The sequence below is a fragment of the Mus musculus genome, chromosome 10 (assembly GCF_000001635.26).
Source record: "Mus musculus strain C57BL/6J chromosome 10, GRCm38.p6 C57BL/6J".
NCBI lineage: Eukaryota > Metazoa > Chordata > Mammalia > Rodentia > Muridae > Mus > Mus musculus.
Window position 1 is genome coordinate 81,668,588 of NC_000076.6, and position 126,618 is coordinate 81,795,205.

Here is a 126,618-nt window from a genome sequence, read left to right on the forward strand (position 1 = left end):
GGTTATGTTGTCCTGGCTGTCCTGGAACTCACTCTGTAGACCAGGCTGGCCTCGAACTCAGAAATCCGCCTGCCTCTGCCTCCCAAGTGCTAGGATTAAAGGCATGCGCCAACACTGCCTGGCTTCCTACAGGTTTTATAATACCAAATGGTAAGCTTTGAAATGGATTTATTTTCAATGTAAGGGTCAGAATACAGGAACTGCTCTCCTCAGCCTCCTTGCTCAATGAGTAAATCATGGGATGACCTGATGGCAACAATTACATGGGTGTGATACTTGCTGTGGTATGTTACCCCTAACTAACAATGAGTTTTTAAGAGTGTTAAACAGACTATGGAATTTCAAATTTTGTTTGTAGTTTACCACAGAAGGACAGGGAATCACTGTCCAGTTGGCAAGATGTGGGGTTCCCTCATATGAACTTAATTTGTTATTACAAAAGCTGTCCAAACTTCTCCCACTCCACAGACAGATACTAAAGTCATGGATGGCTAATCAAATGGTATAGGAGGGATTCAGCTTCCAGATACTTTTTATCCATCAATCTATTAATACTTCATTTTCCTCAGCCCAACAATTGGATCTAGCTGATTTGATTCCTCTATTATTGCTAATTAATAAACCCTTATAGATCATTTCAGATTCTGCACATGTAGGATTATTTGCAGCAATAGACACTGCTTTAATTTTATCTTCACTTCCTGTTATGCTCCCATTACAATGGAACTGTAACATCTGTTTAAAACCTGCCCACATCCTTTGTTTCTTACTCCTACCCTCCCACCAGGTATTAACCCACCCTGGTACATCAAGTCACTTAAGGACTGGGTACATTCTTTCCTACTGAGGCCACACAACCGGATCCATAGGCAGGCAGCCAAGTATGAGAGTCCTCACTCCAGATGTTAGAGGAACATGAACACAAACATGCATATCTGCTACATGGGGGGGGGGGGGCGCGGCTAGTTCAAGCCCATGAATGCTGTTTGGTTGGTGGTTCAGTTTCTGGGAGCTACCAAGTGTCTGAGTTAGTTGACTCTCTTTGTCTTTTTGTCAAGTCCCTATCTCCTCTAGGTTCCCAAGGGGGTATTCTTATTTTTTTTAAAAAGATTTATTTACTTATTATATGTAAGTGCACTGTAGCTGTCTTCAGATGCACCAGAAGAGGGTATCAGATCTCATTACAGATGGTTGTGAGCTACCATGTGGTTGCTGGGATTTGAACTCAGGACCCCTGGAAGAGCAGTCAGTGCTCTTAACCACAAAGCCATTTCTCCAGCCTCCAAGGGGGTATTTTTTTTTTTAAGATTTATTTATTATTATATATCTAAGTACACTGTAGCTGTCTTCAGATACACCAGAAGAGGGCATCATACACTGTAGCTGTCTTCAGATACACCAGAAGAGGGCATCAGATCTCATTACACATGGTTGTGAGCCACCATGTGGTTGCTGGAACTTGAACTCAGGACCTTCGGAAGAGCAGTTGGTGCTCTTAACTGCTGAGCCATCTCTCCAGCCCCACAAGGGGGTATTCTTGTACTTTCTTTTTAACCTTTAAAAATTTGCCCACAGTCATATATGTTCAAGATCTAACAAACATTTCTCTACATAGCATTCTGAATGGCCTTTAGATAGGGCTGTGTAGTTTAAACAGTTTGAGACTTGGAAGCCCCCTTGGCTGAAGAAATTTGGAAGGTGGTATTCATCTGTGGTTTCAGATAGATCTGCTCTGTGAAATGTTTTCAGTAAAGTAAAAGCACTCTAATGCAACTCTGACTTCACTACTTTATCTCACCAAAACCCTTTGCTTACAAATGTCAAGAAAAGTAGGCTGCTTAATGGTGCTTGCAACCAAACCTTGTGGCCTGAGTTGGAAGCCATGGGGTACCAATTCCTGCATACTCTCTGACCTGTGCACATGCACTGTGGATTATAGAGCCACTTCCCACCCTACAGCATGTGTGCATACATACCTTCCCACCCAGAATCTTACACGCTTTCGCGACCGGCCAGGAAAGACGCAACAAACCAGAATCTTCTGCGGCAAAACTTTATTGCCTACATCTTCAGGAGCAAGAGTGCAAAAAACCAAAACCAAAAGCGAAACCCCGTCCCTATTTAGGAGAGTTATCCTTCGCCTAGGACGTATCACTCCCTGATTGGCTGCAGCCCATGGCCGAGTTGTCATCACGGGGAAGGCAGAGCACATGGAGTGGAGAACTACCTTTGGCACATGCACAGATTATTTGTTTACCACTTAGAACACAGCTGTCAGCGCCATCTTGTAACGGCGAATGTGGGGGCGGCTTCCCACAGTTCCCCCTTTTCTATTAATAAGAGCAATAGGCCACCCATATTAATGAGAGTGGAGATAGAGGTCAAATCCCCAGTGTGCAGGTAAAGGAGCCGTACACATAACCTCCTTCCAGGCTCATCACCTAGAGGGGTCCTGGTCTGGTCCCGTGTTGTTTTTCCTGGAGGAAGGACACTTGAACACTCAACCTTCTTGAAAGATGACATGTCTCCCTAGAATAGGCTCATATATGCCGCAGAACCCTTCTACTGCAGTGCTTAGCCGTGCAACTCTCTCGGGCTGCTGAAGCACACTCACTCTATCCCGTGCAATGAGACTAGCCTCGTGGTGTGCAAGGGCTGAGTGGCCAGCGACCTATTGCTTAAGCATAGATAACTATATATCAGGGGAAGCACCATGTTCTAGAGCTGCAAGCGCCTGGGCAATAACCACCTTGTCTCTCCTAGTTTGGGCCTTAAGCTTACAGACCAACCAGAGAAGCAACACTAATCCACAGCAAAGTGTATCTCCAAATAATATCAATCCCACCCATTCTTTAAAGAAGGAAAATGCTGAGGAGATCCAATTGGGTAATCCTTTGGTCAGGGACAGGTCCAAGCGCGTGGAGTTGACCTGAAGTCTCAATTCCCGAAGGATCTGTTCAAATTCAGCCGTCCAATTCTGTAACATATACTGAGAAAGACTTTTTGACAAATTAGCTGCCCTAGTAAATTTCTCATACTGAATGGAAGTAACACACAATCCCGGAAACTTTTGTTCACATCCCAGCTGAGCTATTTGCCATAATACATCTAGTTGTTTCTGGACAAGATCTATGAGTTGATTAACCAGCATGAGACCACCCTGTATCTTGACATTAGCTGAGGCCTGTTTATCTATGACTGTAGTCACTGAGGCTGACAAAGTGTTAATGGTGTCAGTCGTCTGGACCTGTCCAGACAGAGCCAAGGCTGTCTGAATCAAGGCCAAACCCAGTTCCTAGTTAGTGGTAAAAAAGCAGGGGAATACTTGAGCATTATACATTACCGGCATTGGGAGTGGAAATGTCGACATTATCCCCCAACGCTGCTCTCTCTTTATTATTGACGCCCTGGACATCACCAAGACGAGGGACATCAGTATTCCCTTGGTCAGTCTGGATTTTTCGGGTGAGTCTTTCTGGTATCCAAAATGGGTTGTCTTCATTCTGTGGAAAAACACAAATAGCTCCCCTGGATCTTATCAAAATAGGATCCGGGCCATACCATTTATTATCAAGGACATTTTTCCATTTAACCATCTCATTGGGCCTATCTGGCTCTGAACAATGACGTTCAGCCGCAGTATGGCCATGAGCATCAATATTTTAAAAATTGAGTGTAAAGAGTGCCATAGACACAGACACTCTTGGTACTCGGGGTAGAGTCTCGACTCCCCTCTTCTGTTTTATTAGATAGGCTTTGAGGGTGCGATGCGCACGCTCAACAATACCCTGTCCTTGAGGGTTGTATGGAAGTCCAGTCAGGTGGGTCACGTCCATCTGACGGCAGAACTGCTGGAATTTTTGAGATGTATAAGCTGGTCCATTATCAGTCTTAAGGAGTTTGGGTTTCCCCCAAGCACTCCATGCCTCAAGACAATGTTGAATCACATGTGAGGCTTTTTCTCCGGTTAACGGAGAAGCAAACATGATGCCAGAACATGTGTCAATGGACACATGGAGATATTGAAGTTTTCCAAAGGAAGAAACATGTGTAACATCCATTTGCCAGACCTGTAGAGGTCGAATACCGCGTGGGTTAATTCCCACATGAGGAACTGGCAAGAACTCACAGCAGCTTTGACATTGAGTAACAATGTCACGGGCTTCTTTTCTTGTCAAGGAGAAATGACTGCGTAATGTTTCAGCCGTCACATGAAAATTGTTATGAAAATTTCTTGCAGCCTCTACCGGGGATGATAGGGCAGCAGCCACCACTTTAGTGGCCTTATCTGCCAAATCATTTCCCAGAGCCATGGGGCCAGGTAGGCCTGAATGGGCTCTAACATGAGTAATATAAACAGGAAATCTTCTAGATAACAAAACTAATTGTATCTGCTGAAAAATATTGGCAACTCTACTGGAAGGCTTAATCACTCCAGCCACTTCTAAAAGATTTACTGCATTAACCACATAACAGGAATCTGGCACAATATTAAGGGGTTCTAAAAAGGTTTTTAAAACTTCTAAAACCACTAAACATTCTACCACTTGAGGTGAATTTTCATTATATTGTTTGGATACCACTTTACCATTAGCCACATAGGCACCTATGCCAGTTTTTGATCCATCAGTATATACCACAATCCCATTTTTAAGTGGGTTTCTTACTGTTATTTGTGGAAACACAACAGATTGATTTTGGGCAAACTGTAAAATTGGATGTTTTGGATAATGGTTATCTATCTGTCCTGAAAAGGAGGTAACTAAAACTGCCCAATCATTAGATGTGGCTGCCAAGGTTTGAACCTGTGCAGCGGTATAAGGTACAATTAAAAGATATGGACTTCGCCCAAAGTGGGTGATTGCTGCTTTTAGGCCTTTAAGGGCAAGCTGTGCAATTGCATCAGGATACCAATCTATTATTTTAGCTGGGGATACGTTTGGATGGATCCACAACAATGGCCCATTCTGCCACAAAACTGCGGTTGGCAATTGTGCTGTCTTAAAGACACACAAACTGAAAGGCTGCGAATCCTCAATACGTTGTAATTGTGCATTCTGTAAGGCATTCTCCACCTTTTGTAAGGCCTGGTTAGCAGCTAGAGTAAGAGCCCTAGGGGAGGAGATATGAGGATCTCCTTCTAAAATACCAAACAAAGGCCTTAACTCAGCGGAAGGAATCTTTAAAAAAGGTCTGAGCCAATTAATATCTCCCAACAGCTTTTGAAAATCATTTAAGGTATGGAGGTGATCTCTTCTTATCTCTACCTTTTGGGGCACAATCTTATCTGGGGACACCACAGAGCCCAAGAATTGTCCTGTATCAGAAATTTGGACTTTTTCTGTGGCTATCTGTAAACCCCACTGACTTAAAGTTTTAAGTAGAAAAGGATATGCCTTTTGTAGCATGGTAAGGTTTTTATGGCACAGGAGGATGTCATCCATGTAAAGGAGCAAAATTAAAGAGGGGAATTGTTCCCTCACTGGCAAAAGAGCTTCTTGCACATAAAGTTGGCACATTGTAGGACTATTGGACATTCCCTGTGGTAAGACCTTCCATTGATACCTCTTATCAGGTTCCATGTGATTAATAGAGGGGATGGTAAAGGCAAATCTGGGCCTATCCCTTGGACACAAAGGTATAGAAAAGAAACAATCTTTAATATCTATAATAATTAAATTCCAGCCACGTGGTAAGGCGGAAAGTACAGGGAGACCCCTCTGTACCGGGCCAAATAAGTTCATTTGCTCATTAATGGCTCTGAGGTCATGGAGCAGTCTCCACTTTCCTGACTTTTTCTTAATTACAAAAATTGGAGTATTCCAAGGTGAGGTAGATGGTTCAATATGGCCTAGTTTTAATTGTTCCTCTACCAGTTGAATCACAGCTTCCAGTTTTTCAGAGGATAGGGGCCATTGAGGAACCCACACTGGATCCCCTGTTTTCCATGGTATGGGTCGTGCTGCCCCAATGGCCCCTAGGGAAAACCCAGACCCTGTCTGTCTTGGTTTCCATTAGGTGAGATGGGCTCTATCCTTCCCTGTTCTTGATGTCCTAACCCTTTTCCTTCTTTATAACCCATCTTTGCCATGATATTTTTTGCTTTAGCTGAATACCCTCTCGATGGGGCGTTTTCATTGGACAAAATAAGGCCCAAATGCTGCATAATATCCCTTCCCCAGAGGTTAACCGGGAGTGGGAGCACATAAGGTATGAATTTCCCTTGCTGCCCTTCAGAGGATTCCCACGTCAAGGCAATGGAGCTTATAGTGGGACATGATTGATAACCTAGGCCCTGTAATGAATGAGATGACTCTGTGGTGGGCCATGCTTTGGGCCACCAATGTGTAGAAATTATACTTTTATCTGCTCCGGTATCAAGGATGCCTTCAATCTCTTTTCCGTTGATCTTAAGGCGGAGCTTAGGTCTATCATTCAAAGATACAACCAAATAGGCAGAATCATTTCCCGAGGAGCCCATTTTCTTTATCTCAGGTCCTGCAAATTTCTCCCTGGTATTATCAGGGAGGAGCAGCAGCTGAGCTATCCTATCTCCTTTACTAATAGAAAAAACGCCCTTAGGGCTTGAGCACAGGACCTGTATTTCAGGGGAATGTTGACAATCCATAACTGCAGGGTGGACTACTAAGCCCTGCAAGGTGAGTGAACCCCGGCCGAGAATAAGGCCCATGGTTCCCGGGGGCAAGGATGGTATAGGCTCCACTGGCACCGGCTGAATACTCATTTGAGGCATTAGTAGGAAGTCGGAGGCGGCACGCAGGTCCACCCTTGTGGGTCTTCCTGGGTCGCCTCTCTGACTGCTTCCTGGGTCCTGACAAACCGGTTCCCATATCTTTGAGGGCCCTGGGACCGAGGGCCCGATGACCCGTTTTTTGGCACATCAGCTGATTGATTATCAGGTGGGGGAAGGAGTCTGCCCTTTATATCCCTCACAGAGCGACACTGGTCGGCTCTATGATAACCCTTGCCACACTTAGAGCAAAGAGTGAGAGTCCCCCCTGTTTATCTGGAGCTCTGCAATCTTTCTTAAGATGCCCAGGCTTTCCGCAGTTAAAACATGTCCTCTGATCATTTCTGCCCATGGAGCGGTTCTGGGATTGGAGGATGGCGGCCGCTAAGCCTGCATTGGTGAGAGGTCCCCCAAGCTCCCGACAAACCCTGAGCCAGTCTTGTAAGCCTTTGTTCTTTCTTGGGGCTATGGCCGCTCGGCACTCCTGTGTGGCTTGCTCATAAATGAGCTGTTCTACCAGAGGTGCGGCTTGCTCTGAATCTCCAAAAATACGCTCTGCTGCCTCTGTCATTCTGGCCACAAAATCTGAGAAGGACTCCTGAGGTCCCTGGATGTTCTTTGTTAGTTGTCCAGTGGCTTCACCTGCTCGGGAGAGCGCCTTCCAGGCCCTAATAGCCGTGGAGGAAATTTGGGCATAAGCTCCCCAATGGTAGTTTGTTTGATCAGCAGAATAAGCTCCCTGACCCGTTAACAAGTCAAAAGTCCAATCTCTCTGCTCTGGAGTCAAAGCAGCTGCGTTTGCTCAGGCCTGCGCTTGTGCAGCCTCTTGCCATAGAGCTCTCCATTCCATATATTTGCCCATACTAGGGAGAGCGGCTTTTACAATCATTTGCCAGTCGGCAGGAGTTAGTGCCATGCCGGCAAGCCTGTCTAACTGCACCAAGGTAAAATTAGCATTGGTTCCATATTTACGGACTGACTCGGCAAGCTCTTTAATCTGCACATATTCTACCGGAGCGTGGACACACCCACCCTCGGCTCCTTCAAAGACCGGAAATGCCTGTTGTATTTTCCTTTGTTCCTCTCTGGGAATGAATGAGTCTGCGCATTGCCTCTCTGCGCATTGTCTCTCTGCGCAGGGCTGACGCACTACGCAGGGCGGGGGCTCCGCATAGGGCGGAAGTGCACCTTGAAGCCGACTGCCCGGAGGCCAAGCAGCAAACTGGCCTTCGCCAGCCGCTTTTGGCTTTTTCCTTAACTGATTAGCTAGCACTTTATCTGGCTGGTACCCTTTTCCCTCATAATGAGCTGCTTCTTCCTCCCAGTCTGTTTCTTCAGAGGAGAATTCATCATCTGATTCAGAGCTACCAAGAGCTGGCTCCTTGAGCTCATCTAGTGATGAGTATAGGCTCCTTCTCCTAGAGACCTCCGCTAATTGATCTTTTTTCTTTTCTTTTTTCTTTTCCTTCCTTCTAATCTCTCCCCAGGTATTCTTACCTGGCCTTAACTTTTCCTCGGGTTCAAGACCCTTGGAAAGGCCTGTATACTTAGTTTGTGTACCATATTTCCTCTTTGCTCCTACTCTCTCTCCCCGCTTTACTTCTGATAGATTGCCCTGAACTTCATCCAGAATTTTCAGCCCTGCCTTAACCGCTTGATAACATGTGAAAAGGAACAAAAAGGCTCCTAACACTAGAAAAAGTTCAAGGCCAAACATACCTTGTAAAGCTATTTCCCACTTTACTTCTGATAGACTGTCTTGAATTTCGTTAGAAAGTTCAAGGCCAGGCGTACCTTGTAAAGCTATTCCCCACTTTACTTCTGATAGACTGTCTTGAATTTCGTTAGAAAGTTCAAGACCAGACTTACCTTGTAAAGCTATACTTACGGGTACCCTGTTCCCCAGCTGAAGAGTTCTGAATTCACGCAGTTGAATCCTTCTCAACAGTCTGTTTTACGGGAACACTTCATTACCGTGACCCGCAGTTCTGGTTCCGGAATGAAGAATCTTCCTTGCGCCGGTGATGGTTAACTCCCGTCCTGAGTTTTCTTGTCCCGGGTTTTTTCGTCCCGGGTTCTTTCTTCCCGGGTTTCGGCACCAACTCTTACACGCTTTCGCGACCGGCCAGGAAAGACGCAACAAACCAGAATCTTCTGCGGCAAAACTTTATTGCCTACATCTTCAGGAGCAAGAGTGCAAAAAACCAAAACCAAAAGCGAAACCCCGTCCCTATTTAGGAGAGTTATCCTTCGCCTAGGACGTATCACTCCCTGATTGGCTGCAGCCCATGGCCGAGTTGTCGTCACGGGGAAGGCAGAGCACATGGAGTGGAGAACTACCTTTGGCACATGCGCAGATTATTTGTTTACCACTTAGAACACAGCTGTCAGCGCCATCTTGTAACGGCGAATGTGGGGGCGGCTTCCCACACCAGAAGAAATAAATACACAAATGAATAAAAATGCAAAAATATCAAGTTCTTATCTGTGTGTTCAGTAATGACAAAGCTCTCCAGTCAGTACTAATCATCTCCACACACATATATGCCAAAGCATCAGCGTGAAGTGAATTGAGTGCACACTTTTGAAAGTCTAGACTCTTTCCAGTTTATCTATTTGTTCATCTGTTTTTATGCAGGATAGCTCACAGTGGACTAAATTGGCCTGAATTCACAATATACCTCTGACTGTGTTAGAACTTTGGAATCCTCCTGCCTCAGCATTCTAAGTGTTGTGATTGCATGAGTGAGCCAAGGCACTGTTTCCATTTCCTTAAAAGCAACAGGACTAATAGCCTGAGGGAGGACCACTTTTAGGTGTTATAATTTGTGTATTTTCAAAGCAGACACCAAAATGTCAGTGGCAAATTTGTTATGAGCCACTACTTGGCCAAGTGTGGTATAACAACATTGCGTGAGGAACAGGGAGGGCGTGCAGAGAGGCATCAAATCTAATACATGAAAGAATTCAGACGCTGTCCTTTAAGCTCAGTTTGTAGGCTGCTTGTTTGCATTGTTGGTACAGCAAAAGCCAGGTATGGTGGGCTGCTCCTGTCATCCAGCACTCAGGAGGCATGGGGGAGGCTCAGGAATTTGCTGAATCTGTGCCACTCTGAGTTATACCAGACCCTGTCTCAGGACAAAGTAACAAGAAAATCATGTTGGAAGAGAAAGACTGGAAATCTTTCCCCACTTGGACTCCATGCAACAAACCACACATTTAAGAAAAGTGCAGGATAAAGGGACTCAGTGGGCTTTATGTAACTAACCCACAAAGGATCAGACCTTTCGGGGATAGCTCACACGGTGTACTGGACCTGCAGGCACAAAGTCCAACAGCCTCTGGGGGAAGTGAGTGCAACTATAGGAAACACAGAAAGAAGAAACGAGATAGATCGGGAGGGCTGCCAGTAAATACTGAAGCATCAAGTTTAATTGGTACAGCCTTTTATACCCCACAGTGCAGTGAGAAACAACATTACAAGCTAGCAGAAACAATTGCTTACATACATAAGATATTTGTTCCCAAATGGAGGCCTCCCTGTTCCTTCCACCAAGATTAATAGAATATCCAGCCCCTCACCTGGAGCTTCGAGTATATCCACGTTAGCAGACCCTGACCTGCCTCACTACCTGGCCAGCACACTTTCACTGAAGCAGGCAAAATAGCTCCTGTAACAGAGAAAATCATATTTACTGTGCAAAGCATGAGGCTGAGGGTTCAACAGTATATCCCTTGTATGGATCTGGATCTGGCCCACATGTCTTCTCTCCCCTGTCCCCAGAACTTAGAGTCTAATCACCAAGAACGAGGAGCCTGCAAGAAGAGAAAGGCCTTCCAGCCGTAGGCCAGCTTACCTCTTCCCATAAGAAGTAGGGGTAGCTTAGGCTGGAATGGGCCTCTGCCTCACACTCAGGATGGAATAGGCCTAGAGACTTTACCTAAAGTGGGGTTCACTGTTGGGGAGGGGAAGGGATAATTAGGAGACTTGTGAAGAGATCCTGCCTGAGCAAGACAGAGACCAGCTCCTGTACATGATCAGGGGCCTGAAACAGCACAATGCAAGGAGAAGCAGAAGGAGGAGGAGGAGGAGGAGGAGGAGGAGGAGGAGGAGGAGGAGGAGGAAGAGGAGGAGGAGGAGGAAGAGGAGGAGGAGGTGGACAGGAGGAGGAGGAGGAGGAGGAGGAGGTGGAGAGGAGGAGGAGGAGGAGGAAGAGGAGGAGGAGGAGGAAGAGGAGGAGGAGGAGGTGGAGAGGAGGAGGAGGAGGAGGAGGAGGTGGAGAGGAGGAGGAGGAGGAGGAAGAGGAGGAGGAGGAGGAAGAGGAGGAGGAGGGAAGATAGGAGGCTGCAGGCCCTGCAGTCTGGAGCAATTCCCTGGGATATCATACCACCTACCTTCCTATCCTTCCTTCTCCCTCTCTTCCCCACTGTCCCTTTGCTCCTGACATGCAGCCCCCTCACTGGCCTTTCAACAATGCAGGCTCTGTTCAGCCCCAGGGCCTTTGCCCATGGTGTCTGCAGTACAGAATTGCTGTCTCTCCAGCTGTCCCCAAGGCTCCCTTTCTCCAACATCTCCCCTGCCACCATATTTGAAATTGTATGCTTCTTTCATTTCACCAGAGCACTCTACCACTCAAAGGCATGCTCATGAGGGCAGGCTTGCCCATAAGGGCAGGCTCAGGTGAAAGTGCTGAGCTCAGAGTGGATGAATACTGGATGAGGAGTGGCCCACGGTGAGGAATGAGTGAATGCATGCATGAATGAATGAATGGTCTACTACATAGCAGGCAATGTACCAAAGTGCCCTGAGTGAAAGAACAGAATGGGGTCTGACAGTGTGAAAGATCAGAGTGACACACAGTAGGTGCTCACTGTACATGGAGAAAAGCCATGGCTACAAGACAGACACTAGGTGGTACATGGCCGTCCAGTCCCAACCACTTCTACCTGCAGCCCCTGGAGGCAGAGGCCAGCTCAGTGCACAGCCTGGAGAGACAGGTAGGTGAGGAGGGCACAGCCAGTGTTTGGGAGGGTCCAGTGTCCTGAAATCCTCAAGTGCTGACCTAGGCCTCTGTAGGTGCAGGAGCTGCAACAGATGCTGGCAGAGAAGCAGGAGGAGAAGGAAAGCCTGGGCCGGGAGGTGGAGAGCCTGCTGAGCCACCTGTCCCTGCTGAAGGTGGGCGGGACTTGGGAGTGCAGAGCCACAGAAGGAGGGTCCAGAGGGATTAGGGTACTGCCCTATGATAGATATTCTTCACTGATGGTATAAGACAATTGAAGCCAAATGAAAGTTTTAAGGCAGGTTTATTTGAGGTAGCTCTCAGGTGGGTTCACTGATCTCATAGGAGAAGGTCAGGGAATATGTTGTTCAGACAGACAGAGATAAAAGCAAGGGACAGAGAGAGAAATCAAGGACAGAAAGAAGAGAGAAGAGAAAGAGGGAAAGAGAGAGTGAAAGAGGGAGAGAAAGAGGAAGAGAGAGAGAGGGAGAGGAGAGAGAGGGAGAGAGGGAGGGAGGGAGGGAAGGAGGGAGGGCAAGAGCGAGAGAGAGAGAGAGAGAGAGAGAGAGAGAGAGGGAGGGAGAGCGAGAGAGAGAGAGAGAGAGAGAGAGAGAGAGGGCAAGAGAGAGGGAGAGAGGGAGGGAGGGAGAGAGAGAGAGAGAGAGAGAGAGAGAGAGAGAGAGAGAGAGAGAGATTGGAGGCAGAGAGAGACAGAGAGAAAGAGAGATGGGGTAGGGGTGCCAAAAAGTCTGAATTATATAATGAAGAACCTCTGGGGGAGAGGAGACCCAGCCCCTGAGCTGAAAAGTTCAGTGAATGCCAGCTATGCCCTGTAGCAAGTAGGGACTGAGTGATTCTGGAAATAACCTGGAGGCCAGGCCTCCCTTGGCATGTTAAATAGGTACCTTAGGTACTTGTCCTGGGTCTGAAACCCAACATCCCAGCCTTTCATTGATAATAAACGAACAAGAGGCTATGTAACTGTCTAGGACTACTACCGGCTGACATTGGGACATTTGGGAGAGGGTAGGCAAAAAGTTGGAATGTTAATCAAGTCTGGGAAGAGCATACCATGTTACTTGCTGCTTAGGTTGTGGGAACATCTGGGACTATTCACTTGTGGAGCTGTTGTGCATGAAGATCTTTAAAAAAACATCGGGACCTGGCAGGATGCTGGAACAGACACATATATTAGGGGCAGAAGATAAGGAATTCGGGGGAAAAATTGGGGCATTGTCTTAGGGTTTTATTGGTATGGAGAGACACCATGACCAAGGAAACTCTTATAAAAGCCAACATTTAATTGGTTCTGGCTAACAGTTTCAGTCTTTTATCATCAGGGCTGAAAAATGCCATCATGCCAGTTGACTTGGTGCTGGAGAGGCCAAGAGTTCTACATGTTTTGTTTGTTTGTTTGTTTGTTTGTTTGTTTTTTTGAGACAGGGTTTCTCTGTGTAGCCCTGGCTGTCCTGAAACTCACTTTGTAGACCAGGCTGGCCTCAGACTCAGAAATCTACCTGCCTCTGCCTCCCAAGTGCTGGGATCAAAGGCGTGCGCCAACATGCCCGGCTGAGCTCTACGTGTTAATCAAAGGCAACAGAAGTGGACTGTCTTTCCAAGGCATCTAGGAGGAGGCTCTTTTTCCACACTGGGGAAGCTTGAGCATAGAGACCTCAAAGCTGACACACTTTGACACACTTCCTCTAATGAGGTCATACATCCTCCAATAAGGCCACACCTCCTAATAGTGCTACTTCCCATTGGCCAGGCATATTCAAACTATTACAGGTGTTCATTTGAAACTTTTAAGCCCATGGTCGGTGTTGCTGGAGGAGGAGGAGGAGGAGGAGGAGGTCCCAGGCAAGGGGAGTAGATCCCAACCCTCAGGCATAAGCAGAAGGGGAGGGAAATATGCTGCTGATGGACAGGACAGGAGGGAAATATGCTGCTGATGGACAGGACAGGATGGAAATATGCTGCTGATGGACAGGACTTCTCTGGAGACCATTGACCTTTGAGAGGCAGGTTCAAATGGATTCCATGAAGCTTACAAGAATGTTTTCAAGTTTACAAAAAAATTAAAGAGATAAAATTTTGATATGTTAGTATTACTAGTGTTTGTAATCTGTATTGAAATCTACATTGACGAGAAGGCAATAGACTCCCACTTTTGTGTCATAGTAGAAGCTTGGGAAACAATTTAGATTCTTGAGCTTGTTCCTATGATAGTGGATCTATAGTGGATTTTATTTTATTTTTTTAAAGATTTATTTATATTCTATTTATTATTATATCTAAGTACACTGTTGCTGTCTTCAGAAGAGGACATCAGATCTCATTACAGATGGTTGTGAGCCACCATGTGGTTGCTGGGATTTGAACTCAAGACCTTTGGAAAAGCAGTCAGCACTCATCCGCTGAGCCATCTCCCCAGCCCCGGATTTTATTTTTTAACCAGAGTTAGACTAATAATTTATCAGAACTCAATTGATTAATGTTAAAGCTCTAAACTTTGAAGTCCTAATACAACAGTAGCTTAGTAAAGGGAAGAAGTCTGAAGCATTTTTCTTTTTCTTTCTTTTTCTTTTTCTTTTTTTTTTCTTTTTTCTTTTTTCTTTTTGGTTTTTCGAGACAGGGTTCTCTGTGTAGCCCTGGCTGTACTGGAACTCACTTTGTAGACCAGGCTGGCCTCGAACTCAGAAATCAGCCTGCCTCTGCCTCCTGAGTGCTGGGATTAAAGGCATGTGCCACCACATCCGGCAACATTTTTCATTCCTTTTATACACTTTAAATCATTTTCCTATCACCATTTAAATTTGTACTCCCTCTAATCTCATAACTTTCACTTACCAACCTTAAAACACCTTTTTAGACCCTCATAACATACGCTTTCATATCCTCAGGCCTTACATAAACTTTAGATTTTTATATCCAATTATTTACCACCTGCAGGGAGTGGTTCTGATGCTTTGGTCTGTGTTTATTGACGCTGAAGGTCCTCACCCCAATTGGTTTTTTGATCTATCAATAAAGATGCCAGTGGCCAATGGTTGGTTTGTCAGAAAGAAAGAAGCGGAAATTCAAGCTTTCTGTGGGCTAGGGAGAGAAAGAGAATGGGGGGGGTGAGACTGGGAGAGAGAGAGGAGAAGGGGACACAGTAGTGGAGGAGATAAAGCAGAGGAATTAAAGCTAACCAGCCATGTAAGTTTTCAGATAAGTGCCACTTCCCTGCCTGGGCCTAGGGCATCAGGGGAAGATTTAGGCGCGCCCAGTCATTGAGTCAGCCAAGAATTTCAAGATGTGTATGTGTGTTTCAAGGTGTGTGTGTGTGTGTGTGTTTCTATCTGTGGATCAAGATAGCTCCTGGATGGGTTGTGTGCCTTCGACTTGCCAGGAGTTCAAAGCAGTGTAGATAAAACTACATGCTACAATCACCATAAGACACAGGTAATTACTGGGAGCAGTAACCTTGTAAAGTGAGTTTCTTTAGACAGAGGAATAGTAAAATTTACTTCTTTTACTAGTCTAGTCTTCAAACCTATCAGAGACTCGAGAAGAAAAAATTTCACTTGAATAAGCAGGGCATGCAGACCAAACGGCTTCTAACGACTTAGACCAGCTGCTTATTCCCCAGCTTCCTCTTTCATCAGTGGGGCATCAGTATTCACCTGCCAAGCCCTGACAGACTTTTCTATGAAGTAGAAACTTGGGAAAACTGTCTATCTTTGTCTATACAAAGCAAGGCAGTCATTTTTCCAGTGAGGCAATGGGCAGTCTGTAGTCCAGTGGGCAGCTTTAACATGTTTGAAGCAAACTTCAGATGGAGGTTCTTCTGTGCCTGTCCTCTTCAGAGGAGGAGATTAGGGGTTGTATTAGTCAGGGTTCTCTAGAGTCACAGAACTTATGGATAGTCTCTAGATAGTAAAGGAATTTATTGATGACTTACAGTCGGCAGCCCAATTCCTTACAATTGTTCAGTCGCAGCTGTGAATGGAAGTCCAAGGATCTAGCAGTTACTCAGTCTCACACGGCAAGCAGGCGAAGGAGCAAGAGCAAGAGCTAGACTCCCTTCTTCCAATGTCCTTATATTGTCTCCAGCAGAAGGTGTAGCCCAGATTAAAGGTGTGTTCCACCACACCTTTAATCCCAGATGAAAGGCGTAGCCCAGATTAAAGGTGTGTTCCTTAAACTCGGAGATTCAATCTTCTGATCTTCAAACCAAGATCCAGATAAGGATCTCCAAGCCTCCAGATAAGGGTCACTGGTGAGCCTTCCAATTTCGGATTGTAGCTCATTCCAAATATTGTCAAGTTGACAACCAGAAATAGCCACTACAGGGGTGCTCTTGGGAGCTGACATATCTGTCCTGAAAAGCTTTTTATTAAACATTTTAAAGGCCATATTCTTCATGTCTCTGAAGTGTCCGAGGGACCATCTGTTTATCTAAATTGACAAACTTTGCTTTTTTTTTCTAGTTATCCATCCTTAACCTTGAAGACATACTATTGAACTTTTTTCTTTTAAAAGATGCTAGAATACGTTTGACCACGTATCCTGAAAAGATATAAGAATTATGCACAGCAGTGGAGTAGCTCCCCCTTTTCTTTCTCTTAGAAACAAAGATTCCAGTCTATTTTCAAAGTGAGCCCTTTCTGGGAAAGTAACTTTCTCTAGTTGACAAGTAGTTAACAAACTTCCAGCCTTGGGCCCCAGGGCTGTTTTGATAGACTGCAGGAAAAGAAAAAACTTCTTTATTAATCCCCCACTGTTTAACAACGGGGTGGTAATCATCATAAGCCTGAGGTTTCTGGTCTCAGAATAACACAGAGTCAAGAAAGGTAAATGCTATTAATAGTAATCAACTTTTACTTTTGCAAAACCAACTTTTGCCACCCAAAAATCGCTGACACTTAACCAGTCACTGCCCTACCAACTGGTAGTAGGGCAGGCTCCCAGCAGGTGCCGAGTTGAACCATAACCCCATGGCTCCATAGACTTTCATCTTCTGATTCCCATCACTTCTCATCTGATATGTGATGACTCCTGATATGCCACCTACATTACAGCCTCCACCCATTGTGTGTGTGTGTGTGAGAGAGAGAGAGAGAAGAGAGAGAGAGAGAAGAGAGAGAGAGGCACAACCAGTGTGGGACACTGGTTGAGAGCAGGGGTTGGGTAGGGGGACTGAGAACACTTTAATCTTTTGGATCCATAACACAATTATGACAATAAATATGAGTGCAATGCAATATTTAAAGAAACCAGGGAATAGAGTTGTAATTCAGGGGAGGAGACCCCACTTAGAACCCCCAGGGAGGAGGTAGGGGTTGATGAGTGGTGGAACCCAGTGATCACTCTAGAGGTGGTGGGGTCTGGGACAATGGAGTTGATAATCGAGGCAGACTAAAATCTCATGCAATAGGCATCTTTATTCAAAGCCCGGAATGATTTATATTCTGAGGTTTAAGAAAGGTTGCATGAGGACAGCCAGGGCTACACAATAGAACCCCATCTCAAACGACAAAACCAAACAAAAGACTAAGCCAAGCCAAATCACTCCCTCAAAAACCAAAGAATAAGAATAATAAAAATAATATGAATAATATGAAGAAGGAGAAAAGAAAAGAAGGATCATGTTTTTCCTTAGAGGCATAAACATTTCTCCGAATAACAGCAGCAAGCAATAGTGGAGTAATCTCAGGTAATTTCACTCCTATCGAATAACGCTGGGAGGAGCATGAATTCACTGAAGCCGAAAGATTCTTGTCTTGTTTCTTGGAGTGTTCTTATGGGCATTCACAATTCTCCTTAAATGACTGGATTCCTGGACAGCCGTCTGACAAGCTCCGGTGTGATCAGCTTATGCAAGATCTATTGAAGCCAGTCTTTCTTCCTTCCTCCCCCATACACTAGTTTTGTTTTTATATAGGTTTCTCTGTGTAGCCCTGGCTGTCTTGGAGCTTATTCTGTATATCAGGCTGACCTCAAACACATGGAGATCCACCACCTCTGTCCCTGGGTGCTGGGATTAAAGGCATGCGCAACCACCAGCTGCCAATGCCAACCTTTTCTATTTTCTTTTTGGTCATCTTTCCATCCCAGATCATCACCCTGGAACCTCCCGTTTGGGGACTTTAGTTTTGGATGTTTTGGGTCTCAGACCAAGCTGGTTTAAACTTTTGATGCCCTGCTTCCACCTCCCAAAAGGTGGCATGAAAGGCCATTGCCACCAAAGAAGGCTGGGAAAGCGTTAATATTTGGCCAACAGTGTACAGCTGAAAGAGATGTGAGAAATCTTAACTGTGCCTTAATGAAATTGAGGATGCCTGGTGAATATCAATTGGGTGGCTTAAATTTGACCCGAATGGGCACATGTATGTCTCTGCCCTCCTAGGAGTCTGGGGAGAGAGGATAGATTTTTAAAAGTTAGAGCAATACGATAACTTCAGCTGATAGGTAGCGTCTGTGAGGAAATGAAAGCAGACAAGGCGATGAAGCGCTGGGGACAGCCGGGTGAGATGGTTCAGTGGGCAAAACCACTTGGAATGCAAGACTGATGACCGAATGGAGTGCAGCCCCTAGAACCTACGGTGGAAGGAAAAGACCTACACCCACAATTTGACCTCTGATATCCACACGAAAGCTGTGGCTCACATAGAGTAACAGTAATGAGTAAATATTTAAAAAATTTTGCAAACAGTGCCAGGGCCACTTCAGATTGAGCAGAGAAGACCTTTAGAGTATTTGATTCTGTGATTGGGTGGTTCAGCTGTGAGCAGAGGGACCACACAGTGCACATAGAGTAACGATCTCTGTGTACTAGACACCCTATGCCTACCCGAAGAAGTGCCTACTGTGTGCAGGAAAAGTGCAAGGACGACTTTACCCTACGGGTGGGTGCAAGTTTTACGGTCTGTGCCTGGGGTGGAGCCAAGGGTTGAGAACCAATGTGCTGAGTCCCTAAGAGTCCCTCTGTCCCTAAGATGCTCCTGTAACTCAGGCCTCATTAGCCAATCAGAGCCTCGAGGCGCACTTCAGTGGAGGCGGGAATTTCCGGCCCGCCATTCTCAGGTTTGACTGCGAGTCTGAGGGAAGCTCTAGTGTGTCCCGTGCTTTGCGCTGTGACCGGCTACTAGGAGCTGTGAGGAAAGCGGGCGAGCTGGGGATCCGCGCCATGGTGAGCGGGGCCGCCGTTCCCACGCGGGGAGGATCCGCGGGAGCCCGTGTGGGTTGCCCGGGGGTGCGGGAACCGGCGGCGTCCGGTGTGATCGCGTTGGTTCCCGAGGTCTCTGCACCTCCAGGCAGAAGCGGGACCTCTCTCTGACTCGGTTCCCCTGGCTGAACCTGCGCAGAGCATGGGACAAGGGAGTCGGTGCTTGGGAAGTGGTCACGCACGCGTAGCTTTCTTCGTCAGGAAAAGCAGATTTTCTGACAGGCAGAGCTCTAGTTTCTCTGTGTCCTCTAAAGTTCTGCACCGGGCACTTGACATTCGGGTGTAGCATCCATCGCAGTTAACTGTGCGCAGTGTAAAGCCTGTGTCATTAACACATTCGCATGTAGATGCCACGGTGGACCAGTCACGTGTGTTAGTAAGGCCAGACTCACTGTGATTCCCTGCATAAGTTGACAAAATCGACCGAATAGTAATTGTGTTTTTGTCCTAAGTGTTCTCTCATGTTCTGTTTGTCTCAAACAGCACAGTCATTATCGCAGGTGTAGGGTAATTTAGAAGTTAGACGGTGTCACCGTGCTGTTTATTCAGCCTTGTGTGCTCATGTTTTCATTCATGTTGACCTTTTGTCATCGGCTTTCTGTCGCTCATTGCAGAAATCGCTAGACTCTTTTACTGGACGTTTGTTGAATCTATAGCTCAGATTCTGTACTGAAATAATATTGAGACTTCCTGTGTACAATCTTGTCTTGCAATTCTCTTCTTTGATTGAGTTCCTTGATTCTTTTAATTACAGTTATAGATTTGGCTACAGATATTTGTCCCATTTCTGTGTATTTCTGGCCAACGTATCAATTGTGACATATAAATGTTGTGGTGATCTGTCTTCTTTATTTACTAAACTTTTTACATGTGCCTGTGTTTTGCTTTCACATATGTATGTTCATCACTTGGGTGTTTGCGGCCCATAGAAGACAGAAGAGGCCATTAGATGTCCTCCACCACGATCTGGGGATAATTCTGTGCCACCATGTTAGTGCTGGTAAACAAACCCAGGTCATCTGTAAGAGCAATAAGTAGTCTTAACTGCTGAACCATCTCTCCAGTCTTAAATGTGACATATTTTCAAAATTTTACATGTGTGTGCACATTCACAGGCTGAAATCCTGTGAGATTCTTCATTAAGAGAATGAAGTCTTGATTAAATATGTGGTTGGAGGTTGGGAGATGTCTCAGAGGTATGCTGGTTGGATTTGGTCAACCTGACATAGGGTAGAGCAGACTGGCCTGTGGCCAGAAGTATCGTGTATTCTCTTGTTTAAGGATTGATGTAATAGTGCCCTTCCCACGTAGTTTAGTGCCACCCTGGGCCAGGACACAGCTCTGGGAGTCACAGCAACTCATACTTGGTGGGTTTTATCAAAGGAATTCATAGCCTCATAAAATTGTCGTGTATTTTAAATAAGCCGAAATTGCATAGTTCTCATTGTAATGAGAACAGCAGATCCAGTGTCTCTCCCCCTGCTGCCTGTTGCACTGAATTTCTGGAGGTTCATCAGGAGACTGATGACTCGAATTTGAGTTACAGTTTTACTGTGCTGTGTTGAATTTTGGCCAGAGTTTTACATCCCTTGCAGTCTTTAGGTTGGGCATACATTTGAAGATAGCCAGTGTTAGAGTCCAGCTATCCAAAGCAACCCAAGCAGACATGGATAACTTCTTTTTTTTTTTTCTTCCTTTCTTCCTTCCTTCCTTCCTTCCTTCCTTCCTTCCTTCCTTCCTTCCTTCCTTCCTTCCTTCCTTCCTTTCTCTCTCTCTCTCTTTCTTTCTTTCTTAAGGAGAAAAAGATAGGAGGTTATTGCTGATGTCTAAGTGAGCTGTTGGGGTTCAGGCAGAAAGGTTGGTGGACTTCTGCCAATGCCAAAGTGTATCCTTGATCAGAAGATGTCCGTTGCCCTTTTACTGTATCCGGTTCCATGTGACAGCGTAAACCAGTGTAAGAGAGAGTAGGAAAACAGAATGCTATCTCTCATAACGCCGAGGCAAGATTGAATTGGGCCAACTGTGTCCTCTGGGGAGGATTGGTCCCTCTCCTCCTGCTGATCCTGGTGGTCTCCGTGGGAGCCCCGCATGGCAGCACTAGCTGTTGTTCAGTGTCTGCCTCCTTGCCCAATTCAGAGTGTTCAGCCCGTGATCACAACTGGTGGATCCTGGCTTGGGTGCAAAGGAAGTGAACACCAAACAAGTGGACATGAAGAGACTCAGGCGGCCAGTAAGTGTGATGAGAAAGACTCTTGGGAGTCAGGCTTTAGTGAAACATCTCACTTAATTCAGGAACAACAGCTATTTAAACATTTGTGGGGTGACTATGGGCTATAAGGGCGAATATATATTGTTGGCTGGGGACAGGATGCCTGGGAAGAGTCATTTGCATCAGGAGCAATTCCAGGCACCGCTGGACAGAACCATGTGGTGGATAGCCCTGGGGTTGCTTGGATTTTGACGCTAATTCTGCTTTCCTGGGAGGGTCTGCAAAGGACTCCAGTGACTTCTTGTGAACCATCCCCTAATGAATAAAGGAGCCAACTACTGGGTGAGTAGGCAGGCCTTTCAGGTTGGCTAGGGGAAGAGAGGACGCAGGAGAGGGGGTGGGTCCTTTTCGGTGGGGTGTGAGGACAAGATATAATTACTAGTGTCTGCCGGTTTCAATGGTGGATCCTGGATCCATCAGGATTCAACATCATCGGAGGATTTAGATTTTTTTTTTTTTTTTTTTTTTTTTTTTTGGTTTTTCAAGACAGAGTTTCTCTGTGTAGCCGTGGCTGTCCTGGAACTCACTTTGTAGACCAGGCTGGCCTCGAACTCAGGAATCCGCCTGCCTCGGCCTCCCAAGTGCTGGGATTAAAGGCATGCGCCACCACCGCCTGGCTTGGATTTAGATTTAATAAGGCTTACAAGATTAGGATTTTAGTTGTGCCCAGTGGTTGAGTTACCATTGTTTCTGAAGTTAGTTTGTGTTGTGTTTTTCTTTACACTTCACATGGCATTCTCAGGTTCAAGAGAGAAAGGTACAGTGGCAAAGCGTGGCTTTGTCTTGAAAGATCCACAACGTGAGGACTCCCCCACGTTCTGACTCAGGAGAGGCGACACCCCAAAATCACTCACAAGAAACGGTCTTGCTGCAAACTGCAAGAGGATTTTTATTCGAGAGCGCTCTCGGGTCCACGGTCCTACACCACGCAGGGGTAGAGGACCGCGGCGCCCCGAGTAGCTGGATAAGGGGGTATTTAAAGGAAGAAACCACAACTCAAGGAAGTGGGGAGGGCGTTGTTGGAAAAAAAATACCAAAGATACCAGTTAAGAGTCACAAGGAAGGGCAAAGTCACAAGTGTCACAAGGAATACCTGGTAATTGTTAACTCTCAAGACAGTTTCTAAGAGCCCCTAACAATTGCATATTTGCATTGCAGGTTCCTGTAATGGTCAGGGTGACTTTCTTTGAATGAACACTCTTTGAACCCAGGAAGCGGGTGGGTAGAGGAATGTCGCTATCTGTTTTATGATTAGCATACCTTGGAGCATTGAGTCGCAAAGGCCACATTCCCATGCCTGGCCTAAAGGCCTAGAATTTTGTTTTTACGTTTTACTTTTTCATTCCCCACTTCTACTTGTTAGTAGTTCTAATCTTTCAGTCTGGTGTGCACCACAAAGGTCTTGAGGGTTTTGAAGCATGGGGCTGGTGTGGTAGTGACCCGCCAGTGGGAACTTAGGGAGCTGGGTGGAGAGATTTTGGAGTTCTGAGTCAGAGAGTCTCCACGAGATAAGAACTGCCCTGGGAGTCTGCAGGGGCTGAGAGTAGCTGGGCGAAGCACGGGAACTTGATGTTCTTTTTAAAATATTTCCTGCAATATAACTATAGAATGGGAGAGGAAATTTATCCTGGGTACTGAGCTACGTGACCTCTGGTGGGGCAAAGGTGAGGGCATAGAACTACGTGTATTGGGACATGCAGTCCTGGAGCAGTTGGGGAGTGATCCTACTGCTGCCAATTACAGAACAAGATTTTTGGGGCTGAACTTGCTTTGACCCTATTTTTGCTCCTGCCCAGCTCCTCTGGTCCCACAGCTCCCTAGCCCTACACGCTCTTCTGTAAGTACTTGGAGCTGAAATTGGGGTTTAAGTTGTCAGGGTCCACGAAGGCTGAAGTGCTAGTAAAAGGCTGGGCAGTGTGGCATTTCCGAAGCATCTGATCTGAAGTTAGATCAGCTGGAATAGTTTACATCAGCTTTCAGGATGTCCAGAGCTTAGCAGGTTGCAGTCCAAAGGTGCTCCCTGCACGATGTCTGCCAACCATGTGGGAATCTGCTGAGACAAATATAGACTAATGAGAGAAGTTTACATTTCCTCATAACTGGTGAAGGAGTGTAGTGAGAATTTTGGTTTAAAAAAAAAAAAGAAGAAATATTATGGGAAGTGTTTTCATTTAGCCCCAGGTATGGCATATGGGGCTGCTTCAGATTGTCCACAGTAGCTGAGTATGATTTGCCTCTTGCTCCAGCAGAAGTGTGATTTTGCCAGTGACAGAGTTTTTGCAGATAGTTTTGTGTGATGTTTGGAATTCTGGAGACATTTCAAAGGGTATGTATGTAAATGCTGGGTCCCCAAGAGGTGGTAGGTTGTTGGTTGCTGCTGGTTGTAATTTGTTAACTATTCACGGGCAGGGAAGAAACAAGAATAAATTAGTTATCCTGACGGTGAAGATCTTCCATCTAGTGTTAATGGGTTGAAAGTATTGAAGAAAAGGAATGGAGAAGGGTGGAACTAAGAAAAACCTACAACATAGTCAAAGTCTGGCTACAAAGGGGAGCAACCCCAAGAGCTGGGGGAAATCCCGTTTTCAGGAATGGAGAGATACAGAAACTTAGACTGTACTTACCTGGAGTCCATTTGACCAGGGACAGGTGGATCCAGGTTGTAACACCTTTTTGATTGCCTGAAGCTTACATGATTTTTTAGTTTACAAAAGGATATATATTAGCATTATCATTGTATTGAAATCTACATAGTAGACAAAGCAGTTAACTGGTGTCTGTAAGATAATAGGAGTAGACTCATGTCTTTGAGTCTTAACAAAAACTGTAGTTTTAGATTTAAAAGGCATGATTTTTGTTTCTAGAGAGCAAGGTATATTGTTTGGACAGAGATAATTTAGCGTGATGAAAAGCATTTTTAAGTTACATCTAGATGACAAAGAAAACTCAAAATCTCTTAGACCTAAATTTTTCACAACCTACTTTTAATAAGGGTTCAAACTCTAGCCCACCACCCAGCAGAAGTAGAGGAAGAGAGAAGTTATTAGGATATGAGGGAAGTGAACCTGTTCAGCAGTAGTTCTTTGATCTTTTTGGCAGTAATTCAGTCTCATAGCAAACACCAAATACAACTCAGCACCTGCAGACAGCACACACTAACTGACAGCTACAGACCAGTCCTTTTGGCAGGCCAACACCAGGAATGAACCAGCAGCTGTCGTTCAATCCTGAAAGAACTGTTAGGCTCCAGCTGGCCTGAGATGAGGTCGTGGAAGTGGCATATTGCTGAAGGAACCTCATGAGTAGGTCTTGGGTGAGTTTCTCTCAATGGCAGCATAGTGAAGCATACCAAACCAATGCTCGGCGCTCGCCTCCCACTCTCTGTGGCATCGTATTTATATTACTTTGTCAAGCGTCCTTTCACGTTTGCTGTATCAAAACATTCTTTCACTTGTATCTGCTTCAGGAAAATATTCTTTCGTGTGTCTGCTTTAGCAAGGCTCCTTTTACCTGTTGGCTCCATCAAAACATCATTTGATCTAACTAACTTTCCAAAGAAACCAGAAGTTTTCCCTTTATCCTGAGCTTGTGACTGAGTAATAAAGAGTCAGTGCTTCATCAAGTCTTCAACTTCTGAAATCTCAGAGTGATAACAGCACAGAAGGGAAAGAAATCTGAACTTTTTTTTTAAAAGTTTCTATATATTTTAAATCATTTTTTGATCCTTAGAACTTAAGTTTTTATATCCTTAGACCTTGTGTTGGTTTTGAACATGTTTTTAATTTTAATCATTTATCAGAGACATAGTAGTTATTATTAACTGTCATCGTAATTATGTTCTTTTTTTTTTATGGTGAAAAAAAAGTATATATTTAGAATTAGCCATCTGGACTCAGTTTAGATGATCCCAATCTTGTTGGCAACATCTAGGGCATCATAATCAGGAGCCAAGCGAACATACGCCTTCTTCTCTCTGTTGGGCCTTATCAGGGTATAGACTTTGGCCACATCAATGTCATAGAGTTTCTTGACAGCCTGTTTGATCTGATGCTTGTTGGCCTTGACATCCACAATGAACACAAGAGTGTTGTTGTCCTCTATTTTCTTCATGGCTGACTCAGTGGTCAGTGGGAACTTGATGATAGCATAGTGGTCAAGCTTGTTTCTCCTGGGCGCACTCTTCCGAGGATATTTTGGCTGCCTCCAGAGCTGCAGGGTCTTGGGCCGCTGGAAGGTGGGTGACGTTCGGATCTTCTTTTTGTGGCTGTGGATGCATTTCAGCACCGCCTTCTTAGCTTTCAAGGCCTTCGCTTTGGCTTCGGCTTTGGGAGGGGCAGGAGCTTCCTTCTTCGCTTTCGGCGCCATCTTGGCGAAAAAAACGTAAATTATGTTCTTTTAGTAAAAGGTTATAAACCTGTTTATCTTTTAACATGAAGCCTGTTAACAATGTAAACTTGGTTTCCTTTCCTTAACAAGGTACACGGCAGCTTTATTTAACTAAAGAACTAACTAATGGACTAACAAGGTGGCTTGGGGGAAGAAGATGATTGCTGTTGTCTAAGTGACAAAACTATAGATAGCTTAGTATCAATGTGGTCAGAGACTTCAGAAGGACAAATTATAATCTAAATGGGCTATGTGTCAACTGAAATGATCAAGGCTGGTCCATAGTTCATTATGTAGACAGCCATTCTAGGCTCCTGTGGTTTCCATGGTGATGGGGGCAGAGGTATCAGCATCAGAGACATTCCTGTGTAGGAGGAATATGGGAGGGATTGACTTTATCTTGTCTAGGTAAAGTGGGGCAGTCAACACCCTAGCATCCTGCTTATCCACAGTTCAGGCTAGGCCCTAGCAGCAGGCAAGGCATTGGGGCAGTCTGGCCCCGAAGCAGTCTTGCCCAGTGGTTAGTTGCTGGAATCCAGCACTAGAGGGGTTCTGGAACCTGAGGATGGATGTGTGGTGTCAGGGAAAGTGAAAACAGTGACCGCCTGTTTAAGCAAGTGGCCCTGAGCCATCTTTATTTATACAATCCCAATCCTGCTTGCCTGAGTAGTGATATTATTGGTTACTTTAATTTAAAGAGATCATAATATCAGCATTATAAAAGTCCCATCATTGTAAAGGCCCCCAATAGTTTTTCTTCCTCCTCCCACTGGGTCAGTCACACACCCCTAATCTTATTTTGCACTACAAAGCACAATTTCAGAAAGCCAAAAATAAATGTCTAGCCAGGCATGACCTGTGGATATGAGCACAAACCAAGCTGGTAGCAAATGCCATTACACAGTTATGCAAGGTGATAGACAGATTAAACACTCCTGATTATAAGTCCAGTCATCAGATACCACCCCTCTGTCAAAATACTTTTTAAACTGAAGACAAAGATGTGCTCATTTTACTAAGTCACCTTCTTCCCTCATGTGCACCTATCAATTTCTGATACTATCAATCTTTCCGGGAATCATATTTTAATTTTCTATTGATCAGACAGAGCTTCCTTATCTTTTAAGTCTCAGTTGACCAGACAGCTTACCCATTTTAAGTCTCTTGTTCAGACATATCTTCCTCAGAACAGTTATGCAAGCAGGACATACTCTTCTTCACAAGCCTGGGGTTGCCACAGACTTCCTCAGTGTGACTGTAGCAGTATCTCTAGTGACACAATTATATGTCCCAAAATACTCAGGATTAATGGTCACAAGTAGAAGCGTGATAGAGAGAGGAGAGGAGGGTTTTGCCTCTAGAATGAGTATTTAGAAAAACATAGAATCATCCACAGGGCTTTCAGTCTGCATAATCTTGGCTTTGTCCATGACCCACAAAGTGAAACTAAATATTGCTATGAGTATAAACAGCATAGCAAAAGCAAAGAGACCTTGTAGCATATATGACCTAGGTAATAAGCAGTGGGCCATCAAAATTCACCACATGTCCTTGCCAAGTGGGAAGCGTTTTCCATGGGCCTTGCCACAGAAACGGCCCATCAGCGAAGCAATCAAATGCGTACCCTGCAGATGATGCATGGCCATTACCAGTTAATGTTACCACAATCCAGGTGGAGTCCTTTGTTGCTGTGTCAGTTGTCTTTTTGGAGACCTTGAGGGTCATTGCTAGGACCTAAGAGTCTCTGTCATGATAGTTTTAAACTTCTTAAATGCCATACTCAGCAGATCTCAGACAGGTTTAATGGCCAGTATCTACTGAGCATATTAAACATTTTGTCTATCCTTTTTTGAAGTTAGGGATTTTGATACAATTTTGCTAATGTATACTCAATAGTGCTGATCTGTTTGAGTGTCTCTCTGTATCGTCTGTTAATAGTCATCTCTCTTGCAATGCCGTGTGGAATTCAGTGGGCCCAGAAATGAGAGATGTGATCCTCCTTTTCTGTTTCCTTCTAAAAGCACTTGGAGACTTCATTTGAAATTCTGTGATCTGGAATAAATGTGTGGAGCACCCAGAATTATATAAATATATTCTCAGTGGAATGTACATTTACAGTGCAGCCAGTCTCACTATTTTTATTATGTATACGTATGGGCTATTTTAGGATGCGGTGACCTATGAGGATGTGTATGTGAAATTCACTCATGAAGAGTGGGCTTTGCTGGATCCATCCCAGAAGAGTCTCTACAAAGATGTGATGCTGGAGACATGCAGGAACCTCACTGCTATAGGTAAGAATATGAGTTTTCCTTCACTTTCTAAACAAGGGGACAATGTTTCTTGGTTATTGGTGCACTTCTGTGATTTCTCTTGTGACAGAGGAAGAATGTGGTGACTATTGAGACATGATTCTCGGGTTTACCAAAGATACTAACTTAAAACTGCATACTATCCAATAATATATCATAAATTTTCTGGTACTATATTTTAGGTTACAAATTGGAAGATGACAACATTGAAGAACACTGTCACAGTTCCGGAGGACGTGGAAGGTAAATTTCATGTGCAAGCTGATAGAGGTGCATCACTGAGGAAGTTTTAATGTGCCCTGAAGTTGTAAAGAGAAGCAGTAGTGGGAATAAGCACAGCTTTATGTATATTAATGAGGATTAAATTCTCACAAGGCTGTGTACTTCAGTTTCAGGTAGCTAACCTGTGTCTGCAAGGCAAACTTACAATAAACACAGAAATCATACCTTAACACATGATAATAGTTTAGTCATAGGCCTGTGAGATGTGTTGTAGAACTGTCAACCCATTTAGTTTCATCCTATTCAATTTTAACAAAAAGCATGCACATTGATTGGGGACCCGTGAATGTCCGAGAACTTTTATAAACAAATAGTCGCTCCAAAGTTTAGTGAGAAGAACAGTTTATGGGAGGCAAGAAGGCTGATGTCATGGAGAAACCTTAATCCTTATAGCACATATCTGTGGGGAACAAGAACTCAAACTATATGAATATTTGAAAACCTTTTGTTTGTTATTTCTCCTTTAATAGGTATAACATCTATAATTGCAGATACAAGCCTTGCGAACATAGGGGACACAGCAAGAAGCAATGTACCTTTGCACATAAGCGTTTTCTTCAAACATATGAAAGGATCCATACTGAAGAGAAACCCTATGAATGCAATCAGTGCAGTAAAGCCTTTGCAAATTTCCGTAGTCTTCAAAAACATGAAAAAAATCATACTGTAGAAAAACCCTATGAATGTAATCAGTGTGGTAAAGCCTTTCCAAGTCCCAGTGCTCTTCAAATACATGAAAGAACTCACACTGGAGAGAAACCCTATGGGTGCAGTGAGTGTGGGAAAGCCTTTGCAAGTAAAGGTAATCTTCAAACACACAAAAGAACTCACACAGGAGAGAAACCCTATGGGTGCAGTGAGTGTGGAAAAGCCTTTGCGTGTTTCAGTTATCTTCAAATACATGAAAACATTCACACTGGAAAGAAACCTTATAGATGTAACCACTGTGGTAAAACCTTTACACGGCGTAGTAGTCTTCAAATGCATGAAAGAGGTCATACTGGAGAGAAACCTTATGAATGTAATCACTGTGGTAAAGCCTTTGTTTGTAGCAGTAGTCTTCACAGGCATGAAATAATTCATACTGGAAAGAAACCCTATATGTGTAATCAGTGTGGTAAAACCTTTGCCCGTTGTAGAAATCTTCGAAATCATGAAGAATATCATACTCTTGATAAACCACATAAATGTACTCTTTGTGGTAAAGCCTTTGCAAATCACAGGAACCTTTATATACATGAAAAATATCATGCTGGAGAGAAATTGCACAAATGTACTCAATGTGGTAAAGCCTTTACACGGTCCAGTAGTCTTCAAATTCATGAAAGAAGTCACAGTGGAGAGAAACCTTATGAGTGTAATCAATGCAGTAAGACCTTTGTATGTCGCAGTAGTCTTCAAAGGCATAAAAGAACTCACAGTGGAGAGAAACCTTATGAATGTAATCAGTGTGGTAAAGCTTTTGCAAGTCGCAGTTTTCTTCAAATACATGAAAGAATTCATACTGGAGAGAAACCTTATGTGTGCAATCAATGTGGTAAAGCCTATGCAAGTGGTAGTAGTCTTCGAAATCATGAAAAACGTCATGCTATTGAGAAACCTTATAAATGTAATCAGTGTGCTAAAGCCTTTGCATGTCTCAGGCGTCTTCAAATACATGAAAGGAATCATACTGGGAAGAAACTTTATGAGTGTAGTCAATGTGGGAAACCCTTTACAAGTCAAAATAGTCTTCAAATACACAGGAGAACTCATACCGGAGAGAAGCCATATAAATGTAGTCAATGTAGTAAAGCCTTTGCATATTGCAGTAATCTGTATAGACATGAAAGAAATCATTCTGGAGAAAAACTATGAATAATCATTGTGGTAAATCATTCGCATATTCGAGTAGACTTCATAATCACAAAAAATGTCATTCTGAAGAGAACCCCTATGGATACAATTGATTCAGTAAAGCACGTTAGTGTAAACTTCAGATACATTAAAGATATAAATTGGAGAGAAACCTGACAAATGTAATCAATGTGATACTGCCTCTGCGTGTTACTGGTTTCTTTAAGGTTATGAAAGAATTTCTACTGGAAAGAAACTCCATGAATCTAATAAGTGCAGTAAAGACTTACATATCAAACACATTTTCCTACTGAGACATCTCATTGGTGCTTATGTAAGATTAGTGGAGCTGTTTCATCTTTAAAATATTGCCTTCTTTTCAAAATGTATACAAATTGTCATCCAAGGATAGAGGAACACAATAATTTGAATAAAAGAGTAAATAGGTAGTAGACACCTGTAAGTTGTCATCTGACTGGAACATGCACACCAGAGGATAGTTATATACACACAGGTAAAATTTATTAACGATGAAATTAAAGCAAACAAAATGAAAATATTCAGAACATAAATGATTTACCAATTAATACATTGTAATATTTCAAGAAATGTCTCTGTTCATCAAAATAATGATGGTTCCTATTTAGATCCTGTTAAGAGGACTGCTGACTCTTAGCAGAAAGCTGCTATCATCTCTGCAGCCATCTCAGGCTGTTTACTTACAGGTTGGTACTTTTCCACCCTGATGAGAGACTTGTTTTCCTAGCATGATGTTTATACAAGCAGCCCACCACAGCTGAACACACTCTGATAACATCCTGTTTTTCTCAGACACATCCTAAACTTGTGGTTAAGTGTCTCCAGTTGCACTCCCCAGCTTGTGCTTACATATCCATAGTTGCCTTTCAATAGACTTGATCAGGCAGACTGTCTTGTCTCCATTCTTCGTGTCTCTTGCCCCTCCATCCTCACTCTCTCCCTTGCAGACCCCGTTGATTGACCTGTGAGCTGGGTCAAGATCCTCCATTATCCTTTCACTCTCTGATTATAAGATAGGTCATTTTACAAACATCTCAGCTGGATATAGAGGTGCATGCCTAGAATCCCTCACTTGGAGACACAGGTGGATTTCTGAATTCAAGGCCAGCTTGGACCACATAGTGAGGTCCAGGATGGCATAGCTATGTAGAGAGATCCTGTGTCATAAAAATCAAACAAACCCTCAAGACAACAATAAAGCCCCAACCAAACAACCATCTCTCCCTTTATGGATTCTTTTCCTAAAATAATCTGAATGTAGTGAGAAGTTTGTAATTTTGGGTTCTTTAAAAAACAGAAATGTTAAGTGAATAGGTTTTTGTTTTAAATCCAGGTGTGGGAATATGGGACTGCTTCAGATTGTTCATAGAAGCTGTGTATGATTTGCCTCTTGCTCCATCAGAGGTATGATTTTCGCCAGGAGCAGATAATTTATGGAATTGTGTGATGTTTGGAGTTCTGGGGACTTTTCAGAGTTTATATAAATGCTAGGGCTCTAAGAGGCAGTGTGAGTGGCTGGTTGGTGTTGGTTGCAGTTTGTCAGTTTTTAAGTAGTACCGCAGAAAGAAATGAGAAGTAGAAATTACATATCCTGATGGCAAAGATCAGACTTGCCCTAAGGAACCTGATACCCCTAGTCAGCAGGAAGTAGTCTAATAAAAATTGCTTCCTTTCTCCTTTATCATTTCTTTCTCTCCTGTTTAGTTTTAGGGGTGGTATAAGGGAAGAAAAGTGGGATGGAGAAGGGTGGAAGAAATAAGAATCCCCAAAGTAGCAAACACCGGCTATAATTGGTGCTTATAACTGGGACCAATCAGAATGGGAAATTTGATTTCAAATACTTTAGAGGACACAGTAGTGGATGAAGGGATGGATCTTTGTTTCAAGATAACAGCAAAACATTTTGGCAGCTGTCATTGGAAAATTCCATGGTCTGCTCCCACGGGAAATTTCTTCTTTTCTTCTTTCCTACCTTTATTCTGTCTCAAAGAAGATTGGGAGAATGACTGAGCATTTGCAAAAATTGTGGGTAGATATGAGGGACCCAAATAACAACAACAACAAAAAAGGCAGAAATGGGAAGACAAAAAGGTTCTCTGCTCTTTTCTGAAAGGGCTGTAGAATTGGCAGGGATGCTGGGAAAGTTGTGGATGGAAGTTGAAGCATTTGGGAAGCAAGAAACACTGGAAGAGGGAGAACAACAGCAAAACCTCAGTCTGGGTGACTGCAAACAGGCAGGAGTTTCTCATAGGAGGAAAGAGGGTGAGAAGCTGTGCAAGAGGGTGGTCAGGTCAGAGAGAGGCAGAAAAGGCGGAACAGTCTGCTGAAATAGCCCATTTTGAGGGAAAGGGTTAATCTTGAGCTAGCTGTACCACCAGAGGTGGGGGTGTAGGTTACCTAATCACCACCATCTCCCAGTATGCCTGCTAGGATATGCTTTCTAATGGGGTGGAACAAGGTTGTGATATAGGATGGTGACCTCTAGAAATGATAGATCTAGAGTGTTTTAAAGAGGCTGCAATTTCATAGGGGATGTCCTCACCTTATATGAAAGCAATTGTAAAAACTGGCCTACTCAAAAAAGAATTATTCCCCAAGACCGGAAGGAACTGGTGACAGTTGCACTAGAGGCCAGCCCACAATTGCAATGGCTGATGTAGTAGAGGGAAGAAGCTGTAAATACTGAACAGTGAAATACAGCGAGGGGAAGGAGGCTAGTCAAGGACCACTTGCTGACTCTGATATAAAGGAACAGATTCAGTTTGATGATGCTACTACAGAACAATGTTGATTAGCAATGTTAGGAGCTTGGGGCAAATTTGAGGACCTCAGAAAAGGTTCACCTTGTTTACAAAGACTATATAAGGTCTGGCGAAGCCTTCACTGAATTTTTTTTTTTTTTGTACAAAAAATGTCAGCTGTGAACAAAGCCGTATCAGACCCTGATGTAAGACAAGCATTTATAGAAACCTGGCATATGGAAATACAAATACTGAATATTAAAAGCACTTATTAGACCATTAAAGGCAGGGGCAGCACCCATGTACAAGTGGATAAAGGATACAACTGATATTGTTCCAATGTGTACCAGGCTAATAGCATAGGTGAAGGAGTAACTGGAGGTCTTCAATATTAAAAGGCCTGGTGATTGGATTGTGGGATATACTGTCATTTGCAAAGAAAGTGTAACCAAGGTACTAAAGATCTCAGCTCTCAAGATGACTGGTGCATTAATTGCAAGAAATAAGGGGTTTTGTGCAGGAAAAGTGAACAAGGCATCCTGAAGGGTAGTGGCTTCTGGAATTGTGCAGGCAATGTGTCAAGGGTTGCCCTTTACTATTGAAGTGTTGGTCCAGCAGATATCCCAGGCAAATTTTTACAGTCAGGAGATTGCTTGGGGGCTTGACTTGAAACCCCACAACAAAAAGTACAAGCTAATTGACTCTTGTCAGCCAGGAAATAGCAAGCAGGCAGAAAAATCTTAACTAAGTATTGCAAATGTAATGTATGCTTCTGCAGGCAGTGTTACTCTAGACCTGGCCGTAGATAAACACCTTACTCTACTTCTAAAACCTCAATGTTATAAAATATCTACTGGAGTTTATGGTCCTTTGCATGCCTTGATAATAGGGATGATTTTGGAAAGGACTGGGTTAACTTTCCAAAGATTCATTGTGCATTCAGGAATTATAGATGAAGATTTCAAAGGAGAAATTCAAATTATGACCTATGTAAAAAAAAAAAAAAGCAAATGATAGGATTGATAGGATGTGATAGGATTGCTCAGCTGCTGCTGTTTTCCTGCATCAAATGCAAAACACTCCCATAGGGGAAAAAAAAACCCCAAGAGTTTGGAAGTACTGGAAAATGTGTGTTCTGGCAAGCAGTTGTTAATGATAAGAGGCAAGAATTAAAATCGCAGGTAAATGGTATTGAGGTAGAAGGCTTGGTGAATACAGGAGTTGATGTAACTCATTTCACAAACATTTTGGAATTCAGAATGGCCACTTGAAAAGGTTTATACACAGTTTCTAGGAATTAGAAAGTTATCTCAGATAAAAGAGTTTCCTAAGTGACTGGGAAGACAAATAGTCAAGTTAAGTAAGGCCTTATGTGGCTGACATAGTCATAAATTATGGGGACAAGATTTATTACAACAGGGGTGAGATCAGATTAATATTCCCTCAGTGCTAGAGGCCAACCCTGATGAAACTCGGGATGAACTGGTAGATGCCTCTTGGGAAGATACTGATGTTTTGAAAAAGAACTTCAGGCTGTGCCAGTTGTCCAAACACAGGACATCACAGTGATTGAGTTTCCAGTTTTATATGGGAGGGCCACTGTTGTAGTACCAACAGCCCTACCCTTAGATGGTTCACTAATAACCATTCTGCTTATGCTGTTCTGCTTATGTTGTAGGATTATTTCCAGAAATAGAAATTGCCTTAATTTCGTCTTCACTTCCTGATAGGCTACTGTTACAAATGGAACTACAAAATCTGGCTAAAGCCTGCCCAGATCCTTTGTTTATTACCCATTCTCAGACAGTCTGACCTTGGTTTTACTGCAGAAGGGAATAGCAAGCTGATGCATTAATCTGTTTTATTTTTACTTCTCCAGAACAAGAACATCAACACCTATCCACTGATGCTCATAGACTTCATGTGTCACATCCTACTTGGACAAATGGGACAATTGTGCAGGAATATCCTATTTGTGTTCCCTAATGCCTTAGTCAAATAGCAGTAGTTAATCACAGAGGTAAAAATACTAATGAATTGTGGCAGATGGATGTCATTCTCTTTGTTCTTGTGCCACAGACGCTGTATTAGTCAGGGTTTTACTGATGTGAGCAGACACCATGACCAAGGCAAGTCTTATAAAAAACAACATTTAATTGGGGCTGGCTTACAGGTTCAAAGGTTCAGTCCATTATCATCAAGTTGGGAACATGGCAGTATCCAGGCAGGCATGGCACAGGAGGAGCTGAGAGTTGTATGTCTTCATCCAAAGGCTGCTAGTGGAAGACTGACTTCCAGGCAACTAGGGTGAGGATCTTATACCCACACCCACAGTGACACACCCATTCCAACAAGGCCACACCTTCAGATGGTGCCACTCCCTGGTCCAAGGATATACAAAACATCACAGACGCCATCCCTGTACATTTTTGTTGATACTTAAAAAAAAAAAATTCTGGGTAGTTTCTCAGTCCTCAGAGAATGCTTCATAGTATGCTTTCTTCTTATACAAACTTTGGCTATTATGGGCTGCCAACTTCTATCAAAACTGAGAGCGAACCAGCCTATAGTAGTAAAACGTATAAGAAGCTCTTTAAGGAATGGAATATTAATCACATTACAGACATTCCTTATCTTCACAGCCAGAGTTCACACTTTTGAAAGGCTAGACCAGGCTGGCCTCAGACTCACAGAGATCCACCTGCCTTTGCCTCCCAAGTGCTGGCATTAAAGGTATGCATCACCATAGCTGGGCGATGCCAAACTTTTAATTTTTGAATCCTAGGTCATCACCCTGGAATCTCCCCTTTGGGGACCATAATTGTGTTTCTGGTCTCAGACCAGAAACTTTTAATGCCCTGCCTCCACCTCCCAAAAGGTGGCATGAAAGGTCATTGCCACCACAGAAAGTTGGGAAAGTGTTAATATTTGGCCAACAGTGTTCAGTTGAGAGACATTCGAGCAATCTTTAGTGAGTCTTATAGACATTGCTAATGCCTGATGAATATCAATCAGGTTGCTTAAATATGACCTCTTTTCAGCTGTGAGCAGGAGGATCACACAGTGCACACAGAGTAACGATGTGTATGCTAGACACCCTATGCCTACACGAGGTAGTGCCTACTGTGTGCAGAAATAGTGCAGGGACAAGTTTGCACTACGGTGTAAGTTCTACAGTCTCTCTGCAGGTCTGTCCAGTAGGACAGTTCTGTACTTGGGGTGGAGCCGCCCAGGGCTGTGTACCACAATGCTGGGTCTATGCAAGCCACTGTAGCTAAGGGAGCCGCTCCTGTCACTCAAGGCCTTACTAGCCACTCAGGGCTTGGATACGGATGCCAGTTAGAATGGAGGCGGGTACTTCCGGTCCGCCATGCTGCAGGCTCCGCTGTGTTTCTGAGGGAGGCTTTGGTGGTTCCGGGTTCCGTGCTGAGACCAGCTGCTAGGAGCTGTGAGGAGAGAGGGCGAGCTGGGGATCCGCGCCATGGTGAGCGGGGCCGCCGTCCCCACGCGGGGAGGATCCGCGGGAGCCCGTGTGGGGTTGTCCCGGGGTGCGGGAACCGTCTGTTGGACGCGGCGCCCGGTGTGATTCCGTTCGTTCACCTGAGGTTACTGAGGGTCTTTGCCCCTCGCAGGCGGAAACCGGACCTCTCCCTGGCACAGGTCCCCTGGCTGCGCCTGCGCACAGCCTGAGAAATTGCTTGGAAACTCTTCGCGTCATTCTGCAGGGCGCGCGCATGCGCGGCTCTTATTGTCAGGGAAGACAAGTCTGACTGGCAGAGCTCTAGTTTCCTTAGCGTCTTCTACAAGTTTTTACTAGGCACTTGATATTCACGCGTAGGGTACATCTACAGTGAATTCTGCGCAGGTCTAAAGACTGTGTCATTAACACATTCGCATGTGTTAATTCACGTGTGTTAGTAAGGCCAGACCCACTGTGTTTCCCTGCCTAAGTTGTCAAAATCGACCGAATATTAATTGCGATTTTGTTCTTACTGTTTTTTATGTTCTGCTGATCTTTTTATTCTTTCTCAAACTGCACAGTCTTTATCGCAGGTGTAGGGTAACTTAGAAGTCAGACGGTGTCTCTGTGCTGTTTATTCAGTCTTGTGTGCTCACGTTTTCATTCATGATGACGTTTTGTCATCTGTTTTCTGTCGTTCATTGCAGGAATCGTTAGACTCTTTATTTGTTGGATCTATAGCTCAGATTCTGCACTAAAATAATATTGAGACTTCTTGTCTACAATCCTTGAATTTCTCTACTTTGGTTGATTTCATTGATTCTTTTTATAACAGATACAGTTTTGGCTCCAGACATTTGTCACATTTCTAGGTATTCCTGTATTTATTCAAAGGGACATGTAAGTGTTATGAGGGTATGTGTTTTTTATTTACTAAATTTCTTTCATGTGCATGAGTGTTTTTGCTTCAATGTATGTGTTCATCAGTTGGGTGTTGGGTGCCCACAGAAAACTAAAGAGGACATCAGATGCTCTGCAACAGGAGCTATGGATAATTTTGTGCCACCATGTTAATGCTAGTAACAAATGATATTAGCATGATGCATGTTAGAACAATATCAGTTGTCTCCTTTATCCACCTGTACATGGGCGCTGCCCCTGCCTTTAATGATTTAATATCTTTTTAAATATTCAGTGTTTGCATTTCCATATGCCAAGGTTTCTATTACCACTTGTCTTCTTTCAGAGTCTGAGACAGCTTTGTTCATAGCTGATGTTCTTTGAAAAACATGAGTCCCAACCAGTCCAGGTAGGGCTTTTAAAAAAATAAATTTATGAGAAGGTCTCTTATGTTGACTCAGGTTGCCTTCATCCCACTATGTGGCTACACAGGCCTTGCTCCCTTTCAGAGTCAACATCCTCAACTCTTGGATTAAAGGTTTGTAACATCACACGGTTCTAAAAAAATATCTTTGTGACTCATGTCATGGGCTGTCTATAAGGCTTTGTGTGTGGAGTATGGCTTCTCCCTTGAGACCAGAATAGAAGGAAAAGTTCATTGTGTCCATTGCAGGGGGAGGCAGGCTATGTAATAGCTGAATTACAGGTTGTTTAATTCAGTGAACTGCTGGGGTCTTTGTTATAAAGAAGGTGCTGATGTATCAGGTGAGTGACTTTCTGTGTACTTTTCCTAGCATGCATCAATTCAGACCATATGAATGAAGCCAAACCAAATTGGTGGGTCCAATTTTGGGATATTATTTTGGGCTAATGAAATTTTCAATTGAACAACTCTCTCATGTGGGTAAATAAATGCAAATCTGGTTGGCTCATTTCACTCTGGTAGGAGGACTGAGACACAGGGTATTGATTTGGCTGTGTATTGTGTGGCTGCTTACAGCACTCCGCAGTTAACATTTACACAGGCCAGGCCAGATAGTCACCTATTAATGCATTTTCTCTACCAGAAAAGAATTTATTCTGTTTTAAAGTAAAAATATCTGGCTGCTCTTTTATTTATTTCTAATCTCTTTTAAAAGCCAAGCTTCAATATGTGACTTAGTGTGGTGGGTTGAATAGATATGGCTCTCATAGACTCATGTGTTTGAATGCTTGCTTCCTAGGGAGTGGCACTATGAGGAGATGTGGCCTTGTTGGAGTAGGTGTGGTCTTGTTGAAGGAAGTGTGCCACTGTGGAGGTGACTTTTGACTTCTCCTTTATAATCAAATGTGGTCAGTGTGACACAGTCCCCCTCTTCTTCTGCCTGTAGACCAAGACTTAGAACTCTCAGGATCTTCTCCAGCTCCACGTCTGCCTGGATGCTGCTATGCTTCTTGCCATGATGATAATGGACTAAGTCTCTGAAACTGTAAGCTGGCCCCAATGAAATGTTTTCTTTTGTAAGAATTGCTGTCTGTAGTCTTGGTGTCCCTTCACAACAATGGAAACCTTAACTAATACAGTTAGCCTGTATTTTATTGCTATGACAAGACTATGACAATTCTTATAACAGAAAGCATTTAATTGGGGATTGCTTACAGTTTCAGAGATTTATTCTATTGTCATCATGGTCAAGAGCGTGGTGGCATGCCGGCAGGCATGTTAACTGAGAGTTCTACATCTGGAACTGTAGGCAGCAGGAAGAGAGAAAGCCAACGGTCCTGGCTTGGGCCCTTGAAACCTCGGAGTACACCCCAACTGACACTTTCTTCTACAACACCACCCCTCCTATTCTCTGCCAAGGGGTGCCACTCCCTCCTGACTAATTATTGAAACTCAGGTCATGCCCCTAGTCACATACTTCCTCTAAGACCACACTTCCTCCAAGAAGGCCACGTGTCCCGATCCTTCTCAAGCATTGCCACTCCCTGATGACCACTCAGTGAAACATAGGGGCCTATGGGGGTCATTCTCACTCAGACCACTGCAGTATCACTTTCACAATATCATTTTTGTATGTACATTACTGCTCTCGTCTCTATTTGCTTCTGTTCTCCAGTGCTTCTCACTTATTATGAACTTCATTCAATTTTCTGCAAGTGGTTATTCATTCATTTATTTTTTAGAACAATGTGTCATGTAGGTAGGTGTCTTAGTTTTTCTGTTGCTATGATGAAACATCATGACCAAAGAACAGGTTGGAAAAGGTTTATTTGGTGTCTTAGTCAGGGTTTCTATTCCTGCACAAACATCATGACCAAGAAGCAAGTTGGGGAGGCAAGGATTTATTCGGCTTACACTTCCATACTGCTGTTCATCACCAAAGGAAGTCAGGACTGGAACTCAAGCAGGTCAGGAAGCAAGAGCTGATTCAGAGGCCATGGAGCGATGTTCTTACTGGCTTGCCTCACCTGGCTTGCTTACCCTGCTCTCTTATAAAACCAAGACTAGCAGCCCAGAGATGGTCCCACCCACAAGGGGCCTTTCCCCCTTGATCACTAATTGAGAAAATGCCTTACAGTTGGATCTCATGGAGGCATTTCCTCAACTGAAGCTCCTTTCTCTGTGATAACTCCAGCTGTGTCAAGTTGACACAAAACTAGCCAGTACATTTGGCTTATACTTCCTCATCACTGTTCAGTATTGAACGAAATCAGGATGGGAACTCAAACAGGGAAAAACCTGGAGGCAGGAGCTGATGCAGAGGCCATGGAAGGCGCTGCTTACTGGCTTGCTTCCTATGGTTTGCTCAGCCTGCTTTCTTATAGAATCCAGGACCACCAGCCCAGGGATGGCACCACTCCCAGAAGACTGGGTCCTCCCCATTGATTGCTAATTAAAAAAAACAAACAAACAAACAAAAAAAAAACGCCTTGCAGGTCTACCTACCACCCAGTCTTGTTCTAAGCTAAGGTTAGACATGTACCTTTAAGTCAGTCTGTGTTAGTCGGAATAGATAGGTAAAGAGAGACATGTTTTTTAAAGATTTATTTATTATTATTATAATATCTAAGTACACTGTAGCTGTCTTCAGATGCAACAAAGAGGGCGTCAGATCTCATTATGGATAGTTGTGAGCCACCATGTGGTTGCTGGGATTTGAACTCAGGACCTTCGGAAGAGTAGTCGGTGCTCTTAACCACTGAGCCATCTCTCCAGCCTGAGAGACATATATTTTTTAAAAGTTATTTATTTATTTTATCTATACGAATACACTAGCTGTCTTCAGTCACACCAGAAGAGGGCATTGGATCCCAATACAGATGGTTGTGAGCCACCATGTGGTTGCTGGGAATTGAATTCAAGACCCCTGGAAGAGCAGCTAGTGCTCTTAACCACTGAGCCATCTCTCCAGCTCAGAGAGACATATTTTTAAGCAAGTGATTCTTAGTGTTTTAATCCTGGAATCCTTTAACATAATTCTTCTTTTATGTTGTTGTGACCACAACCTTAAAACAAACATATGACAGTCTGGCAACACTAGGGGACCTCTGCAGAAAGGTCTTTTGATTCTCAAAGGGTTTCAACAAATAGGTTGAGAAACTGTTTCAAGTTCCTTATCAGACTGTCTAAAGTCATTATTCTGTTGCCTCATAAGATAGGAATTTTGTGGCCTGGTGTTTAGCTGTGGTATTTATTAGTCTTATTTATCTATCCATCAAGATCATATATTGATAAGGTCATTACAATAAAATATCTGATGAACTTTAAATTGTCTCATAGCCTTATAAATTAAAAAATTTGCTGTTTCTAAAATGTCCAGTTTTTAATTTCTTTTTGTAAAATTCCTAAACTTTCTTTAAAGAAGTTTAAAATTTCTCAATTGTATGTTTTGTAGTATTGAAAAAGTACCTGTGTAAAGGGTGAAGTCAGAGAGCACAGTCATTTTTAGAAGGCAAAACCAAGATTTTTTTTTTTTTTTTTGGTTTTTCAAGACTGGGTTTCTCTGTGTAGCCCTGGCTGTCTTGGAACTCACTTTGTAGACCAGGCTGGCCTTGAACTCAGAAATCCACCTGCCTCTGCCTCCCGGGTGCTGGGATTAAAGGTGTGCGCCACCACGCCTGGCCAAAACCAAGATTTAACAGTGTAAACAACTCAGTGTTTCCAAAATCAGTAACAACTGGCTTACTTTTATGTTACAAAGTTGTAAAGTTTTTTGTTTTTTTTGTTTTGTACATGACTGTATGGAGGTGCAGTTTTAATACACACACACACACACACACACAAACGCCCTTGGGTTTTAAGACAGGACAGAAATTATATAAAGTCTTTTCCTGATTTTAAAGTATCTTTGGACATGTTTTCTTGGTTAGCTCATGCCCGGTGCTGCTGCCCAGAATGGCTCCCACTCTGAGTTAGGAGTTTTAAGTTAACTTTTTGATACAGATGTTACAGGTTTTTAACCATACCCGATAACTTATAAGCCAATAATCTATAACCAAGACATGTAGAACATTGTATATGCATATATTTAAGACCAGTCAGAAACAAACATGTAGTGGCCACATTATACATTTGAAACAGACAGACAAAACTTCCTCCAGTTGTAATTTCAAGAGAAGAGGACCTTGCTACCTGTTGAGTCCAGTTCTCATGGTCACAGTGGTTCTCTTGTGTGACTAGCCACTGAATACCTGCTGTAGAAAGCTGATGTGCAGGTGACTTTTTAAGAGCAGCTTGTACAGATCAGGTGACCTAGGCTTTATTCCCTGGCTCTGTTTCCTCTCTCAGGGTAACCAGGCACTGTTATCCACATGCCTGGAATGAAAGCAAAGAAGCTTATGCAGGTGGGGTGTATTTGCAGGATCCAGCCAGCTTGAATGCAGGGGAGAAAAAGCCTTGGAGAGATTCTCAGTGAAACAGCCCTCCTTTGTTGGGGGTAGCAGGGGCCATATGGACTTTGGGAGGTTGGTGGGTTTTCAGTGAGTGTACATCATTAGCTGTGCTGAGGTGCTGGGCACACTCCATTAGCTTGAAGAGGAATTCCAGGCGCTTGCTGGGCGTGTCCTCAGGGAGAGAGGAAGCTAAATGTGCAATTTGGTCTCCAGGCTATGTAGCTATCTCAGGGTGGCAGAGGGTTGGGGTCATAGAGCCTATGTGCACTAGAACATGCAGACTCGAAGGAGGGAACAGTCCTACCTCCTGGTGGTCTCAGGACAAGATTTTTGAGATTTGGACATGTTTCAGCCTCGTTCTTGCTCCAGATTGGCTTCCTGAAATTGCACAACTTTCTGGCCTTAACAGTGGCTCAACAGATGCAAAGGTGAAAAAAGCAGCCCGATGTGAGTAAAATGCTATGTCCCCTGAGGCCACGGTGAAGTCCTGGCCTGTGCAGCTGCTGAGGCTCATGTCTGGGTCAGAGGGCTTGCAGCAGCAGGTGTCCATGTAGATGTCTATGGCCTGTATTACTACCAAAAGCCATCAGACATCCCTGGTCTGTGCTGGTCCTGCCCCTCCTTGTTGTTGTTTGGAGGGAGAGACTACCCCAGCCCCAGCCCTTGCCACCTATATCAAACAGGAGAGCTGGCCTTGCCACTCAGTGGCTGCAGCACTTGGGAGGGCTTGGCCTATGCCTTGCTTAAGCAGGACAGTAAAGCTGGCCCTGGTGGTATGGGTGTGGGTGAGCTGTTGGTGTGACCAACTTAGCTACCACTCAGGTCAATATCCAGGGCTATGAGTTAAGTCAACCCAACATCTACTTCATCTTTGAACTGCTGGGGCGCATGAAGGGGCTTCACTTGCAGATTTAAAGTTCCAGGATCTCCACAACAGAGGACAACAGGATATCCGAGGGGAATTCGGGGAGGTAGTAGAGGCCAGAGGACTCAAACCAGAGCAATCACTCATTGCAATGAACATTTGCAACTCAGATGTGTGGACAAAAGTTTATACTGTGAGACACACTGTGCTACATACACAATGGCTTCCACAACAAGATTTTTTTCTGGGGTGGAGGGAGTTGAAAGGGCAGAGGGCAGAAACAAAGGGGCAGGCAGATGAGAGGTATTGGGGCACATGATGTGAAATTCACAAAGACTAAAAAGTGGCTGTCATGGTTTGCATATGCTCATCCCAAGGAGTGGCACTATTAGAAGGTGTAGCCTTGTTGGAGGAAGTGTGTCACTGTGGGGGTAGGCTTGGAGATCTTCTTGGTTGCCTGAGGATGCCCAGTCCATTACTGGCTTCCTTCGGGTAAAGATGTAGAACTCTCAGCTCCTCCTGCGCCATGCCTGCCTGGATGCTGCCATGCTTGTGCCTTGATGATAATGGAATGAACTTATGAACCTGTAAGCCAGCCCCAATTAAATGTCTTTATAAGATTTGCCTTGGTTATGGTGTCTGTTCATAGCAGTAAAACCCTAACTAACACAGTGGCTGTGGAGCGTTTTCTTAATTTGTGATTGATGCAGGAGGGCCCAGCCAAATGTAGTTGTGCCATGCATGGGCTATTGGTCCTGTGTTCTGTATGAAGGCAAACTGAGCAAGCCATGGGGAGCAAGCCAGAAAACAGCAAACTTCTATGGCCTCTGCCTCCAGATTCTTGCCTGGCTTGGGTTTCTGTTCTAACTTTTTGATAATGAACTGTATTTTAGTTAGGGTTTTACTGCATCTAGGCAGGCATGGTGCAGGAGCAACTGAGAGTTCTACACCTTCATCTGAAGGCTGCTAGAAGAATACTTCTAGGCAGCTAGGATGAAGGTCTTAAGCCCACACCCGCAGTGACATACCTACTCCAACAAGTCCACACCTCCTAATAGGGCTACTTTCTGGACCAAGCACATTCCACTCCCTGGCCCCCATAGGCTTGTTCAAACATATGAGTCTATGGGGGCCATATCTAGCCACAGCATAATAAAAAGTACATTTAATCCAACTTCCAAAATCCCCATAGCAGTCTCAACAATGTTAAAAGTCCAAAGTTCAAAGTCTCTTCTGAGATCCATCCAGTCACTTAACTGTAATCTCCAAAGCAAGACAGGAAACTGGCTGGGCAAACTCCAGACTCTGCATTTCCATGTCTGATGTCAAAGTGGTCTTCAGATCTCCAACTCCTTTTTCATCTTTGTTGATTGCAACAAACTTCTTTCTTCTGGGCTGCTTCCACTCTTTCTTAGCAGCTTTCCTCAGCAGATATCTCATGGCTCTGGCATCTCAAACATCTTGGGGCCTTCAAGGCAACTTCAATACTATACCTTTTTGTTCTAATGCCTGGGATCCAAACATGATCTTCTGGACTCCTCCAAAGGGTCAGCATCACTTCTTCAGCTCTGCTCTCTGTAGCACTCTAAGCTCAGGTTGATCCACTCCATTGCTGCTGCTGTTCTTGGTGATCATCCCCATGGTAGTGGCATCTCCAATATACTAGGGTCTTCCACTGCAACTAGGTTTTACCAATAGTCTCTCATAGGCTCTCATCATGGTGCCAAGCCTCAACTCCTTTGCATGTTCCCTTCAGTCCTGGGCGATCAACTACAACTGAGGCTGCATCTTCACCAATGGCCTTCCATGAACTCTCACAGTGCCAAGCCTTAGCTGCTCTTCATGACCCCTTCATGCCTTAAAAACAAGTACCACTTGAGTGACTCTTACACATTACCAAGTACGGCTGCAGCATGAGGTACAACCTTGGCTATCTTTGGAACACAGCCTCTTTGTTCTCAGAAAAACTTCCCAGAACATTTCACCTCAGTGATGCCGATCTCTTCTTAATCACCACTAATTTCTTAGCTCCAGCTAACCAGCATCAATTGTCCTAGTAGTCCCTTCTATTCTGGACTCTAAAGCCAGAGCTACATGGCCAAAACTGTGGATTTCTGCTGCTTGTTGGGGCTGGAACATGGCTCTCTTGTTCGATTACATTATCACCAGCTTTCTGTTCTTCAACACCTTCACTGCCTAAGTTTGGTTGTCCTGGAACTTGCTCCGTAGACTAACTTTGAACTCAGAAATCTGCATGTCTGTCTCCTAAACACTGGGATTAAAGGTATGGTCCACCAAGTCTGGATTTAAATTTTTCTTCACTTAGACCCTGCTTTTTCCCAGGATGGCCTTGAATTCAGAGATTTGCTTGGCTCTATCTCCTGGGATTAAAAGCTTGAACTACCATGCCTGGATCTAAATTTAGCTGGGTAGGATCTTGCCCCAAAGCCCCACTCCCTTCATCTGCTGTCTTCTAGAGCCCAGGATTAGGATCCATTTCACTTCCTGGTACCTGTTTAATACTTGAACCATATATTTTTTATTTTTCCTTTCTAAGCTTGCTCCACTTGTTTAAAATTCTCTTCATGGGACTTAACCAGAAAACAAAGTCTATGATGGGATTAAAGGTATGGTCCACCAAGCCTGGATTTAAGTTTTTCTTCACTTCGACTCATTTCTGAGACTTCCTTTGTCAGTGCAATTAATCTGATTCTTTTCACCTTAGCCTCAGGTAGACTCTTCAGACAAGGGCAAAAAGTAGCCACATTCTTCACCAAAATAGCACAAAAATGGCCTCTAGGCCACATATTGAAATTCTCCACTGAAACTTCTTGGGCCAGATCTGCACAATTCAAATCACTCTTAGTAACAAAGTCTTTCATATTCCTACTAGGATTGCTCATTAAGCCCCATTTAAAGCGTAGCACTGCTTTGCAAATCCAAAGTCCCCAAATCTACATTCTTCCAAACAAAAGCATGGTCAGGCCTGTCACAGCAATACCCCACTCCAGCCACCAACTTTTGGCTTAGGGTTTTACTGCTGTGAACAGACACCATGACCAAGGCAAGTCTTATAAAGACAACATTTAATTGCTGCAGGCTTACAGGTTTAGAGGTTCAGCTCATTATCATCAAGGTGGGTACATGGCAGCATCCAATCAGGTGTGGTGCAGGAGTTTTATATCTCCTGCTGAGAGTTCTACATCTTCATCTGAAGGCTGCTAGCAGAATACTGGTTTTCAGGCATCTAGGATTAGGGTCTTTAGCCCACCCCCACAGTGACACATTTCCTCCAACAAGGTCACACTTCCTAATAGTGCCACTTCCCCGGCCAAGCCTATACAAACCATTACAAACTGTAATATGAAAATGTGAGTAAAAAAAACCCCTTTTCCTCACTCCTCCCAAGATGATTGCAATCTGGAATTAGTTACTCACTCATAGTTTAAGGACTGTAAGATCCAGAATACAGAAAAAACATCTTGAATAGTTGATAATGTTATTATTAGATATTAGAATATTAGAATGTTCTTTTTCCATACCTTGTTCATGTCAAAGCAACTAAGAAATGAATATAAAACTACAGGTTCCTAGAATATGCTTGGGTAGACATAAGAATGGATGCCACAGGTGGAAGAGAGGAGTCATTACTGTCTTAGGGGGAAACCGGCATGGAGATTCTCAGGGGTGGTGTGAGGTTAGGCTGTAAGACCCAGCTTCACCTGTATCTGCAGCCTCCAGCTGTCCTAGCTGCTCACTGGCAGCAGCTCACTTAGCTCCCAGCAGGCAGTTTTGGTTCCCCTGGGGTGTGTGTTTGCCCAAGGTTGAATGTCTAAGCTGATGCAAATTCACGTGAGTCTTTGAGGTCTAAGCATTGTAGATCATTAGCAGTTTCCTTTGATAACTGGATAACTATTTGTTGGAGCCACACAGCTAATAGAATTTCTCATTTGGCTGGGGAAGCGATGTATATATCTGAGTATATACATCAGGTAAATCAATGTGTAAAATAAATCAAAGCAAACACACAGTGTGGAAGTCTGACATCTCCTTAGTGGACTGGAGCGACACCAGGAAATTTATGGGTGTTGACCGTTCAGTTTATGCCATGTGGTTTCAATAATCTATAAATTACATGGCATTTATCCTTTTTTATGAAACCATGGTGAAGAAGAGAAGTTGCAGAGAGAAAGAGCCATCTAAACTCTTTGAAACTGAGATGCAGAGCTGCAAGGTTTGGGTTTTGCCTAGAAAGATTTCAGTCTTTCCTTGGTCCAGGTTTTTTTTTTTTTGTTTTATTCCTTTTCTCTTTGTTGGAAAGAGTATGTGTATTCTGTGCCATTGTGCAGATTGTGCAGATATATATATACATATATATAAATAATATGATATCACAGTCAAGATCTTGCCTGGAGCCTTTTCGCCAAGATGGCGCCAAAAGCAAAGAAGGAAGCTCCTGCTCCTCCCAAAGCTGAAGCCAAAGCGAAGGCCTTGAAAGCTAAGAAGGCAGTGCTGAAATGCATCCACAGCCACAAAAGGAAGATCTGAACGTCACCCACCTTCTGGCGGCCCAAGACCCTGCAGCTCCGGAGGCAGCCAAAATATCCTCGGAAGAATGCGCCCAGGAGAAACAAGCTTGACCACTATGCTATCATCAAGTTCCCACTGACCACTGAGTCAGCCATGAAGAAAATAGAGGACAACAACACTCTTGTGTTCATTGTGGATGTCAAGGCCAACAAGCATCAGATCAAACAGGCTGTCAAGAAACTCTATGACATTGATGTGGCCAAAGTCAATACCCTGATAAGGCCCGACGGAGAGAAGAAGGCGTATGTTTGCTTGGCTCCTGATTATGATGCCCTAGATGTGGCCAACAAGATTGGGATCATCTAAACTGAATCCAGATGGCTAATTCTAAATATACACTTTTTTTTCACCATTTAAATAAAAAAAAAGATCTTGCCTGGAGTGTCAGAAAAACCTTTGGACATTGGAATAATGTTGGTACTATTCCATAATATGGCAATCTTTGAAGTAAAACTAAATATGTTTTGTGTAATGGGATGACTGGAATAGGCTCTACACAGGAGCATGCCATGACCTGTGTTGAAATGTGGTAGGCTGAATGACAACTCTCCCAGGTAGGATGGTTTATTTGAACATTTGCCTCATGTTTGTGGCTTTCATCGCAGTGCTTATGGAACCTTAGGAGGAGGAGCCTTTCTGGAGGAGGTTAGTCTCTGGGGAAGGGTGTTGAGTGCTTATTTTCTCACCACACTTCATCCTTTTATGTCTTCTGGTGGTTCAAACTGAGCACCATGCTTTCTACTCATGCACCCACACCTTTCCATCATTACACACTCCATCCCTGAAAAGTGTAAGGTAGAATAGAAGCAGTTGCTCACTAAGCTAATTTTCTGATCTTATATATTTTATTTTTATATTGCTGGCTGATAGAATTAATTTTTTAAGGGGTTGAAAGGTCAAGATTTTATTGTCTTCATAACAAAATTGGCTTAGAACTTGATCAGTTGGCTCTTTCTCGTATTATTTCCTCCCAGTTCAAAATGCTTGCATCTCTTAATAGCCAGCATCTTCTTAGATCTTCAGTTGGGCTCAACACATTCAAGTCTCAGCACAATCTTCTTTGTAGTTTTTTTTTTTTTTAAGATTTATTTATTTATTATATGTAAGTACACTGTAGCTGTCTTCAGACACTCCAGAAGAGGGCGCCAGATCTTGTTACGGATGGTTGTGAACCACCATGTGGTTGCTGGGATTTGAACTCAGGACCTCTGGAAGAGCAGTCAGTGCTCTTAACCCTGAGCCATCTCTCAGCCCCTTCTTTGTAGTTTTAAGCCTTTTTGTGGAAAATAGGCTTAGTCTGCCCACTATAAACACACTGTTTCCTGTTATAATGCTGCTTTCCCTGAGTATACAAAGAATCATTGCTCTTCTTGTACTGTGTCACCTTGTGGGATTGGTGCTTCCCCATATTTCTTGCAGAATGTCTGGTGGGTCTTAGGAACATCCACCATGTTTGCAGAACTGCTATCAGCTCAGAAAGCATAATTAGATTTTGTATGTGTCACTCCGTTCCTCCTGTGCCGAGCTTTGCTCACAGCTTGACTTTGGAACCTTGGCAGAGGGTATTGTTTTTACCAGGATGGCATCCATTCGTGACATTAATACTGAGGCTTCAGGATCATCGCATTGCAGTTCAACATTCTTGCTACCTTTGTGGAGTTTTGATTTTGAAAAAACAAAACAAAAAACATGGGCTGGCGAGATGACTCAGTGGGTAAGAGCACTGACTGCTCTTCCAAAGGTCCGGAGTTCAAATCCCACCAATCATATGGTGGCTCACAACCACCGCTATGAGATCTGACCATCCTTTTCTGGTATGTTTGAAGTCAGCTACAGTGTACTTATGTATAATAATAAATAAATCTTAAAAAAAGTGCATGAATCTTTTGTGCATATGTGTAGTATATATGCATATATATATATGTATTTGTGTATCACATACATATGTTCACATATACATGTATATAGATGTATACTGCTTGTGTGCCTGATGTTTCCTGAAGTGAGAGGAGAACATTGGATTCTCTTGATCTGGAGTTATGAATGGCTGGGAACTTTCAAGCGAGTGTTAGGATTTGATCCAGGTCTTCTGCAAAAGCAACATGTGCTCCTAACTGCTGACCCATCTTTCTTCCTTATGATTTTTGGTGTTGATTTTGGATCAATATTTATTTGCCAATATTTTTGAAAACTCTTGATCTCTTAATCACTTACTAAAAATGTTTTCTTTTGTAGGGATATTAAATTTCCCTTATAACTTAGGCTATTATTGAGCTGAAGTACATTTTAACTCTTTGCAGGAATTTTGATTGAGCCCCTGCGTGCTTTCTTTCTCATTCTTTTTGTTGTCGTTTGTTTTGAGGGTCTCATGAAGTAGCACTGAGTGTCATGGAAATCACTACATAGACTAAGATGGCCTAGAAATTAGAGATTCACTCCTCTTTGCCTCCTGAGGTCTGGGATTAAAGGTTAATTACATCACCACATCCATCTTCTTCATCTTTTTTGAAGTTAGTAATTTTTATACAATTTTGCTAAAGCATACTCTGTGAGCAGTTTGAGTGTCTCTCTGTATTGTCTGTTAGTAGTCACCTTTCCTGCAATGGCCTATGGAATTCAGTGGGTCTGAAAATGAGTGGTGTGATCCCCCTTTTCTACTTACTTGTAAAATGACTTGCTGACTGCATTTGAAATTCTGTGATCAGGAATAAATGCGTAGAGCACCCAGAATTATGTAAATATATTCTCAGTGAATGCATATTTACAATGCAGTCTCACCATGTCTATTATGTACACGTGTGGGCTATTTTAGGATGCGGTGACCTATGAAGATGTGCATGTGAACTTCTCTCATGAAGAGTGGGCTTTGCTGGATTCTTCCCAGAAGAGTCTCTACAGAGATGTGATGCTGGAAACCTACTGGAACCTCACTGCTATCGGTAAGAATATTAGTTTTCTTTCACTTTCTAAACAAGGGAACAAGCGTTTCTTGGTCATTGGTGCACTGTGATTTCTATTGTGACAGAGGAAGAATGTGGTGAATAATCAGACATGGTTCTCAACTTCACCAAAGATTCTGACTTAAAATTTGCATACTATCTAATAATATATCATAAATTTTCTGGTCCTGTATTTTAGGTTACAAATTGGAAGACCCCAATGTTGAAGAATACTATCAAAGTTATAGAAGACATAGAAGGTAAATTTCATGTGCAAGCTGATATAATTGTATCACTGAAGAAAATTTTAATTTACCTTTAAGTTTTAAAGAAAAGCAACAGTGTAAATAAGTACAGCATTATGTATATTGATGATTAAGAAATTCTCATAAGACCATGTACTTGAGTTTCAGGTAGCTGAGCTGTGTTTATAAGGCATTATTTTTAGAAACAAGACAAGGAAACAATATCTTAATACATGACACTATTTAAACAACCTGAGAGAACCACATTGTTGAAATGTCAATTTATTTGTTTCATCTCATGCAAGTATTATAAAAAGCCTGCACATTGGTTATGGGATTAGTGTATGTCTAAGACTTTATAAGCAAATAGTCCATAGTAAAGCTAGTGTTGCTAATATACTTCTAGTGACTTTCCAAAGTTTAGTGAGAACAACAGTTTATGGGAAGCAAGAAGGTTGCAGTCATGGAGAAACCTTAATCCCTATAGCACATATCTACGTGGAATGAAAACTTCACCTGTGTGTATGCAGTGTGAAACCTTTTGTTTGTTATTTCTCTTTTAATAGGTATAACATCTGTCATTGTGGATACAAGCCTTGTGAGCATAAGGGATATGGAAAGAACCAATATATCTTTGCCTGTAACAATTTTCTTCAAATATATGATAGAATCCAAACTGAAGAGAAACCGTATGGATGTAGTCAATGCAGTAAAGCCTTTGCAAATTTCCGTAGTCTTCGAAAACATGAGAAAAATCATACTAGAGAAAAACCCTATGAGTGTAGTCAGTGCAGTAAAGCCTTTGTAAGTCGCAGTTCTCTTCAAATACACGAAAGAACGCATACAAGAGAGAAACTCTATGACTGTAATGAATGTGGAAAAGCCTTTTCAACTCGCAGTCATCTTCAAATACATAAAAGAACTCATACAGGAGAGAAACCCTATGATTGCAGTGAATGTGGAAAAGCATTTGCACGTAGCAGCGCTCTTCTAATACATAAAAGAAGTCATACAGGAGAGAAACCCTATGGTTGCAATGAATGTGGGAAAGCATTTGCATGTCGCAGTCATCTTCAAATACACAAAAGAACTCACACTGGAGAGAAACCTTATGATTGTGATGAATGTGGGAAAGCCTTTGCAACTCGCAGGCATCTTCAAATACATGAAAGAACTCACACTGGAGAGAAACCATATGAATGTAATCAATGCGGTAAAGCCTTTATAGGTCGCAGTCATCTTCAAATACATAAAAGAGTGCATACTGGAGAGAAACCTTATGAGTGTAATCAATGTGGTAAAGCTTTTGCATATAACAGTGATCTTCATCGACATGAAATAATTCATACTGGAGAGAAACCCTATGGATGTAATCAATGTGGTAAAGCCTTTGCAAATCGTAGTAGTCTTCGAAATCATGAGGAACATCATACTCTTGAGAAACCATATGAATGTACTCTATGTGGTAAAGCCTTTGCATATTGCAGTAATCTTTATATACATGAAAGATGTCATACTGGAGAGAAACCGTATGTATGTACTCAGTGTGGTAAAGCCTTTGCACGTCGCAGTCACCTTCATATACATGAAAGATGTCATACTGGAGAGAAACCGTATGTATGTACTCAGTGTGGTAAAGCCTTTGCACGTCGCAGTCACCTTCATGTACATGAAAGAATTCATGCTGGAGAGAAACCTTATGAGTGTAATCAATGTGGAAAAGCTTTTCTACTTCGCAGTAGTCTTCTAATACATGAAAGAACTCATACTGGAGAGAAACCTTATGTATGTAATCAATGTGGTAAAGCCTTTGCACGTCAGAGTCATCTTCAAATACATGAAAGAAGTCACACTGGAGAGAAACCTTATGAGTGTAATCAATGCAGTAAGGCCTTTGTATGTCGCAGTAATCTCCAAATGCATGAAAGAACTCACACTGGAGAGAGACCTTATGAATGTAATCAGTGTGGAAAAGCCTTTTCACGTCGCAGTCTTCTTCAGAAACATGAAAGAAGTCATAGTGGAGAGAAACCTTATGCGTGTAATCAATGTGGTAAAGCCTTTGCAAGTCGTAGTAGTCTTCGAAATCATGAAAAACATCATAATATTGAGAAACCTAATGAATGTAATCAGTGTGCTAAAGCGTTTACGTCTTTTCCACCATCTTCAAATATATGAAAGAAACCACACTGAAAGAACCTCTGAGTGTATTCAATGTGGAAAATCCTTTACAAGTCACAGTTAATCAGTGTGGTAAAGACTGCATATTGGAGTAGTCTTCATTATCACAGAACATGTCATACTAGAGAAACCCTATGAATGGAATTGAAACAGTAAAGCTTTGGCACATCAGTGTAATCTTCAGATGCATCAAAAAACTTATACTGGAGAGAAACCTTAAAATGTAATCAATGGGACAATACCTCTGCATCTTATAGTCGTCTTCAAAGGAATGAAAGAATTCTTACAGGAGAGAAACACCATGAAATCTAATACATGTAGTAAGGGCTTGCACAACAAGCATATTATTCCTCCTGAGTCATCTCACTGGTGCTTATGTAAGATTAGTAGAACCATTTCATCCTTAAAATACTGTCTTCTATTTAGATTGTATACAAAGTGTTACCGAAGTATAGAAGAACACAGAAAAACTTGAATAATAAAACATACTTTCAAATGAAAATGATATTTATACTGCCATCCATTTTTGTGGGTTATCTTATCTTATTCTGAGGAACAAATACTTGTTCTTAGCACTTTCTCAGAACCACAAATTCGTCCAGAGAATGTCCTCAGTGAGTGAAGGTAGCCGCAGTTAGGGCTGATGAGCTCATCTGGGAGACCCAAAGTCCTCACGTGAGTTCATTTTCCTCTCCGTTTCCTGTGTGTACTACTGTTTCTAATGTGTGCCACTGTAGGTGAAGCTAGTGGTCTCCAATATCAAGAGGCCGGGTGATTCTGTTGTGGGAAATTTGGTCATTTGCAAAGGCACTGTGACCAAGCTGCTCAGAAGGTCTCAGATCTCAAAATATCTGGTGCATTAATTGTGAGAAATATTGTACTTGCTTCATAAAACATTTGTTCAGGGTCAAAGCATCTCTAAGGGTAATGGCTTTTGTTAATATAAACCAGAAAAACAGCCTAGGCTTCTAGATGTGTGCAGGCAATGTGTGTGCAGGCAATGTGGCAAGTGTTGCCATTGGACCCCTAAGTGTAGGTCCAGCAGAGATATCCAAGGCAATTTTCTTATCATTGAAAAATGCAAGACCTGGTCTGAGGTCTTGCAGCCAAAAAGTACGAGGTGTGTGTTTCTTGTAAGCCATGAAATAATAATCAGGCAGAAAACCTTCAATTAATATTGCAGATCTAGTGCATGCTACTGCAAAGTAGCATGCAAGTACTGCTGCATGTGCTTCTAGTGCAAGTACTGCTGTAGACTTGGCCATATATAAACATCTTACTCTACTCCCCAAAATTTAATGTTACAAAATATCTACAGGGTTTATGGTCCTTTACCTGCTAGGACAGTAGGAATGACTTAGGAAAGGAGTGGATTGACTTTCCAAAGGTCCATTGTGCATCCAGGAATTATAGATGAAGATTTCAAAGAGGAAATTAAAATTATGGCCTATGTAAAAAATGAGATACATTTTAATGCAGGTGATAGGATTGCTTGGCTGCTACTGTTTCCCTATATCAAAGCCAGACCTGCACTAGTAGAAAGAACAGAAGGGGTTGAAAGTACTGGAAAACATGTATTCTGGCAAACAGTTGTTTATGATGAGAGGTCAAAATTAAAATAGCAGGTAAATGGTATTGAAATAGAAGGTTTGGTGGGTAGAGAGGAGCAGATATAACTATTATTTCACAATGGTCTTGGAATTCATAGTGACCCACTTTAAAAAAGTTTATATACAGTTTCTGGGAATTGGGAAGTTATTAAAAATGAAGTGTGAGATGGCTTAATGTGTGGGACCAGAAGGTTAAATAGGAAAGTTACGACCTTATGTGGCTGATATACCCATACATTTATGGTGAATGGATCTTTTACAACATTTGGGTACTTAGTATAATATTCCTGCATTTTCAGAGAGCACCCCTGATGAAATTAGGGGTGAAATGGTAGATGTTCTTGGGGAAGGCATTGACACACACACACACACACACACACACACACACACACACACACACATATATATATATATATATATCTATCTCAGTCATGAAAACCAACCCCGGGCCGTGTCAGTTGTCCAAACACATCATCACAGGGATGGAGTTTCCAAATTTGTAAACAAAGCCACTGCTGAAATTATATCAATGGCCCTACCCTTAAAGTGGTTGGCTGACAAGGCTGTGTGAGTAGATCAGTGACCCTTAACTAAAGAGTACGTTACAGGCAGTAGAGTAGCTGGTACAAGAGCAGCTGGAGATGTGCTTGCTTTGGCAGTACATATACTAAAGAGCAGCTGCAGGCTCAACAGAGTCTACCAGCCCATGGAGTCCTCTGTGTTTGTTATAAAAGAGAAATCAGGAAAATGGAGGATGTTAACATATTTAAGAGCAGTGAATAGACTAATTCAACCAATGGATTCGTTACAGCCTAGAATTCCTTTACCTTCTTTATTACCTAAGCCATGGCCTATGATACTAATTAATTTAAAAGAGTGCAAGAGCAAGATAGGGAAAGGTTTGCTTTAATAGGGCCTACTTACAATAATAGTGGTCCAGTAAAAAGGTGTCAGTGGAAAGTTCTTCCATGAGGAATATTCCAACTTCATGTCAATATTTTGTGCTACAACTGTTAGAAATAATTTGTAAGCAATTTTCTTAATTCATCATTTATCATTACATGGATTTTTTGGGGGGCTAATTCTGATGCAGATACTTTAGATGAAATATTTAAGGAAGCGTAAAGAATTCTGCCATGCATGGGTTTATGGATTGTTTCTGAAAAATTACAGAGAGGAGATTCTATTGACTATTTCTGTTATGAAATAACAGAAAATTCAACCACAAAAGTTACAAATCAGAAAGATCAGTTGCAAACTCTTATTGATTTTCAAAAATTAATGGTAAATATTATTAGGCTATAGCCTACCATTAGATTAACTACTCAAGAGTTAATCCAATTTGTTTCAAATTGTTAAGTAATTTAAGAAATTTGTTTTAAATTACTTAAATTTGTTTTAAATGTACAATATAGTTGATTTAATTATAGTAATTATACAATTATTTTGATGTATTGGTATATTTGCATATTAAACATACAATTAATTAACTGTATAATTAATAGAATAAATTGGACTTAAAACAGGCTGTCTTAGTCAGGGTTTCTATTCCTGCACAAACATCATGACCAAGAAGCAAGTTGGGGAGGAAAGGGTTTATTGGACTTACACTTCCATACTGCTGTTCATCACCAAAGGAAGTCAGGACTGGAACTCAAGCAGGTCAGGGAGCAGGAGCTGATGCAGAGGCCATGGAGGGATATTTCTTACTGGCTTGCTTCCCCGGCTTGCTCAGCCTCCTCTCTAATAGAACCCAATACTACCAAACTAGAGATAGTCCCACCCACAAGGGGCCTTTCCCCCTTGATCACTAATTGAGAAAAATGCCTCACAGTTGGATCTCATGGAGGCATTTTCTCAACTGAAGCTCCTTTCTCTGTGATAACTCCAGCTGTGTCAAGTTGACACAAAACTAACTAGTACATAGGCCAAGAAGGTTCATAGCCAAAGCAGAGAGCGTTAACTCTGGTAGAATGGAGACTACAGGATGTATGCAGATCACAAACTTGATTGTTTTTGGTTCTTTTGTCTTCAACTCCTACTGGGCTTATCATGCAAAGTCCATAACGAAGGACTCTAGGTGAGGAAGTATGGAACATTGTCTAAAAGAATATTGAAAAGGAAGATGAACTAGGCTAAAAGATCCACATTCAATTCTGGGTCACTTGGCCATTAATTTGGACTGTTTCCAAATACTTAAGAACAATAAGGAGGATATTAATATTGAGTTCTAGACTGACTCAAAGCTGGGTAATCAAACCTGAAAACTGGTTAAAGAGCCAAAAAATAGAAAAGTAAAATAAAAGGAATATTTTCCCTGTTCAAGTAAAATTGAAAGTAAAAACAGTACCACCAATTCCTGTCCAGGTGACAGTCAGTCCCCTCAGCTCTTTTATTGTAGCTTCTTTTAGCTATTCATACTCCATTGCCTGAAAATCCCCCTGAAGATGGGGAAAAGTCATGATCATCGATCTAATCTTAAGTTCCCACCATTTCTTGATGAAGACCAAGAGAGCCTGTGTCCAAGCTAACTTTACAATGGAGGGAAGCTAGGGCACACAGGGAAGAGGAATTTGTTTATAAATTCTTTCCTTGCCTCATGTACATCATATTTCAAGTAAATTTCGGCAAAATCAAAATGTTTAATTCCTAATTACCCACTAAGCAACCTATTTAAAACCCTGGATAGAATTATCTCAAGAAGCAAGGGAAAAGCTACAGCTATTGAATTCAGACCAAAGGAGGCATTTCTGTATTATCTGGATCCTTAATTCCCTTTAAACTTACTTATTTTACCCATTAAAATGTCTCCTACAGGTTATAACACAAGAATAGATTTATTTATACCATAATGGTCAGAAAATATTAACTGCTTTTCTTAGTCTTCATGCTTAATTATCAGAGTGGATGACTTGGTGCCAGCGATTGTGTGGGTGTGGTGCCTGCTGCGGTCGGTGTGTTATCCCTAACTAACAATGAGGTTTTAAGAGTGTTACACAGACTATGAATTTTCAAATTTTGTTTGTAGATTACCACAGAAGGATAGGAATTCATTATCCAGCTGGCAAGATGTGGGATTCCCTCATATGAACTGAATTTGTTATTACAAAAGCTGTCCAAACTTCTCCCATTCCACAGGCAGATACTAAAGTCATGGATGGCTAATCAAATGGTATAGGAGGGATTCAGCTTCCAGATACTTTTTATCCATCAATCTATTAATACTTCATTTTCCTCAGCCCAACAATTGGATCTAGCTGATTTGATTCCTCTATTATTGCTAATTAATAAACCCTTATAAATCATTTCAGATTCTGTTCATGTTGTAGGATTATTTGCAGCAGTAGATACTGCTTTAATTTTATCTTCCTTTTATGTTTCCATTACAGTCGAACTGTAACATCTGTTTAAAATCTGCCCACATCCTTTGTTTCTTACTCATATTCATGCAGAGTGTAACCTCCCTGGTTTTATTGTAGAAAGGAATAATCAAGCTGATACATTAACCTGTCTTATTATTTGCTTCTCTCGAACAGGAACATCAGCACCGACCTACTAATGTTAATAGACTTCATGTGTTACATCCCATTTACAGAAACATGACAATTGTGCAGGAATATTCTACTTGTGCTTCCTTACACTGTCACAGTCATATAGTTGGTGTTAATCCCAGAGGTAAGAATACTGATGAATTATGGCAGCTGGATGTCATTTACTTGGCTCCTGTGCCACGGATGCTATCCCTGTACATTTTCACTAATACATTTTCCCTGTTTCTCAGTCCTCAGAGAATGGTTCTGCCGTATATTCTCATATACAAACCTTGGCTGTTAGGGGCTGCCTACTTCAATCAAAACTGACAATGAACCAGTCTACAGCAGTAAAAAGTTTAAGATGCTCTTTAAGGAATGGAATATTAATCACATTATAGACATTCCTTATCTTCACAGCCAGAGTTCACACTTTTGAAAGGCTGGACTCTTTCACTTTTATCTATTTATTCATTTCTACACAGGGTATCACACTGTAGCCTAAACTGACCTAAATTCACAATATACCTCTGACTGTGCTGGAACTCATAGAATCCTCCCGCCTCAGCATTCTAAGTGTTGTGATTACATGAGTGAGCCAAAGTGCTGTTTCCATTTCCTTAAAAGCAACAGGACTAATAGCCTGAGGGAGGACCACTTTTAGGTGTTATAATTTGTGTATTTCCAAAGCAGACCCCAAAATGTCAGTGGCAAATTTGTTATGAGCCACTACTTGGCCAAGTGTGGTATAATAACATTGTGTGAGGAACAGGGAGGGCATGCAGAGAGGCATCAAGTCTATCTAATACATGAAAGAATTCAGACGCTGTCCTTTAAGCTCAGTTTGTAGGCTGCTTGTTTCCATTTTTGGTACAACAAAAGCCAGGTATGGTGGGCTGCTCCTGTCATCCAGCACTCAGGAGGCATCGGGGGAGGCTCAGGAATTTGCTAAGTCTGTGCCACCCTGGGTTACACCAGACCCTGTCTCAGGACAAAGTAACAAGAAAATCCAGTTGGAAGAGAAAGACTGGAAATCTTTCCCCACTTGGACTCAATGCAACAAACCACACATTTAAGAAAAACACAGAACAGCCGGGCAGTGGTGCTGTACCACTTTAATCCCAGCACTCGGGAGGCAGAGGCAGGAGGATTTCAGAGTTCGAGGCAAGCCTGGTCTACAGAGTGAGTTCCAGGATAGCCAGGGCTACATAGGGTAATCCTATCTCGAAAAACCAAGGCTCTCTCTTCCTCCTTGTTCCAGAGACAGTGGCATCTTCTTGTACAGTGCTATCCTTGTCCTGTAGACAAAATGGTGAAGGTTGGTGTGAACGGATTTGGCCGTATTGGGCGCCTGGTTACCAGGGCCGCTGTCTTCTCTCCACATGGCAAAGTGGAGATTGTTACCATCAACGACCCCTTCATTGACCTCAACTACATGGTCTACATGTTCCAGTCTGACTCCACCCATGGCAAATTCAATGGCACAGTCAAGGCTGAGAATAGGAAGCTTGTCATCAACAGGAAGCCCATCACCATCTTCTAGGAGCGAGACCCTGCTAACATCAAATGGGGTGATGCCGATGCTGAGTGTGTCGTGGAGTCTACTGGCATCATCACTGCCATGGAGAAGGCCAGGGCCCACTTGAAGGGTGGAGCCAAAAGGGTCATCATCTCTGCCCCTTCTGCCGATGCCCCCATGTTTGTGATGGGTGTGAACCACAAGAAATATGACAAGTCACTCAAGATTGTCAGCAATACATCCTGTGCCACCAATTGCTTAGCCCCCTTGGCATTGTGGAAGGGCTCATGACCACGGTTCATGCCATCACTGCCACTCAGAAGACTGTGAATGGCCCCTCTGGAAAGCTGTGGCGTGATGGCCATGGACTGCCCAGAACATCATCCCTGCATCCACTGGTTACTGCCAAGGCTGTGGGCAAGGTCATCCCAGAGCTGAAAGGGAAGCTCACTGGCATGGCCTTCCATATTCCTACCTTCAATGTGTCGTGGATCTGACATGCCGCCTGGAGAAACCTGCCCAGTATGAAGCCATCAAGAAGGTGGTGAAGGCCCACTGAAAGGGCATCCTGGGCTACACTGAGGACCAGATTGTCTCCTGCAACTTCAATAGCAACTCCCACTCTTCCACCTTTGATGCCGGGGCTGGTATTGCTCTCAATGACAACTTTGTCAAGCTCATTTCCTGGGATGGCTACAGCAACGGGGTGGTGGACCTCATGGCCTACATGTCCTCCAAGGAGTAAGAAACCCTGGACCACTCACCTAGCAAGGACACTGAGAGGAAGAGAGAGGCCCTCCATTGCTGAGGAGTCCCTATCCCAACTCGGTCCCGTACACTGAGCATCTCCCTCACAGTTTCCACCCTAGACCCCCATAATAACAGGTGGGGCCTAGGGAACACTCCCTACTCTCTTGAATACCATCAATAAAGTTTGCTGCACCCACAAAAAAAAAAGAAAGAAAAAAAGAAAAGGAAAAAGAAAAAAGAGGAGAAAAAAGAAAAAAGCACAGGATAAAGGGAACTCAGCAGGTTTTATGTAAATAGCCTAAAAAGATTAGGAGCTGGGGGGGGGCATGGCTCACATTGTATCTCATGTGTATCCTGGCCTGGCCCCATGTCCTATTTCTCTTTGTGGAAGAACTCAGTGTCCAACCATGAAGAGCAAGGGGCCCCCAAGAAGAGGAAGCCCCCCACACCCCAGCTTCTGGCAAGCACACCATTACCTACCTATAAGGGATAGGGGTAGCCTAGGGTCGAGTGAGACTCTGCCTCACACTCAGGATGGCATAGTTCTAGAGACCTCACCTAAAGTGGTGTTGCCTTGTGGTTAGGGGACAGGACAATTGGGATGCTTGTGACTTGTGAGAAGATTCTGTGCCTGAGGGAAGAGAAAAGCTGGCTCTTGTAGATTATCAGGGGCCTGAAACAACATGAGGAACAGAGGGCAGGAGAGGTTAGGAGGGTGCAGGGGCTGCAATCCTTCCTGCCCCAGCCTATGGCATTGGTAAGATGCTTTTCCAGACCTGTCAAAAGTGGCGGCTCTCATCAAAATGGCAGCAGTATGGCATCTCAGCCTGGGGCGGGGTTGGTGGTGGGGTGGTGGTGTCACAGGAGTTGTCCATGGGGTTTCATCATTTTTCCAGCTTCAGCAGAAGCTGCCCCTCAAGAGCTGTCCACGGTGGTGACACCTTTCCTGCCTCAGCCTACTGCCTTCATGAAACATCACTGTAAGAGCTGTCCCACAGGAACTGTCCACAGTGGCAGCACCTCCTCTCCAGCCTCCCCCTCCATGCTCCCCAGCAGTTCCACAGAGATGGTGCCTCAACAAAAGCCAGCTATATCCAGGAAGGGTTTCCCACCCTAACCCATGGGCAGTTGCTAGGAAAAGGGACGAAATAATCCCACAAATCCCTGATCATGAAAACCTACCAATGCCCGAGCTTTTCACAAAACCCCACCAACCCCTGAACTCCCCAAGCTCAGGACTTGAATTTCCCCCAATATTCAATCCGGAAATCCCTGCACTGAAAAGCCCTGCCCTTTGTCCAGTTCCCTGGTTCCTACTCCTGGAATCACAGGGCAGTTACCCCTGGAGTCATCACCATCCACATCCTCCACATCCTAGAGCCTCCCATAAATCTCTTTCATGAGATTTTCTGCCTGGTGTTACTCTGTTGTCAGAAGGTGCTGAGAAAACAAAGAAGCAATGAAGAGTACAAGTGAAGAAGGAGCATGGCTGAGGCCCTCCCTTGGGATCTGCAATGCTTCTACTGAGACTTCCTTCAGAGCTGTGTGATTTCTGAGCTCCCATGTCTCAGGATGGCCTTCTACTGAGATACTTTTTCCTTCAGAGCTATATGGTTCCTGGGCTTCCAAGTTCCAGGATAACCCTCCCATCCCAGAAGAAACACAACTATGCCTTCTGAACCTATGTGTTGTAATTCTATAACTCTTTAATCTGTTGAGGTCTGGTCTTGCTGTTTATTGTAATGTCAAGTGTGGGCCTCCAAGACCTAGAGTCTACATATAGCCCCAGTGACCCTGTCCCCAAGTTATTTCTGATTGGTAAATAAAGGTGCCAACAGCCAATAGCCTGGCCAAAGGGACATAGGTGGGGTTAGAATGTCCCTGGGCCTGTGGTCAGAGAACCATGAAGAGAAGAAGGTGCAAGAGGAAGAAAGAGAAGCCACCATGGGTTAGGTGAGCCATACAACAGTGGCCCTGAGGGCTGGCCAATTGGAGTTAAGAACAGCCTAGATAGAACATAGCAAGTAGTAAGTAATGACTCAGTGTTATCAGTAAAAAGTAGACTCTAATAACAGAAGGCAAGTGTCTTCCCAAACCTTGTGCTGTTTAAGGCTTATTGTAAATATAGAGGTGGTGTCTGTTTCCTGGGAATGAAATGGTCAAATGCCGGGTAGAAACCCTGTGTCTGGGTTGTAAAAGGCTTTTTTTTCTTCATTATAAATTGAATGTAATTATAATAATTATGTAAATTATAAGGTATATATTTATAATGTCTAGTATATTATATTTGGCAATTTAGATAAAGTATTTTATTATCTATCTTAATGTGTTTATAATTTTATATCTTAATTATTTTGATTTTAACTTATATTATCACCTGAAAATTCTTTTTAAATCTAGAATTTTTTAATGTTAAATAATTTTTTAATTATGAGATTATATTTAGTTTTTAATCTCATCAAGATTTGAGAAGGAATAAATATCTGATTATGTAAGAAGTGTAACAACATAGTTTTTAAAATTTAAATAATTGGCAGAGACAGTTGACTGTCTGGACAGTCCCCAATATTTTTTTAAATATTTTTTATTACATATTTTCTCAATTACATTTCCAATGCTATCCCAAAAGTCCCCCATACCCTCCCCCCCACTTCCCTACCCACCCATTCCCATTTTTTTGGCCCTGGTGTTCCCCTGTACTGGGGCATATACAGTTTGCGTGTCCAATGGGCCTCTCTTTCCAGTGATGGCCGACTAGGCCATCTTTTGATACATATGCAGCTAGAGTCAAGAGCTCCGGGGTACTGGTTAGTTCATAATGTTGTTCCACCTATAGGGTTGCAGATACCTTTAGCTCCTTGGGTACTTTCTCTAGCTCCTCCATTGGGAGCCCTGTGATCCATCCAATAGCTAACTGTGAGCATCCACTTCTGTGTTTGCTAGGCCCCGGCATAGTCTCACAAGAGACAGCTACACAAGGACATCTGGGTCCTTTCGATAAAATCTTGCTAGTGTATGCAATGGTGTCAGCTGATTATGGGGTAGATCCCTGGATATGGCAGTTTCTAGATGGTCCATCCTTTCGTCTCAGCTCCAAACTTTGTCTCTGTAACTCCTTCCATGGGTGTTTTGTTCCCAATTCTAAGGAGGGGCATAGTGTCCACACTTCAGTCTTCATTCTTCTTGAGTTTCATGTGTTTAGCAAATTGTATCTTATATCTTGGGTATCCTAGGTTTTGGGCTAATATCCACTTATCAGTGAGTACATATTGTGTGAGTTCCTTTGTGAATGTGTTACCTCACTCAGGATGATGCCCTCCAGGTCCATCCATTTGGCTAGGAATTTCATAAATTCATTCTTTTTAATAGCTGAGTAGTACTCCATTGTGTAAATGTACCACATTTTCTGTATCCATTCCTCTGTTGAGGGGCATCTGGGTTCTTTCCAGCTTCTGGCTATTATAAATAAGGATGCTATGAACATAGTGGAGCATGTGTCCTTCTAACCGGTTGGGACATCTTCTGGATATATGCCCAGGAGAGGTATTGAGGGATCCTCCGGTAGTACTATGTCCAATCTTCTGAGGAACCGCCAGACTGATTTCCAGAGTGGTTGTACAAGCCTGCAATCCCACCAACAATGGAGGAGTGTTCGTCTTTCTCCATATCCTCACCAGCATCTGCTGTCACCTGAATTTTTGATCTTAGCCATTCTGACTGGTGTGAGGTGGAATCTCAGGGTTGTTTTGATTTGCATTTCCCTGATGATTAAGGATGTTGAACATTTTTTCAGGTGCTTCTCTGCCATTCGGTATTCCTCAGGTGAGAATTCTTTGTTCAGCTCTGAGCCCCATTTTTTAATGGGGTTATTTGATTTTCTGAAGTCCACCTTCTTGAGTTCTTTATATATGTTGGATATTATTCCCCTATCTGATTTAGGATAGGTAAAGATCCTTTCCCAATCTGTTGGTGGTCTTTTTGTCTTATTGACGGTGTCTTTTGCCTTGCAGAAGCTTTGGAGTTTCATGAGGTCCCATTTGTCAATTCTCGATCTTACAGCACAAGCCATTGCTGTTCTATTCAGGAATTTTCCCCCTGTACCCATATCTTCGAGGCTTTTCCCCATTTTCTCCTCTATAAGTTTCAGTGTCTCTGGTTTTATGTGAAGTTCCTTGATCCACTTAGATTTGACCTTAGTACAAGGAGAGAGGTATGGATCGATTCGAATTCTTCTACATGATAACAACCAGTTGTGCCAGCACCATTTGTTGAAAATGCTGTCTTTCTTCCACTGGATGATTTTAGCTCCCTTGTCAAAGATCAAGTGACCATAGGTGTGTGGGTTCATTTCTGGGTCTTCAATTCTATTCCATTGGTCTACTTGTCTGTCAGTATACCAGTACCATGAAGTTTTTATCACAATTGCTCTGTAGTAAAGCTTTAGGTCAGGCATGGTGATTCCACCAGAGGTTCTTTTATCCTTGAGAAGAGTTTTTGCTATCCTAGGTTTTTTGTTATTCCAGATGAATTTGCAGATTGCTCTTTCTAATTCGTTGAAGAATTGAGTTGGAATTTTGATGGGGATTGCATTGAATCTGTAGATTGCTTTTGGCAAGATAGCCATTTTTACAATGTTGATCCTGCCAATCCATTAGCATGGGAGATCTTTCCATCTTCTGAGATATTCTTTAATTTCTTTCTTCAGAGACTTGAAGTTTTTATCATACAGATCTTTCACTTCCTTAGTTAGAGTCACACCGAGATATTTTATATTATTTGTGACTATTGAGAAGGGTGTTGTTTCCCTAATTTCTTTCTCAGCCTGTTTATTCTTTGTGTAGAGAAAGGCCATTGACTTGTTTGAGTTAATTTTATATCCAGCTACTTCACCGAAGCTGTTTATCAGGTTTAGGAGTTCTCTGGTGGAATTTTTAGGGTCACTTATATATACTATCATATCATCTGCAAAAAGTGATATTTTGACTTCCTCTTTTCCAATTTGTAACCCTTGTTCTCCTTTTGTTGTCGAATTGCTCTGGCTAATACTTCAAGTACTATGTTGAAAAGGTAGGGAGAAAGTGGGCAGCCTTGTCTAGTCCCTGATTTTAGTGGGATTGCTTCCAGTTTCTCTCCATTTACTTTGATGTTGGCTACTGGTTTGCTGTAGATTGCTTTTATCATGTTTAGGTATGGGCCTTGAATTCCTGATCTTTCCAAAACTTTTATCATGAATGGGTGTTGGATCTTGTCAAATGCTTTTTCTGCATCTAACGAGATGATCATGTGGTTTTTGTCTTTGAGTTTGTTTATATAATGGATTACATTGATGGATTTTCGTATATTAAACCATCCCTGCATCCCTGGAATAAAACCTACTTGGTCAGGATGGATGATTGCTTTAATGTGTTCTTGGATTTGGTTAGCGAGAATTTTATTGAGTATTTTTGCATCGATATTCATAAGAGAAATTGGTCTGAAGTTCTCTATCTTCGTTGGATCTTTCTGTGGTTTAGGTATCAGAGTAATAGTGGCTTCATAAAAGGAGTTGGGTAGAGTACCTTCTACTTCTATTTTGTGAAATAGTTTGTGCAGAACTGGAATTAGATCTTCTTTGAAGGTCTGATAGAACTCTGCACTAAACTCGTCTGGTCCTGGCCTCTTTTTGGCTGGGAGACTATTAATAACTGCTTCTATTTCTTTAGGTGATATGGGACTGTTTAGATGGTTAACTTGATCCTGATTTAACTTTGGTACCTGGTTTCTGTCCAGAAATTTGTCCATTTCGTCCAGGTTTTCCAGTTTTGTTGAGTATAGCCTTTTGTAGAAGGATCTGATGGTGTTTTGGATTTCTTCAGGATCTGTTGTTATGTTTCCCTTTTCATTTCTGATTTTGTTAATTAGGATTTTGTCCCTGTGCCCTCTAGTGAGTCTAGCTAAGGGTTTATCTATCTTGTTGATTTTCTCAAAGAACCAACTCCTCGTTTGGTTAATTCTTTGAATAGTTCTTCTTGTTTCCACTTGGTTGATTTCACCCCTGAGTTTGATTATTTCCTGCCTTCTACTCCTCTTGGGTGAATTTTTTCTTTTTTTCTAGATCTTTTAGATGTGTTGTCAAGCTGCTAGTGTGTGTTCTCTCCAGTTTCTTCTTGGAGGCACTCAGAGCTATGAGTTTCCCTCTTAGAAATGCTTTCATTGTGTCCCATAGGTTTGGGTATGTTGTGGCTTCATTTTCATTAAACTCTAAAAAGTCTTTAATTCCTTTCTTTATTCCATCTTTGACCAAGGTATCATTGAGAAGAGTGTTATTCAGTTTCCGCGTGAAACTTGGCTTTCCATTATTTATGTTGTTATTAAAGATCAGCCTTAGTCTATGGTGGTCTGATAGGATGCATGGGACAATTTCAATATTTTTGTATCTGTTGAGGCCTGTTTTATGACCAATTATATGGTCAATTTTGGAGAAGGTCCCGTGAGGTGCTGAGAAGAAGGTATATCCTTTTGTTTTAGGATAAAATGTTGTGTAGATATCTGTTAAGTCCATTTGTTTCATGACTTCTGTTAGTTTCACTGTGTCCCTGTTTAGTTTCTGTTTCCACGATCTGTCTATTGATGAAAGTGGTGTGTTGAAGTCTCCCATAATTATTGTGTGAGGTGCAATGTGTGCTTTGAGCTTTACTAAGGTGTCTTTAATAAATGTGGCTGCCCTTGCATTTGGGGCATAGATATACAGGATTGAGAGTTCCTCTTGGAGGATTTTACCTTTGATGAGTATGAAGTGTCCCTCCTTGTCTTTTTTGATAACTTTGGTTTGGAAGTCGATTTTATTCGATATCAAAATGGCTACTCCACCTTGTTTCTTCAGACCATTTGCTAGAAAAATTGTTTTCCAGCCTTTCACTCTGAGGTAGTGTCTGTCTTTTTCCCTTAGATGGGTTTCCTGTAAGCAGCAGAATGTTGGGTCCTGTTTGTGTAGCCATTCTGTTAGTCTATGTCTTTTTATTGGGGAATTGAGTCCGTTGATATTAAGAGATATTAAGGAAAAGTAATTGTTGCTTCCTTTTATTTTTGTTGTTAGAGTTGGCATTCTTTTCTTGTGGCAGTCTTCTTTTTGGTTCCTTGAGGGATTACTTTCTTGCTTTTTCTAGGGCGTGATTTCTGTCCTTGTATTGTTTTTTTTTTTCTGTTATTATCCTTTGAAGGGCTGGATTCTTGGAAAGATAATGTGTGAATTTGGTTTTGTCATGGAATACTTTGCTTTCTCCATCTATGGTAATTGAGAGTTTGGCCGGGTATAGTAGCCTGGGCTGGCATTTGTGTTCTCTTAGTGTCTGTATAATATCTGTCCAGGCTCTTCTGCCTTTCATAGTCTCTGGTGAAAAGTCTGGTGTAATTCTGATAGGCCTGCCTTTATATGTTACTTGACCTTTCTCCCTTACTGCTTTTAATATTCTATCTTTATTTAGTGCATTTGTTGTTCTGATTATTATGTGTCTGGAGGAATTTCTTTTCTGGTCCAGTCTATTTGGAGTTCTGTAGGCTTCTTGTATGATCATGGGCATCTCTTTCTTTATGTTTGGGAAGTTTTCTTCTATTATTTTGTTGAAGATATTTGCTGGCCCTTTAAATTGAAAATCTTCATTGTCATCAACTCCTATTATCCGTAGGTTTGGTCTTCTCATTGTGTCCTGGATATCCTGGATGTTTTGAGTTAGGATCCTTTTGCATTTTGTATTTTTTTTTGATTGTTGTGCCGATGTTCTCTATGGAATCTTCTGCACCTGAGATTCTCTCTTCCATTTCTTGTATTCTGTTGCTGATGCTCGCATCCATGGTTCCAGATCTCTTTCCTAGGGTTTCTATCTCCAGCGTTGCCTTGCTTTGGGTTTTATTTATTGTGTCTACTTCCCTTTTTAGTTCTAGTATGGTTTTGTTCATTTCCATCACCTATTTGGATGTGTTTTCCTGTTTTTCTTTAAGGACTTCTACCTGTTTGGTTGTGTTTTCCTGTTTTTCTTCAAGGACCTGTAACTCTTTAGCAGTGCTCTCCCGTATTTCTTTAAGTGAGTTATGAAAGTCCTTCTTGATGTCCTCTACCATCATCATGAGAAATGTTTTTAAATCTGGGTCTAGATTTTCGGTTGTGTTGGGGTGCCCAGGACTAGGTGGGGTGGGAGTGCTGCGTTCTGATGATGGTGAGTGGTCTTGATTTCTGTTAGTAGGATTCTTACGTTTGCCTTTTGCCATCTGGTAATCTCTGAAGCTAGCTGTTATAGTTGTCTCTGGTTAGAGCTTTTTCCTCAGGTGACTCTGTTAGCCTCTATAAGCAGACCTGGGAGGCTAGATCTCTCCTTAGTTTCAGTGGTCAGAGTATTCTCTGCAGGCAAGCTCTCTTCTTGCAGGGAAGGTGCCCAGATATCTGGTGTTCGAACCTGCCTCCTGGCAGCAAGTTGTGTTCCACTCACCAGAGGTCTTAGGATCCCGTGGGGAATCCTGTGTGGGCCCTTGCGGGTGTCGGGAGACTCCCCTGGCAAGGCACCCTGGTGCTCGAGTGGACCGGAAGGGACTTGTGCCCCAGGTCAGGCCCTGGTCGTCTGCTTCCCTAGTTAATGCCGTCTCAGGTTCCGCGTGGTTCGATTGGGGCAGACACTGTGTTCCACTCACCAGAGGTCTTAGGATCCCGTGGGGAATCCTGTGTGGGCCCTTGTGGGTGTCGGGAGACTCCGTTGGCAAGGCACCCTGGTGCTCGAGTGGACAGGAAGGCCCCCAATATTTTTATAATATAGGAGTATCTAATTTTAGTCTCTTGGCTCAGAACATTTGACAGACCTTAAGTGAAGTAGGAATTATGAAGAATTAGCTTATCCTATTTTGGCAGAGCTTTGTAGTTGTTTATCTTGTGTTTGTCCTTCTTGGACAGCATTCTGTCCTCAGATGAAATCAGGGCATTTCTCACCCAGTGGCTAGCCTGTCATAATTGAAGTAACTCCATGTGGAGGTATTGATGCTCACCTTCATAAAGATGTCAGTACTATCATAAGCAACCAGGTTCTTTCAATGTGGGCTCCACGGGAATGCTGGGACTGCTTAGCCTAGCACATGACACTTATGGTGCCCTGAAAGTAGGCTCATATAGTAAATAGATAGGAATTTAAATAATATAATACTATAGAAAAGGATATTAATTCAATTATATAAAGAGAAAGAGGATGTAAGTATGTTTATTTACAGAGACATTTATCTCTATAAAAGGGAGAAATAAATAAAAATTACTTTGTTTTTAAGGATAGAAGACAGAAATAAATGGAAATTGCTTTAAATGTTTTTAAGGATATATAGGTAAAGAAATAAACCCAGACTTTTCATCTCAATGCTTAGAAGACAAAGGCATGATTTCTTATGAGTTTGAAGTCAATCTAATCTATAAACAAATCCAGGTTAACTTGGGCTACCCAGAGAAACCCTATCTCAATAAATAATAATAATTGTTTTCAGTTATTTTAATTATCAAAATTAAGGTGATTGTAAGTTTGGTGGTTATAATGGTATTACACATCCTCTATCTGAGAAGACAAAGTAGAGCAGACCTAAATAAAAAACAGGCTGCTAAATTAAATCAATCTATATACTTTTGATGACTTTGGGTTGCTGGATCAAGGACATGCTATTTTGGGAGAGAGGCTCTGTATTTGTGTTAACAGGAAAGAGAACAACAAGTGTTTGGGGAGAGGGGATCCAATATCAGGGAACAGAGACTGAGATAGCCTTTGTTTCACTTGCTAGGGGATCCACATGAAGACCAAGCAGTACATTTGCTACAAATGGTTGGGGAATCTAGCTCCAGTTCCTACATGATCCCTGGATGGTGTTTCAGGCTCTGTGAGCTCCCAAGGTACCAGATTACTTGACTCTGTGGATCTTCTTGTGGTGTCTTTGATCCGTCTGAGTTAATAATAAAAGCAGTAAGGGAAAAAGGTCAAGTAACATATAAAGGTAGACTTATCAGAATTACACCAGACTTCTCACGAGAGACTATGAAAACTAGAAGATCCTGGGCAGATGTCATACAGATCCTAAGAGAACAAAAATGCCAACCTAGGCTTCTATACCCAACAAAACTCTCAATTACCATAGACGGAGAAAATAAGATATTCCATGACAAAACCAAATTTACACAATTTTTACATAAATCCAGCCCTACAAAGGACAAGAGATAGAAAACACCAACACAACAAGGGAAACTACACCCTAGAAAAAAATCAAGAAAGTAATCTTTCAACAAACCCCCAAAAAGATAGCCACACAAACATAATTCCACCTCTAACAACAACAACAAACCAAGATGTAACAATCACTTTTCCTTACTATCTCTTAACATCAATGGACTCAATTCCCCAATAAAAAGACATAGACTGAAAGAATTGATATGTAAACAGGACCCAGCATTTTGCTGCATACAGGAAACACACCTCAGTGACAAAGACAGACACTACTGCAGAGTAAAAGGATGGAAAACAATTTTCCAAGCAAATAGTCCCAAGAAACAACCTGGAGTAGCCATTCCAATATTTAATAAAATCAACTAACCGAAAGTAATCAAAAAAAAAAAAAAAGATAAAGAAGGACACATCATATTGGTCAAAGGAAAAATGTACCAAGATGCACTCTCAATTCTGAACACCTACAAATGAAAGACCAACCACATTCATAAATAATTTAAAAAAATAAAAACAAAACAAAAACCACAAAACTTTACTAAAGCTCAAAGCACATATTGGATACCATACAATAATAGTGGGAGACTTCAACACCCCATTCTCAGCAAGGACAGATCACAGAAACAGGAACTACACAGAGACACAGTGAAACTAACAGAATTTTTCAACAAAATGGTTCTAACAGATATTTATAGAACATTTCATCCTCAAGCAAAAAAATGTACCTTCTTCTCAGCACCTCACGGTGACATCTCCAAAATTGACCAATAATCAGTCATAAAACAGGCCTCAACAGATAGAAGAAGACTGAAATATCCAATGCACCCTATCAAATCGCCATGGACTAAGGCTGATCTTAAATAACAACAAAAACAATGGAAAGCACACATATACATGGATACTGAACAAAGCTCTACCCAATGATAACTTGGTCAAGGAAGAAATAAAGAAATTAAAGGCTTTTTAGAATTTAAGGAAAATGAAGAAACATTATACCAAAACCTATGGGACACAATGACAACATTGCTAAGAGTAAAACTCATAGTTCTAAACGCCTCCAAAAAAGAAACTGGAGAGAGTTTACACTAGCAGCTTGACAGCATACCTGAAAGCTCTAGAACAAAAAGAAGCAAATACACCCAAGTAGAGAAGGCAGGAGATAATTAAACTCAGGGCTGTAATCAATCAAGTAGAAACAAAAAGAACTATACAAAGAATCAACAAAACCAGAAGCTGGTTCTTTGAGAAACCCAGAAAGATAGATAAACCCTTAGCCAGACTAACCAGAGGGCACAGAAACAGTTTCCAAATTAATAAATCAGAAACGAAAAGGGAGACATAACCACAAAATATATCTTAAAATAATTATTGTTTGTTGAATATTAACAGTTGAAAATATTAAAATCATGTTCTACAAACACCATGGAAATACTATTGACACATTTTCTCACTGTGCTTGAAATGAGCATTTTCTTAATACTTAACTTCAAAGAGTTTTCATTATTCTGAAATTTTTAAAATATAATTACTGATAAAATAATTTCTCTACTAGAAACACTGATAATCTTATAGTTAGACAATATACACAGATGTATAATGTGTTTTAAATACTGTCTCACTATATCAGGTGGAATCATATAAGGGCTTTTGAATATATATATATATTTTTTTGTTTGTTTGTTTCTTGTTTGTTTTTTTCAAAACAGGGTTTCTCTGTATAGCCCTGGCTGTCCTGGAACTCACTTTGTAGACCAGGCTGGCCTTGAACTCAGAAATCCGCCTGCCTCTGCCTCTGCCTCTCAAGTGCTGGGATTAAAGGCGTGTGCTACCACTGCCCGGCTGTTGAATGTATTTCTTAATGATTCATTTTTAATATTTTATGTTCTTTTACTATGCTTAATTCCCAAAGAAGATTTTGTATGTTTGGAAACAATTTAATATTCAACATTTGATATAGTTATGGATAGTATTAAATGTTCATTGCCAAACCTACTCCAGTGAAGTCTGCGTGGTGAGTCCAAAAGCTTGGCCAGTCCTGAGGCAAAAAGTTTCATGGAAACTGTCTCCTGGAGAGTCTCTGGTGTCCCATAACCAGATTTGTCCCTGCAATATTGTGGAGGGTCTTGCATGCTTTCTTGCAGTATTTTATTGGATATGAGCTAAAAATCTCAGGGCTAGTTCAACAAAGTAAACTTTGAATAACAGCCATATGCAGGAATTTACAATGGTCTAGGAAGAAGTAGGATTGTGGTTTAAGAAGGAACTAGAGGTTTGCATTATTCATGAAAATGTTAGCAAGAGCAGAACCCCCTGGTGCAAGCTTTCTCAAGGTTCAGAGGAATAGCATAAATTGTGATTAGGGTGTGAAATCCTCACCTGGCTCCTAGTATGGCTGACTTTATAAAGGCTTGCCTTTTATCTCAGTTGTAACCACTGCCTAGTCTTATGTATGCATTTCTGCTTTATGTCATTATGTATAACTTCAATGTACCTTGGCTGATGTGTCACCTAACTTCTTTGTTTTCTTCTGTAATGTAAGTCTGATGCTCGCTTTGAGAAATTACATTCATATACAGCACTCTTTCTGTGTCACTATGTCATTTTTCACCTACTCCTTGCCCACCTGAGTACCAAAACCCTGATTTCCCCGCAGGTTGAGGGACCGATTGAGTCTAGTCTATGGCAGTTCATTATTGATATTTTTAAGGTATGAAGGGATATGAGGGCTGGAGAGATGGCTCAGCAGTTAAGAGTACTGACTGCTCTTCCAAAGGTCCCAAGTTCAAATCCTAGCAACCACATTGTGGCTCACAACCATCTGTATTAAGATCTGGCGCCCTCTTCTGGGTTGTCTGAGGACAGCTACAGTGTACTTAGATATAATAATAAATGCAAGCAAAAGCAAGTGCGGCCAACCAGAACGAGAACAGACCAGAGCTAGTGGGGCCAAAGCAAGGAGAGGTCCTGAATTTCAATTTGCAGCAACCACATGATGGCTCACAACCATATGTACATCTGCAGTGTACTCATATACATAAAAAAAATAGATCTTTTTATAAAAAAGAAAGGGTATGAATATAAAATTAACAAAATTTTTGTTTCTTGATTCTCAAAATATTCAATATTATTGTTTGATGTATAAAATGCATTTATTAAAAATTAAGAAAAAAAAGAACTCTAACAGTTGTCATCTTAATACACATTCTCCTTTCTCAAAAATGATGCATAAGCTTGAAAAAAGGCAAAGCCTTTCCTACCCATCATTCTCACTCACCTCACTCATGGTTGACATTTGGTCCCTGTTTAGTTCTTCTCACTGGCTTAGAGCTGGGGGACCTGGGAGAACTGAGCCAATAGGAGAGCTGGACTGAAGTCTCATGCAATAGTCAACTTTACACAGCCAGAGGCAATTTAAACTCTGAAGATTAAGAAATGTCACCTAAGTTCTCATGAATAAAGCTGTGTACAAGAGAACAAACACACATGACAAACATTTTTTCCTACAGAAGCATTTAAAGCATACTATAAACTTTTAAATGAGCAACTAAAAGCAACAAAGAGTAATCTCACTCCTAGCTCCTACATTTCAGAGCATGAAAACACATTCCAAGAACAAGACTGTGATTTGAAGAATCTAAGGTCATAAGAATCTTCTCATGTTTTTTTAGGTGTGTTTTCACAAGCATTCAGAATTCTCATGTAACTCCACTCCAGGACTGTTAAAAATACACGTAAATTATTTTTATTTTCTAAAAATATAACATGATTTTTACATTTACATATACATATTTAAAATATGGAGTCCTTTTGTGTATGTGTGTGCCTTTACAATCTTTGCATACCAGATGTCCAAGGAAGCCAGAAGAATGTATCTGAACTTCTGTAACAGGAATTAGAGGTACTTCTGACCCATCTGTTGTAACTGCTAGGAAGAGAAGTACTACTATGTCAACATTCCAGACCACAAATATGCAACTATAATGCAGAAAATGAAGAGGCCCCATTATTCCCTTGGTATTCTATCACTTATAGGGTCCCTGATAAATGATCATTGAAGAACTGAATGGATATCTATCCTATTATGAATGGACTCTGCTATTGCTTTTCACTGTCATTTTTAGAAGTTCTATGAGAGTGAAGAAAATTTAGTTGAGTAGAGATGAGTTCAGATTATACTAGGAAAAGATCCAAAAACGGAGATATGGTTGTTTGTTTTAGGGGTATTTTGTTCTTGATGTCTTGGGATTTTTGTTGGTGGTGGTGGTAGTGGTAGGATGGTTGGCTTTTGGATTTGGGGGGCGGGGGGTTAGGTGGAGACAGGGTCTCTATACATAACCATGTCATCCTGGAACTCACTTTCTTACAAGTGCTGTGATTATAGGCAAGTACCTTTCCATCTAACTGAGGTGTTTTTACAATGGCCTATCTTTGAATCAGAGAATGAAAGAATTATGTAAGATTTATGCACAAACCATCATTCTTTGATGAACAAAAAAAGCACCTCCTGGAATACAACAATAGATTAATTACAAGTGGTAAATCATTTATGTTCTCAACATTGTGGCTATTTTGTTTTCTTAATTTCATGTTCAATAATTTTTACCTGGATGCATACACCTGTGCTAGGGTGTGCACCTGTCAGTCGGAAGCCAACTTACACGTGTCTATTCATATTTCCTCAGGGTAAGTTTGACCCACATAGTCAAGTTTTGCAGCAAGAATCTTCAACTGGTGAGTGAACTCACTGGTGCTTAAATTTCAGAACTATTTATGTATGTGTTGCTGTGTGGATATGCATATGTCATAGCACGTGTGTAGTGATCAGAGAAAACCCTGCATGTTTGTCTCCCACGGAATAAACTCAGGTCACCAGGCTTAGCAGCAACCTCCTTTACCCACAGTGATAATTCTCGGCCGTTCATTTGTGTTTCTTAGAAAGTGTTAAGAACAAGTATTTATTCCTCAGAATAAACTAACCCATAGAAATGGATGGCAGTATATAATTATCATTTGTAAGTAGGTTTTTATTTTTCAAATTACTGTGGTGTTCTATTCTTGGGTGACAATTTGTATATAATAAGAAAACAAGACAATTTTTTGAAGGATGAAATAGTTCCGCTAATCTTCTATAAGCACCAGAAGATGGCTCAGTGGGAAATATGTGCTTGGTGTGCAAGGCTTTAGTGCATCTATTAGATTCATAGTGATGATTTCCAGTAGGAATGCTTTCATGATTTTGGAGAAGACTATGACATGCAGAGGCACTATGACATTGACTTTTCTCTGGGATGTGTTTCAACATTATACTGATGATCAAACTTTTATTACATCAATTACATCCATAATCCTATCCAGTACAAAATTTTTTGTGATTACAAAGACTAGTGTGATATGCAAAGGCTTTACCACAGTGAGTACATTCTTATGGTTCCACTCTAGTATGAACTCGGTTGTGTATTTGAAGATAACTTTGACTTGCAAAGGCTTTACCACGCTGATTACATTCATAGGGTTTCTCTCCAGTGTGAATTATTTCATGCCTATGAAGATCTCGGTTATATGTAAAGGCTTTACCACACTGATTACATCCATAGGGTTTTTCTCCAGTATGAAGTCTTTTGTGTATTTGAAGGTAACTGTGACTTACAAAAGCTTTACCACACTGATTACATTCATTTGGGTTCTGTCCAGTATGAGTCCTTTTGTGTACTTGAAGATAACTATGACTTACAAAGGCTTTACCACAAAGATTACATTCATATGGTTTCTCTCCAGTATGAACTCTTTTGTGTATTTGGAGATAACTTCGACTTGCAAAGGCTTTACCACACTGATTACATTCACAAGGTTTCTCTCCAGTGTGACTTCTTTCATGTATTTTAAGACTGCTACTACATACAAAGGCTTTACCACATTGCTTACATCCATAGGGTTTTTCTCCGGTATGAATCCTTTCATGTATTTGAAGATCACGCTTTAATTCAAAGGCTTTACCACATTGCTTACATCCATAGGGTTTTTCTCCAGTATGAATTCTTTCATGTATTTGAAGATTACTGCGACGTGCAAAGACCTTACCACATTGGTTACATCCATAAGGTTTCTCTCCAGTATGATGTTTTTCATGATTCTGAAGACTACCACGACTAGCAAAGGCTTCACCACAATGATTACATTCATAGGGTTTCTCTCCAGTATGAACTCTTTTGTGTATTCGAAGATAACTAGGACTTGTAAAAGCTTTACTACAATGAGTACATTCAAAAAGTTTCTCTCCAGTGTGACTTCTCTCATGTATTTGAAGACTACTGCTATATGCAAAGGCTTTACCACATTGCTTGCATCCATAGGGTTTCTCCCCAGTATGAATTCTTTCATGTATTTGAATATAACTGCGACTTGTAAAGGCTTTACCACACTGATTACACTCATAAGGTTTATTTCCAGTATGACTTCTTTCATGTATTTGAAGACTGCTACTACATACAAAGGCTTTACCACATTGATTACATCCATAGGGTTTCTCTCCAGTATGATGTTTTTCATGATTTTGAAGATTAGCATGACTTGTAAAGGCTTTACCACAATGATTACATTCATATGGTTTCTCTCCAGTGTGAGTTCTTTTGTGTATTTGAAGATAACTTTGAAGTGCAAAGGCTTTACCACATTGATTACATTCATAAGGTTTCTCACCAGTGTGAGTTCTTCCATGCCTGTGAAGAATACTCTGACTTGTAAAGGCTTTACCACATTGTGTACATACAAAGAATTTCTCTCCAGTATGATGTTTTAGATGATTTCTAAGACTAGCATGGCTTGCAAAGGCTTTGCTGCATTGGTTACATTCATAGGGTTTCTCTCCAGTGTGAGTTTTCTCATGTGCTTCTAGAGCTCTGCTGTATGCAAATGCTCTACCACATTCATTACATTCATAGGGTTTTTCTCCAGTATGAATGATTTCATGTATTTGAAGATTATTGTGAGTAGCAAAGGCTTTCCCACATTCATGGCAGCAATAAGGTTTCTCTCCTGTGTGAGTTCTTTGGTGCGTTTGAAGATTACCTTTACTTGCAAAGGCTTTCCCACACTCACTGCACCCGTAGGGTTTCTCTCCAGTGTGAGTTCTTTGGTGAATTTGAAGATGACTGCGAGTTGAAAAGGCTTTCCCACATTCATTGCACCCATAGGGCTTCTCTCCTGTATGAGTTCTTTCATGTACTTGAAGAGAACTTCGACTTGGAAAAGCTTTACCACAGTAATTACATTCATAGAGTTTTCTTCTACTATGACTTCTTTCATGCTGTCGAAGACTATTAGAATTTGCAATGGGTTTACTGCACTGATTACGTTTACAGGATTTCTCGTCAGTATGGACTCTTCCGTAAGTTTGAAGAACACTGTTACTTGTAACAGTACATTGCTTCTTTCCATATCCCTGATACTCACAAGGCTGGGGTCCAGAGTGACAGATATTATTCCTATTAAAGGAGAAATAATAATTAAAAGGTTTGTACATTGCAGTCACATCTGTGAAATTTTTGTTGCCCCATACACGTGTGCTATAGGGATTAAAGTTTCTCCACAACATCAATCTTCTTGTTTCCCATAAACTGTTCCTCTCTCTAAACTCTGGAAAGTCACTGTCAGTATACGAGTAAACCTAGCTTTACTATAGATTATTTGCTTATAAAAGGGATTGGACATTCACTGGATATACTTTTAAGGATATTTGAATGGGATGAAACTAAAAAGATTGACATTTCTACAACATGGCTCTCACAGGGCTATTGACTAAAAGAGTGTGATGTGTTAAGGTATTGTTTGTCTTTTTTTCTTAGAGGAATCCCTTACAAACAGGTCAACTACCTGACTCTAAAGGCCATGGTCTTCTGAGAATTAAGTAATCACCATTGTACTTAAACCTGGGCTTAATCACACTGTTGCTTTCCATTAAAACTTCAGACCACATTATATTTTCTTCAGCAATGCATTTGTAGCAGCTTCCACATGAAAATTACCTTTTATATCTTCTAGAACTTTGACAACTTTCTTCAATATTGTGGTCTTCCCATTTGTAGCCTAAAATATAGTACCAGAAAATGTATGATATATTATTTGATACTGTACAAATTTTAACATCTCTAGTGAATCTGAATATTAAGTCTGATTATTTACTACATCCTTCCTCTTTGACAACAGAAATTACAGAAGTATACCAATAACCAAGAAAGGCTTGTTCTTGGTTTGTTTAGAACGTGAAGGAAAACTCACATTCTTACCTATAGCAGTGAGGTTCCTGCACGTTTCCAGCATCACATCTCTGTAGAGACTCTTCTGAGAAGGATGCAGCAAAGTCCACTCTTCTTTGGTGAAGTTCACATGCACATCCTCATAGGTCACTGCATCCTAAAATAGCCCATACACGTACATTTAAAAAAAAATGGTGAGACTTTACTGTATGGTAAATGAACATTACATTGAGAATATTTTTCCAGAATGCTGAGTGCTTCATACATTTACTCCATATCACAGCCATTCAAATGAAGTCTCCAAGTGTTTTTAGAAGGAAACAGAAAAGGAGGATCACATCTCTCATTTCTGGGCCCACTGAATTCCATAGGGCATTGCAAGAGAAATGACTACTAACAGACGATACAGAGAGACACTCAAACAGATCAACAAATAGACTTCTGGTGCCGTTAGTGACAGCAGAAGGCTGAAGATACAAGTGAAGCTGGGTGTTAATGCCTCATATCATGCCTGTGCCCCAACTGGAAATCTCCCTGCCTGATTTTCCGGAAGACCATTGTGATTCCTCTGTTTCACCTGTGATGTCCATTCCTGTGTCTGACCAACCATACCTAAGAACCTGCACTGTTATTTTCATTTTTGAGTTGTTTTGACATCCATAAGCTATGGAAAAAGAGCATTCTAACATTGTTTCCTTCTCAACTATTTTAGATGTTTTCTGTATTGAGGATCACATACTCTTTAAACTCTGAGCAAATATTTAATCCAACATTGCATATTTGACAAAGTGAGTAAAAAAGGTTTTGTTTCAGTCACAGTTCCCCACAACAGTTCATCATCAAAAACAGTGAGAGCAGAAGCTTAAGCAGAAACATAGAGACACAAGAAGCTGATGCAGAGACCATGGAGGGGTGCTTCTTCCTGGCTTGTTGCCCATGCCTTGCTCAATTTGCTTTCTTATGCAACCCAGGACCATCAGCCTGGGGGGGGCGGGGGGGCACAACCCCCATTGGAATGGACACCCCCCTCAATCAATAACAAAGAAAATACCCCAAGGACACAATTTATTCTTCGTGAATTTCACAGCATGCACCCAAATCCCACTCATCTGCCCACCCCTTCATTTCTGTCATCTGTCCTTACAACTTTTCCCCGTAAGAAAAAAAAATCTCTTTGTGGAAGCTGGAGTGTTGCCAGGAAGCAAATGGGTACACTAGCTCTCTTGCCCTGCAGCTGCGGTTACCTGCTCACTTGCCCCCTCTCTGCTGCTTGCTCCAGCTTAAATGTCTATTTGTTCCATGAGAGCAGTCAAGCCGTGAAGTGCACTCCTCACACCAAGCTGCTTAGACCACACCACTCAGACCAACTGCTGGGACCCTCATGGCAATAGAGGCTGCCTGCGGTGACAGGGAGAAGATTCCTGTCCATCAGACAAAATGTGTCTATTTGTTGTCGATGCCTTGCTTCTACCATTCCATTCTAAGATACACTTGGCACACCTCTGCAGTTCCAGTCTATGGTTTAACACATGACCTTCCTCCACAGGTGGAGCTATAGCTTCTGTGCCATCTTAGCTAATGGCAGTCATATGGCTGACTGTAGCTTCAGAGCCATCTTAGTTAAAGTCATTCTCATGACTATTCTCCATCTTTATTATGGGCAAGTCATACTTCACTACTGGGTTTAGAGGAATAGCCTGACTTAGGGTCTCCAAATACAAGTTAAAATTAAGATATGGTTTCCTTGTGATTTCTATCCTGCCTTGATAAATAATTTTAATATTAATTTTTAGTCTTGTTTTTGCTACTGACATTATAGCTCTTAAGCTATAATATATTCTCTTTATTTAATACATACATTCTAGGACAAACAATTAAACAAGCACAGATTGCCTAACTCAGATATACTTAATAGATACTGGCTCTCAATCTTGTCAGAAATCTGCTAAATATAATGTTAATATAATATAATATTTATTAAATATAATATTTAAGCTTATTATGACAGAGACTCTGAAATTATGACAGTAACCTCCCCCAAGGTCTCCTAGAAGATAAGAACACAGCCATATGACTGCCTAGACTGGGGTATGAGAAACACTGAGAAACACTGCTTCATTAGCTTGCCCGCTGCCAGGGCTCGACATAAACTGTGGACAAACAGAAGAAAGCCAGAGAATTAATGTTGCCTAAGACAAGGTGAGTCATTTCCCCCACAAGAAAAAGCTTCCCATTCTGAGCCTGACGGCCAGACTGACTCTGCCAGAGTTGTTAGGGAGACCAAAGGGACCAAGAAACTGTTTAGTGGTAGACTATAGACCAATCTCTGTCATTTTAATTAATATGTCTTCTAGATTATAATTTATTCTTCCCAGATTTCTGATTACATTGACAGCGAGGGTACTACAGATTGACAGCTAGAAAACAGACCTCTAGCTCCTTACCCCAAGGTAATCCACCACCCAGATGTGTTTCCCAGAGACACATCACATCAAAGTCAGCAGAAAGCAGCTAAAGATGACCATGACCCTATTCCTGCTTCTATATCACCTCTTTCTAGTTCCTCCTTTTTCAATAAAACCAAAACAGAGTAATATTGGCATTCCCTCTACACTCTGCCCAACAGTTACCTGACAATAGGCAGGTAGGCCTGGTTTGCTTAAAAGAGGCTGTTTGGCCCCTCCTACCTCTCTGTGTCTCTCTGCCTCTCTTTTTTCCATCACCCCTATTTTTTTCTCTCTCCTTTTCCTCTCCCCCCCCCCAAATGTGTTCCTGGCAGGCATCTCCTCTACCCCCTCTCTGTCTCTACTCCCTTCTCAATCCCTAAATAAACTCTATTCTACACTATACCTGTCATATGGCCTCAGGGGAAAGGGATGCTTCACCATAGTCCTGCTGAGGCACCCCTCCCACTTCGCCATACCAAGCTCTACAAAACATATCCTGGTCTTTTTATAAAACACAACCACTATTCTGTTAGCTTTCTGAACAAGGCGCAGATAGAACTCAGAGCTCCTCCAGCTTTATGTCTGCCTGGATGCTCCCATGCTCCCACCTTGGTGATAATGGTCTGAACCTCCAAACCTGTAAGCCAGCCCCAATTAAATGTTGTCCTTTGTAAGAGTAGCCTTGGTCACTGTACCTCTTCACAGCAATGGGAACTCTTTAAGATAGAAGTTGATAACAGGGACTGGCATTTTGCTATGATAGCCCAGACCATGCTTTTCTTTGGGAGAATGTGGATTTTGGAAAGCAGTGGAATCCTTTAGCTGGGGCTTAGAGGCCTATCCTAGCGGGGACATGTTAGACTTTGTTGCTGAGAGTGATTTGCATAGTGCAGACCCAGCTCAAGAGGTTTCACTGGAGAAGAACTTCAGTGTGTGGCCTAGAGACTGTTTTTGTGGTATTTTGGTGAAGAATGTGGCTTTTTGCCCTTGTCTGAAGAGACTATCTGAAGCTAAGGTAGAGAGATTTATACTAATTGCATTGATAAAGGACATATAAAAACACCCTGTTATAAATTCTGTTGTGTGGTTATTAGAGTTCACGCTTATGAAAAGCCTTTTAATGAAAAGGAGTAAGATGAGAAAGAAAAGACATAAAATATATGGTTCAGGTAATGAAGGAGCACCAGGAAGTGAAATGAAGCTGAATCCTATGTTTAAGGAGATAAACAGATTATGGGAGTAGTGACCTCAGGGCCACTCAGCTAAGATTAGGCACACACCTTTAATCCCAGGAAAGAAAGGCAAGAAGATTTCTAAGTTCATTGCCAGTCTGGTATAAAGCAAGTTCCAAGGGGAGAAAAGCTTAAGTCCAGGTGAGATAGTAAAGGCCTTTGTCCCCAGCATTCAGGAGACAGAGCCATGCAGATCTCTGAGTTCAGCGTCAATCTACAGAACAAGTTCCAGAACAGCCAAGCTTAGGCAATGAAGGAGTTGGAAAACAGAAAGCTGGTGCTAATGCAATAGAACATGGGGTGGTGGGCATCAGGGGTGGGCAGGGGGGAGGGGGTTCCAGTTCCAACATGCAGCAGAACTCAGCAGCTTTGGCCATGTGGCTCTGGCTTTAGAGTCAAAACTAGAAGGGACTACTGGGACAATTGATGCTGGTGAGCTGGAGCTAAGAAATTAGTAATTAAGAAGAGACCTGTATCACTGAGGTGAAATCGTCTGGGAAGTGTTTTCTGAAAGCACAAAGAAGTTGTGTTCTATTGTGTGAGTTTCTTTGTGAATGTGTTACCTCACTCAGGATGATGCCCTCCAGGTCCATCCATTTGGCTAGGAATTTCATAAATTCATTCTTTTTAATAGCTGAGTAGTACTCCATTGTGTAGATGTACCACATTTTCTGTATCCATTCCTCTGTTGAGGGGCATCTAGGTTCTTTCCAGCTTCTGGCTATTATAAATAAGGCTGCTATGAACATAGTGGAGCATGTGTCCTTCTTACCTGTTGGGGCATCTTCTGGATATATGCCCAGGAGAGGTATTGCTGGATCCTCCGGTAGTACTATGTCCAGTTTTCTGAGGAACCGCCAGACTGATTTCCATATGTATTCACTGATAAGTGGATATTAGCCCCAAACCTAGGATACCCAAGATATAAGATATAATTTGCTAAACACATGAAACTCAAGGAGAATGAAGACTGAAGTGTGGACACTATGCCCCTCCTTAGATTTGGGAACAAAACACCCATGGAAGGAGTTACAGAGACGGAGTTTGGAGCTGAGATGAAAGGATGGACCATGTAGAGACTGCCATAGCCAGGGATCCACCCCATAATCAGCATCCAAACGCTGACACCATTGCATACACTAGCAAGATTTTATTGAAAGGACGCAGATGTAGCTGTCTCTTGTGAGACTATGCCGGGGCCCAGCAAACACAGAAGTGGATGCTCACAGTCAGCTAATGGATGGATCATAGGGCTCCCAATGGAGGAGCTAGAGAAAGTAGCCAAGGAGCTAAAGGGATCTGCAACCCTATAGGTGGAACAACATTATGAGCTAACCAGTACCCCGGAGCTCTTGACTCTAGCTGCATATATATCAAAAGATGGCCTAGTCGGCCATCACTGGAAAGAGAGGCCCATTGGACTTGCAAACTTTATATGCCCCAGTACAGGGGAATACCAGGGCCAAAAAGGGGGAGTGGGTGGGCAGGGGAGTGGGGGTGGGTGGATATGGGGGACTTTTGGTATAGCATTGGAAATGTAAATGAGTTAAATACCTAATAAAAAATGGAAAAAAAAAAAAAAAAAAGAAGTTGTGTTCTATAGGTAGCCAATATTGTACTCATGCTGCAGATGGACTTGGAAATGTGTAACAATCACCCAGGTAGTACTGGTTTTAAAAGTATGAAGGGGTCATGGAGAGCAGCTTAGGCTTGGCAGTATGACAGGCCAGGGAAGGCCATTGGTGAAGTTGTAGCCTCAGTTGCAGTTGATAGTCCAGGATTGAAGGAGTCAGGCAAAGAAGTTGAGGTTTGGCACTATGAAGAGAGCCTATGAAAGGCTACTGAAGCCTAGCTGCAGAGAAGACCTGAGTGTATTGGAGATGCCAGTATCATAGGATGATCACCAAGAACACCAACAGCAGTGGAGTAGAGTCTGTAGTGTGCTACAGAAGGCAGAGCTGGAGAAGTGACCCAAGTCCTTTGGAGGAGCCCAGAAGATGGTGGGTGGATCCCAAATACTGGAACAAGAAGCTGTAATGTTGAAGTTGCCTTGGAGTCCCCAAGATGTTCAAGATACCAGAGCCATGGGATATCTACTGAGGAAAGCTACTAACAGGGAATGGAATCAGACAAAGAAAATTGTGCTGCAGTCAACAAAGATGAATGGAGCTGAAGATCTTAATTTTTTTTTTCCCTTGGTTTTTCGAGACAGGGTTTTTCCGTGTAGCCCTGGCTGTCCTGGAACTCACTCTGTAGACCAGGCTGGCCTCAAACTCAGAAATCAGCCTGCCTCTGCCTCCCAAGTGCTGGGATTAAAGGCGTGCGCCACCACTGCCTGGCGGAGCTGAAGATCTTAAAAGCACTTTGATAATGAACATGGAGATGCAGTTTTGAGTTGGCCCAGTTTGTTTTTTATCTTGTTTGTTCCAGTATTTATTCACTATGACATTTTGGAAGGGGACTGTATATCCTGTGATGTTTAAGGTATGTGATCTGCCTTTTGATTTTATAGAGGATTACAGTTAAGTGACTAAATCTCAGAAAAGACTTTGAAGTTTGCACTTTAACATTGTTGTGACTGCTATAGACTATGGGCATTTTTAAAGTTCGACTAAATGTATTTTACATCATGCTATGTTTAGGTATGGCCTCCATTAACTCATATGTTTAAACAAGCCCATAGGGGCCATGCAGTGGAATGTAGTGGTTTGAATATGCTGGGCCCACAGAATGGTACCTTCTTGTCATAGGTGTGGCCTTGTTGGAGGAAGTGTGTAACTGTGGGAGTAGTTTCCTTGGTTATGGTGTCTCTTACAGCAACAGAAACCCTAACTAAGACACAACCATACTACATATCTGGTCTCAGGGCTTTCTTTAGACAGGAAGGGTTATTCAGTAAGCACATCTATTCCTGGCTCTAAAGCCAAAGCCATGTTGCCAAAGTGGCCAAGTGCTGCTGCTTGCTGAGGCTGGAACATAGCCACCTCGTTCAATTAACATCTTCACCAGTTTTCTGTTTTCCATGACTTCCTTCACTGCTCTGGAATCCAAACTATCCTTGAACTCAAAGAGATGCATGCCAAAAAAAAAAAAAAAAAAAGAGATGCATGCCTCTGTCTCCTGATTGCTTCCATTAAATGTACTTAAACATAATGACTAGACCTAAGCTTTTCTTTACCTGGAACATGCTCTGTAGACCAGGCTAGCCTCGAACTCAGGATATCTGCATGCCTCTGACTACATATAAGGAAGACCTAAGCTTTTCTTCACCTGAAAAGTGCTCTGTAGACCGGGCTGGCCTGGCACTCAGAGATCTCCTTTCCTGTCTCCTGAGTATTGAGATTAAAGCCCTATATCAGGAGACCTAAATCTCATTTTTACTTTCCTAGATCATGATAAGCATCACCACTATACTTCAAGGTCCGTATTAAAGGTTTGTTTTGATCTGGACCAAAAGAATGTGTCATCACATCTCAAAATCCGGATCAAAACTCTGTATCTTTCAGACTCAAGATATGACCAAAACATGTTATCTTCTTGCCTCAATATCTGGATCACTTATGTGCCCTCCATTTATGGATTGTAGTTCATTCCAGATACAGTGAAGTTGAGAAAGGAGAATAGACTTCATATCCCATCATTTGTCAAATTGGCACACATTCATATCTCATTATGTCCAAATGAAAAAATAACTAGGTCATAATAACGTGTAATCTGAAATAACTATGCCTAATACAACCACAAATTCATAAACAGTGAGCTTTGTTGGGAAGGATCTTACCTAAGGTCACCTTTCCCTTAAGTCCATTTAATATCTATTTAATCTATTTATCTGCTTGAACACAGGAGTTAGCTGCATTCCACTTTGTGGTGCCTCTTTAATCCTTGAACAATAATGTTTGTATTTTTCCTCACTCATCTTGCTCCTTTGCAAAATGGTTTCTTAATGAGAGTGAACCACAGAACAGAGTATATACTAGGCTGTTGTGAGATTTCCTTTGCTAATGCAATTGATCTAAATCTCTTCACCTTAGCCTAAGGAAGACTCTTCAGAAAAGGGCATAGAGCAGCCACAATCTTTACCAAGACACACACACACAAAACAATGTCCATGCAACATACTGAAATTCTTCTTTGAAACCTCTTGAGCCAGAACTCAGAGCTCCCTTGGGCAATAAACTTCCAATACTCACTTTAGACATTTCCTTGATTCTGGGTAGTGATGGGGAACACTTTTAATCTCAACACTACTGAGGCACAGGCCTGCAGGTCTCTGTGAGTTCAACACCTCCCGGTTCATAGAGTGAGTTCTAAGAAGCCCAGGACTAGACAAAAATCCTCCCCTCCCCCCACAAGGAAAAAAAAAACAATTGAAATAAACATTTCCTTGACTTTCTTTTCCAATTTTATAATCCATCAATCTCTGTAATAGATCTAAATAAAAAGAGAACATAAAAGAACTCAGACTAGCTGGGCATGGGTGGCCCACGCCTTCAATCCTGGCAGAGGGAGGCGGATTTCTGAGTTCAAGGCCAGCCTGGTCTACAAAGTGAGTTCCAGGACAGCCAGGGCTACACAGAGAGACCCTGTCTCGAAGAGAAGAAAAAAAAAAAAACCTCAGACTAAATCCTCCATGTATAGATGGCTGTTTAATAAGTCAGGCTGCCTGGGTTAGAAAAAATACAGCATAGATGCCCTTCCTGCACCCATTTTTCCTGTCTGCCACATCCACTGGGGTATATCCAGCTGCCCTTGAGTGGTCAGCATCCCAGTGGACCTCCTTTGTCTGACCACAACTCTAACTGCCTATCTCCACACAATCCCATCCCTCAAGTATCCCCAGGGGTACACTCAATTGATGGGAGACTTACAACTCCATCATAGTTCCATTGTCCTGCTCAAGGATACTCACAAGAGGCCTAGCATCATCAAGGTGAGCCTCCCTCCCAATAGGTGCTATAACAGGGACATCCAGATGGCTAAAAGCCTATGAAACAATAAAGTCAACAAAAGCCAGGACAATATAACACCTTTGGAGCACAGCTATCCAGTACAGCAAGACCTGGATACCTGAACACAACCAAAGCACAGGAAAATGACCTCAAATCCAATCTTATAAAGATGACAGAGGCCTTTAAAGGGAAATGAATAACTCCCTTAAAGAAATACAGGAAAATACAATTAAACAGATGAAGGAAATTAAAAAAAAATGTTCAAGATCTGAAAATGGAAGTAGAGGCAATTAAAAACACACACACAAACTGAGAGAATCCTGGAGATGGAAAACCTAGGAAGAAACAAGAACCACAGACGCAAGCATCACCAACAGAACATAAAATATGGAAGAGAGAATCCAAAAAGAGAGAATGGATAAAGAAAGAGTAGTATATCTACACAATAGGATGCTATTAAAAACAAGAACATCATGAAGTGCACAGGCAAATGGATGGAACTAGAAAATATCCTGAGTAAGGTAACTCAGACCCAAAAGAACTTGCCAGGTATATACTCACTGATATTTAGATATCAGTCATAAAGTACAGGAAACCCATAACACACCACACAGACCCAAGAAGATTAAACAAGAAGGAAGACCCAAGCCAGGATGTTTGAATCTCACTTAGAATACAGAATAAAATAGTCATAGGAGCCAGAGGGAGTGAGGGAACTATGTGGGAGAGAGGATGGATAGGGGAATGTGGGTCAGAACCAGGCGAGGAAGAGACAGGAAACAGGGCCAGAGGGTCAGGAGTGAATGGAAATCTGCAGACTGGGTGGGGGAAGCTCCCAGGAGTCAATGCAGGTGACCTTGGTGGTAATGCCTGAGTGGAGACATGGAACTTGAAGAGGCCACCTCCTGTAGTCGGGCAGAACCTCCCAGTGGAGACAGAAGAACACCAACCCACCCACAAAACTTTTGACTCAAAATTTGCCCTGTCTAAAAGAAAGGCAGGGACAAAGATGGAGCAGAGACTGAGGGAATGATCAACAAATAACAGGACCAACTTGACACCCATCCCAGGGGCAAGAACCAACCCCCAACACTATTAGTGATACTCTGTTATGCTGGCAGACAGGAGCCTAATATAACTGTCCTTTGAAAGGGTCCACCCAGCATTTGACTAAATCAGATGCAGAGACCCATAGCCAAGCACTGGAAAGATGTTGAGGATTCATATGGAAGAACTGGGGGAAGAACTGAAGGCCATGAAGTTGATAGCAACTCAAAGGGAAAACCAACAGAGTCAACTAACCTGGACACCTGGGAGCTCTGAGACTGAGGCACCATCCAACCATTCCTAACTCCAGTCAAAGAGAGTTCTCCAATGCTCTCTTTTAACTTCAGTGAACACCAGGCTTTCAGGAGCCTCACATCTATAAAAGACTCCTGTACATATATTAAAATTCGAAATGAAAATAAGAATATACAGAAATATAGGGGAATAGTACACACCTGCAGTCCAGTCGTTTAGGTCAGTATTGTCATGCATGCACACATCATCCTGGTGTAAAAATTATACCCTCTGCCAAAGTTCAAAAGTCAAGATATGGGTAAAGCTCTGCACAGTAAATGCTAGACATGGAGATAAACCTAACTCCTAAGACAAAAACATGAACATAAATATATCAGGCTATGTATATATATATATATATATATATATATATATATATATGTAATATAAATGGCTTCCCTAGGAAAAGCAAATGCCTCTCTGTTTTACCATACATTATTTTGGAACACAATCAGTAATGGCAGTGATGGTGTAGCTATATGAGAACAGGACTGCTCTGTTTCAACCACAGAAAAAAGGCAAGTCCAGTGAGGGTATAAATACTCAAATTCCATCATCAAAAACTAATTTCCTCCAGAAAGGTTCCTCCTCCCGTAAGGCTGTGGACTGTTTCACAAGACAGAAAAACTAGTAAGGTGGACCTGATTAAGGAACCAGCAATTCTCATAATTTAAATGTACTCCAGACCAGGTTCCTATCCTGGAACACAGGTGACCAGGACACTCCACTAAGTGGACCATGACAACTGGTCATGTACCATAGAGCCTAGAGTGCTCCATGCTAATGAGTTATCTCCATAGGACTTGAGGGTTTTATCAATAAGCTTCCTTTATGGGCATCCCTTCTTGCAAAAGATATTTAATCGCTGGTTCACCCTGAGTAAGTTGTATGCATTCCTTTCTACCATGAATAAACAGTTTGGACAAATAAGGACTGCCTCTCCCACCAACAACCACTGTGCCGGGAAGCATTCGACTCACAGAGCCATGCCTAAGTCTCCTGCAAAAGGCCTCTCCTCACTCTTGGCACTTACTCTGAGCTAAGCCAGATTTCTATCACCCCAGGGGGCCCAGGGGGCCATTCTCAACTCTTCCCATTTCCCAGTAGCATTGGGGAAGTTTGAGAACCACAGCTTCCATTCCACCCTGCACCATTTCTCACCTGGAAAAGCATGGGGTGTGATCCCTATCTTGAGCTGAGCTTCACCTCCCCTGAGTGGTGTGCCAGCATCCCACAAGCCCAGGTCCTCAATGGGGAGAAAGTTCCGCCTCCCCAAGCAGAGTCTCAGTGGTGATCTGACCCCCACCCCCAGTGGTGAAGCAAAAAGCAGAATCACATCTGGCTCCACAACATGGACCTACCCAGCTGACACACACCACAGCAAGCGGCTTATGCAGACCTATACTGGAACTCCAGATTAAACAAAGACCAAGAGCAGCCCCTGGCTTTTAGCAATAGCCTAGAAGACCCAGGCCTTCCCACTCTGACGACAAACAGGTTGTCTTCTTCCCACTTTTGTTTTCTGGCGGAGCTATTGCACCAAACCCCATCTCAAACAACAGTCCACTTGGCCATTAACACAGACTCCAATTCCTACCCCTACCCCACCAATACGATGCCACCAATACGATGCCACCAAGCCCCTATGCTGCTTCTCTTTCTACTCTACTTTTAGGGTTTACATAAAGTAGCACACCCCCACCTTACAGCAGTACCAGTAAAGAAAAGCCACACAGGGAAAAAAGGACTGCCCACTAAAGCAAAGGGCCAGCAGCCACAGAATAGCAGAGCAGGCTCCTCCCCCTCTACCTAAGCAAAAAGAGCTTGCCAAACAAAAGCATAATAGATGAGATCTTGCTGCTGAGAACTTGAAACAACACACTTGAAACCCTTAATCCAAAATTCTCACACTTCTGTTTAAATGCTTAATTTTTTCTCCCTAACCAGAACACAGGAAACCATGTTCATGCTTTTTGACCTAAAATTGTTCTAAAATTTCTTAATTTGCTTAAAATTTCTTTTAAGCTTCAAAAATCATATTTAATCTATTCCCACAGGTCAACCAACTGTGTTAATAACTATTATTTCATCCTTAATTAATAAAATAATACTATCTACTTAAGCCAGTTTCTTTTTACAGATAAAACTGTCACTGCCTATCCCAGATACATAATTAATATGGTATTTTCTTTTTCAGCTACGTAAAGCAGATAGATTCCCAACTCTTCCCTCTGCTTTCCTTACTACAACACATGTAACTCCCCATTTAAAGGATGTCTTCCAGGACTAAAATTCCTTCTACAGCCTTGCCTTTTTCTAGGACCACTGATGAGCTCCTAATCACACTGTTTTAGGCTTAACATACACATCACAGCTCCCTGCAAACATTCCCCTGCCAGCATCTGGCGCCCAATATGGTCAATAGACTACTTCATCTTCCTCATTTTTGTGGCTGCTTGTGAACCTCCTTTTCTGGGGGCTCATTTTTTGCCTGTTGCTGCAAGGACTGTGCTCTCAGTTCGACCTGATCTGCTCTTCTCCTCGAGGTGCTGCTGTTGTGTCCACTTCAGTTGCTTCTTCGGTGAGTTGTCCCCTTAGAATTTTATGTTGTGAGTCCCTCAAATGTGACTGCTTATCTCATTTCTGTCTTCTTTGTCTTTTCTGTTCATCTCAGTGACGTTTGCACTTCCATTTGAGGGTGAGCATGCAGCCTCCATATTTTCTTTCTTCCTTGTCTTTGTCTGGGTGAGTATACTGTGGTGAACCATCTTTTCTGTCTTCTTTGTCTTTGTCCACTCATTTTCACTTATGGCCTGGATTCATGCCAGTACCTGACATAGGGGCTAGTCTCCCAGGCAGTGTTAGCAGGGATTGGCTCCCAAATGCCTTCTCTATCCTGGGTAAACCATCCAAGCATAAGGCCTTTGAACTACAACTGAGGGAGTCTCCTGATTAGTACACTATGACTTTTGTCACCTCTTCAGTCATATTTGTCGTATCTGTTCATTGTTTGTTTCCTTTGTGCTTGTCCTGGGTTCTCTTCCATCAAGGAACCCCATATTAGAGCTCTGAAAACTCTTCTAGTTACTCATGGTCTAGGAGGACTCTGCCTTCCAGTGGTCACTCCTGCAGTGGTTGCTCCTGCAATACCTGTCCCTCGTGCTGGATTGCCTCTTCCCTGGGAACCTCATAAAAGAGAAATACATCTGCACCAATATAAGAAACCATTTGGAATAAGACTTCCATTTTGAGTAGTGGTCAAGTAAAGTTTAAGTTCCCAAGACCTCCCTGAAACTGACATCCTACTTGACAGAAAGAGACATGTATGTGGGCAACTGATATCCTGATTGACAAGTCAAGACATAAATGTTAGACAAGTCCTATCCTAGAAGAAACGTTAAGACAAAAATGTTAAACAGGACAAGTCCCCTGCCACAGCTGAATGCCCCAACCAATAGAAAAGGGATAAACATACCACAAAGACATATTCCTAATTAATAAAAAAAAAAAAACCCATCCCTAAATCCTGATTGGTAGAATATCTTGGCACAGACGTTTGTGTATTTTATGCTTAAAATCCCTGTAGTATCTTAACTCTGTGATAGTTCAGTTCCCAAATCTGGAGCATGGCCTGGTCAAACAGTCCTGGGGCGTATGCTCAATAAACTCTCCCTGTCAGACTGAGATTGGGATCCATGTGATTTGTGAGGTGATTCCTGGATCCCAACACATGGGTTAAAGCTGGACTTCCAACAACAACAGAAACACCAGAAAGCCTATACACTCATGGCAACTGAACAACTCTCTACTCAATGAACTCTGGGTAAGAGAAGAAATAAAGAAATTATAGAATTTCTAGAATTCAATGAAACATTTCCAAATTTATGGGTTACAATAAAAGCAGCTTAGAAGAAAGTTCAATTTACTAAGTGCCACCATAAAGAAATTAAAAAGATCTCACACTAACAATTTAAAAGTATACCTGAAAGCTCTAGGAAAACACATACACATCAGATAGAAGTGGAAGGCAGGAAATAAATTCAGGACTAGAATTAATCAATTAGTAACAAAGAAAAGAATAATACAAAGAGTGGAAGAAACTGAGAGTGAGTTTTTTGAGAAAAATCAAAAAGATAGACAAACCTTTAGCCAAATTAACCAAAAGATAGGGAGACAGTATCCAAATAAACAAAATCAGAAATGAAAAAGGAGAAATAAAAGACAATGAGGAAAATCAAAGAACCATTAGGTCTTACTTCAAAAACCTATATACCACAAAATTGTTTCCAATTTTAGATCATCTTGATACCTAAACCACACAAAGACCAACAAAGATAATTCAGACCAATTTCTCTTATGAATATTCATGTAAAAATAGTAAAATATTTGCAAACCAAATCTAGGAACACATCAAAAATACCACCCACCATTATCAAGTAGGCGTTATCCCAGAGATAAAGGAATGGTTTGCTATATATTAAATCCAACATTGTAATCCACCATATAAACAAACTGAAAGAAAAAAAATCATTTGATCATCTCTTCAGATGCTGAGAAAGCCTTTGATAAAATCCTGTACCCTTTCATTTTATAAGTCTTGGCGAGATCAGAGCACATACCTAACATACTAAAAGCAGTCTACAGAAAGCCAATACCTAACATCAAATTAAATGGAGAGAAACTTAAAGCAATTCCACTAAAATCAGGGACAAGACAGGCTGCCCACTCTCTCTCTATCCATTCAATATAGAACTTGAAGTTTCCAACAAGGCCACACCTACTCCAGCACTGTCACACTTCCTAATCATGCTACTTCCCATTGGCCAAGCATACTCAAACTACCACAATGTGTGTCCCAGACCCATTATAAGCTAATCTTTGAGAGGAAAGCTAATGTCCCTCATATACTTTTAGTGACTTACTCTTGTTTATTGAGAGGAGTACTATATGAGAGACGAGAAGTTAGTTGTGAGCCAGGCGTGGTGGTACACGCTTTTAATCCCAGCACTGGGAGGCAGAGGCAGGCGGATTTCTGAGTTCGAGGCCAGCCTGGTCTACAGAGTGAGTTCCAGGACAGCCAGGGCTACACAGAGAAACCCTGTCTCGAAAAACCAAAAAAAAAAAAAGAAGTTAGTTGTGGTAGAAAAAAACTGAATTCCTATGTTACATCTCTATGAGGGAAAAAGTTAACCTGTGTGAATGCAATGTGAAAAACTTTTATGTGTTATTTACATAATATTTGTGTTATATAATTTTATATATACTATAATTTTACATATGTAATAATTTTAATTTTATATATAATTTTACATAATATTTTTTCTATATAATAGGTATATAATCTGTCACTATGGATTCAAGCCATTTGAGCTCTTGTTGCCAAACATGACTGCCTCTATTTCACCTCTAATACTCACGAAGAGGAAATAAAGAATAGCACAGCTGGGGGCTAGAGAGATGGCTCAGTGGTTAAGAGCAGTGACTGCTCTTCTAGAGGTCCTGAGTTCAATTCCCAGCAACCACATGGTGGCTCACAACCATCTATAATGGGATCTGATGCTCTCTTATATTGTGGCTGAAGACAGCTACGTGTACTCATATAAATAAGTAAATCTTAAAAAAAAAAAAAAAAAGAATAGACAACTGTCAGTTGTCCCCTGATTGGTATATGGATACTATGATAAGTGTATGCATATGGTTAAAACTATTGAAAAAGATGAAATTAAACAACTCAAGAAAGAAAGAAAGAAAGAAGAGAAGAGGAGAGGAGAGGAGAGGAGAGGAGAGGAGAGGAGAGGAGAGAAGAGAAGACCAAGAAGCTGGGCAGTGGTGGCACATGCCTTTAATCCCAGCACTTGGGAGGCAGAGGCAGATGGATTTCTGAGTTCGAGGCCAGCCTGGTCTACAGAGTTCCAGGTCAGCCAGGGCTACACAGAGAAACCCTGTCTCGTAAACAAAACAAAACAAAAACAAAACAAAAAAACAAAAAATTAAACAAGCATATAACAAAAATTCTGAGGACATAGGACACAACTGACCAGTTGAAATTAATACATTGTAGAAATCCAAGACTTGTTTCTGTTTATAAAAACAGCGATGTTTCTGCTTTAAATCTACATCAACCTTTCATTCTCTGCCTGTAGCGTTAAATGCCTGTAATCCCAGCACTTTGGAGACAGAGCCAGGTGGATCTCTCTGAGTTTGAGGCTAAACTAGTCCACACATTGAGTTCCAGGATGAACACAGCTATATAGAGAACCTGTCTCCAAAACAAAACAAAAACAGTAATGATAGTTACTCCAATATAATCTGGACTCATCTCTCCCCAACAAAATATTTCACTGTCTTCACTTACATCAATAGAATAATATTAACAATAAGAAGCAAAGTATAGAGCCCATTCACAGAGGGATAGAAATACATTCAATGACCATGCAGGGACTTTCATCACACACAAGTGATAGAAGACAGAATGAATAATAGGGCATCTTTATTTTTTCATTATAGTGACACCCTTGGTAGCTGGAGTGTAGACTCAGTAGCATTGCTGCTGTTGTATGCCCAAGTTTGTTTCTTAACACCCACTTCAGATGGCTCAGAACTATTTGTATTTACATGTCCATAAGGTATGATGGACTTTCCTGGCTTCCTTGGGCACATGCACATTTTATATATTTTTATATATGATATAAACCTGAATTAAGTTATTGTGATTTTCTAAATAAAATAACAAATACGTGATGAAAACAAATTTTACAGTATGAAGTCCTGTGTTTGTGTGTGTGTGTTGACTCCTCCATATTATAAAAAAGGTCTCATTTATATATTTTTTTAAATTACAATTTTGGGTATATTGTCCAAACACAATCCAGAAATGGAGTCACAAGAGGAGAATTCTAAGTACTTGTGACATTAGTTTCTTCAAAAAGAGAACTGTGCTTGGAATGTGTTTTCATGCTCCTTTCATATATAGCAAATAGAAATGAGTTTACTGTAGATTGTTCATTATTTCTTGCTGCTGTTATTCAATTAAAAGTTTAAACTATCTTTTCTACACCTCTATGGAAAAGCAAGTTTTTGCCACCTGCAGCTTGTTCTTGTTATTGTATAAAGCCGGGACTCGTAAGTCTCACTCTTGTGAGCATCTTCACTGTTTCTCCAACCAGACTCTGTCTAGCCCTGGATGTCCTGGAACTTGGTGTGTAGACCAGGATAGACTCGAACTCGGATCCACCCTATTAGCCAAATTTCCTACAGATCAACATGAAGATGAACTTTCATGAAGTAATGCTATTTAGATGAATTAATGACTTGATAGAATTCCTAACTTGATTCAAATAATTTCAGGAAGAAAGCTGAAGGGTTTTAGTCATTTTGCCAGAAAGAAGTAATAAAGTTAGAATCAAGAATAGAATGTGCCAGGCTTGGTGGCGCACACCTTTAATCCCAGAACTCGGAAGGCAGAGGCAGAGGAGGCAGAGGAGGCAGAGGCAGGCAGATTTCTGAGTTCAAGGCCAGCCTGGTCTACAAAGTGAGTTCCAGGACAGTCAGGGCTATACAGCTATATAAAGGCTGCATAATAAGGACTGCATTGAGCAACATGAATTGCACTAAGAAGAGAAACAGGTTTTAGACAAACTTGTAATCAAGGAAAAGCATTCATTCTAGGTCATGTCCAAGGATGAAGCCACAGGTTTGCAGTATGATAAAGCAAGGCCATGTGAAACTGTTGCTTTGAACTTATAATGAGCTTATAAAATGAAACAATGCTTTGAACATACTATCAACATCCTTCTGCAACTCCTCTTTCGTATAACATTTTACCTATGAAGTAACCTTTTCATAAAAGAGAGCTTTTTGTCCTAAGTGGCCAAGTTCTGCTGCTTGCTAGTACTGGAACATGTCTACCTCATTCAATTATTTTCTATTTTCAATAGCTTTCTGTTTCCCATGCTTTTCTTCACTGCCTAACCTTAGCTGTCTTGGAACTTTCTCAGTAGACCATGCTGGCCTTGAACCCAGAGATCTATATGCCTCTGTCTCCTGATTGCTAGGATTAAATGCATGTACGATTGTACGACTGCACCTGGACCTTAGCTTTTCTTTACCTGGAACTTGCTCTGAAGACCAGGCTAACCTTGGACTCAGAAATCTGTCCTCTGTCTCCTGGGGGCTAGGATTAATGGCCTGTACCACCATGCCTGGACCTCAGCTTTTTTTTTTTTTTTTTAACAGATCTTTATAATCATGGCCACTGTAGCACAAGTAAAGGCTTGTGTCAATGTGGATCAAGAATGTCATCCCACCTCAAGATCCTGATCTAAAGCCTGAATCTTTCAGATTCAAGATCCATATCAAAGCATCTAAATCTTTATACCTCAAGATCTGGATCACTGGTACACTCTCCATTTCAGGGGGCTTGGGGGGAGTGGTCATCCAGATATAGTCAAGTTGATAACAGAAAATAGCCATCATAACCTAACCCTTATCAACTGGACGATCATATTTCATATGTCAAATGAAAACAATAACTAGGTCATAATGCCTAACCTGGTATAACAATGCCTTATACAATTGCACAGACGCAATAAGCTTAGCTGGTTTTGATCTTGCCTGAGATCACCATTCCTATAATTCCATTTGATATATTCAATCTATTTATCTGCTTAAACACAGGATTTACCTCCATTCCACTTCCTGGTACCCCTTTAATCCTTAAACCATATATTTTGTATCTGTCCTTGCTCATATTATTCCTTTGCAAAATGTTCTCTTACTAAGAGAGTGAACCACAGGACAGAGTCTACACTAGGCTTTTTGAAATGTCCTTTACCAAAGTAATTAATCTCTTCACTTTAGCCTCAGCAGCCTCTTCAGACATAGGCAAAAAGCAGCCAAATTCTTCAACAAAATATCACAAGAACAATGTCTAAGCATCATACTAAAATTCTTCCTCTCTGAAACTTCTTGAGTCAGGCACCCAGAGTTCAAATCACCCTCAGGACCACTGTCTTCCATGCTTCTACTACTATGGCCAATTAAGTACAACTTAAAGCATTCAACTGCTCTCCTAATCCAAAGGCCCTTAGTTAGGGTTTTACTGCTGTGATCAGACACCATGACCAATGAAACTCTTATAAAGACAACATTTAATTGGGGCTGGCTTACAGGTTCAGAGATTCAGTCCATTATCATCAAGATGGGAGCATAGCAGCATCTAGGCAGAAACTGTGTAGGCAGAGCTGAGAATTCTACATCTTCATCTGAAGGCTGCTAGTGGAAGACTTGCATCCAGGCTGCTAGGATGAGAGTCTTAAAACCCACACCCTGTGACACACCTACTCCAACAAGGGCACACCTCCTAATAGTGCCACTATCTGGGCTGAGCATATACAACCCATTACAGTAGCCAAATCCACACACCTCAAACAAAAACATGGTCAGGACTATCACAATACCCCAGTCCCTTGTACCAACTTCTTAGGATTTTATTGATCTGAAGAGACTCCATAAATAAGGCAACTTTTATAAAGGACAACATTTTATTGGGGCTGATAATGGTTTCAGAGGCTTTGTCCATTATCATCATGGTAGAAAGCATAGCAGTGTGTATGTAGGCTTGCTGTTGGAGGTGCAACTGAGAATCCTATAGGTGGTCGATCCTCAGACAGGAAGGAGGACTCTGTGTTCTGCAGGCAGCAGGAAGACACACTGATTCAACACGGAGCAGAGCCTGCTTGCCTGCATAGTGACACACTTCCTCCAACAAAGTCACATGAATTCCAAAAAGGCCGCACCTCCAAATAGTGTCACTACTCATGTGCCAAGCATTCTAACATGAGTCAATGGGAGCTATACCTATGCAAACCATCACAATCCCCTTCCTCAATTATCAGGAAGCTTTAACTTCTGTCCCTAGTCTATATTTGTCTTAGCAGATTTTCACTTGTGTGATAGTTTGTATATGCCTGGCCAAGGAAGGCCTCATTAAAGTAGGTGTGTCACTGTGGACATGGCTTTAAGACCCTTGTCCTAGCTGTCTGGAAGCCAGTTGTCTTAGTCAGGGTTTCTATTCCCGCACAAACATCATGACCAAGAAGCAAGTTGGGGAGGAAAGGGTTTATTCAGTTTACACTTCCACACTGCTGTTCATCACCAAGGAAGTCAGGACTGGAACTCAAGCAGGCCAGGGAGCAGGAGCTGATGCAGAGGCCTTGGATGAATGTTACTTATTGGCTTGCTTCCCCTGGCTTGCTCAGCTTGCTTTCTTATAGAGCCCAAGACTACCAGCCCATAGATGGCACTCCCACCCTTGATCACTGATAGAGAAAATGCCTTACAGCTGGATCTCATGGAGACATTTCCTCAACTGAAGCTCCTTTCTATGTGATAACCCCAGCTTGTGTCAAGTTGACACACAAAACCAGCCAGTATTCCTGTTTGCCTTTGGAATGAGGTGTAGAACTCTCAGTTGGGTAGTTTTGGAGTTTTGGATGCTAACACTGGGTGTCTTCAAATCTTTGTCCAACCCAAAGATTCCAAAGGAAAAAAATCTTTCTCTAAAGTTAAACAGCAGAGAAAAACTATAGTTCAATTTATACAAAGACATCTCTAATGTGGAATTTAGCCTGAGTTCTTTTAAGCTCAAAATGTATTTAAACAGAAGAATATAACAGAGATCAATGGAGTATAAATGTGCAGCAGAGAGGCAAGGCAGTGTTTAAAGGGATGAATGGAAGTTCACCTTTCCTCCAAGACAGGAGGCATGGCAGTATAACAGTGTCCAAGTAGACATGGTGGTGGAGAAAGAGCTGAGTTCCACAACTTGATCCACAGGAAGGAGAAGAAAGGGACTGTGTTACACTGGCCATGGTTGAGCATATAGGAGACCTCAAAGCCTACCTCCACGGTGATACACTTCCTTGAACAAGGCCACACCTCCTAATAGTGCCCACTCTCTATGAGGCAGGCATTCAAACACAAGAGTCTTTGGGGGCTAAACTCAACCACCACAATGTCACATGTAAAAAAAAAAATGAGGCTTTTAAAAGAGATATAAAAAGCTTAAAAAAAAAACTATTTAGGTATACCAACTTTAAAACAATGTAAGTTCTTTTCTGGTAGAGAAAATGCCATTAAGAAGACAGTGTATGAACTGCTGAGTGTTGTATACTGATATACAAGCCAAAGCCAAATGCCCTGTGTCTCAATACTGGTGCCTTCAGTCACTAAACTGAAATGACACAACCAGGTTTGCATTTATCCATATGAGAGAGTTGGCCACTTGGAAATTTCATTGGCCCAAGATAACTTCCTCAAATTCCACATCCACCAATTTGGTTTGCCTTAATTCATAAGGTATGAATTAATGCATGCTGGGAAAGAACACATCAACTCACCTACCACATCAGGATAATGGAGACCCTTACAGTTCACTGATTAAACATTAAAAGCCTGTAACTCAGCTATTGCCTAGCCTGTTTTGACCTACAGTATACACAGTAAGCTTTTCCTTCCTTCTTTTCCGGTGTCCACAGAGAAGCCATGCTCCACACACACACAAGATCTATTCCTGCTACTGACATGAACATACCACCATGTAAATCAAATGAATTCTTTTTAGAACTCTGTGGTACTACAAACCTTCAATCCAAGAATTGAGGAGGTTGGCTCAGAAAGCCTGTACAGCTACACAGTAGAAGGAAGACAACCAGAGTCAACATAGGACACCCAAAGTATTTTCCTGAAAGCTGGAGGTGAGGCTGTTCTGGAATTAATGTGCCTTCCCAACGTGAAATCACACCACACATTTAGAGAATAGTGAAGAAGACTCTATATGATAAGAAGTCTCCAGCACAAGGCAGCGACAAGATTTTGCTAAATTATATAACCGTAAAGGGTAGGCTTCTGCATCCCACATAGTCTGCAAACTTGGTAAATGCTGCTTACTGCTTATGGTCGGTTGAGTAAGAATGGTACCCAAAGGCTCATAGATTTCAGTGTCTGGCCATTAGGGAATAGTACTACTTGATAAGTACTAGGATCTCTGGCCTTGTTGGAGTAGGTGTGGCCTTGTTGGAAAAAGTCGGTCAGAAAAGGTGGGCTTGGCAGTTTAAAATGCTCAACCCAGACTGCCTGCTGATCTGAATTTAGAAGTCGCAGCTACCTCTCCAGCACCATGTCTGCTATGTATACCCATAATCCACACTGTGGCAATAATGGGTTAAACTTCTGGAACGGAAGAGAGCCCTATTTGAATGATTTTCTTTATAAGTGATGCTATCTGTGGTCTTGGTGCCTCTTCCACAGCAATGGAACTCTGACTAAGAAACTACCCTGATCTTATGGCTTGCTAAGACTGCTTTCTTATACAACTCAGAACTACCTGCCCTCAGTGGCACCAAACACAGTGGGATGGGCACTATTATATCAATCATTAATCAGGAGAATACCCTACACATTTGCCCACAGGACAGTCTAACTCTAGCTTGTGTCAAACAGACCGAGTCTCAAACAGTACCTCTGAGACATCTCCCAACTCCCAAACACAAGACTTTTAACAAACCTCAATCACCTTAACCCTCAGTTTTCAGCCTGTGAAATGGGCACACTCACATGTAAAATTTTGAAAGTCTGTCAAGTTTAAGACACAAGAGATGGCTCAGCAACTAAGACTTCTGCTCTAGTGGAAGAGCTGGGTTTGGCTTCCAGCACTAACATGATGACACAAAATGATCACTAGATCCTGGTGGGGAACATCTAATGGCTTCTTTGGTCTTCTATGGACTCCAAACACCCAAGTGATGAACACACATGCACGGAAGCAAAACACTCATGCACATGAAATAAATTTAGTAAATTAAAAATAAAGATCTCCATATCTCTTATATGTCACCATGGATAAAACAGCAATAAGACATATATGACAATATGACAAGTATCTGTAGCCAAAATTATCATTTCGTAATTAAAAGACTCAAAGAACTTGGTCAAAGGAGAGAAATCTTATGACTCTAGACAATTAGTCTCAGTATTGTTTCAGTACAGAATCTGAGCTATAGATTCAACAAACGTCCACTAAAGAGTCTAACGATTTCTGCAATGAGCGACAGAAAGCCGATGACAAAAGGTCATCATGAATGAAAACATGAGCACACAAGGCTGAATAAACAGCACGGTGACACCGTCTGACTTCTAAATTACCCTACACCTGCCATAAAGACTGTGCTGTTTGAGACCGACAGATCATGAGAGAACACTTAGGACAAAAACACAATTAATACTAGGTCGATTTGGACAACTTATGCAGGGAATCACAGTGAGTCTGGCCTTACTAACACACGTGACTGGACCACCGTGGCATCTACATGAGAATGTGTTAATGACACAGGCTTTACACTGTGCAGAGTTAACTGCGATGGATGCTACACCCGAATGTCAAGTGCCAGGTACAGAACTTTAGAAAGACACTAAAGAAAAGAATTTGCTCTGCCAGTCAGCAAATCTCTCCCACTGACAACAAAACCCGCGCATGCGTGCCCGCTGAAGGATGCCCGTGTCCAAGCATCATCTCTAGCTTCCTATGCTGTGCGCCGGCGCAGCCCGGGGAACCGTCTCATTGGGAGGTGATGCTTCCACACCGGAGAATAAGGGAACTCAGGTGACAAACGCAATTACGAAGGTCGCCACATCTCGCTGCCGGTGCCCGCACCCCAGGACAACCCCACATGGGACCCCGCGGATCCTCCCCGCGTGGGGACGGCGGCCTCGCTCACCATGGCGCGGATTCCAAATTCGCCTCGCTCTCCGCTCAGCTCCCGGCAGATGGTCTATACTGCTTTCCTCAGATTCACAACAAAGCGGGTAATATGGCGGACAGGAAGTGCCCGCCCACTATGACTGAAGGCTCGTCTCGAAGTTCTGATTGGCTACTGAGGCCTAAGTGACAGGAGCAGTGTCCCTAAGAGACATTGTGTTTCCCATCTCCGGCTTCCACCACAGGCCAAGAGCGGGCCTAGATCATAAGCAGGCTTTGCTGTAGAACTTGCTCCTGGAGTGCAAAGTGGTCCCTGCACTTTTCCTGCACTCAGTAAGCACTTCCCCGTCTTCCTCCTGGGCAGAGAGTGTCATGTCTCAAACCCAGAAACAAATAAATTTGGTGCCTATTTATCAAAAATGCTATCTGCCAGGTTCCCTCTGCATATCTCAGTCCCTACCTGTTACAATGTTGGCCTGCATGCCTGGCCCCTACCCTGAACTTCTCCAGACTAGGAGCTTGGCTACCCTTACCCCATATGTCCTCCCCACGTATATCATATGTCTATCTAGGTACCTGGGGCAGAGGCGGGGTGGAGGATTTTTTGTTTGGTTGGTTTGGTTTTTTGTTTTTTTGTCATCTACCCTTTACATGCCTGACTTCTTGGTCTGCCTCCTCCATCTCCCCTCCCTCCTCTTCTCACATGCCTAAGGGTCACGTTCATCCTGGACTCTCGTACGTATCTCTGCCTCTGGCTGTATTCTCCCATTTATTTGCAAGAATTCTCCCTCACAATATCTAGGAGTAATCATGGTCTTTACTTTTTTCTTTTATTCATTCATCTGGGGCCAAAACCCAGAACCAGTCATGTTCTTCTTTTCTTATTTCTTAGTTTTTGATTCACAGGGCTCTAGCATACACAGATGGTTGCTCAGTGTATACTGAAGTGATCCCCCTATCTCACAGCTGAAATAATACCCCACACATTCAGGTTGAAATTAAGCCAACAGATTAAGTTAATTAAGATTAATTAAGATTAATTAAGTCAGCATCAGCAATTTCAATAAGATTTCCTCACACCTCTCAGATGTACATTCTTAGCCAAGCAATAACACTTTCCCAGCCTTCTGTCATGGCACTGGCCTACTATGCCACCATCCCAGAGGTGGGCATCAAAAGGTTAAATGAGTGAGGACTATACCACCAATAATTATGGTCTCCAGAGTGAGCATGATGCCCTCTCCATGTGACTTCCAAATGGAGAGAGAAGAGAGATTTCGCCACAATTTCATGTTTGCATCAGTATTTAAAACAATACTGATTGGTCTCCCTTGGCTGTAGGCAGGTTCTAGAGTGGGCCAAATTCTGACATCTCACATCTAGGCAACATCTTTTTGTTGTTGTTGTTGTTGTTTGTTTGTTTTTTCGAGACAGGGTTTCTCTGTATAGCCCTGGCTGTCCCAGAACTCACTTTGTAGACCAGGCTGGTCTCGAACTCAGAAATCCACCTGCCTCTGCCTCCCGAGTGCTGGGATTAAAGGTGTGCGCCACCACACCCAGCCAGCAACATCTTTTTATCAAGAGAAAAATATTGGTGAGATACAGCTGTCTAGGCAACATTTCTCGTAGACTTACACCTGCTGTCTGTGGAGAAGGATCCCTTGTGTTGTTACGAATACTTTTAGTCACTGGCTCAACTTTCCTGCTTAGTGCTGAAGACCATGCAGGTGCCCAAAAGTAATTTTTTGGGCCACTTGTGCTACTGGTGCTCAGATGTGGTGTGAGCTTGATAGGACCCTCAGGCTCCTCTAGCCTTTTTCTACCACTTATCTATCACTGGGAAGGTAAGACAAAGGCCTTACTTGACCAAGTTTGGCTTCCTCTGAAGCCTGCATGGAGCCTCCTCATTGTACACTGACAAAGTTTTGAATTAACTGAATAGGATCACCATGGCTCCATGAACAAGACACCAAGTGACTTTTCACAAGTACAGAATACTGATCAATGGCCCACAGACTGCTGGGATCTCATTGACCTGAGAGGGCAAAGAAGAAAATATTCTCCCTCTTAATCCTTCTGACATTAGAATAGCCTGCAAGTGTGTTAACTGTATTTCCAGAGATCTTTTAGCCACTACTTTTTCCTACTTTTAAATGCTCATATTTCATCTTAGGGAAAAACAGGGATAAAGATGATCAGTAGAGGGCTGGAGAGACGGCTCAGCGGTTAAGAGCACTGACTGCTCTTCCAAAGGTCCGGAGTTCAAATCCCAGCAACCACATGATGGCTCACAACCATCTAGTAATGAGACCTGACGCCCTCTTCTGGTGTGTCTGAAGACAGCTACAGTGTACTTACATATAATAAATAAATAAATCTTAAAAAAAAAAAAAGAAGAAGACCAGTAGAGGGGCAGAGGCCTGCGGTGAAGCAGAAAGACCCAGCTTGATTTGTACCTGGTTCATGGAGCTCTCACAGATGCTCAGTGGCAGCAGCTTATCTAGCACCCCGCAGTCTATTGTTTTGGTTCCTTTGGGATGTGTGCTTTCCCAATGTTGGTTCTCTAGGCTGATATAAATTCACATGAGTCGTCAAATCTAACCAGTGCAGTGGGTTGTGAACTTTGTTTGATAACTGGATATTTGTTGCTGGCACACAGATAAGAAAATTTACATGATTTTTATCGTGTACATTTTCTGGCACTATAGTTGAGTCTACAAAACGGAAGCCCATGACATTGAAGGACATGGTGAAAGGCTGGGAAGGCATGGAAGGCAATTCTCATGTGCAAGTTGATACATGTATACGTCTAAAGAAATTGTAATAAATCCTTGTATTTTAAGGAAACGCTGCAGTGTAAATAAACACAGCTGTGCTACTTATTAAATTCTCATACCACCATATCTCAATGTCAGGTAGCTGATTGTGGGGAAACCTTGCCAATTAAATTTAGAGTCTGCCATTGTCTGGACAGCACAAAATGTAGAACTCCATTTACCAACAAGGCTTCTCCTTCTCTGGTCTTCTCAGGAAGCCTGAAACCCCCACCCCCTCTACACGCAGAAAACTACATAATCTTAGTAAGATTATAGGTTCGGCTTACTTGCTCCCGATACCTGCTTTTTTCTTTGCTGATTATGAAAGCCAGGATTCTGGGCATCCCAAGCAAGCAGCCTACAAACTGATCTTACCCCTGGCTGAGAAAATAATAGCTTAGACTTGATGCCTCTCTCTGCACAACCCCCACGTTCCTCACACAATGTTATTATACCACATTTGGCTAAGAAGGGGTTCATAACTAATTTGTCAATAATATTCTCAGGTCTGTTATGCAAATACATAAATTATAACATCTAGAAGTGGTCCTCCCTCAGGCTAAGGATATGAAAAATGAGTACCTGGGCTCACTCCTCAAATCTCACCATTTAGAAAGCTGGGGCAGGCTGATTCCACGAGTTCCATTCCAGTCAGAAGTTTATTACAAATTTCCACCAGTGCACACTACTATGTGAAATCCTCCCTAAAACTTAATAAACAAACAGATAAAATGGAAAGAATCCAACCTTTCTAAACCATGAACTCAGAATTCATTAAATCCTGGTGCTTAGACGTTGGAGTGTGAAGTACTGGCAGGAAAGTTAGCTTAATATTATTGCATTTTTTAAATCACTTGTGTATTTATTCCTTCTGGATGGGTAGATATGTGTGCCACATGCTCCTGGGTAGGAAGTGGCTCTGTATTCCATGTGTGCAGAAGTTGGTACCCTATGGATTCCAAGAGTTGAACTCAGGTCACATGGCTTGTCTGAGATCACCTTTAAGCAGCCTGCCTGGCACAGGAATTGGACAATTAAATTTCTCCTTTACTTTTATGAGCAAAGGGTTTTGGTGAAGTAAGAGTACAGTCAGATCCATTACACTGTTTTTACCTTATTGAAATCATTCCCCAATGTATCTGCCTGCAGACTCTTCTGGAAAGGATACAGTAAAGACCACTCTTCTTTGGTGACGCTAACAAGCACATCCTCATAGGTCATTGCAGCCTAAACTATCCTATTAATGTACATAATGAAAACAGTGAAGTAGACAGTATTGCAAATGTACATGCCATTGAGAATATATATGTCAAGGTGGGAACATGGCAGCATCTAGGAAGGCATGGTGCAGAAGGTGCTGAGAGTTCTACATCTTCATCTGAAGGCTCCTAGTGAAAGACTGACTTCCAGGAAGCTAGGGTGAGGGTCTTATAGCCCACACCCACAATGACACACCTACTCCAACAGGGCCACACCTCCTAATAGTGCCCCTCTCTGGGCCAAGCATATACAAACTATCACAGAGGGTGAGCTGGAACTCGGATATCTGCTTGCCTCAGTCTCCTGGGATTAAAGGTGTGTACTACCTTGCCTGGGCCTAAGCTTTTCATGACCACTATGCCTTAAGATCTCCATACCAAGATCTAGGTCAGAAACCTGTGTCTTCCAGCCTTAAGATCTGGATCACAGGTGTGTCCTCCAATTCTGGATTGTAGTTCATTCCAGATATAGCCATGTTGGCAATCAGGAATAGCCATTACAACAACCAAAGGGAATGTAAAATTATGAGTTTGTGACTGAATTGTAAACACCCAGTATTCCATTAGCTTATTAGAACTCCATTGAGCATTAAAATTATGAACATTTGAAAATAGCACAAATGAAGAAAGGAAATCTGAAGCATTCTCCGTTTTTTCAGATACCTTAAATTACCTTCTTCCACCTCTACAGCTTGCATTTCACACCTTAGATAATTTTCAAACCCTCAGAACGTACCTAAGCTGTTACATCCTCAGACCATTTTATACCTTAGAACACACAGTACTTGCATTAAACCTTTTTATTTCCATATAATCATTTACCAGAGACATGAATAGTTATTACTGAGAACAGTTTATTGCAAAGCAAGTTTAACTAACGGAACAGAAAAACGCCACATCTGAAACCTGTTTATATTTTAGTTTGAAGCCTGTTAGCAAGGCGAACCTGTCTGCTTTTTGAAAATAGAGACCCAGTAGTTTTAACTAATAATTAACCAATGACCTAACATAGTAGTGGATTATCTTGACATAAAGAGGTAGTTGACTGTTGTTAAGATGCAAGAAGCTGTCAATGCAATGAGAGCTTGAAGGAGGATAAGTTGTAATAAGATGACTACCAATTAAAATGACAGATTCGCCCATTAACCAGATGGCCACCCCGTTAGGTTCCTGTGACATTGATGACTTCATTGGGGCACAGGTCCCAAGGCAGGATCAATCCTGCATTGATTTTGCAATATCAAAGTAGCTTTTTAAAAGAAGGCAGTCATAGAGCATAACTATAGTTTTTAGAAGACAAAAACAATTTTCAATTTTTTTAACAGTATAAATAATCCAGTGTTTCTAAATCAATATAAAGTGCATTATTTTCATGTTACAAAGTTTGGCTGTCAGCAAGAAAAGTTCTTGTATATAAACGTATGGAGGTACAGATTTAATGCCTTGTTAAAGAAACATTTTGTTGTCATATTTATTATTAATAATAATTATTGTATTTCTTTAAATTCCAAATGTTGTCCCAACTCCTGGTCCCCCAATCTCTCTCCCCTTTACCTTTGAGAGGATGTGCCCCCAGACATACTCACTCCCTGGGGCATCAAGTCTCTACAACATTAGGGACATCCTCTCCCACTGAAGCTAGACAAGGCAGCCTTCTGGTACATATGTGCCAGGGCCTCAGACCAGTCTGTGTATATTCTTTGGTTGGTGGCTTAATCTCTGGGAGCAACCAGGGGTCCAGGTTAGTTGACACTGTTGGGCTTCCTATAGAGCTGTCATCCCATTCAGTTCCTTCAATTCTTCCACAGGGGTCCTGGATCTCAGTCTAGTGCTTGGCTGTATCTGCATCTGCCTCAGTCAGCTGCCGGTGTAGCCTCTCAGGGGACAGCCATGCTAGGCTCCTGTCTGCAAGCCCAATAGCATCGGTAACAGTGTCAGGATTTGGTGCCTGTCCATGGGATGGATCCCAAGTTGGGCTGGTCACTAGTCGGACATTTATTCAGTCTCCGCTCCATTTTTTTCCCTGTATTTCTTTTAGACACAGACAATTTTGGGTCGAAATTTTTGAAGGTAGGTTGATGTCCCCCATCCCTCCACTGGAGGTGGTCTCTTCAGGTTCCATATCCTCACTGTTGTGCATGTGAGCTAAGGTCACCCACATTGAGTCCTGAGAGCCTTCCCCATCCCAAGTCTCTAGGACTTTCTAGAGATTCCCCCCACACCCACACCCTGTCAGGTGTGTGTTTCCATTTATTCTCCTGGCCCTCTGGGCTTCTCTCTTGTTTCCCTCCCATACCTGATCCTGACCCCTTTCCCCCTCTCCTTCCACTCTCTCACCTAGGACCGTCTCTCCCTCTGCCTCCCATGATTATTTTGTTCCCCCTTTTAAGTGGGATTTAATATCCTCACTTGGGCCTTTCTTCTCATTCTATTTCTTAGGGTCTGTGAGGTATATTATGGGTATTCTATATTTTTTGGGTATTCTCCACTTATCAGTGAGCGTATACCATGCATGTCCTTTGGGTCTGTGTTTTAAATGCTATCTCTTTAAGTCTAGTTTCTAGAACAAAATGTTATTCCAATTTAAAAGTATCTTTAGAGACCTTGGTTGACTCATGCTATGTGTTGTTGCCCAGGATGGCTTTAATCCTGAGTTATTTTAAACCACTTTTCTGTTAGCCACTCTTTTCTTTGAAATTAGTTCAAACTAAGTCAGGGGTGAATAGCCAACAAATGAAATTTTCACCATTTTCCCCAGACCTAGATGTCCTGCCTAAGGGACCCAGACAATCCACAGTGCATAAGTTAACGATAAAACAAAAACAAAAACAAGAGTCAGTAGACCAGCTGGCCATTTGTTCATATAAAAGATGGTTAGTTTTTCTGGCTCTAAAGTTAAGCTTAGATTCTCTGCCAGGCATCTTAAGTCCTTAAAGTGTAACCAGACTAGAGGAGCTGGTGTAACAGCTGGTGGTGTCTTTCAAGGGAAGAGGGAGGAACCAATAATCCACAAGCACATAAAACAAGCGGACACACAAAGGTGTTCCCAGGAACGCAAAACCACAAAGAGAAGGCTGTCTCAGACAGTCTTCCTTCCTGGGCCTTGAAGACCCACAGACTCACAGCAGATTCAGAAATCAGGTGAGGGAGCTAGAGAAAGTACCCAAGGAGCTAAAGGGATCTGCAACCCTATAGGTGGAACAACATTATGAACTAACCAGTACCCCGGAGCTCTTGACTCTAGCTGCATATGTTTCAAAAGATGGCCTAGTCGGCCATCACTGGGAAGAGAGGCCCATTGGACTTGCAAACTTTATATGCCCCAGTACAGGGGAACGCCAGGGCCAAAAAGGGAGAGTGGGTGGGCAGGGGAGTGGGGGGGGTAGGTATGGGGGACTTTTGGTATAGCATTGGAAATGTAAATGAGCTAAATACCTAATAAAAAATGGAAAAAAATCAGGTGAGAACTAGCAAGTCCTCCCAGATGGGTTTCAGGAGAGTCCTCCTTAACTTCAGGCTAGTGATAGACTACACAGCTGCTCTGTCCCTCTCAGCCTCCAGATTGACAACAGAAAAACAGGCACAGGTACAGACCAAGCCCTAAAACAATCAGATATTTGAATAGGGGTCTCCAAAGAATTCAGGATGAACTACCAATTGTTAGGGTTCAAGAATCACTGAAGGAAGATTCAAATAGTACACAAAAGCAAAGAGCATTTATTCAGCAGAATTAGCTGCATGCAGCTAGGCAGTGGTGGTGCATGCCTTTTAATCCCAGCACTCGGGAAGACAGAAGCAGGCGGATTTCTGAGTTCCCGGCCAGCCTGGTCTACAAAGTGAGTTCCAGGACAGCCAGGGCTATATAGAGAAACCCTGTCTCAAAAAACCAAAAAAAAAAAAAAAAAAAAAAAAAAAAAAAGAAGAAGAATTAGCTACATGCTGGGGTTGGGAATGGAGACACAGGAGTGGGCTCTGCAAGGCCAATTTAAAGCCTGTTAGGTTAGGAGTGGGTGGCTTTTACCTTTCTTTCCATTGATTGCTTTGGCTCTATCCCCAGGGGTATGGATGTCTTTGTGATTGGTTAGGGCTCAGGAAACTTCCATAGTGGCAAGCTATCCTCAAATTGGCTGCCCACAGCTATGGTTGGCTGACCAAAGATTTCTGGATTCAGGTTCTCATTTCCGAGAAACAGAAACTTGGGCCTAGTCTCCCAAACTGCCAGATTGCAGCCTGTCATGAAGTCACGCTGGCTCAGGCTAACTTAGTCCTCTCAATATCAACTGTGTCCATGGGTGGCATTTATGGAAGATGTCTCCTCCCAAATGGAGGTGAGGTGGCTTACCATTTGGTGAGTCTTATTTCATGAGATTTTCATATTTATCTAATCTGAGGGATTTTTTTTCTAGTGCAGTGAGGTATTCCCTGCGGTGGGAAAGAAACGGAAATGCCTGGTAGAGAGAACTTTTCTGCAGCCTTCTATCAGCAGATTGAGCCCTGTCCCAAAACATCAGCATGTCCACAGGTTTAAAAGCTCTGGTGACCACCCTAGCAGTTCTTACTGATCAATATATAATGGGTTTTTCCTTTCTTTTTATTTTTTTAAGGAAAAAAGATAGAGGGGGCATTTCTAATTCTGGGAGAGGCTGTCAGGGTGTAGGCAGAGGTGTGAGGACCTTCTACAGACACCAAGGAGTGGCTGACCAGAAGGTTTCAATTGTCCTTTCAAAGTGTCTGAACCCAACCTGATGGTGCAAATGAAAAAAAAAAAAAAAAAAAGGAAAAAATATACTGATAGCTTTCAGGTTGGGGGAGGCTTAGGGTCTTGGGTTAATACCAAATGCTGGGCTTGGGGCCTCTCATCTTTCCTGTTCAAACTGAAAGTCATATAATATCCATCTTGGGTGCCAGCTGCTGCTCCAGGTTGACTTTTCCTTTTGGGGTATTCAAGTACCATGGCACTAGGCACTGGAGTGGATGGAATAAAGTTAGCTGAGAGTAAGTAGGTTAGGCAGGATCTTAGTCACTGTCGAGTGTGAGAGAAATGGCTTTCCTTAGAGATGGTTTTAAATGAAATAGCTCTATTTATGGGGGCAACTAAGGACTGTATAAATACTGGGGAATGGACAGGGACCTTTGGAATGAATGTACACCATTGGCTAGTGACAAGGTGAAGGGAATGTGCCATTTGCATGAAGAGGAATTCCAGGTACTTCCTGGACATGTCCTTATAAGGAGAAATGAAGTTCAACCTGACACCAGGCTACGTGATTACCTCAAGATGGGGGTTGCACTGATACATGCATTGGGACATACAGAATCAAAGGAAGAAGAAAGAAGTCCTACTTCTAGCCTACTTCTAATCTACTTCTTGTCTCAGGACAAGATTTTCAGAGTTTGGACACATCTCAACCTAAATGTTGCCCTGAAATGTTGCTCTGAATCAGCTCTCCTAGTAGCACAGTTTTCCTGGCCCTACATACAAGAAAGGAAATCCTTTACAATCTTTAGAATGCAAAGGTATAGTGTAGAAAGTATTATAAAAACAGTCTATAAAATCTAACACTTATAAGAGGCTAGCTGTTGGAAGGCCTAGTTGTAAAGGTCCCATTAATTCCATGGTAGCATTTACTCAACATAGATCCTGCAGCAAAAGCCATTTTTCTGATCATTTGTTTGTTTGCTTTGTTTGTTTGTTTTTTTTTTTCGAGACAGGATTTCTCTGTGTAGCCCTGGCTGTCCTGGAACTCACTCTGTAGACCAGGCTAGCCTCAAACTCAGAGGTCTGCCTGCATCTGCCTCCCAAGTGCTGGGATTAAAGGCGTGCGCCACCACACCCAGCTTCTAATCTTTTTAAAATCACAAAAAAGAAGAATTCCATGGACTGTCATGTTCTTCAATATGTTCCTTTCCCAGGTGTTCAAAGAGTAACACCCGGGTGACTACTTTCTTTTATATTGTGAGGAGCCACTGGAAATCCCAGAAGGGATGCTCAGAAATTCAGGGTATATGATCAGCATGATACTCTCAGAAGCTCCTAAGAAAGATATCCCAAGTCTTCTCTATTGGATTTTGGAAGGGGATTTAAAATTCAGTTATTTCCTGCAACTCTTTCCCCAGATCAGCCAGGTTCCTTCAAACCTTAATATCAGAGATGACAGTTAATTTATGGGGAAGAGATGTTCCCCATAAATTTATCTCTTTATTTACCACTGCTGAACAGTTGATGCTCTCACAAGATTGAATTCCAGGAAATAGTTTTCAACAAATGGTGCTGGACTAACTGGGTGTGTGCATGTGGAAGAATGCAAATACACACACACACACACACACACACACACACACACACACACACACATATATATATATATATCTCACCCTGAACAAAAAAATCAAGTCCAAATGGATCAAGAACCTCAATACGAAAGGGGTTGCCTAAATCTCATAGAAGAGAAAATGGGAAATACCCTTGAACATATTGAGACAATTTCATGGACAGAACACCAATGGCTCAAGCTCTAAGATCAACAATTAATAAATGAGACCTCATGAAACTACAAAGCATCTGTAAGACAAAGGATACTGTCTACTGGACAAAACAGCAGCCCACAGATTGAGAAAGATCTTCACCAACCCTACATCTGACAGAAGAATAATATCCAAAATGTATAAAGAATACAAGCAGGTAAACACTGACAACCCAAATAACCCAATTTAAAAAATGGGGCACAGAGCTAAACAGAATTCTCAACAGAGAAATCTCAAATAGCCAAGAAGCACTTTTAAAAATGATCAAAGTCCTTAGTCATCAGGGAAATGCAAATCAAAACTCTGAGATTCCCTCTTACACCCATCAGAATGGTAAAGATCAAAAACTCAAGAGATAGCACATGCTGATGGGGATATGGAGCAAGGGTATGCTCCTTCATTGCTAGTGGGAATGCAAATTTGTACAACCACTTTGGCGGTTTTGCAGAAAACTGAGACTAGTTCTACCTCAAGACCCATCTATTCCACTACTGGGCATATACTCAAAAGATGCTCTACCATCCCACAAAGACACTTGCTGTCTAGCAGCTTGTTCCTAGCAACTTTATCCATAATAGCCAGAAACATGCTGAGGCAAGACATGTGCCAAGACAAGACCCATGGAGGACACATGATGTTTAAAGGGAGTATAAAAAGACTCAACAGACAGTGATAGAGGCTGAGCTTGGCTTGCTTACATAGCTTAAACACTTGTTGGTCTGGTGTCTTCACTGGTCTTTGCTTTGCTGAGCTTCACTTCACTGAGAGAAAGAGACACAGCTGAAAACCTTTCCCAATGTTCCTGTTGGCTCTGATCCCTCCTGTTGACAGCTAAAGACTGGCTGCTCTGCTATGACTAACCTGACTCTACCAAACTAGACTGCTGTTATATCCATAAAGTGTTTGTGAGTAGAGCTGTTGATGCTGACCTGTGAACTAAATTGCCAATTTCCAGACAACACAGAAGAGAGATGCTCCAAAGAACCATTTCTTAACAGGTCCACTTCCTCCATATCCTTTCTTTTCTACTACCTCTGGTGGGTGATGGCCTAAAAGAGAGGTTAAAGCATTTAAGAACCATCACTTAGAGACAACCGCCCACTTCGCCCAGTCCAGGGCATCCTAACACACCTGAAAAGGTAGACCTGGATTTAAAAGCATATCTCATGATGATGGTAGAGGACATAAAGGAGGAATTTAATAACTTACTTAAAGAAATACAGGAGAACACTGCTAAAGAGTTACAAGTCCTTAAAGAAAAACAGGAAAACACAACCAAACAGGTAGAAGTCCTTATAGAAAAAGAGGAAAACACATCCAAACAGATGATAGAAATGAACAAAACCATACTAGACCTAAAAAGGGAAGTAGACACAATAAAGAAAACCCAAAGTGAGGCAACGCTGGAGATAGAAACCCTAGGAAAGAAATCTGGAACCATAGATGCCAGCATCAGCAACAGAATACAAGAGATGGAAGAGAGAATCTCAGGTGCAGAAGATTCTATAGAGAACATCGGCACAACAATCAAAGAAAATGGAAAATGCAAAAAGATCCTAACTCAAAACATCCAGGAAATCCAGGACACAATGAGAAGACCAAACCTACGGATAATAGGAGTGGATGAGAATGAAGATTTTCAACTCAAAGAACCAGCAAACATCTTCAACAAAATTATTGAAGAAAACTTCCCAAATCTAAAGAAAGAGATGCCCATGAACATACAAGAAGCCTACAGAACTCCAAATAGACTGGACCAGAAAAGAAATTCCTCCAGACACATAATAATCAGAACATCAAATGCACTAAATAAAGATAGAATACTAAAAGCAGTAAGGGAAAAAGGTCAAGTAATATATAAAGGCAAGCCTATCAGAATTACACCAGATTTTTCACCAGAGACTATGAAAGCCAGAAGAGCCTGGACAGATGTTATACAGACACTAAGAGAACACAAATTCCAACCCAGGCTACTATACCCAGCCAAACTCTCAATTACCATAGATGGAGAAACCAAAGTATTCCACGACAAAACTAAATTCACCCATTATCTCTCCACGAATCCAGCCCTTCAAAGGATAATAACAGAAAAAAACCAATACAAGGACGGGAACCACGCCCTAGAAAAAACAAGAAGATAATCCCTCAACAAAACTAAAAGAACACAGCCACAAGAACAGAATGCCAACTTTAACAACAAAAATAACAGGAAGCAACAATTACTTTTCCTTAATATCTCTTAATATCAATAGTCTCAACTCGCCAATAAAAAGACATAGACTAACAGACTGGCTACACAAACAGGACCCAACATTCTGCTGCTTACAGGAAACCCATCTCAGGGAAAAAGACAGACACTACCTCAGAGTGAAAGGCTGGAAAACAATTTTCCAAGCAAATGGTCTGAAGAAACAAGCTGGAGTAGCCATTTTAATATCTAATAAAATCAACTTCCAACCCAAGGTCATCAAAAAAGACAAGGAGGGGCACTTCATACTCATCAAAGGTAAAATCCTCCAAGAGGAACTCTCAATCCTGAATATCTACACTCCAAATGCAAGGGCAGCCACATTCATTAAAGACACTTTAGTAAAGCTCAAAGCACACGTTGCACCTCACACAATAATACTGGGAGACTTCAACACACCACTTTCATCAATGGACAGATCGTGGAAACAGAAACTAAACAGGGACACAATGAAACTAACAGAAGTTATGAAACAAATGGACCTGACAGATATCTACAGAACATTTTATCCTAAAACAAAAGGATATACCTTCTTCTCAGCACCTCACAGGACCTTCTTCAAAAATGACCATATAATTGGTCATAAAACAGGCCTCAACAGATACAAAAATATTGAAATTGTCCCATGTATCCTATCAGACCACCATGGCCTAAGACTGATCTTCAATAACAACATAAATAATGGAAAGCCAACATTCACGTGGAAACTGAACAACACTCTTCTCAATTATACCTTGGTCAAGGAAGGAATAAAGAAAGAAATTAAAGACTTTTTAGAGTTTAATGAAAATGAAGCCACAATGTACCCAAACCTATGGGACACAATGAAAGCATTTCTAAGAGGGAAACTCATAGCTCTGAGTACCTCCAAGAAGAAACGGGAGAGAGCACATACTAGCAGCTTGACAACACATCTAAAAGCTCTAGAAAAAAAGGAAGCAAATTCACCCAAGAGGAGTAGACGGCAGGAAATAATCAAACTCAGGGGTGAAATCAACCAAGTGGAAACAAGAAGAACTATTCAAAGAATTAACCAAACGAGGAGTTGGTTCTTTGAAAAAATCAACAAGATAGATAAACCCTTAGCTAGACTCACTAAAGGGCACAGGGACAAAATCCTAATTAACAAAATCAGAAATGAAAAGGGAGACATAACAACAGATCCTGAAGAAATCCAAAGCACCATCAGATCCTTCTACAAAAGGATATACTCAACAAAACTGGAAAACCTGGACGAAATGGACAAATTTCTGGACAGATACCAGGTACCAAAGTTGAATCAGGATCAAGTTGACCATCTAAACAGTCCCATATCCCCTAAAGAAATAGAAGCAGTTATTAATAGTCTCCCAGCCAAAAAAAGCCCAGGACCAGATGGGTTTAGTGCAGAGTTCTATCAGACCTTCAAAGAAGATCTAGTTCCAGTTCTGCACAAACTATTTCACAAAATAGAAGTAGAAGGTACTCTACCCAACTCCTTTTATGAAGCCACTATTACTCTGATACCTAAACCACAGAAAGACCCAACAAAGATAAAGAACTTCAGACCAATTTCTCTTATGAATATCGATGCAAAAATACTCAATAAAATGCTCACTAACCAAATCCAAGAACACATTAAAGCAATCATCCATCCTGACCAAGTAGGTTTTATTCCAGGGATGCAGGGATGGTTTAATATACGAAAATCCATCAATGTAATCCATTATATAAACAAACTCAAAGACAAAAACCACATGATCATCTCGTTAGATGCAGAAAAAGCATTTGACAAGATCCAACACCCATTCATGATAAAAGTTTTGGAAAGATCAGGAATTCAAGGCCCATACCTAAACATGATAAAAGCAATCTACAGCAAACCAGTAGCCAACATCAAAGTAAATGGAGAGAAGCTGGAAGCAATCCCACTAAAATCAGGGACTAACAAGGCTGCCCACTTTCTCCCTACCTTTTCAACATAGTACTTGAAGTATTAGCCAGAGCAATTCGACAACAAAAGGAGATCAAGGGGATACAAATTGGAAAAGAGGAAGTCAAAATATCACTTTTTGCAGATGATATGATAGTATATATAAGTGACCCTAAAAATTCTACCAGAGAACTCCTAAACCTGATAAACAGCTTCGGTGAAGTAGCTGGATATAAAATAAACTCAAACAAGTCAATGGCCTTTCTCTACACAAAGAATAAACAGGCTGAGAAAGAAATTAGGGAAACAACACCCTTCTCAATAGTCACAAATAATATAAAATATCTTGGCGTGACTCTAACTAAGGAAGTGAAAGATCTGTATGATAAAAACTTCAAATCTCTGAAGAAAAAATTAAAGAAGATCTCAGAAGATGGAAAGATCTCCCATGCTCATGGATTGGCAGGATCAACATTGTAAAAATGACTATTTTGCCAAAAGCAATCTACAGATTCAATGCAATCCCCATCAAAATTCCAACTCAATTCTTCAACGAATTAGAAAGAGCAATCTGCAAATTCATCTGGAATAACAAAAAACCTAGGATAGCAAAAAGTCTTCTCAAGGATAAAAGAACCTCTGGTGGAATCACCATGCCTGACCTAAAGCTTTACTACAGAGCAATTGTGATAAAAACTTCATGGTACTGGTATAGAGACAGGCAAGTAGACCAATGGAATAGAATTGAAGACCCAGAAATGAACCCACACACCTATGGTCACTTGATCTTCGACAAGGGAGCTAAAACCATCCAGTGGAAGAAAGACAGCATTTTCAACAATTGGTGCTGGCACAACTGGTTGTTATCGTGTAGAAGAATGCGAATCGATCCATACTTATCTCCTTGTACTAAAGTCAAATCTAAGTGGATCAAGGAACTTCACATAAAACCAGAGACACTGAAACTTATAGAGGAGAAATTGGGGAAAAGCCTTGAAGATATGGGCACAGGGGAAAAATTCCTGAACAGAACAGCAATGGCTTGTGCTGTAAGATCGAGAATTGACAAATGGGACCTAATGAAACTCCAAAGTTTCTGCAAGGCAAAAGACACCGTCAATAAGACGAAAAGACCACCAACAGATTGGGAACGGATCTTTACCTATCCTAAATCAGATAGGGGAATAACATCCAACATATATAAAGAACTCAAGAAGGTGGACTTCAGAAAATCAAATAACCCCATTAAAAAATGGGGCACAGAACTGAACAAAGAATTCTCACCTGAGGAATACCGAATGGCAGAGAAGCACCTGAAAAAATGTTCAACATCCTTAATCATCAGGGAAATGCAAATCAAAACAACCCTGAGATTCCACCTCACACCAGTCAGAATGGCTAAGATCAAAAATTCAGGTGACAGCAGATGCTGGCGTGGATGTGGAGAAAGAGGAACACTCCTCCATTGTTGGTGGGATTGCAGGCTTGTACAACCACTCTGGAAATCAGTCTGGCGGTTCCTCAGAAAATTGGACATAGTACTACCGGAGGATCCAGCAATACCTCTCCTGGGCATATATCCAGAAGATGCCCCAACTGGTAAGAAGGACACATGCTCCACTATGTTCATAGCATCCTTATTTATAATAGCCAGAAGCTGGAAAGAACCCAGATGCCCCTCAACAGAGGAATGGATACAGAAAATGTGGTACATCTACACAATGGAGTACTACTCAGATATTTAAAAGAATGAATTTATGAAATTCCTAGCCAAATGGATGGACCTGGAGGGCATCATCCTGAGTGAGGTAACACTTTCACAAAGGAACTCACACAATATGTACTCACTGATATGTGGATATTAGCCCCAAACCTAGGATACCCAAGATATAAGATACAATTTGCTAAACACATGAAACTCAAGAAGAATGAAGACTGAAGTGTGGACACTATGCCCCTCCTTAGAATTGGGAACAAATCACCCATGGAAGGAGTTACAGAGACAAAGTTTGGAGCTGAGATGAAAGGATGGACCATGTAGAGACTGCCATATCCAGGGATCCACCCCATAATCAGCATCCAAACGCTGACACCATTGCATACACTATCAAGATTTTATTGAAAGGACCCAGATGTAGCTGTCTCTTGTGAGACTATGCCGGGGCCTAGCAAACACAGAAGTGGATGCTCACAGTCAGCTAATGGATGGATCACAGGGCTCCCAATGGAGGAGCTAGAGAAAGTAGCCAAGGAGCTAAAGGGATCTGCAACCCTATAGGTGGAACAACATTATGAACTAACCAGTACCCCGGAGCTCTTGACTCTAGCTGCATATGTATCAAAAGATGGCCTAGTCGGCCATCACTGGAAAGAGAGGCCCATTGGACACGCAAACTTTATATGCCCCAGTACAGGGGAATGCCAGGGCCAAAAAGGGGGAGTGGGTGGGTAGGGGAGTGGGGGTGGGTGGGTATGGGGGACTTTTGGTATAGCATTGGAAATGTAAATGAGCTAAATACCTAATAAAAAATGGGAAAAAAAGAACCATCACTTAAAATAAGCTTTAAAAAAATAAAGTTACCAACAGATGTGTGGGTATATTTCTGAATCTTATATTCAATTCCATTAATTAATGTGTCTGTTTCTGTACCAATACTATGCAGTTTTTATAATTATTGCTCTACAGTACAGCTTGAGGTCAGAACTTTGGGTCCTCCCAAAGTTTTTTATTGTTCTGGATTGTTTTGACTATCCTGAGTTTTTTTCCATATGAACTTGAGAATTACTCATTCAAATTCTACAAAAATTGTGTTGGAGTTGTGATTGGGATTGCATTGAATCTGTAAACTGCTTTTGGTAAGATGGCCATTTTCACTGTTAATCCTACCTATCTATCAGCATGGGAGATGTTTCCATCTTGGGAAGTCTTCAATTTCTTTCTTCAGGGACTTGAAGTTCTTGTCATATAGATCTTTGATTGGCTTGGTTAGAGTTACACCAAGATAGTTTGCATTATTCATGGCTATTGTAAAGGGTGTTATTTCCCTAATTTCTTTCTTGACACATTTATTACTTGTATAAAGGAAAGCTACTGATTTCTTTGAGTTAATTTTGTATCCAGCCACTTTACTGAAGGTGTTTATAAACTATATAGAATTTTTGGGGTCACTTATGTATACTATCATCCAATAGTACAAATACTTAGACTTCTTCCTTTACAATTTATATCCCCTTGGTCTCCTTCAGTTGCTTATTGCTCTGACTATGACTCCAACTACTATGTTGAATAAATAAGGAGGGAATTAACAGCCATGTCTTGTCCCTGATTTTAGTAGAAATTGTTTAAGCTTCTCTCCATTTACTTTGATGTTGGCTATTGGATTGCTCTATGTTACTTTGATTATATTTAAGTATGTGCCTTTTATTCCTGATCTCTCTAAAACCTTTAAGATGAAGGGGTGTTCGATTTTATCAAAGGCTTTTCAGCACCCTAATGCAGTAATCATGTGATTTTTTTCTTTCAAGTTATACTGTTGATTATATTGATGGATTTTCCTGTATTGAACCATCCTGCATTCCTGAAATGAAGCCTAATTGATCTTGGTGGATGATATCTTTGATGTGTTTCTGGATTTGGTTTGCTAGTATTTGATTATTTTTGCATCAATGTTCATAAGAGAAATTGGTCTGAAGTTCTCCTTCTTTGTTGAGTCTTTGTGTGGTTTAGGTATCAGGGTGACTATGGTCTCATTAGAATGAGTTTGGCAGTGTTTCTTCGGTTTGTATTTTGTGGAATAGTTTGAGGAGCATTGGTATTAGCTCTTCTTTGGAAGTCTGGTAGAAGTCTGAACTAAAAATATATTTTATTATTTATTATATAAGACAAATGAGAAGCAATTGCTTCTCCTTAATAAGCTGATTTTTCTGGCCTTATATTTTTTATTTTTATATTTTCGGCTGATGGAATTAGGTTTTCCTAATTCCTCCTACTCCGTTCCTCCTGTGCCGAGCTTTGCTCACAGCTTGACTTTGGAACCTTGGCAAAGGGTATTGTTTTCCACTGGAATGGCATCCATTCATGACATTAATACTGAGGCTTCAGACTTATCGCATTGCAGTTCAACATTCTTACTACCATTGTGTATATTTTTTATTTTTAATAAATGTGCATGAGTCTTTTGCATATATATGTGTATATATATATATACCCATGTATATAGATATTTATGGATGTGTAACATATCCATAATATGTTTATGCATCTGGTGTTCCCTGACATGAGAGGAGAGCATTGGATTCTCTTGATCTGGAGTTATGAATGGCTGAGAACTTCCAAATGAGTGTTAGGATTTGATCTAGACCCTCTGCAAAAACATGTGCTCCTGATTGCTGAACCATCTCTTTTCTCTATGCTTTTTGGTTTTGATTTTGGATAGACATTTACTTGCTAATATTTTTGAGAACTCTTTGATCTGTCAGTCAGTAACATATTAAAATGTATTCCTTTGTTGGTAAACTGAGGCACTCCAGTTTTCTAATAAACTAGTATTGAAATAGAGTGAATATTTAACTCTTTGGAGGAATTTCAAGTAAGCTCTTGAGTGCTTTCTATCCTTAATTTGTTTCTTTGAGAGAGGGTCTGACTGTGTACTACCCCTACTTGTCATGGAAATCACTACATAGGCTAGCAGCCTATGTAGGTCTGGAAATCACAGAGATCCACATGTCTCTGCCTCCTGAAATCTGGGATTAAAGGTGTGCATTATGACGTTCATCATGTCCATCCTATTTTGAAGTTAGGGATTTTGATACAATTATGCTACTGTATACTCAGTAGCACTGATCTGTTTGAGTGTCTCTCTGTATTGTCTGTTAGTAGTCATTTCTCTTGCAATGCTGTGTGGAATTCAGTGGGCCCAGAAATGAGAGATGTGATCCTCCTTTTCTGTTTCCTTCTAAAAACACTTGGAGTCTTCATTTGAATGTCTGTGATATGGAATAAATGTGTGGAGCACCTAGAATTATATATTTTCAATGAAATGTACATTTACAGTACAGTCAGTCTATTTTTATTATGTATATGTATGGGCTATTTTAGGATGCGGTGACCTATGAGGATGTGTATGTGAAATTCACTCATGAAGAGTGGGCTTTGCTGGATCCTTCCCAGAAGAGTCTCTACAAAGATGTGATGCTGGAGACATGCAGGAACCTCACTGCTATAGGTAAGAATATGAGTTTTCCTTCACTTTCTAAACAAGGGGACAATGTTTCTTGGTTATTGGTGTACTTCTGTGATTTCTCTTGTGACAGAGGAAGAATGTAGTGACTAATGAAACATGATTCTCGGGTTTACCAAAGATACTAACTTAAAACTGCATACTATCCAATAATATATCATAAATTTTCTGGTACTATATTCTAGGCTACAAATTGCAAGATGACAACATTGAAGAGCACTGTCCCAGTTCTAGAGGACGTGGAAGGTAAATGTCACATGTTAGCTGATAACAAATGCATTACTGAAGAAATTTTAATGTACTCTGAAGTTTTAAAAAAGCAACAATGTAAATGAGCACAGATTTAAGTATATTAAATTCTCATAAGACCATGTCTTTTAATTTCAGGTAGCTGACCTGTGCTTGCAAGGTGTTCCTCTAAGGAACAAGACAAAGAAACAATATCTTAACACAGGACACTCTTTTAGTCTTAGTCCTGTGAGAACTGTGTTATAGAACTGTCAGTCCATTTAGTTTCATCCAATTCAAGTATCATAAAAAGCATGCACATTGATTAGGGGATCAGTGTACATCCAAGACTTTATAAGCAAGTAGTCCATAGTAAAGCCAGTCTTACTCATATACTTCTAGTGACTTGCCAGTGTTTAGTGAGAACAGTTTATGGGATGCAAGAAGGTTGTTGTCGTGGAGAAACCTAATTCCTATAGCACATATCTATGTGGAACAAAAAGTTCACCTATGTGTATGTAGTGTGAAACCTTTTGTTACTTCTCTTTTAATAGGTATAACATCTATGGATACAAGCCTTGTGAGCATAAGGGATATGGAAAGAAGCAATGTACCTTTGCACAGAAGAGTTTTCTTCAAACATATGAAAGAATCTGTTCTGAAGAGAAACCCTATGAATGCAATCAGTGCAGTAAAGCCTTTGCAAATTTCCGTAGTCTTCAAAAACATGAAAAAAACCATACTAGAGAAAAACCCTATGAATGTAATCACTGTGGTAAAGCCTTTCCAAGTCGCAGTGCTCTTCAAATTCACCAAAGAACTCATACTGGAGAGAAACCCTTTGATTGCAGTGAATGTGGTAAAGCATTTGCACGTCACAGTAATCTTGATATACACAAAAGAACTCATACCGGAGAGAAACCCTATGATTGCAATGAATGTGGTAAGGCCTTTTCAACTCGCAGTCATCTTCAAATACATGAAATAATTCATACTGGTGAGAAACCCTATGTATGTAATCAGTGTGGTAAAGCCTTTGCATATCGCAGCAATCTTGAAGCACATGAGAAAACACACACTGGAGAGAAACCCTATGAGTGTAATCAGTGTGGCAATGTCTATGCAAGTCGTAGTAGTCTTCGAAATCATGAAAAACATCATACTGGAGAAAAACTCTATGGATGTAATCAATGTGGTAAAGCCTTTGCACGTCGTAGTAGTCTTGAAATACATGAAAGAACTCACACCGGAGAGAAACCTTATGTATGTAATCAGTGCTGTAAAGCTTTTGCACGTCGCAGTAGTCTTCAAATACATGAAAGAAGTCACACTGGAGAGAAACCCTATGAATGTAATCAGTGTGGTAAAGCCTTTGCAAGTCGTACTAGTCTTCAAAATCATGAAAAACATCATACTGGAGAGAAACCATATGGCTGTAACCAATGTGATAAAGCTTTTGAATTAAAGTGTGATCTTCAAATTCATGAAAGAATTCACACTGGAGAGAAACCGTATGTATGTAATCAATGTGGTAAAGCCTTTGTAAGTCGTCGTTATCTTCGAAATCATGAAAAACATCACACTCTTGAGAAACTCTATGATTGTAGTCAATGTGGTAAATCCTTTGCAATTTTCAGATATCTTCAAAAACACAAAAAAACTCATACTGGAGAGAAACCATATAAATGTACTCATTGTGGTAAAGCCTTTGCATATCGCAGTAATCTTTATAGACATGAAAGAAGTCATACTGGAGAGAAACTGTATGAATGTAATGAATGTGGTAAAGCCTTTGCATATCATACTAGTCTTCATAATCACAAAAAATGTCATATTGGAGAGAATCCTTACGAATGTAATTGATGCAGGAAGTTTTGGCACATCAGCTCATTAAAGAACTTATACTGGAGAGAAACCCTATGAATGTAATCAGTGGGATAATGCCTCTGCATCTTATAGTCTTCTTCAAAGGCATGAAAGAAGCCCTACTGGAGAGAAACACTATGAATCTAATAAGTGCAGTAAACCCTTGCACACCAAGCATATTTTCTTTTTGTCACTAAACATCTAACTGGTGCTCATGTACAATTAATAGAACCGTTTCATCATTAAATTATTGTCTTGTTTTCAAATTGTATACAAATTGTCATTCAAGGATAGAGGAACACACGATATTTGAATAATAAAACCTATTTGCAAATGAAAATGATATACTGCCATCTATTTTTGTTGGCTATGTTTTTTTTCTGAGGAGTAACTACTTCCCAGCACATCCTAGAAACACGAATGTCAGAGAAGTTTCCCAGTGAGTAAACGTAGTTGCTGTTAAACATGATGACCTGAGATTATTCTGGGAGACCCATGGTACTCATGCAAGTTTTTTCTGATTATTAAATACTTGGGCTGTGACATGTGTACACCCAGACAACAGCACATACATAAATAGTTTTGAACCTTCAATAAGGACCATTGAGTTCACTCACTACTTGAAGGCACAGCTGTGTAACTTGACTGTCTGGGTTTGATCTCTCAAACTCAGAGGAGGAAGGAAATTAAACACCTATAAGTTGTCTTCTGATTGGCACATGCTCATCATAGCACAGGTGTATTTTTTAAAATTTATTTATGTATATGTGTACACTGTTGCTATCTTCAGAGGCACCAGAAGAGGGCATCAGATCCCATTACAGATGGTTGTGAGCTACCATATGGTTACTGGGAATTGCTCTCTGGAAGAACAATCAGTTCTCTTAACCACTGAGCCATCTCTCCAGCCTAAAAAGGTCATTTTACACAGGTAAAAATTATTAAAGATGAAATTATGAAGGAAAGAAAATAAGCAAAATATTGAGAACCTAAGAAATGATTTACCACTCACATTGATACGTTGTATTCCAAGAAGTGTTCATCAAAAGAATAAGGGTTCTTATTTAAATATTACGATATCCTTTCATTCCTTATTCAATGATAGGTCATTTAAAAAACAACTCTGCTCGGTGTTGAGTTGTAAGCCTGTAATCAGCCTTGGGAGGCACGCAGATGTATTTCTGTGTTTGAGGCCAGCTTGGATCACAAGATGACATAGTTGGGTAGAGATATCCTGTCTCATAAAGTCCAAAACAAACAAAACATCAATAACATTTTCCCCACCCCTAAACCAAACAACCATATTTCTCATTATGGATCTTTTTCTAATAATCTGGATGTAGCGAGAATATTATAATATTGGTATCTTTAATAAACTGAAATATAGGATTTTGTTTGTTTGTTTAATCCCAGGTTTGAAGATATGGGGCTGATTCACAGCAGGTAACTATAATTTGCCTTATGGTCTAGCAGAGGTGTTATTTTTGCGAGAGGCAGATTCTTTGTGCAATTGTGTGACACTTGTAATTCTGAGGACGGTTCAGAGGGCATGTTAATGCTAAGGCCCTGACAGGTGGTGTGGGTTACTGGTTGGTGGTGGGATGCTATTGGCCATGGTTTGTTACATAGTCATGCACAAAGAAACAAGAAATTAGATCTCCTGATGAGGAAAATCAAAGTTGCCTCAAGGAACTTGACATTCTGAATCAGCAGGATGTAGTTTATTGATAGCATCACTGCCTTTTTTCCTCTATACTTTTTTTCTCACCTATTTAGTATTAGATATTTGAAGGAGTAAAAGAAGGGAGGTGGAGGAGGGTGAAAGAAAGAACCCACCAAGTAGCAAACACCTGCTACATCTAGACTCACCTCTAGTCAACCAAGTTTGTCGTCCTCATTCTTATCAAAAGAACTGTGATAAAAATACCAGTGAGCAGCAATTTGTAAAGCCCATTTGCAAAGAGATAGATAATGCATTCAATTCTTCAAATGACCATGTACTAGGGACTTTTCAGCACCAGAAAGTGATTGAAGGCA

The 126,618-nt window shown here is 41.6% G+C and overlaps 4 protein-coding genes and 3 pseudogenes across 12 annotated transcripts; 5 read left to right on the forward strand and 2 right to left on the reverse strand.

Annotated features, from left to right (window-relative positions):
- The first annotated feature begins 18,581 nt into the window (after nucleotides 1–18,581).
- On the forward strand, nucleotides 18,582–31,769 carry Gm51792 (predicted gene, 51792). Its single transcript, XM_030245427.1, has 5 exons — nucleotides 18,582–18,644; nucleotides 18,752–18,928; nucleotides 27,787–27,913; nucleotides 28,114–28,174; nucleotides 28,684–31,769. The coding sequence occupies exons 1-5, from the start codon at nucleotides 18,582–18,584 to the stop codon at nucleotides 30,068–30,070; spliced, it is 1,815 nt and encodes a 604-aa protein (XP_030101287.1). The 3' UTR covers nucleotides 30,071–31,769.
- Gm8112 lies at nucleotides 25,093–25,624 on the reverse strand (annotated as a pseudogene).
- Nucleotides 31,770–36,159: 4,390 nt separating the features above from the next.
- Zfp433 (zinc finger protein 433) lies at nucleotides 36,160–53,389 on the forward strand. Of its 7 annotated transcripts, none has more exons than XM_017314122.2 (6): nucleotides 36,160–36,313; nucleotides 37,125–37,727; nucleotides 38,560–38,658; nucleotides 50,332–50,458; nucleotides 50,658–50,718; nucleotides 51,270–53,389. In XM_017314122.2, exons 4-6 carry the CDS (start codon nucleotides 50,425–50,427, stop codon nucleotides 52,879–52,881), a joined length of 1,707 nt encoding a protein of 568 aa, XP_017169611.1. In that variant the 5' UTR covers nucleotides 36,160–36,313; nucleotides 37,125–37,727; nucleotides 38,560–38,658; nucleotides 50,332–50,424; the 3' UTR covers nucleotides 52,882–53,389. The 7 variants fall into 7 exon arrangements, with proteins under 7 accessions (XP_017169611.1, XP_011241889.1, XP_011241890.1 ...); XM_011243587.3 differs by lacking the exon at nucleotides 38,560–38,658 and having other exon boundaries at nucleotides 37,125–37,204; nucleotides 37,651–37,727; XM_011243588.3 differs by lacking the exon at nucleotides 38,560–38,658 and having other exon boundaries at nucleotides 37,125–37,189; nucleotides 37,651–37,727.
- Nucleotides 45,301–47,912, forward strand: Gm8249 (annotated as a pseudogene).
- Gm5173 (predicted gene 5173) lies at nucleotides 59,308–60,500 on the forward strand (annotated as a pseudogene).
- Nucleotides 74,290–102,587, reverse strand: Gm3055 (predicted gene 3055). 3 transcript variants are annotated; one of them, NM_001346707.1, is made up of 5 exons: nucleotides 102,507–102,587; nucleotides 83,211–83,346; nucleotides 78,790–78,916; nucleotides 78,529–78,589; nucleotides 74,290–77,988 (listed from the first exon to the last, which is right to left on the reverse strand). In NM_001346707.1, the coding sequence occupies exons 2-5, from the start codon at nucleotides 83,220–83,222 to the stop codon at nucleotides 75,930–75,932; spliced, it is 2,259 nt and encodes a 752-aa protein (NP_001333636.1). In that variant the 5' UTR covers nucleotides 83,223–83,346; nucleotides 102,507–102,587; the 3' UTR covers nucleotides 74,290–75,929. The 3 variants fall into 3 exon arrangements, with proteins under 3 accessions (NP_001333636.1, NP_001363914.1, XP_030100647.1); NM_001376985.1 differs by lacking the exon at nucleotides 83,211–83,346; XM_030244787.1 differs by lacking the exons at nucleotides 78,529–78,589; nucleotides 102,507–102,587 and having other exon boundaries at nucleotides 76,829–77,988; nucleotides 83,211–83,246.
- Nucleotides 102,588–123,477: 20,890 nt separating this feature from the next.
- On the forward strand, nucleotides 123,478–124,704 carry Gm51776 (predicted gene, 51776; the record flags this gene model as incomplete). Its single annotated transcript, XM_030245413.1, has 1 exon — nucleotides 123,478–124,704. A coding segment is annotated over one exon (1,101 nt), but the record flags the coding sequence as incomplete, so codon positions are not given.
- Nucleotides 124,705–126,618: the final 1,914 nt, after the last annotated feature.

Coding starts and splice junctions, on each gene's coding strand:
- Gm51792 (XM_030245427.1), top strand. CDS start 18,582: ATGCCTACCCGAAGAAGTGCCTACTGTGTGCAGGAAAAGTGCAAGGAC. Junction 18,645..18,751: donor AGGACGACTTTACCCTACGG/GTGGGTGCAAGT, acceptor CCTGTAACTCAG/GCCTCATTAGCCAATCAGAG. Junction 18,929..27,786: donor AGCTGGGGATCCGCGCCATG/GTGAGCGGGGCC, acceptor GGGCTATTTTAG/GATGCGGTGACCTATGAGGA.
- Gm3055 (NM_001346707.1), bottom strand. Junction 78,590..78,789: donor CAGGAACCTCACTGCTATAG/GTAAGAATGTGA, acceptor ACTATATTTTAG/GCTACAAATGGGAAGACCAC. Junction 77,989..78,528: donor AGTTCTAGAAGATATAAAAG/GTAATTTTCATG, acceptor CTCCTTTAATAG/GAATAATATCTGTCACTCTG.
- Zfp433 (XM_011243586.3), top strand. CDS start 37,668: ATGTGGCTACACAGGCCTTGCTCCCTTTCAGAGTCAACATCCTCAACT. Junction 37,728..50,331: donor CCTCAACTCTTGGATTAAAG/GTTTGTAACATC, acceptor GGGCTATTTTAG/GATGCGGTGACCTATGAAGA. Junction 50,719..51,269: donor AGTTATAGAAGACATAGAAG/GTAAATTTCATG, acceptor CTCTTTTAATAG/GTATAACATCTGTCATTGTG.